Source organism: Aquarana catesbeiana, linkage group LG03, assembly GCF_042186555.1.
Source record: "Aquarana catesbeiana isolate 2022-GZ linkage group LG03, ASM4218655v1, whole genome shotgun sequence".
Classification (NCBI taxonomy): Eukaryota; Metazoa; Chordata; class Amphibia; order Anura; family Ranidae; genus Aquarana; species Aquarana catesbeiana.
In genome coordinates, this window is record NC_133326.1 from 679,724,511 (window position 1) to 679,862,341 (window position 137,831).

Genomic DNA, 137,831 nt, shown 5'->3' on the forward strand with positions numbered 1-137,831 from the left:
CGGCGTCATCAGACCGATCGGTACACTGTGAGTGGAGAGGGGGATGGATGGATGGCTGCAGCATTGTGGGCTGGATGTGTAGTGCCCACAGCGCTGCACAAAGACATCCAGCCATCCATCCATCCATGCTCAGCCATCCCCACTACTATGCATGCCCTCTGCAATGCCCCGCAGTACTCTGGTATGCCCCACAATACCCCTGCAATACTCTGCCATACCCTGCAATACTCTGCCATACCCTGCAATACCCCTGCAATACTCTGCCATACCCTGCCATAGCCCGCAATACTCTGCCATACCCTGCAATACCCCGCAATACTCTGCCATACCCTGCAATACCCCGCCATACTCCGCAATACCCCGCCATACTCCGCAATACCCCGCCATACTCCGCAATACCCCGCCATACCCTGCAATACCCCGCCATACTCCGCAATACCCCGCCATACTCCGCAATACCCCGCCATACTCCGCAATACCCTGGAATACCCCGCAATAATCTGCCATACCCTGGAATACCCCGCAATACTCTGCCATACCCTGGAATACCCCGCAATACTCTGCCATACCCTGGAATACCCCGCAATACTCTGCCATGCCCTGGAATACCCCGCAATACTCTGCCATACCCCGCAATACTCTGCCATACCCTGCAATACCCTGAAATACCCCGCAATACACTGCCATACCCTGCAATACACCGCAATATCCCGCAATACTCTGCCATACCCCACGATACCCAGCCATACTCAGTGATACCCAGCCATACTCTGCAATACTTAGTGATACCCAGCCATACTCTGCAATACTCAGTGATACCCAGCCATACTCTGCAATACTCAGTGATACCCAGCCATACTCTGCAATACTCAGTGATACCCAGCCATACTCTGCAATACTCAGTGATACCCAGCCATACTCTGCCATACACAGCCATGCTCTGCAATACCCCGCAAAAATCTGCAATACTCTGCCATAACCTGCAATACTCTGCAATACCCCGCAAAAATCTGCAATACTCTGCCATAACCTGCAATACTCTGCAATACCCCGCAATACCCAGCCATACTCTGCAATACTCAGTGATACCCTGCCATACTCAGTGATACCCAGCCATACTCTGCCATACCCAGCCATGCTCTGCAATACCCCGCAAAAATCTGCAATACTCTGCCATAACCTGCAATACTCTGCAATACCCCGCAATACCCAGCCATACTCTGCAATACTCGGTGATACCCAGTCATACTCTGCCATACCCAGTCATACTCGGCGATACCCAGTCATACTCGGCGATACTCTGCAATACCCAGCCATGCTCAGCCATACTCGGCCATGCTCAGCCATACTCGGCCATGCTCAGCCATACCCAGCCATGCTCAGCCATACCCAGCCATGCTCAGCCATACTCTGCCTCTGTATGTGGCCAGGCTGTGGAAGTCTCACACATGTGGTATTGCCGTACTCAGGAGGAGTAGGAGAATCTATTTTGGGGTGTCATTTTTGGTATGTACATGCTATGTGTTAGAAATATTTTATAAATGGACAACTTTGTGTTAAAAAAAAAAAAAAAAAAGCGTTTTAACCACTTCCGGCCTTCCGTCATACGACGTCCTTGACTTTGTGCGGGGATATCTGAATGATAGTTGCAGCTACAGGCATCATTCAGATATCATCTTTTTCAGCCGGCGATTCCCTACACCATAAGAATGATCATAGCGGCTGTTACACTGCTTGATCGTTCTTACGGGAGGCGAGAGGGGATGTTCCCCCCTCCCGCCGCCCTCCGGTGCTTCTACCGACTCACCGCTACGATCGAAGCCAGGATCTTTTTTTTTTTTTTTTAATTTCAGGCACAGCCTAGAGGTGAGATTTGGGGTCTTATTGACCCCATATCTCACTGTAAAGAGGACCTGTCATGCCATATTCCTATTATAAGGGATGTTTACATTCCTTGTAATAGGAATAAAAGTGATCAAAAAATTTTTTGGGGGGAAAAAAGTGTCAAACTAAAATAAATAAAGTAAAATGAACAATAAAAAAAATTAAAAAATTTTTAAAGCGCCCCTGTCCGTGTGCTCGCATGCAGAAGCGAACGCATACATAAGTCCTGCCCACATATGAAAACGGTGTTCAAACCACACATGTGAGGTATCGCTGCGATCGGTAGAGCGAGAGCAATAATTTTGGCCCTAGACCTCCTCTGTAACTCAAAATTTGTAACCAGTAAAAAATTTTAAAGCGTCGCCTATGGGGATTTTTAAGTGGCGAAGTTTGGTGCCATTCCACAAGCGTGTGCAATTTTGAAAGGTGACATGTTAGGTATCTATTTACTCGGCGTAACTTCATCTTTCATATTATGCAAAAACATTGGGCTAACCTTACTGTTTTGTTTTTTTTAAAGCAAAAAACATTTTTTTTTCCAAAAAAAAACGCGTTCGAAAAATTGCTGCGCAAATATCGTGCGAGATAAAAAGTTGCAATGACCGCTATTGTATTCTCTAGGGTCTTTGCTAAAAAAAATATATAATTTTTTGGGGTTCTATGTAATTTTCTAGCAAATAAATGATGATTTTTACATGTAGGAGAGAAATGTCAGAATTGGCATGGGTGCTCCAGAATGCCTGGAGGTGCTCCCCTGCATGTTGGGCCTCTGTATGTGGCCACGCTGTGTAAAAGTCTCACACATGTGGTATCGCCATACTCAGGAGTAATAGCAGAATGTGTTTTGGGGTGTAATTTGTGGTATGCATATGCTGTGTGTGAGAAATAACCTGCTAATATGACAATTTTGTGAAAAAAAAAAACTTGATTTTGCAAAGAATTGTGGGAAAAAATGACAACTTCAAAAAACTCACCATGCATCTTTCTAAATACCTTGGAATGTCTTCTTTCCAAAAAGGGGTCATTTGGGGGGTATTTGTACTTTTCTGGCATGTTAGGGTCTCAAGAAATGAGATAGGCCGTCAGTACTTCAGGTGTGATCAATTTTCAGATATTGGCACCATAGCTTGTGGAAGCTATAACTTTCACAAAGACCAAATAATATACACTAATTTGGGTTATTTTTACCAAAGATATGTAGCGGTATAAATTTTGGCCAAAATATATGAAGAAAAATTACTAATTTTCAAAATTTTATAACAGAAACGAAGAAAAATAAATTTTTTTACAGATTTTTTGGTCTTTTTTCTTTTATAGCGCAAAAAATAAAGAACCCAGCGGTGATTAAATACCACCAAAAGAAAGCTCTATGTGTGAAAAAAAGGACAAAAAATTCATATAGATACAGCGTTGCATGACTGAGTAATTGTCATTCAAAATGTGAGAGCACCAAAAGCTGAAAATTGGTCTGGTTATTAAGGGGGTTTAAGTGCCCAGTGGTCAAGTGGTTAATATTAATGAACCAAACCTGACGGCGCTTGAAGCTGGCCATCCTGGCTTGCCCCCACAGAGTGCCCGCGAGGTCCGTATAAGATACATGGAAAACTTTGCGGGTAGGGGGCCATCAATATGCCAGACAATGTCTGAGACATTTTTTAAATAAAAATATATTTTAAACTGAACAAACATTTTCTTTGATTTCCTGCTTGGTTTTCTTTTAGCTGTCTCCTCGGTTATCTTTTATTAATGGCCTAATTTTTTGGCCTTTTTCTTCAACAGTGCAAATGACATTTCGTTGACACATGAGGTGATAATCTCTTCTTCGGCTAACTATTAATTATTATGTTGTGGGTCTGCTACACGTACACCTTGTTTTTTTTGCGAATGTATGTAATGCATTACTGACAAAAATAATAATAATTTTCAACACCATGCCCTAAATTTTGTGGAGTTCTGAAAATGGTGTGATTGTGTAAAATTAGAAAGCACTGTTGCGTGTTTTACTTACTAAAGGAAAATACACTTTGCACTACAAGTGCTCTTGAGACTGCACTGAAACGGCACTTGTAGTGCAAAGTGGATTTGCTTTTAGTAAATAACCCCCATTGTCCCTGAAAACACCAACTTTACTCCAAAAAAATGCTTCTGAGCATTGAAAGAAGAAGCCACACATTGTTGATTATCAATCTTTTTAATCAAAGCACAATCACATGTGCATTTCTAAAAGGTTTTTTGAACAAAACAACATGTTTGTTGTATAACAATTTTTTGGGTCACATTAAAATATTTGGAAATTGCCTTTTAAAGGTAAAACAGGCATGTTTAAAACCCCAAAAAAATACACAACTCTGGAACTTATAAAGTTCAACTTTTATAGAAAGTGAAGGCAATATCAGACATGGGTATTTATAAACTGTGTTTGATATTGCGTTCAGCAGATGGGGTGAAGTCACCCCTGGAAAAGCCAAATTTTGAAGATGCACACAAATTGCCTAATGTCAACATGTGCTAGCTGCCATCATGGGGATCAATGGATGTGTTTTGTGGATGCAACCCCTTCCTCTCAGCTACTTTATTATTGAGGAAGGGGTTGCACCCACAAAACGCGTACATTGATCTCCCGTGATTAGGGATGAGCTTCGAGTTCGAGTCGAACTCATGTTCAACTCGAACATTGGCTGTTCGCAAGTTCGCCGACCCCGCCCCCCTCCGACGCACGGGACATGACGGGACTTCCCTGTGGCATTCCCCGTGACGTCACAGGGAAGTCCCGTCAAGTCACTGTGCGTCAGAGGGGGGCGGAGTCACTGGGTGGCCCTGCCCCCCCGTTATTTAAGAACCGTCAGACAAGGAGACGCCGTCACACAGCGGGAGCCTCCCTCCATGCCAGCATGGGTGCGTAGCGGGCCGGAGAAGAAAATGAAGAAGAGAAGAAGGAAGAAGAGAAGAGGATGAAGAAGAAGATGAAGAGAAGAGCGGGAGCCTCCCCCCATGCCATGGGTGCGGAGCGGCCCGAGGAGAAGAAGATAGAAGACGCCACAGAGGAGATGCTGGATGAGAACACCGGAGGAAGAACAAGAGCCAGAAGAACCAGAAGAAGAAGAAGATGAAGGAAGATAGAAGAAAGAAGAAGCATTTAAATAAAGGATTATTCAAAAACTGTCTCTTGTCATTTTTAACATTTTTGACAGTTTTTTAGTGAAATGGTAGGGGTAAGTACCCCCTTACCATTTCACACGGGGGGGGGGGGCGGGATCTGGGGGTCCCCTTGTTAAAGGGGGCTTCCAGATTTCGATAAGCCCCCCGCCCGCAGAACCCCACAACCACCGGCCAGGGTTGTGGGGATGAGGCCCTTGTCCTCATCAACATGGGGACAAGGTGTTTTGGGAGGCTACCCCAAAGCACCCTCCCAATGTTGAGGGCATGTGGCCTGGTACAGTTCAGGAGGGGGGGGCCGCACTCTTGTCTCCCCCTCTTTTACTGCAGCCTGCCAGGTTGCGTGCTTGGATAAGGGTCTGGTATGGATCTTTGGGGGGACCCCACGCCATTTTTTTTTTTTTGGCGCGGGGTTCCCCTTAAAATCCATACCAGACCTGAAGGGTCTGGTATGGAATTTAGGGGGAACCCCACGTCATTTTTTTTAATTTTGGCCGGGGTACCCCTTAATATCCATACCAGACCTGAAGGGCCTGGTATGAAATTTAGGGGGACTCCCACGTCATTTTTTATTTTTAATTTTGGTTCGGGGTTCCCCTGTGGGGAATTCCCATGCCGTTTTTATCAATGAACTTCTATATGTATTGTCGGCAATGCAATAGCCGCGAGTAGTTTTAAATGGGTTTTTTCCTTCGAAATGTCACTTTGCTGTCAGACTGTTCTAAACACGGGAAACATGCGCCCCTTTACAGGCATACTATAGACACCCCCCAGCTACGAACTTTAAAGGGATATTACACTTTTATTGTTTGACTTTAAGCATTATTAAAATCACTGCTCCTGAGAAAACGGCCATTTTTAAAACTTTTTTTTGCATTGATCCATGTCCCCTGGGGCAGGACCCGGGTCCCCAAACACTTTTTATGACAATAACTTGCATATAAGCCTTTAAAATTAGCACTTTTGATTATTCATGTTCATGTCCCATAGACTTTAACGGTGTTCGCGTGTTCGAGCGAACTTTTTTCCTGTTCGCATGTTCTGGTGCGAACCGAACAGGGGGGTATTCGGCTCATCCCTACACGTGATGGCAGATAGCACATGTTGACACACTGTGTGCATCTTCAAAATTTGGCTTTTCTATAATATGTCAAAAAATTGTCATAAATATAACAATAATAAAGCTTCAATAATTTAGGGATTTCTGGGTGTTTTAAATTCTCCCTAAAACATCAATGATGTTCTTCATTTTGTTTTGAACATCATTGATGTTTTGCTTGATGTTTTCCAAACCCCATTATCTCCCCGATGAGGATCTGGGCACTTTCACTGGTGAAGTGACATTCCTCTTCCACAACATCACGATCACTTAAAATATAAAAAAAAAACCATCATGTATCATAAATATGCAGGCATCCATCTCTTACCTGAAGCTGTGGTCGCAGACACTCACCTGTTGTGGTGACAATTTCCACAATGTCTCCCTCCTCCTCCTCTGGTTGGGTTTTGGGTTTCCCCTTCTTCCTGAGGTGGGGGGTCTGTGGTCTCCTCTGATGAGTGGTGTCTTTTCTCCCCTATGTTAAAAAAATAGGTATACTTAGCACAGATATTTGATGGCAGAAATAGTAATATGAAACATTGCTTGGAAGTGGGGTACAATTGTCTCTTTTGGCAGAGTTGCAAGATGAAGAAATATTTTTGTCCTTTGTCAAGCTTGAATACTTACCCGTTTTGTACAAGCTTCACAGATGGAGTCACCCCTATAGTATACACTGGAGCACCGGTGTGGGCCCCCTAATAAAAAGGGTGTTCTTGTGTCCCACACTAGTGCTCCAGCGTCCAGATGTGTAAACAGCTGCTGAGTGTCCTCTCCTTAAACAGAATCTAGTTTGCATTTCATTCTAGTTACTAACCCATCTAGACAACAAACTTATTTTAAGAGAAATAGGCCAGAAAAAATGTATTGAACTGCATCTGGACAAAACATGGTGTTTTATTGGCCGAACGAACAATGTTTCCTACGAACGAATAATGTGTCCATGAACAAGAAAGAGTAAAAAAAAGCACATGGAGCAGCACGAACGTAATAAAAATAAAGAACACAGGACAACTACTTACTTTTTTGCAGCACTCTCCTGATCCTTCTATACTGATCGTGCTCCCTTAATTTGAGGTCCGACCACTGCTTCCTCAGTTGATCCTTGGATCGTCGTACCCCAAAATTCCGGCGCAGACTCTTCACAACTTTAGTCATGATATTGGCCTTTCTCACATTTGGTTTTGGGTAAGGTCCATACTTCCCATCATAGTCGGCCCTTTTCAATATGTCCACCATCTCCACCATCTCAACAAAGGCCATATTTGATGCCTTAAATCTCCTCCGGGATCGTAATGTTTCTGGCTCTGGGCTTTCCTCCTCCTCCTCGTTGCTACTATTAGCACGCACCTGTTGTGTCTCCGCCATGTGCTCTTCCCCACTGCGCCGAATGAGAAGGGGTGGGGAATTGACTAGAAAGAACATCAGGGGCGGGCGGAGTTTCACACATGCGCAGTGTACATAAAGCATACCACGTGTGCGTCTTACGTACGATCTGTGAGCAGAGGAAGGAGTATCGGAAGTGCCGATCATGATAACGAAGGTAACATTTAAACTTGGGCCTGTACTGCTTATAGATTGAGGCCTATATTGGGACAAGATTAGGAGACTTTAGCCTGACATTAGGGTTTGTCTTGTGTATTGCAGATAAAATGGATGGCTTCAATGACCACAACTTTCTCCCCCTGTTCCTCCTGTTCAAACACCCGCATTATAATCCTAAACAAAAGAGGCAGGCAGCGCTGGAGAAACTGCTCCAGTTGGTGAAGCTGGTGGTCCCCACAGCAACCATCCCCTATTTAAAAGCCAAAATTGGTGGCCTGAGGAGCACTTATCTTAGGGAGCGCAAGAAGGTCCAGGATTCCCAGAGATCAGGAGCTGCAGCAGATGACATTTATGTCCAGACTGAAGTCAGGGAATCACTCTCAATCCTTCCTTCCACTCTTCCTTCCACCCTATCTTCCACCCCAGCTGAGGCTTCTGATGTCCAACCTGGGACTTCCAGCCAGGAAGAAGTGGAGGAGCCCAGCTTGAGCCAGGTATAGCATTGTTCTACAGATTTCTGGTCAATAAATAAATGATGTTTCCTAGATGTTATTATTGATCACTAATTGCTGATTTAATAAAGTGTTTTACATATCAATAGACAGTAGTGGGCAAAAATAATTGGGACAAGAAAGAAAAATGCTGGGCTCAGAATGATAGTCTTTTTTATTTGTTAACATTCAATTTGCAACAGTCATGAGCTGAAAACTGTGTGTGATTGATGAAGAAAAAACTACAACTATGTCGCTTTTTCATACACAGGAAGACCTCAGACAGGAGGAGGCTGTGAAATGTGGCACACAGGAGGTGGCTGTGGAATGTGGCAGCCAGGAGGAGGCGGGGGTTAGTGTCAGCCAGGAGGTGGCCGGGGTTAGTGTCAGCCAGGAGGTGGCCGGGCCCAGTAGGAGCCTTACAGAATTCCAGGTCCCTCCCCTCCGCCTTCCAAACAAAAACCCAGGAAGGGCAGTAACGTGGAGGAACCGGCACTCAGGCTGATTCAGGAGGCTTCTGCGTCCCTCAGAGCCACCCCCACTCATGAAGAGGCCTTTGCCTGCATGGCTGCCACCAAACTGCAGGACATGCAGTAGGACCAACGCCTCATGTGTGAGGACATCCTTTATAAAACATTAACTAAGGGGGTGAGGGGCGAAATCACACCCAATACCCACCTGTGTGAGTTGCATCATCCTCCTCCTCCTCCTGCCACAACTCCAACAACACAGCGTGGAAGGAAGAGTGGAAGGAAGAGAAGAAAGTGAGGGCCTGGGTTCAGTCTGGTCTGACAAAAGATGCAGGCTCTTGTATGACCACAGCCTGGGGACATACATGTCATCTGCTGCTGTTCATGATCTCTTGGACTTCTTTACCAGATTGTACTCCCTTATATATGGACTCCTCAGGCCACCAATTTAGAAGTAAAATAGTTGATGTGTGCCCTGGGGGCCAAAGGCTTCGCCAATTTCTGCTGTTCCTCCAGCGTTGCCTCCCTCTTTCTTTGGTTAGGACTCCTTAATAAATTTTTGGTTTGTTTTATTATACTCACCTATGTGTGTTTTCCTACAAAAAGGACAGTTTGTTTGTGAGTAGGCAGGTACATTTCAAAAATACAATGTCAAATTAACAAGAGACACCAACACCAAGCAACCTCCTTGAGATGAAATAATACAAGATAATAATCGTGTTGTGGTAACTTGACACACAAAAACACACACAAAAACTATTCTGGAGTTAAAAAAAAAAAAAAAAATTATACAAAAAATAACAGGAGATCAGGATTTAAAAAAAATAAAAACAAAAAACCAAAAATCTAAAAACATCGAAAAATGTAATTCTTTTCGGGAGATGTGACAAATAAAAATGTTATATTCATGAAATCACGAGAAATAATAAAGAAAGAAGTTTGTGAGAACTCTGTGTGAATATGAGCAGCAAAACAACTTCATTCTTCTAGCATTATAAAGAAGAAGAGTGTGCGCTGCATTAAACAATTTAAAACATTGCAGCGTGATGAAAGTGCTCCATCTATTACGAATGCTAATTTTACTAGACCGAGCTGTTCAGTCTCGGAATTTATTCTGAGCATGCGTGGCACTTTGTGCGTCGGAATTGGCCACACACAGTCGGAATTGACGCAATTGGATTTTGTTGTCGGAAAATTTTATAGCCTGCTCTCAAACTTTGTGTGTCGGAAATTCCAATGGAAAAAGTCCGATGGACCCCACACATGGTCGGAATTTCCGACAACAAGCTCCGATTGCACGTTTTCTGTCGGAAAATCCGACCGTGCATAAGAGTTATTCAGAGTGACTCTGTAACACAGTACTGCAATAAGTACCAGAGAAGAATAAAGTTCAATGTTTAAATGTTCTGAACTGTCTGCTGTGTCAATCTATGAAGGAAGCGGGGTAACGGAACCACACTACAGAAAAGAATGAACTACCCAGCAGCTTCTATGGGGGTAATGCGCTACATTTATATTATGCCACATGCGGATCTTTAGTACATTAGGTAATCACCACACATTTACATTAAACTACTGGAGGTAAAAATAAAAAAGTGTCAGTAAAAGGCCTGCCGCTAAGCACTGTTATGTGTTTCCACACCACGAAAAAAAAAGTGCAGCGCTTACTGATTAATAACTTAACAATAATGGTGGAACCCTCTAATGTATGGAAATCACAATATATGTCAATATTACCGCAGTACCGGTCTCTGTGATATGTAACATCACATATAATACATCAAATAAAATGAAACTTAGCAGGGATGGTGGAAATCCCTCCTATAGATATTTGCCATACAGATTAACTTCAAGTGCAATATTTCCAGTGATGTGTGATTTCACATGTAATACACATCAAAATCATAATAAGACAAACATTTTTAAAACTTAGCAGGGATGGTGGAAATCCCTCTACAGATAATTACAATACAAATTAACTTCAAGTGCAACAACTTTTTAGTTGGGAGCTTTACACCATTTTAGCGCTTTGAATTTTTTAATTTTTAGATTGTTACATTTAATTTTATATGTTTTAGTTACTTTTATAATGTTAATTTTTGCACTTGAAGTTCATTTTTCACCACCCTTGCTAAATCCATATCTTTATGGACCTTGCTTTGTGCACCGGTGTGCAGTCATGTTGGCACAGGAAGGGGCCATCCCCAAACTGTTCCCACAAAGTTGAGAGTATGAAATTGTCCCAAATGTCTTGGTATGCTGCCGCCTTAAGAGTTCCCTTCACTGGAAGTAAGGGGCCAAGCCCAACCCCTGAAAAACAACCCCACACCATAATCCCCCCCCACACCAAATTATTTGGACCAGTGCACAAAGCAAGGTCCATAAAGACATGGATGAGCGAGTTTGGGGTGGAGGAACTTGACTGGCCTGCTCAGAGTCCTGACCTCAACCCAATAGAACACCTTTGGGATGAATTAGAGTGAAGACTGCAAGCCAGGCCTTCTCATCCAACACCAGTGCCTAACCTCACAAATGTGCTTCTGGAAGAATGGTCAAACATTCCCATAGACCAGTGATGGCAAACCTTGGCACCCCAGATGTTTTGGAACTGCATTTCCCATGATGCTCATTCACTCTGCAGTGTAGTTGAGCATTATGGGTTCCAAAACATCTGGGGTGCCAAGGTTCGCCATCACTGCCATAGACACACTCCTAAACCTTGTGGTCAGCCTTACCAGAAGAGTAGAAGCTTTGTTTTAGCATTTGTAGTGTGGAAATTAGTTTGGGAAATTGCTAACCTGAGATTGCGAGTTATAGTTCTTTTTGCACAAGAGGCAGTGATCTCTGTCTGCAACATATGCCAAATAAGGCAATTTTTTGAAATTCTATTCTATTATATGCTTTTTATGGCATGGTATTTGTAGTCCTAAAGCTTAACCTATGTGTTTTGATTTAAGTTTTATCAGCTCCATAAATATGGAGCTATGGAAACATTTGAAGTCTTCATGGGTATAAATACTATCTGTCTACCCCCATTTCTAGGAGATTTCTTATAATATAGGGAATATTGTTTAAGCATGATTAGGCACTTCCCTATTCTACCCTATTTCTCTATAGGCTGTTAAACAAAATAATTTGGCTTTATGCATAATTTACATATGGTTATTTGGGGCTAAGTGTGATTCAGTACAAGGTTAAAAATAAGAAATAAAAGTGTAGCGCTATATATATAAATCAAAAGGTCTTACGTGCATAGAAACAGTGAATAAAACCTAATCACCCCTTGTAGAACAAAGGTATGAAGTGCATAATAAAGTGACACTGTGTGATTCAAAACAGCAATTGAAATGCAATAAATATTGATGACCAATTATAAAAATTATACATTATATCTGGAAAAACCATACAGGTTTGGCAGATCAACCACAAAAGTCCATATATAAAAATCCAATATATGAATTAATTGTGAAAATGAAAACCACCACCGAAAGTCTATGGGGGTTGTGCGTTGAAAATGATGGAAGTATAACTCCCTCACGATTACCGCTATTTGACCTTTTGAGCTGTCTTTGATCTCCTAATATGTGAGCTTATCTTTTATTATTTTAATAAATTAGTGTTTTTAACATTATCACGCTATGTGAGTTTTATTTCTCGCATGGCATATGAAATATCCGTTTGGCTTATTGGATCGTTTGTGGATGTGGGAAGCTGCGTTGATACTCCTCTTCCCATTGCAAGCTGAGGATACCTGACGAGTCAGCTTGTCCAGACCGGTTGGTCAACAAGCCTTTCTGACTTGTAAGACGTAGGTCTTTTCAAGTCATTAAGTTCTGGTAAGCCTCTTGACGTTCCAGTGTTGGTCCTGCCACCCATCTAGACCCTCTGTCCACCTGTGGTTCCTTCATTGTCTACTCACCTGCCAGATGTGACAAATTTCTTCTACAAGGGATTTTGGGAGTTATACTTCCATCATTTTCAACGCACAACCCCCATAGACTTTCGGTGGTGGTTTTCTTTTTCACAATTAATTCATATTTTGGATTTTTATATATGGACTTGTGTGGTTGATCTGCCAAACCTGTATGGTTTTTCCAGATATAATGTATAATTTTTATAATTGGTCATCAATATTTATTGCATTTCAATTGCTGCTTTGAATCACACAGTGTCACTTTATTATGCACTTCATACCTTTGTTCTACAAGGGGTGATTAGGTTTTATTCACTGTTTCTATGCACGTAAGACCTTTTGATTTATATATATATAGTGCTACACTTTTATTTTTTATTTTGAACCCTAACCTTAGTCTGTAGGTGTGTTAGCTGCTAACTGAGATATATATATTTTTTTTTTGCATTTTTAGCGCAGCGCTGTACTTATCTTCCTATTGATTCAGTACCAGGTTAGCCTTGCCTGTTGTACTCCCCTGAGGGTTTCCTTTCTGGGCCTTGCTCTCACTCCCCCCTCCAGCTTGGGGTAAATGCAGTTTTACATACGAAATTTTGACAGAAATGCACTATTTCTCTTAATAAATACACATTATATATATATATATATATATATATATATATATATATATATATACACACACACACACACACACACACACACACACACACACACACACACACACACACAGTATCTCACAGAAGTGAGTACACCCCTCACATTTTTTGTACATATTTTATTCTATCTTTTCATGTGACAACACTGAAGAAATGAAACTTTCCTACAATGTAAAGTAGTGAGTGTACAGCTTTTATAACTGTGTAAATTTGCTGTCCCCTCAAAATATATCAACACACAGCCATTAACGTGTAAACCACTGGCAACAAAAGTGAGTACACCCCTAAGTGAAAATGTCCAAATTGGGCCCAATTAGCCATTTTCCCTCCCTGGTATCATGTGACTCGTTAATGTTACAAGAACTCAGGTGTGAATGGAGAGCAGGTGTGTTTAAATGGAACCCTACGGACTAAGACTGGGATGCTATTAAAGTTCATGTGCGTGTAAAGGCAGGCGTCCCAATACTTTTGATTATATAGTGTATATCTATATGTATATACAGCGAGGGAAAAATATATTTGATCCCCTGCTGATTTTGTACGTTTGCCCACCGACAACTATATGATCAGTCTATAATTTTAATGGTCGGTTTATTATAACAGTGAGAGACAGAATAACAAAAAAAATCTAGAAACGCATTTCAAAAAAGCTATAAATTGATTTGCATCTTAATAAGTGAAATAAGTATTTGATCCCCTATCAATCAGCAAGATTTCTGTCTCCCAGGTGTCTTCTATACAGGTAACGAGGTGAGATTAGGAGCACTCTCTTAAAGGGAGTGCTCCTAATCTCAGCTTCTTACCTGCATCTGTCCACAGAAGCAATCAATCAATCAGATTCCAATCTCTCCACCATGGCCAAGACCAAAGACCTGTCCAAGGATGTCAGGGACAAGATTATAGACCTACACAAGGCTGGAATGGGCTACAAGACCATGGCCAATCAGCTTGGTGAGAGGGTGACAACAGTTGGTGCGATTATTCACAAATGGAAGAAACACAAAATAACGGTCAACCTCCCTTGGTCTGGGGCTCCATGCAGGATCTCACCTCATGAAGTTTCAATGATCATGTGAACAGTAAGGAATTAGACCAGAACTACACGGGAGAATCTTGTCAATGATCTCAAGGCAGCTGGGACCATAGTCACCAAAAAAACAATTGGTAACACACTACGCTGCGAAGGACTGAAATCCTGCAGCGCCCGCAAGGTCCCCCTGCTCAAGAAAGCACATGTACATACCCATCTGAAGCTTGCTAATGAACATCTGAATGATTCAGAGGAGAACTGTGTGAAAGTGTTGTGGTCAGATGAGACCAAAAACAAGCTCTTTGGCATCAACTCAACTCGCCGTGTTTAGAGGAGGAGGAATGCTGTCTATGACCCCAAGAACACCATCCCCACCATCAAATATGGAGGTTGAAACATTATGCTTTGGGGAAGTATTTCTGCTAAGGGGACAGAACAACTTCATGGCATCAAAGGGATGATGGACGGGGCCGTGTACTGTCAAATCTTGGGGGAGAACCTCCTTCCCTGAGCCAGGGCATTGAAAATGGGTCATGGATGGGTATTCCAGCATGACAATGACCCAAAACACACGGCCAACGCAACAAAGGAGTGGCTCAAAAAGAATCACATTGAGGTCCTGGAGTGGCCTAGCCAGTCTCCAGACCTTAATCGCATAAAAAATATGTGGAGGGAGCTGAGAGTTCCAGTTACCAAACGTCAGCCTCGAAACCTTAATGACTTGAAGAGGATCTGCAAAGAGGAGTGGGACAAAATCACTCCTGAGATGTGTGCAAACCTGGTGGCCAACTACAAGAAACGTCTGACCTCTGGTCATGCTTTGTGAAGGGGTCAAATATTTATTTCACTCATTAAAATGCAAAATCAATTTATTACTTTTTTTAAATGCATTTTTCTGGATTTTGCTGTTGTCATTCTGTCTCTCACTGTTAAAATAAACCTACCATTAAAATTAGACTGAACATCTTTGTCAATGGCAAATGTACAAAATCAGCAGGGGATCAAATACTTTTTCCCCTCACTGTATTAAATATATATATATATAGTAAAGGATTAGCATCAAATGTAGAGCTTGAAGGACACCGCCACTCGCTGGTTCTTCTTTTTAAGGGCTTTGTTTGCACATTTTTATTAAAAGAAAGTTCAACAAAGATATGTTTCCCTCGCAGGAGTTTCAGCATTCCTTTTCATGAACAAAACTACATTCAGCCTAGTTGGCTCTCACTTGCAGCACTGCAGCTCTGGCCTTACACTCCAGGCCCTTGTCTGTCTCATACAGACTGTTTCACCGACCACCTTGGTGCACACAGCTTTGAAGCCCTTCAACGCACACAGCTTCTGGCTCCCTGGACACACACAGCTAACAGCCTCTTTCTGCACTGGCTCCCACATGGAGCCCTCCTGACTCCTTATACCAGATTTCTTATCTGCCGGGTGGAGCCCAGAACTATGGTCAGGTTACTACTAAAAGCCCAGCACACACCTGACCAATCAGTATGTTGGCTGTTTTAAAAATCAGGACCCAGGACTGGGGATTTCATCCCACCCGAATCTCTCAGAAATCCCCGAGCTCCAGGTCCCAAAGTGGACTTTACAAAACACTGAGAAAACTGAAAGGCCAGTTTCCTCTTCATATTACATGCTCCCTGGAGCCCCTCAACCCGTCTGGTTGAGAATTCTGGGTCACATCCTCCTTCTAGACCCTGGCAGGGCAACGCTCTGCCACAATATATATATATATATATATATATATATATATATATATATATACACACACACATATACTGTATTTATATTTATGCAACAATAGTAAACTATTGACTTAGGAATACTTGCCTAATAATCCCTGTTGGTCTGGATTAGCAACAGTTCTTCCATGGAGAACCAACAAATCTGTTTTAATAAGGAAGCAACAGCTATTTACAAATACAGAAAGTAGAGGGCAGCAGATCCCTACACCTGTACAAAAAGGAACTGTGAACTGTACACCTATTTTCGATCTGATCCAGTCTGGTCATGTGATCCTCCAGCTATGTGTAAGGGAGCGTTCAACATTGGCTGCAAATTCCAGGAACTGTGACAACACCCATATGCCCCGTACACACGGTCCGATTTTCCGACGGAAAATGTGTGATAGGACCTTGTTGTCAGAAATTCCGACCGTGTGTAGGCTCCATTACACATTTTCCATCGGATTTTCCGACACACAAAGTTTGAGAGCAGGCTATAAAATTTTCCGACAACAAAATCCGTTGTCGGAATTTCCGATCGTGTGTACACAAATCCGACGGACAAAGTGCCACGCATGCTCAGAATAAATAAAGAAATGAAAGCTATTGGCTACTACCCCGTTTAGAGTCCCGACGTACGTGTTTTACGTCACCGCATTCAGAACGATCGGATTTTCCGACAACTTTGTGTGACCGTGTGTATGCAAGACAAGTTTGAGCCAACATCCGTCGGAAAAAATCCTATGATTTTGTTGTCGGAATGTCCGATCAATGTCCGACCGTGTGTAAGGGGCATTAGTCTCTAATGGCCAAGTTATTATTAAAGTTCCCTCTTCTCCCCTGCAGCAGCTGCTCACTGACACAGGTGAGTTGAAGCTGTGGGATTACATGACAAGAAGGGATTAAAAATAGGTAAGTACAAACCTTAAGTGGAAATACACTTAACATGACAGCCATGTCTGAGGTTTCCATGTAACAAGTGAGGCTGAAGATGCCATGGCCAGCAATACAATAATGATATACTGATATAAAATATATACTCACATACAAATATGTTTTCCTTTTTCTATTGCCAAAGACAAACCAGTATTAACCCCAGTAACCTTTAGGGGAGAATTTTCTAAAGCCAAATTGACTTTTCACTTTGCAGGGAAGCTGCACTTTGTAGGGGAATTTTGCCCAGAACTTAGCGAGTGAGGTGCTCACTGACATCCACCATCTAATCATGTACAAGCTAAAATGTTGTTTTATTCTTAATTTTCCTTGCACATGATTGGGTATTTTTTGCAAAGTGAAATTTCATCACATTCTCTAAGCTCTGAGGAAAATTCTGAAAAATGAATTTTCACTTGCAATTTGAACATCCTATTTTCCTTAAGGCTGGGCTCACACATATGCGAATTGGATGTGACTTACACTGCATCCAATTCGCAGAACATTTAAAAATATGTTCTTTTCAATGGGTATGGTTCACATATGTGCATTGCATCTGCAGTCCGCATTACACAAAAAACGTGTGCGTTTTCTAGGCAGTGCGGTGCGAATTGCAGGCACGTAATCTTCAATGGGAACGCATCTGATTCGCAAATCTGTTCCGTTCTGAACATGAATTCTATCCCCCTCCTCACTACAGCTCCCCCGTCTCCCTGGTCAGCTGATTCGCAGCTAACCCGCAGAGGAACCGCTGAGCAACTGATTTTTATCTTTGCAAGGAAACCGGAGCTGCAATTTGCACCGCATACATGTGAACCCAGCCTTAATAAATCAACCCCTTTATATCAGTGTACTCATATTTCCAGTTATAAAAAAGAAGAACTTTGTGGCAGAACGTCCACCCACAATTTATGAGGTCCAGGAAATTAGTTTTCTTCCTTTTTTTTCTTCTTCTTCTTCTACAGTCTGTCTAAGACAAAATAAACAAAACTGCTCCGTCCTCAGTATTTGCCTTCCAACATGAAAGCCACCCAGATCCTCCTGATATTATTCTTCATCCAAGGTGAGTGTTGGTGACCTGTGCCTTCATACAGCATACAAGTGGTTGGGTTGTTCTTGGGTTGAAAAGGATTCATGCTAAATTATTTTACTCTTCTATCTGAAAATGATGAAGAGGAAGGCAAATGGGAAACATTACCAAACCATCTGAACCTTCTTTTTTTCACTATTTATTAATTGTAGGCTCTATTTAAAATGTTTATAACTTTTAACATTTAGTCCACCTTGAAAATGACTCATTTATTTTTTATCACTAGAATTGAGTTGTAGTTTTTAGTGACAGGTCAAGTGTGTGCGATCACCTAATATACGAGTACATTGATTTGCTATAAGTAGCAAATACAGTACTTTTTAGAGGTTTGTACTTCAGTAGAGGTTTGTCACTTGTGAGGTTTTTCGGTAATATGCTTTTTTGCAACGTTTATCATGATAATGTTTTTCTTCCATTTGAGATATGGAATGTTTGTTTGCTCCTTCTAATCTGATTTGGCAGCAATGTAATTAAGTTTACATTTACTAATTGTACATAAATATATAATTATGTTGTATATATAGAATAGAATAATATTGAATGATAGAACAGAATAATATTGATATGAAGGTGTGAAGAAATGCTGGAAAATAAACTATTAAAAAAAATAACAACAATAATATATCAATAATATATAATAATAATAAATTATATATATATATATATATATATATATATATATATATATATATATATATATATATATATATATTTTTTTTTTTTTATAGTTTATTTTTATTAATTTACAAAATGCAGAGTGAATATTGGCTGATGCTGTTTTGTGTTTTGACGGCAAAGGGTGATCGCACCAAATATTGATTTGACTTAGATTTCTCTTCTGTTCATTTCCTTTTGAATTTGTTAATTGATAAAAAAAAATACCACTTCTATTTCTGAAAGCATGTTTATTTTCCATTTGAGATATGGAATGTGTGTCTGCTCATTCTAATCTGATTTGGCAGCAATGTAATTAAGTTTACATGTACTAATTGTACATAAATATATAATTATATTTATAGGTAGATAGATAGATTGATATAGAATAATATTGATATTAAGGTGTGAAGAAATGCTGGAAAATAAAATAAATATATAAAAAATAAATATAAATATATATATAAAAAATATAAATAAAAAATACCAATAATAATATATAATAATAATAATAATAATTTAAAAAGTATATGTAGCACTGACCCCCGAAGGAGCTGCTGATTTATTTGGGCCTGTACTCTGCTTTGTTTCCCCTTTGAATATCTCAGTCCCCCTGACACAGCTGTGGTGTGATAGTGTGCAGTCAAAACCAAATCATAAAGGCAAGTTCACAATACTAAATATAATATACCTGTCTGTAGTTACCGTACCCTCCTCTTGGCTGGTGATGAAGAGGAAAACAACACTCGCACAGTTATACTTGAATAATAACCTTATTTACTGTAATTGTTTTAGAAGGTTTAAACTACAATGGTTGTACTGTCAGACCAACATAGTCTGACACAGTGGCAGCTGGTGAAGTTTTAGGATGGGGGGGCGCCAGACCCCGCCCTTCCTTTTTGACCCTCCCACTTGGTGAAAATGGGTGTGGTTTCAGCGAAATAGTGGGTGTGGCCCTAAGGTGGTGTGGTTAGCGTCTGAGATAAACGAGGGATGGAGGGAGAGGGAGAGAGGGACAGCAGGCCCAGATCCTACACAACAATAGAAATATGTGTATTCTAGCAAGTTTAACAATCAGCAGATAAAGATACTGCAAACACCTAGTGTTAGCACTTCAATCATCCCGGCACCATGATTGTTATGGTGTCAGGATGATTGAAGCGCATTATTTCTATTATGACATTGTAATATAAAATTAGATCATTCAACTCACCATAATGCAGAATCAGTTGGAGCCCCGAGTGTGTCACTAGCTACGTCGCCTACAACCAGATGCCATCAAGCATCCCCAGCAATCTGTCCTTACATCAGGTGCCTCCAGCGGAGTCCCTCCTTACATGCAGCCTGTGTCACATCAAATGCAGCCTCTGTCACATAAAATGCAGCCTCTGTCCCCCCCCAAATGCAGCCTCTGTCCCCCCCAAATGCAGCCTCTGTTCCCCCCAAATGCAGCATGCCTGTGTCCCATTAAATGCAGCATGCCTGTGTCCCATTAAATGCAGCATGCCTGTGTCCCATTAAATGCAGCCTCTCTTCCCATTAAATGCAGCATGCCTGTGTCCCATTAAATGCAGCCTCTGTTCCCCCAAATGCAGCATGCCTGTGTCCCATTAAATGCAGCCTCTGTTCTCCCAAATGCAGCCTCTGTCCCACCCAAAAGCAGCCTCTGTCCTCCCCAAATGCAGCCTCTGTCCCCCATTAAATGCAGCATGCCTGTGTCCCATTAAATGCAGCCTCTGTTCCCCCAAAGACAGCCTCTGTCCCCCCCAAATGCAGCCTCTGCCCTCCCCCAAAATGCAGCCTCTGTTCCCCCCAAATGCAGCCTCTGCCCCCCAAAAGCAGCCTCTACCCCCCCAAATGCAGCCTCTGCCCCCCCAAATGCAGCCTCTGTCCCCCCCAAATGCAGCCTCTGTCACCCCCAAATGCAGCCTCTGCCCCCCCAAAATGGAGCCTCTGTCCCCCCAAATGCAGCCTCTGTCCCCCCCAAATGAAGCCTTTGTCCCCCCCAATACAGCCTCTGCCCCCCCCCAAATACAGTCTCTATCCCCTCCAAAATGCAGCCACTGTCCCCCCCAAATTCAGCCTCTATCCCCCCAAAATGCAGCCTCTGTCCCCCCCAAAATGCAGCCTCTGTCCCCCCCAAAATGCAGCCTCTGTCTCCCCCCAAAATGCAGCCACTGTCCCCCCCCAAATTCAGCCTCTATCCCCCCAAAATGCAGCCTCTGTCCCCCCCAAAATGCAGCCTCTGTCCCCCCCAAAATGCAGCCTCTTTCTCCCCCCAAAATGCAGCCTCTGTCTCCCCCCAAAATGCAGCCTCTGTCCCCCCCAATGCAGCCTCTGTCCCCCCCAAATGCAGCCTTTGTCCCCCCCAAATACAGCCTCTGTCCCCCCCAAATACAGCCTCTGTCCCCCCCAAATACAGCCTCTGTCCCCCCCAAAATGCAGCCTCTGTCCCCCCCAAATGCAGCTTCTATCCCCCCCCCCAAAATGCAGCCTCTATCCCACCCAAAATGCAGCCTCTATCCCACCCAAAATGCAGCCTCTGTCCCCCCCAAATGTAGCCTCTGTCACTTAAAACCCCCCTTCTCCGTACAGCGGTACTTACCTTGGGTCTCCTGCGGTGTCTCCTTCACACTGGCAGCAGCATTCTTCCTGTTTCCTCTCTCGGGCGCAATGGGAGAGAGAAGCAGGAAGTGACATCTAACTCAGGGCAGATGTCAATCAAATCTAAAGCGCCGAGTAGCTTCCGCCCGGCGCCTGTAGTATCTATTACTATGGCCAGGCGGAAGCTACTCGGCGCTTCAGAAAACGCCGCAAGGCGGGCTAAACACCCGCAAATGCAGCGCCACGTCTGCAATCTCATGATTGCATAGACGTGGTGCTTCCCATAAGTGCACTGTGTCCGGCGTCCGAACACAGTGCACTTAAGGACCTTTTTTTTTCTTTTTTTTTTTTTTAAGGGCCAGTAATAAAACATTTTTTTTTTGACTTTTTGACTTTTTTTTTTGCTGCCTGGAGGGGGGGGCGGCGCAAAGATACAAAATGTCTGAAATAATATATGAGTGGTGTAGCAAAGAAAATAGGATAACCATCAGAGTGAATTTATCTCACTATGAGTACTATCATATTTCCTGTGCTTTATTACTATACTAAATCAAAGACTAACTTGATAAAGTGTAGTACAACAATTAGAGAGCTCCCTCATTTAGTATCACACTACCCCAATATAGTAAAGGGGCACAAGGCCTTGTGTTTTACTAAACAGTCCTTCTTTTCTTCTTTTCTTCTTTTCTTCTGCTAGCAAAAACAAAGTAGATTTGTAATCCAAAGGGTTAATGACTCCTGATCAAAGTAGACTGAAAATGTGAAAATAAGGTTCTGGTGCAGCAGCACTATAACTAACTTTGATGCCAGGGACTCAGTACTAAATCCTCTTGACTTTGCTTGTGGGACTATGGGTCCCAGCAACTCTGTCTTGTGTAGATGGATGTATAAATGTGCACCAAGAAACTTTCGGGCAACAGCCCTCTCACCCAACCAGGACAGTGTTGTCAGAAGACTCCGTTCTGATGTACAGGGTTCTGTCTCCGGCCGGCACTGCTGCGCTGCTCCGCTCCACACAACGAGACGCTCCAGAACTCCAGATGACTCCGACAGGCTGCTCTGGCTCCTTCCCAGTTTTGCCCCGCCATCAGTCCAGCTCTCTGGTGTGTCACAGTACTGCTGCTCGGATCGCTGTTCCGTGGAGGTAGGCCGCGCTGTGCTGGAGACCTCACACAGATCCTCCCAGGCTGGCCATGCGTGTCCAAGAGACCTAAGATGGCCGCTGCCAGCCTTTTTATAATCTTCCCACAATGCAGTTCTGTTCCCTCAGGTTCATGGGAGTTAATGAGCATTGTGGGTAGGTCAAGTTAATGTCCAAATGTAAACAAACATAGCACTTCCATGTCAACTTCTGAACAACAAAAAAAAGAAAGATGCAGACCTTTTGTATTTTGGCCGCTAGATGGCGCCAGATGTCATAATTAGTTATAAGAAAATCCAGTTTATTTATGATGGTTTGTGTCTCTAAATCCATAAACAAAATATTTTTTTATATATTGCAGCTTATCAATCCTTTAGATGTGGTGGTTGCATTTGTTTTCTTCTTCTAATGCCCTGTACACACGGTCGGACATTGATCGAACATTCAGACAACAAAATCCATGGATTTTTTCTGACGGAAGTTGGCTCAAACTTGTCTTGCATACACACGGTCACACAAAGTTATCGGAAAATCCGATAGTTCTGAATACGGTGACGTAAAACACATACGTCGGGACTATAAACGTGGCAGTTGCCAATAGCTGTCGTCTCTTAATTTATTCTGATTATGCGTGGCACTTTGTGCGTCGGATTTGTGTACACACGATCGGAATTTCCGGCAACGGATTTTGTTGTCGGAAAATTTTATAGCCTGCTCTCAAACTTTGTGTGTCGGAAATTCCTATGTAAAATGTGCGATGGAGCCTACACACGGTCGGAATTTCCGACAACAAGGTCCTATCACACATTTTCCATCGGAAAATCCTATCGTGTGTACAGGGCATTAAACTTTTATATTTGATTTTTGCCTGCTGACTCTGCCAGTTATACACTTCCCTTCCTGTCATGTCTATACTCATTTCTCTACTGTGAGGCTGTCACCCAGATTGGTCTTCAAACACCTCTGCCTTAGTACATCTCTTTTACATGGTGGAATGATGAGATTAATTGTTTACCCAAGAAATATGCTTGACAACAAACCTTGGTAAACTGAAATATATTACATTTTTGTTTTTGGGTTTAGATGTGCTTTAACCTTAACTAACCCAGAGGGTTTTCTTTGTCTCTCGCAAGGGATTAGCAAGGGATTGTCAAACAGATGACATGAAGGGGCTTGCCACTGCCGTGGGAAATGTGTACAAAACAAAATTGAAAAAAGGTTAGTTGGTCGGGGGCAGAGATTTTAATAATGCTTAAAGAGCAACAAAAAAAATCAAACTTTAAATGACATGTCTATGGGATGCCCTTGTCATGCCTCTGCCTGTTACCCTGTAGCATTGACATTAACAAAGAAAAAATGCATATGGTATGGGGTTTCCCCCCAAATTAATTCCATACCAGAGTCTAGTATGGATTTTAAAGGAAAATGTAGCATACCAAAATTTGTCACTATTTCAAGGGCACACAACATTTTAAAAATTGGCAGGTTAGGTATCTATTTACTTTGCACAACATCATCTTCTATATTTAAAAAAGGGTAATATATTGCATTTATGTTATGTGCATTTATGTGCCCTAAAATTAATTTTAGTGTTTTTTGTTTTTTTTTTGTAAACCACTGTGCTAATATCTTGTGGCATACAAAATTTGCACTAGCACTATTTCATTCTCCAGGGTGTCTGATTTCAGAAAATGTATAATTCTTTCTGTTTTTTTAACTAATTTTCAGGCCTAAAAGGATTTGCATGTTTGCAAAACTGCATAAACGGCTCTTGCAGTGAAAGCATTAAATGATTGATCTCTTGACGAAAAGTTTTACCTTGTATCAAGTTGGAGCAATCTAAGCAATTCAAGCAAGAATTAAAAAACATTCTTTGGGGAACCTACAAATTGGTTACCATAAATTTAAAGTGTATGTACAGGATTTTTTTTTTGAATAGAGTAAAGAATGGTTATCGGCAATTTGTGCCGATAACCATTGTCGAGACATTAAGAGGTGAGGCCAAGTCCAAAACTGATGATGCCCGTTCCGATGGCGGCTGTCTATGAGGAGATATTTCTTCACTGTGTAGAGATTTTCTCTACTCTACCGAAACAATAAAAATATTTCCTGGTGCATCGTGGCAGCATTCAATGGGTTGTGGCTCTGTCCACGCAACCTGATAGGACTGGTTAGCTATAAATCAAAGACAGAGCCAGTTTGCAGGATTATCCTTTTTGTCCTCACCTGATCTGGACTGGAGTTGCAAGGTTTCCCTTACCGCTTGTTGCCCCAACCAGGTTCAGCCTACCCTGGGTGGAAGTCCTTCCTGTACAGACTCTAAATGATCTATATGGTTGGAGCCCCATTCTGGTGGCCTGGGAGGGGGGGCATGGTTCTTCCTCTCCTGAGTGGAAGTCCTTCCTGTACAGCCTCTAAATGATCTATATGGTCAGAGCCCCATTCTGTTGGTGCAGGCCTGTCAAAGAAAGCTTTAAACAAGCTTTGGAGTAAATGGCAGCGCTTACCATTTCTAACAAGGCTGCAGCAGTGTAAATATACTCTGAGCATGAATGACAGGAAATTATGTGGATACTGTGGACAGTTTCCTGGCTTGCCCTTTTCCAAGATGGCACTGAGAACCCAGACTGCGATCTGAGCATGATCAGGCGCTGATGTCATCCACTAAGGGCCAGGGGTGCTAATTTTAAATGGATTTATGGCATATTTGGGCAACACATGGTGGTGTTCCCTACTGATGCATGCTGAATACTTACGTGGTCATTGACTGCAGGTATGTTTCCCTCTTTATGGCATTCACCTGGACTCTTCCAATCTCAGGTTTGTTCTCTATGCTTGCTCTGGGATCACTGTGTCATGTTGTTGTTTTAATAATGAATGGGGTTAGACCAGTGCTTCTCACCTCCAGTCCTCAAGGCACAACAACAGGTCATGTTTTCAGGATTTCCCTCAGATGAAACGGCTGTGGTAATTACTAAGGCAGTGAAAACTGATCAAATCACCTGTGCAAAATAGTGGAAATCTTGAAAACATGACCTGTTGGTGCGCCTTGAAGACTGGAGTTGAGAAACACTGGGTTAGACCACGCGAAGGTGATACTAATTAGTAAATCCTGTCCATTGCTATAGTTACATAGTTAATAGTTACATAGTTAATCAGGTTGAAAAAAGACACAAGACCATCTAGTTCAACCATAAAAATGAATAAATAAATAAAAAATAATGTCATACAATCCCATATACACAATCCTATACCCACAGTTGATCCAGAGGAAGGCAAAAAACCCCAGCAAGGCATGATCCAATTTGCTACAGCAGGGGAAAAAAATCCTTCCTGATCCCGGAGAGGCAATCGGATTTTCCCTGGATTAACTTTACCTATAAATGTTAGTACCCAGTTATATTATATACATTTAGGAAATAATTCAGGCCTTTCTTAAAGTGGATGTAAACCCGAATTTTTTTTTTTTTTTTTTTATATATATCACACTGTAGAGTATAAGATTTCCTATCATTTGGGCCCAGTCTTGCCACACAGAGTTAATCCATCTCTGAGCAATCCCCTTTTATTGTTCAGTGAGACAATTCTTGACAAACTGAGAAAAACGTTGTCAAATCCTCCCCCTTGCTGTGAGTGACAGGTGATTTACATATCTCGTGCACTAGGCTAAGAGACATGCAGTATTTTTAAATTCCTCCCCCACTCCTTTCTTCAGCAGCTCTGCAAGGATTGGCTGTTCCACGCCTCACCATGATTTGGCATGCTGAAGTCATGTGGTTACTTTCCTGTCTTTTCATTGGATGTTAGAGATCATAGCAGAAGTTCAGTGTTAGAAATACACAGGAGAAAATGCATACTGACAAGGGGAGTGTAGAGGTGGGTGGGGAGTCTACTGACATCACAACTCCACCCACCGAGCTCCAGACAACAGACCCACCCACAGAATATGCAGTTTTTCGGGTCTCATAACAGAGAGAGGGGAGACATTTGGCAGGTAAAGATACATGCAGGAGGCATGTATATCCTTATAGATAACCCCTATGGCAGGAGTTTAGAAAGGATGACATTGGATTTACATCCACTTTAACTCAAGGCTGGCCAAATCCCTCCATCTATTTTTTTTTTTTTTCTTCATAAAGATTTTATTACGAGTTTCAAGAAGTATACAGCACAGTGTAACAATACTACAATGTAACAAATTGGGTAACAGGTTCCATTAGAAGTTTTTCAAGCAATATTCACATATTCAGTATAGTAATTATCCAGTAAATATACAAGTTCCAAGCGTGTCTTATTTGCATAATAAAAGAAAGCTTGGTCAATGTTCAATAGGTTATATGCTCCTCAGTTCACTATGACTGCTCACAGGATAGTTTATAACTATTTCAACGTATTCCCGGAACCACCTGCCAGAGTTTATAAATATTAGCCCATCTTTACCCAGTTGTCCTCGTCTGTGGCTATGGATATGGGGCTCAGTATCGGGCGTTACTACCCTAACCAAGCACCATGACCAATCAGTTACAGAGCTCATATTGTATCCGGATAAGAGAAAGAAGATAGGGTAGATGGGGGAGGGAAGGGGGAAAAGAATACAGAAAGAAGAGGGGGGTAGGGGGATACTCGGAGAGGGGGTGGGGTCCCACCTGCTACCCTCTCTGCCTACTGTCTGCCTACTACATTCACTGGGCTTACCGGATCTCCGGGGAAGCCCATCCACAGTAAATTTGCATTATGATAATAGATTACACAATTTTTTGCAATAACTCCTGATACGGATGAGAGTTTTTGTATGTGAACCACGCCTCCCAGACAGCTGAGAAGCCTTGCTGTCACGTACCTGGTAGGTTTTGAGCCTGAAGTGCAGAAAGAGACCTCCCTTACAGCTCCCACTCCCGTTCCTCTGGAATGGAGACAGAGGGTCCAGGAGTGAGGAGTGGTATGGGTGCCTGGCAGGATCAACAGTCACCAGAAGTTCAGGAGTGGTGGCACCCTCTGGAACCAGAAGCTGGAGACTGGAACGCAGAATGGACCAGGAACCACAGCAGGTAAGTAGGCAGGAACTGAAGCGCTGGACTGGAACCAGGAACAAGCAGTAGGTAGCAGACTGGAACGCTGGGCTGGAACCAGGAACAAGCAGTAGGTAGCAGACTGGAACGCTGGACTGGAACCAGGAACAAGCTGTAGGTAGCAGACTGGAACGCTGGACTGGAACCAGGAACAAGCAGTAGGTAGCAGACTAGAATGCTGGACTGGAACCAGGAACAAGCTGTAGGTAGCAGACTGGAACGCTGGACTGGAACCAGGAACAAGCAGCAGGTAACAGACTGGATACTGGAGCGCTGGACTGGAACCAGGAACAAGCAGCAGGTAACAGACTGGATACTGGTATCAGACAGAGAAATGGTCAAACAACCCGGTGGTCGGTATTGGGCAGCCAGCAGAGGTACCAGGAATAACACAGAAGAATGGTCAGGCAAGCCAAGGAGGTCCGGTGCAGGCGGATAGCAGGATTGTCTAACAGGAAGTCGGGTCAGATAACAGAGTATACAGATCAGATCAGGTTTAGGCACACAGAACTCTGTAGAGCACACAGCGGGGATTGAGTGTGACAAGCCGGTTTAAATAGCCCACCTGACACCAGCGGGAGTGCGCGCGTGCGTGCCCGTGCGTGACAGCACCCGTGAAAGCGCGCGCATGCGCGGTAGAGCCCGTGGCCGTGTTCCCGTGCGTCTGGAGAACCGATTACTGGCAGGATCTTCATGACATTCCCCCCCCAAGGAGGCTGCCCCTTTGGAGAAATTTCTCTGGATGGGACCTTTTAAAAGATTGCAACAGATCTTCAGCATGAATATTGTCCTCAGGTTCCCAAGAATTTTCTTTGGACCAAACCCCCTCCACTTTATCAGAAATTGATTTTGGTTACCTCTCTTCCTATGGTCCATGATAGCTTCCACCTCGAATTCCTCCTCCCCATCTACCAAAATTGGATCAGGAGGATCCGTACTTTGGCCTGGAAATGGATTAGTAATAAAGGGTCTGAGCAGAGACACATGAAATACGCGGTGAACCTTTAATGAATCAGGGAGTTCAAGTTCATATGCCACCTCATTAATTCTCCGCTTGACAGGGAATGGTCCAAGAAACTTGGGACCCAACTTCCTTGAGGGGCAGGCCAGCCTGAGGTTTATTGTAGATAACCATACCTGGTCCCCGGGTGCATGTAATAGCTCACCTCGCCTCTTTTTATCGAAGGTTGATTTATTATACTCCTGGGTCCTGGTCATGGTCTCTTGCAAAACTTGGTTATTGGAAGTAAAGAAATTCAATTTCTCCTGAACTGCGGGTACTGTACACTCTGGAAGAGAATTAGGCAAAAATGAAGGATGGAAACCGTAATTTGCAAAAAATGGAGTCTGTTTGATAGCGGAATAAATAGAATTGTTGTAGGCGAATTTAGCCAATGGGAGCACCGAAATCGAATCATCTTGGGCAAAAGAAGAAAAACAGCGTAAATATTGTTCAAGAGTTTGGTTTGTTCTCTCTGTTTGCCCATTAGTCTGGGAATGATAAGCAGATGAAAATGAAAGCTCAATGTTCAGTGTCTTGCATAGAGACCTCCAGAATCGGGAGGTAAACTGTACCCCCCGATCTGAAACAATATTGACCGGTACCCCATGGAGCCTGACGACTTCTTTAGTGAATGCCTGTGCCGTTTCTGTAGCTGAGGGAGTGCCCTTCATTGGGACAAAGTGGGCCATCTTTGACAGCCAGTCCACTATGACAAAAATTGAGGTGAAGCCCCGGGCCGGAGGTAATTCAACAATAAAGTTTATAGAAAGCATTTTCCATGGCCTATCTGGGACAGGCAACGGTTTCAGCAATCCCCATGCCTTGGTTCTGTACCCCTTGTTCCTAATACAGGTGGTGCAGGATTCTACAAATTTCTTACAATCCTCGTGTAACTGAGGCCACCAGAAGGTACGCTGTACCAGATCAGTGGTCTTAGCTACGCGAAAATGCCCGGCCAGTGCATGGTCATGACAGAGTTCCAGTACTGGAACTTGTAGCGTTTCAGGTATAAAAATCCTACTCTCGTGCCAAAGTAACCCATCCTTAACTTGGAGTTCTGGCCCAACGGAAGATCCCAATTCCGCGGAAGCCTGCTTAATCTGGGAAAGCAGGTTTCCCTGAAGCAAAAGAAAATTCCCCGGGGACAAAATGGTGTCCGGAGGGGAAACTTCTTGGGACTTGTGAAACATCCTGGGTAGGGCATCGGGTTTGGTATTCTTGGAGCCAGGGCGGTAAGTGACATGAAAAGAGAACATGGAGAAAAAGCCTGACGTGGCTTCAACCTCTTTGCAGATCTCAAATACTCCAGGTTCTTATGATCTGTAAAAATTAAGACTGGGTGAGCGGCTCCTTCCAGCAGATAGCGCCACTCTTCTAACGCTGATTTGATTGCCAACAATTCTCTGTCACCTACATCATAAATTCTCTCTGCCGTGGACAGCTTAGGAGAGAAGAAGGCCACAGGATATAACAGGGCCTTAGTTCCCTGTCTTTGGGACAACACTGCCCCCACCGCAATTTCAGATGCGTCCACCTCAAGTACGAACGGCAGAGAGGAATCTGGATGCTTTAGTACAGAGGCGGAAGTAAAAAGGCTCTTAAGGGTCTCAAAAGCCTTTTGGGCTTCAGCAGACCAGTGGAAGCGTGTTCCCTGTTTAGTTAACTGTGTGATGGGTGTAATGATGGCTGAGAACCCCTTAATAAATTTACGGTAAAAATTGGCGAATCCAACAAATCGTTGGATTCCCTTTTTGTCTGTAGGAACTGGCCAATCTAGGACTGCAGCGACCTTTTGAGGGTCCATCTTAATGCCTTTACTGGAAATGATTAACCCCAAAAATGGAATACTTTCCTGTTCGAATTCACACTTCTCAGCCTTTGCATATAAGCCATGTTGTCGAAGCCGGCCCAACACACTTCTGACTTGCCTGCGGTGAGATTCAAGAGAGCAAGAAAAAATTAATATGCCGTCTAAATAGACGATAATGAACAGATCTAGAAAGTCTCGTAAAACATCATTGATGAAATATTGAAATGTAGCAGGGGCATTGCACAGACCAAAAGGCATCACCAGGTACTCAAAATGTCCATAACGGGTACGAAAGGCGGTCTTCCATTCATCTCCGCCCCTGATACGGACTAGATTATAGGCTCCGCGGAGGTCAAGTTTAGTAAATATGGTGGCCGTTCCAAGTCTTTGGAACAATTCTGGTACCAGAGTAAGAGGATAGCGTTTTTTTACAGTGATCTTATTTAGTTTGCGGTAATCCACACATGATCTAAAGGTATTATCCTTCTTCTGTACAAAGAAGATGCCTGCACCTGCTGGAGATGTGGACGGACGAATAAAGCCCTTCTTTAGGTTCTCATCGATGTATTTCTTTAGTGCCCCTTGTTCTACCTCAGTCAAAGGGAAAATTCTTCCAAAAGGAATCTCAGCACCGAGTAACTCGATAGGACAGTCATAGGCCTGGTGAGGAGGTAAGACTTCTGCCCCCTACTTGCTAAATACATCTAAGAAATCATGATAAGCTGTGGGGATGGAGAGATGTAGACTGGGATCTGTGTCTAGGCAGAGCAAGGTAGGGTTCTCCTGAACGTTCTGAATTCTGCAAGACTGTTGACAATATGAAGAGGAAAAGGTAACCTCACCTGTGGCCCAGTTAATGTCAGGATTGTGAGCTTGTAACCAGGGCATGCCGAGGATTATGGGAAACAGGGGTGAAGTGATGATATCCAGGCGTAATAGTTCTTGATGAGAATTGGAAATAGAAACGGGTATCGGAACAGTCTCTTGGGTAACAGGTCCGGATTTGATGGCGGTTCCATCAGCTAGATGAATGAAAAGTCCATGGGCTTTAGGCAACAGGGGTATCTGGTGTTTGGTAGCAAAAAGAGAGTCCATGAAACAGCTGCAAGCTCCAGAGTCAATAATGGCGGTTATTTGCCGAGTCTATCCTGGAAGCTGTAATAGGATAGAGAGAGCAAGGTGAGCAGTAGGGATGAGCCGAACACCCCCCGGTTCGGTTCGCACCAGAACCTGCGAACGGACCGAAAGTTCGCACGAACGTTAGAACCCCATTGACGTCTATGGGACTCGAACGTTCGAAATCAAAAGTGCTCATTTTAAAGGCTAATTTGCATGGTATTGTCCTAAAAAGGGTTTGGGGACCCGGGTCCTACCCCAGGGGACATGTATCAATGCAAAAAAAACTTTTAAAAACGGACGTTTTTTCGGGAGCAGTGATTTTAATGATGCTTAAAGTAAAAAAAAAAAAAGTGAAATATTCCTTTAAATATCGTACCTGAGGGGTGTCTATAGTATGCCTGTAAAGTGACGCATGTTTCCCGTGTTTAGAACAGTCCCTGCACCAAATGTCATTTTTAAAGGAAAAAATCTCATTTAAAACTGCTTGCGGGTTTAATGTAATGTCGGGTCCTGGCAATATGGATGAAAATCAGTGAGACAAACGGCATGGGTACCCCCCAGTCCATTACCAGGCCCTTTGGGTCTTGTATGGATATTAAGGGGAACCCCGCACCCAAATTAAAATAAGGAAAGGTGTGGGGCCACCAGGCCCTATATACTCTGAACAGCAGTATACAGGCTGTAGGTTTGTTGTTAAGTAGAATCTCTTTGTAATTTTGAACGGGTACATTTTTAACGTGTTTAGCTCCAGCCAAAAAATCTTTTTTAAGCTTTTTGGAAAACATAGGGAAGGGTTATCACCCCTGTGACATTTGTTTTGCTGTCTTTCCTCCTCTTCAGAAGATTTCACCTCACTTTTTGTCCCAATGGATTGGAAAGCATCAGTGGAAAGGAGAAATGTTTTTCCCATATTAACTCTTACAGGAGAGAATTTCCCTTCCTAGGGGTAGATTTCACTTCCTGTTGTCTCCTTCCGTTTGCAAGTAGGAGTCGTTTGTAAGTTAGTTGTTTAAAAGTAGGGTCCTGCCCTATATACTCAGCAGAAATTTGGGCCTTAGGTGTTGCTGTGGCCACAACACTGTAAGCCCTCACAGGGCTCTGCTGTGAAATATTAGATCAAGAATTGTAATTACATGCCCCTGTTGAACAGGAGCTGAAAAATTAGGCCTTAGGCACTGGTGCTGGTGCCACAACACTGCAACCCCTCACAGACACTCTAGTTGGAATGCAGGAACGAGCCCTGCTGCAAAGTATTGCATCAAAAATTGTAATTACACGCCCCTGTTAAACAAGGGCTGAAAAATTGGGCCTTAGGCACTGGTGCTGGTGCCACAACACTGCAACCCCTCACAGACACTCTAGTTGGAATGCAGGAACAAGCCCTGCTGCAAAGTATTACATCAAAAATCGTAATTACACGCCCCTGTTAAACAGGGGCTGAAAAATTGTGCCTTAGGCACTGGTGGTGGCACCCAGAACCAAAAATGTTCTTACAAGCTATCAGCGTGATGATTGAGGAGGAAGAGGATAATTACTCAGGGATAGTCACTCAGCATCAGCATAGGCAGTCTTTGAAGGGATCTGAGATTTCAAAAAAAATTATTCGGTTACATCAGCATCAGGTGCTTGGTAGCTGGTGGTGATCCAAGACTCATTCATTTTTATGAAGGTCAGTCGATCGACCGAGTCAGTGGACAGACGCACCCTGTGATCGGTTACCACGCCTCCAGCAGCACTGAATGTGCGTTCCAAAAGAACGCTGGATGCAGGACAGGCCAGTAGCTCAATTGCATACTGTGCAAGCTCTGGCCAGTGATCCATCCTCAAGACCCAGTAACCCAGAGGATTTTTGGTGGGAAAGGTGTCCAAGTCTGATCTTGCCCCTAGGTATTCCTGCACCATGTAAAACAGACGCTGGCGATGGTTGCTGGAACCGATCATACCTTGAGGCTGCGGACCAAAAAATTGTCTGAACGCATCGGTCAGACGGCCACCTTCTCCACCGCTCCTTCTTTGACTGACCGAAGCCTCAGCAACACGTTGTCCAGAAACAGGAGTTTGTAACCTCCCAGTCTCTGGGAACGCGTTGCACAGACCTTTCTGCAAGGCCTCCCGAAGATGTTTCATCCTCTGCTCCCTCTGCGATGGCAAGATAAGGTCCGCAACCTTACCCTTGTAACGTGGATCAAGGAGGGTTGCCAGCCAGTATTGGTCCTTCTCCTTGATACCACAAATACGAGGATCCTTACGCAGGATCAGGGAGGCCATGCAGCGTAGGTTTGCTGAGGCATTCGGTCCGGAGTCCTCTGGGTCACTAAGGACGACATGGTCCGCAGCCACCTCCTCCCAGCCACGTACAAGTCCATGTGTTTCTTGGGACTGATCCCTTAAAGACTGCTGCTGATGCTGAGTGCCAGGCTCCACCTCCATACTGACACAATCTTCCTCCTCCTCCTCCTCTTCCTCCTCCTCCTCTTCCTGTGTGATCGGCGGGCACGCAGGAACACTGTCTGGATAAAGGGGGCCTTGAGAGCTAAGGAAGTCCTCCTCTTCCTGCCTCTGTTCTGCCTCAAGTGCCCTGTCCATTATTCCACACAGCGTGTGCTCCAACAGGTGGACAAGGGGGACAGTGTCACTGATGCATGCACTGTCACTGCTCACCATCCTCGTGGCCTCCTCAAATGGTGACAGGACAGTGCATGCATCCCTGATCATGGCCCACTGGCGTGGGGAAAAAAAACAAGCTCCCCTGACCCTGTCCTGGTGCCATAGTCGCACAGGTACTCATTGATGGCCCTCTGCTGCGTGTGCAGCCGCTGCAGCATGGCCAACGTTGAGTTCCACCTGGTGGGCATGTCACAGATTAGGCGGTTCTTGGGCAGGTTAAACTCCTTTTGGAGGTCCGTCAGCCGAGCACTGGCATTATATGACCGGCGGAAATGCACACAGACTTTCCTGGCCTGCCTCAGGACATCCTGTAAGCCCGGGTACCTGCCCAAGAACCGCTCCACCACCAAGTTAAGGACGTGAGCCAAACAGGGCACATGGGTCATTTGAACCTGTCGGAGGGCAGAGAGGAGGTTGGTGCCATTGTCGCAAACCACCATTCCTGCCTTAAGTTGTCGTGGCGTATACCACCTCTGAACCTGCCCCTGCAGAGCTGACAGAACCTCTGCCCCAGTGTGGCTCCTGTCCCCCAAGCACACCAGCTCAAGCACCGCATGGCATCTTTTGGCCTGCGTACTTGCGTAGCCCCTTGAACGACTACGGAGCACCGCTGGTTCCGAGGAAGAGGCCATGGAGGAAGAAGAAGAGGAGGGGGTGGAGGAGAGAGGTGTGTCACAATCATTAGCATTTTGGAGGCGTGGTGGCGGAACAACCTCCAACACTACTGCACCTTGTCCTGCATCCTTCCCAGCTGCCAGCAGAGTCACCCAATGCGCCGTGAAACTTAGGTAACGTCCCTGTCCATGCCTGCTGGACCATGAGTCAGCGGTAATATGCACCTTACCGCTGACCGCCCTGTCCAGCGAGGCATGGACATTGCCTTCCACATGCTGGTAGAGAGCTGGAATTGCCTTCCGTGAGAAAAAGTGGCGTTTGGGTACCTGCCACTGAGGAACCGCACATTCCACAAACTCACGGAAGGGGGCAGAGTCTACCAACTGAAAAGGCAGCAGTTGAAGTGCTAGCAATTTTGCCAAGCTAGCATTCAACCGTTGGGCATGTGGATGGCTGGGAGCAAACTTCTTTCGGCGGTGCAGCAGCTGGGGCAGGGAAATTTGCCTGGTACAATCTGACGTCGGTGTACCAAAATCAGATTGCCCACAAGTACGTGGCTGTGACACACCTAATTCTACACCTTCATTCCTCTCAGTGCAGGTCTCAGAGAGGACTGAAGGTCTAGTGGGGTTGGAAATCTCAGCTGATGAGGAGCAAGCAGAGGTCCTCTTTGTTCTTTTGTGTGGGTCTTTTAGATACGCTTGCCAACGAACTGCATGGCAGGTCAACATATGTCTGGTCAAGCATGTGGTACCCAAGCGGGAGATGTTTTGGCCACGCGAGATACGCTTGAGACATATGTTGCAAATAGCAGCGGTGTGATCTGATGCACTCGTCTCAAAAAAGGCCCACACCAAAGAACTTTTTGAATAACGCGCAGAGACTGCAGCGCCCTGCACATGTGGAGCTTTGGGGTGTGATGCAGTCAATGTGCTGCCCTTAGGCTGGCCCCTGGAGGGCATCCTGCCTCGTTGGTGATGTGTCGCCTCCTCCTCCTCCTCCTCCTCCTCTCTCCTATCAGGCACCCACGTTGAGTCAGTGACCTCATCATCCCCTCCCTCCTCATCACTGGAGCAAACCTGGCAGTATGCTGCAGCAGGGGGAGCATGACTGCCAGATTGCTGTCCTTCTTGGGCACCCCCTCTGTCCGTGCTCGTGTTACTGCCTTCATCGAGCTCAGTATCATCATCAGAGCCTTCCAAACGCTGGGCATCCTCCTGGAGCATGTACCCAACACTGTGGTCAAACAGTTCGAGGGACTCCTCAGGAGGACATGGTGGGGCTAGGGAAGGAGTCACTGATGACATTGAGCCAAGGGAAGAGGCCGCTGCTTTGCCAGACAAAGTACCCTGGGCATGGATGAGAGAGGATGAGGAGGATGAGGACGGCTTGGTCATCCACTCGACCAAGTCTTCCGCATGTTGCGGCTCAACATGGCCAGCTGCCGAAAAAAAGGCCAAGCGTGTCCCATGGCCACGTGCTGATGAGGATGCACCGTCTCCACGACCAGCACTAGACACAGAGCCTGCTTGCCCTCTCTTATTGGCTTGTGACTGTCTGCCTCTCCTTCTTGGCCTTCCAGACATACTAATGGCCTGTAGCTGCACTAAGCTGGGATATATATATATATATATATATATATACTGATGCTGCAGCTAGCAAAATCAACTGCCTGCCTGTAGTATGAGAACACCACCAACCTTCTACAGGTAGCTTTAGCTGAACACTGTGAGGTGGACGTACCCCACTAACTTGTAGGTTTAGCTGAACACTGTGAGCAGGACGCACCCCACTAACTTGTAGGTTTAGCAGAACACTGTGAGCAGGACGCACTGCACTAACTGTAAATAGTCTAGCTGCCTGACTGTGGTACTAATAGGATCAAAAGAACACCAGCAATTTTCTTCAGGTAGCTGTATTTACTGTAACAAGACAAGCCTGCCTGTCAGTAAGAAGATAACAGGAACGGATCTAGCTGAACACTGTGAGCAGGACGCACCCCACTAGCTTGTAGGTTTAGCTGAACACTGTGAGGTGGACGCACCCCACTAACTTGTAGGTTTAGCTGAACACTGTGAGCAGGACGCACCCCACTAACTTGTAGGTTTAGCAGAACACTGTGAGCAGGACGCACTGCACTAACTGTAAATAGTCTAGCTGCCTGACTGTGGTACTAATAGGATCAAAAGAACACCAGCAATTTTCTTCAGGTAGCTGTATTTACTGTAACAAGACAAGCCTGCCTGTCAGTAAGAAGATAACAGGAACGGATGTAGCTGAACACTGTGAGCAGGACGCACCCCACTAGCTTGTAGGTTTAGCTGAACACTGTGAGGTGGACGCACCCCACTAACTTGTAGGTTTAGCTGAACACTGTGAGCAGGACGCACCCCACTAACTTGTAGGTTTAGCAGAACACTGTGAGCAGGACGCACTGCACTAACTGTAAATAGTCTAGCTGCCTGACTGTGGTACTAATAGGATCAAAAGAACACCAGCAATTTTCTTCAGGTAGCTGTATTTACTGTAACAAGACAAGCCTGCCTGTTAGTAAGAAGATAACAGAAACGGATCTAGCTGAACACTGTGAGCAGGACGCACCCCACTAGCTTGTAGGTTTAGCTGAACACTGTGAGGTGGACGCACCCCACTAACTTGTAGGTTTAGCTGAACACTGTGAGCAGGACGCACCCCACTAACTTGTAGGTTTAGCAGAACACTGTGAGCAGGACGCACTGCACTAACTGTAAATAGTCTAGCTGCCTGACTGTGGTACTAATAGGATCAAAAGAACACCAGTAATTTTCTTTAAAATACTGTAACAAGACAAGCCTGCCTGTCAGTAAGAAGATAACAGGAACGGATCTAGCTGAACACTGTGAGCAGGACGCACTGCACTAAATGTAAATAGTCTAGCTGCCTGACTGTGGTACTAATAGGATCAAAAGAACACCAGTAATTTTCTTCAAAATACTGTAACAAGACAAGCCTGCCTGTCAGTAGGAATATAACAGGAACGGATCTAGCTGAACACTGTGAGCAGGACGCACTGCACTAAATGTAAATAGTCTAGAAGATAACAGGAACGGATCTAGCTAAACTGAATACAGTGTATATATATATATATATATATGCAACACCTGGGATGCATATATATACACAATACACTTTAAGTGCAGCTAACTGACTGACTGTCCTGCCTAATCTAGCTAACTCAAATGAAATGACACTGTCTCTCTCTCTCTCTAAGCACACCGGAACACACTGCACAGGGCCGCCGTGCAGGCGGCCTTATATAGTGTGGGGCGTGTACTAAATCCCCTGAGCCATAATTGGCCAAAGCCTCCTTGGCTTTGGCCAATTATGGCTCTCTGTTAAGGCGGCGCTGTGATTGGCCAAGCATGCGGGTCATAGTGCATGCTTGGCCAATCATCAGCAAGCAATGCACTGCAGTGAATTATGGGCCGTGACGCGCCACACGAATTTGGCGTGAACGGCCCATATTGTTCGGAATTCGCCGAAGGGGCGAACAGACAATGTTCGAGTCGAACATGGGTTCGACTCGAACACGAAGCTCATCCCTAGTGAGCAGTATTCTTGGCCAGAGGTGCAACATAGTCAGTGGACAGGGATAGGCACTTACAGAGCTTAAGAGGACAGTTCCTGATGTAGTGCCCAGGTTCCCCGCAGTACAGGCACAAATTATTCACTCGACGACGTTGACGTTCCTCCTGGGTAAGAGAAGGCCGCAGGACCCCTAATTGCATAGGCTCAGGTAGGTTAAACGTGGAGGTAGGTGGTATTGGTGACGTATGATGAAGAACCTTTGGAGTCACCCAGGTTGGGCGAGAAGATCCCATAGCTCTCTCAGTCCTACGCTCCCTTAAGCGTCAATCGATCTGAATGGCTAGATCGATCAAAGCATTCAAAGTCTGTGGCGTACCCACCCTGGCCCACTCATCCTTCAAGGAATCAGAAAGTCCCATTCGAAACTGATAGCGGAGAGCCGCATCATTCCAATTTGTGTCCGCAGCCACATAGTCCTCTGCTGCCCTGCGACCCTGTTGAAGGGTGTGCAGAGCCGCCTCTGCAGTCACAGAGAGCTGGGGGTCATCGTATAACTGACCCACGCGTCAAGGAAAGTGGAGAGGTTGGTCAGGGATACATCCTTTTGCTCCAAGAGGCGATGTACCCAGGTTTGGGGGTCGCCAGTAAGCAGAGAAATTACGTAGCCCACCTTGGTGGCCTCCAGGGAAAAAGTACGTGGCTGAAGAGCAAAGGACAATTCACAGGAGTTGCAGAAGGCCCTGAATTTATGACGATCCCCGGAGAATCGTTCAGGTGTCGGGACTTTGGGTTCTGGAGGGAGCATCAACACTGTTGAGGAAGGCCCAACTAAAGAAGCGGAAGCAGGAGGAACTCCCTGGAACCCAATGGGATTAGACAAAGTTAACACTCGTTCCTCCAGCCGGGTGTATCCTTGCTGCAGATTCTTGACTGCTTCAGTCAATCCTGCCAGGTGTGCACATAGTTCCTCCATTGGAGAGGTTCCCTGCTCAGGCTCAGACATGGCTGTCTGCTACTGTCACGTACCTGGTAGGTTTTGAGCCTGAAGTGCAGAAAGAGACCTCCCTTACAGCTCCCACTCCAGTTCCTCTGGAATGGAGACAGAGGGTCCAGGAGTGAGGAGTGGTATGGGTTCCTGGCAGGATCAACAGTCACCAGAAGTTCAGGAGTGGTGGCACCCTCTGGAACCAGAAGCTGAAGAGGAGACTGGAGACTGGAATGCAGAATGGACCAGGAACCACAGCATACAGGGCTCATATTGTATCCGGATAAGAGAAAGAAGATAGGGTAGACGGGGGAAAAGAATACAGAAAGAAGAGGGGGGTAGGGGGATACTCGGAGGGGGTGGGGTCCCACCTGCTACTGGACTGGATACTGGAGCGCTGGACCGGAACCAGGAACAAGCAGCAGGTAACAGACTGGATACTGGAGCGCTGGACTGGAACCAGGAACAAGCAGCAGGTAACAGACTGGATACTGGTATCAGACAGAGAAATGGTCAAACAAGCCGGTGGTCGGTATTGGGCGGACAGCAGAGGTACCAGGGATAACACAGAAGAATGGTCAGGCAAGCCAAGGGGGTCTGGTGCAGGCAGATAGCAGGATGGTCTAACAGGAAGCCGGGTCAGATAACAGAGTATACAGATCAGATCAGGTTTTGGCACACAGAACGCTGTAGAGCAGACAGCGGGGATTGAGTGTGACAAGCCGGTTTAAATAGCCCGCCTGACACCAATGGGAGTGCGCGCGAGCGTGCCCGTGTGTGACAGCACCCGTGAACGCGCGCGCATGCGCGGTAGAGCCTGTGGCAGTGTTCCCATGCGTCTGGAGCGCCGATTACTTGCAGGATCTTCATGACACTTGCGATGCGAGGATCAGTTCCTCCATCGTTGCTATGCGGTCAACCCGTAGGGCCGATTCCTTTAGTGAAGGCGGCTGTGTGGACCTCCAATGTACCGGTATGCAGAGCCTGGCAGCGTTTATCAGGTGCATGGCTATTGATTTGAAGTATTTTTGGGGGGGATTTTTGATAAGTTTAACAGGTATTGTCCTGGAATTAACTCCAATGGAAGTGAAGAGATCGCTGTAGTCACTTCATATATCATACACCAGTACGGCTGGATTAGAGGGCAGGACCACCAGATGTGAAGGAGGGTACCCACTTCTGTTTCACATCGCCAGCAGTGGTCTGGCACCATCGGGAAATTCTTATGAAGCACTTGTGGAGTCTTATACCATCTCATTTTGAGCTTGTACCCATTTTCCTGCGTATGGACATTGAGAGAGCCTTTATGTATGTATAAGTGGATACGATCCCAGCTGGCTTCTCCTATCTTTCTGTCTAAAGCTGACTCACAAAATGCATGATCTGAGTGTAGAGATGAGTGTTATTCTCCAAACATGGAGGCATATAAGGCCGAGATCACGTGACTCTGCGGTGAAGAGCTCGAGCATAAAGATTCGAAGACTGTGGGAGGGCTCGTGAATTTGGGTATTTTTGATGGCACATCTAGAAAGTGCTTGAGTTGCATATAAGACCAAGAGGGGAAAGATTTAGTGTTGGACAATGCAGCGAGATCTTGAATTCTTAGAAACTTACCTCTTCGGAAGAAGTGTTTAACCTGTATCTGTGCAAAGGGCCATTCCTTTAGGAGATAGGATTTCTGTATACCCGGGGGGAAGTCTGGGTTGCCTCTAATGGGAATGATCGGGCACTCTTTTGCTGACAGTGCGTGGGCCTTGCACACCCTCTCAGAGGCTTGGAGTGTTGCCTCAATAAGAGGGTGTGTGTGAAGCCTAGGTGGTACAGATTGTTTAGAAACCCAAGGTATCAAGCCCAGTTCGGTGTCCACCATTAGTTTCTCCACGTTCACCCAACTTTTGCACCAGGCATGGACATTCCAGTCCACCACCCTGGTCATGTGGACAGCCCAATGATAGCTCTGTAAGTCCGGTAGGCCAATTCCACCTTTTGTTTTGGGCAAAACTAGCTTTGCCCACCCGATGCGAGCCGATTTTGCACCCCTCTGTACGCTGTGAAAAAGGCGGGTGGTAAGTGTATCGGGATGGTCTGCATTTTATACAGTAAGCGAGGCAGGACTGTCATCTTTAGGATCGCGGCCCGTCCGAACCATGAAAGTGTAGGTACGTTCCACTTCAGAAGATCTTGTTGTATACGTTTTAACTCCGATAGGAAGTTTGTAGTGTACAGTGTTTTTAGATTAGCTGATAATTGAATGCCTAAGTAGGTGATGGCCTCTTTCTCCCATTTAAATGGGAAATTTGATTGGCTTTGACTTACCAGGTCATTCGGTAAGGAGACATTTAGTGCAAACAATTTGGACAGATTGATTTTTAAACTCGAGATACGCTAGAAGAGGTCTAAGATTGGCATAAGATTGGGTAGGGACGTCAGTGGCGAGGATAGAAAGAGCAGGATGTCGTCCGCAAAAGCCGCTATCTTGTATTGCTTTTGGTGTACTGCAATGCCCTTTATGTTTGGGTTTTCTCTGATGCAACGAAGCAAGGGTTCTAGGGTCAGAATGTAGAGTAGGGGCGAGAGAGTACACCCTTGCCTTGTGCCAATATGGATAGGGGAGACGTTCGATAGGTGGCCGTTGACTCGAACTCTAGCTCTCGGATTCACATACAGGGAGCCTATAAACGCACGCATCTTGCTCCCTAAACCAAGAGCCATCAACGTCGCTTCCATATAGTCCGAGGCCACTCTATCGAATGCCCTCTCCGCGTCCATTGCCAGGAAGAATCCCTCTTGTTGGGAGGAGGTGAACCAATGGTGTAGGTTTAGGGCTTTGATGGTGTTGTCCCTGGCTTCCCTGCCAGGAACAAAACCCACTTGGTCCAATCCTATCCAGGCTGGTATATGGAAAGCAAGTCGATTGGCTAGAATTTTAGCGAAAAGTTTGATATCCATGTTTAAGAGTGAAATCGGCCGGTAATTGGCCACATTAGTTTGGTCTTTATTTTCTTTTTTGGATTACAGAAATGTAGGCTTCTCGTAAGGTCTCTGAGGGGCAGGAGGAAGTGGCTAACGTATTAAAGGCCTCAAGGAAGTGTGGGGCTAAAAGGTCTGCAAAACTTTTATAGTATTGCACCGAGAAGCCATCTGGTCCCGGGCATTTGCTGGGTTTTGTGGCTTTTAGGGCCTCCGTCCACTCTTCAGAGGTCAAAGGGGCTTCTAACGCAATCCTGTCAGCCTCTGAGAGGGCTTTAGGGCTGTATTTGTTAAGAAATTCTTTTATCAGTCGTGATCGTGTTTTGACATTGGTAAGGTTCTGATTTGTCCCTTTAAGGTTATAGAGTTCACTATAAAAGCGACAGAATTTGTGTGCAATCTCCTCGTTCCATCTTTTTTTTAAAGCCTTTTCTATTGTTATCAGGGTTAAAAAAACTGTTCCTTGACTAAACTCACTGGATCTTGAAATATAGATGAATATGTCTACCTTGGCTTAACTGCAGTGTTACTCCCTCCACCCTCCAATCACAGAATGAAAATAATATAATACGGTGGACAGGCAATTGCAGGCTGTTAGTATCACATTACCTGGCTTCTCCATTCACACAGAGCCGAAACAGGAAGTGACACGCCGCCGGGAGACAGCACCACCCAGACATGAAGACATGAAGGAGAATGCCCCAATGAGCGTGTAGAGGCACACTGCACAGCGCCACAGGGCATTAAAAAACACTGCAAATGAAGAGTTTTGCCTGCATTCACGGGATTGCATTGGCATGACACTTCCTTCCATACCGGCGCCCGCTCTGAACACAGTGCATTTAAAGGAACTTTTTTTTTTTTTTTAAAGGGACTTTTTTTTTGTTTTTGTGACTGGCTTTGGGGGTGCGGCGCCCATGCGCCCCCTATGGACGGGTCGTCACTGGCCTGTGATCATCTGCACACATCTGTACATGATCATCTGCATACATATGTCCGTGATCACACAAACCAATTATTATGCACTTAACGGGATTTTTTTTTACCAAAGACATGTAGCAGAATAAATTTTGGCTTAAATTTATGACAAAATTAGGTTTTTTTTGGATTTCTTTTAAAACAGAAAGTAGAAAATATTGTTTTTTTTTTAATTTCCACTCTTTTTTTTGCTTAAATCGCAAAAAATAAAAAACTGATTTGTGAATTAATACCACCAAATGAAAGCTCTATTTGTGTGAACAAAATGATAAAAATTTCATTTGGATACAGTGTTGCATGACCGCGCAATTCTTATTGAAAGTGCGAGAGTGCTGAAAGATGAAAATTGGCCTGGGAAGGAAAGGGGTGAAAGTGCCCAGTATTGAAGTGGTTAAAGCCCCGTACACACGATCTGAAAATCGGATGACAGATCATCTGGGTTTTTTTGCATGCTAGTCTCATATCGAACATGAAGAGTTTACTAAGGTTACGAAAATTGCCATACGACAGAATAAAAATCAGAAGTGATGTCATGTGTTGTAGTGTATTTGTATTGTATTTTCAGTCTACAACTGTACTGATTAAATGAAAATTGTACGATTTGGTATCATACGAGAAAAATTTCCGTGCTTGTCCGATCAGATAATATCAGATGAACTGTCAGTCATGATCGGCTCTCGAAAGCTCTGTACTAACAATCTGATTATTGCACGATCGATTCAAAAGCAGTATTTTTCTCATGACTTTTGGACCGTGTGTATGAGCCTTAAGTCTGGTATTGATTTTTCAGGGACCACGTGAAAACAATAACCACAAAACAAAAGGCATGGGGTTACCCCAAACTCTATAGCAAACTGTTGAAACATATGAGCATGCAGCCTGGAAGGGGTCAGGAAGGGGTGGGGACGAACGTGCACCCAGTTCCCCCTGAAAACCATACCAGGCCACATGCCTTCAACTTAGGGAGAGTGCCTTGCCAAGGGGACCTCACTGGCAAAACACCATGTCCTCATGTTAGTTTGGTGGTTTCAGGGGCTTCAGGTGCTTACTGGAATCTGGAAGCCTCCTTTAAAAATAAGGAGGCCCCCAGATACTGCCCCCATGTGAATAAGGGGTACATAGTACTTCTACTTTCACAAAGAAAAGATGTAAATAGGTGGTCTCCCCTCATCTTGTAACTCCTGGAAACAAGTTGAGACTCATGTATTGGGCTCAGATCCTAAACATCTATTGAGCCTCTACGTCTTAGGTCAGCATCACGATATACGTGATATGGAAACCTTAATAACTACATCCAGAGTTTGGAATTCAATTATACAGCCTTCAAAAGGTACTCCCCAATCTGCATTACGGCACATACCACTACTGACTCTTCAACAGATATCACCGGACTTGGACCCTAATCCTTGGAACTCAAGTGGCATTCATCACCTTAGTGAACTCTTCTCTGATAATCATTTAAAATCCTTTCATAACTTATGCCACACCTACTGTACTATCTAAGTCACACAGACTTTTACAAATATAAAGAGTTTGTCACATTCTTTCCACAGTGAGGTGGAATAACAATGCTCTCGCTGGAGACCTTCTTCAACTTCTCGACAACCAACTACCAAAGACCTTTCCTCCATCTGCTCTCTATGCCTTGCTTCAAAAACCAAGAAAACAAAGTAAAACACCCACTATGGAATGTTGGGAGCGAGAATTAAAATTCAACATCTCTGTGTCACAATGGCACTCCTCAACTGAAAAACCTCCTCAATTATCAAAATGTATATCACACTCTGAATCGTCTCAAAAGTTACTACACAAGTGGTGCTACACTCCTCCATAGATTAACAGCTATCTACCCAGATCACTCTCTACTCTGTTGGAGACAATGTGGCCAGAATGGAACTTTAGTGCATATCTGGTGGCATTGTCTGCAATTAACACACTTTTGGTCTGAAATATTCAGTCTCATATCTTATGTTAAACTTATCGCTTGTACACCCAACCCAAAATTAACTCTTCTAGGTGTAGGAATTGAACATTGGACTATTCAGTTTTAAACATTCATTACTCACACTTTCATTGCAGCCAGGCTGCCCATAGCAAAATCCTGGAAAAAAGCAAAACCCCATATCCTAGTAACGACAAATTCTATGATGAATAATAATGCTTTACAATAATTTATTTTGACAAAGCACATTACAAAGAGAATGTCTTTTGGAGGCTGCAAAATCATAGATCTTAGTAATGTTTCACTTTAATGCCCTGTACACACGATCGGACATTGATCGGACATTCCGACAACAAAATCCATGGATTTTTTCCAACGGATGTTGGCTCAAACTTGTCTTGCATACACACGGTCACACAAAGTTGTTGGAAAATCAGATCGTTCTGAACGCGGTGACGTAAAACACGTACGTCGGGTCTATAAACGGGGCAATAGCCAATAGCTTTCGTCTCTTAATTTATTCTGAGCACACGTGGCACTTTGTGTGTCGGATTTGTCTACACAAGATCTGAACTTAAAGGATCGGATTTTGTTGTCGGAAAATTTTATAGCCTGCTCTCAAACTTTGTGTGTCGGAAATTCCGACGGAAAAAGTCAGATGGAGCCCACACACGATCGGAATTTCCGACAACACAATCTGATCGCACTTTTTCTGTCGGAAAATCCGACCGTGTGTACAGGGCATAAGTATTATTAAAACCACTGCATATGTCCCCCAGGACAGAGCCCAGTCCCCCAAAGAATTTGTTTGACAATTCCTAGTATTAGCCTAGAAAATGTCCATTGTTGATTTCTAAGATTTTGTTCCTATTGGCTTCAGTGGGGTTCAGATTGAACACCTGAACTTTTGTAAAGTTTGCTGAACCTGCCCTGGAGTGAATCCAGGTACATTTGACTCATCACTAGTTGGTAAATCTAAATGAGATTATAGATTGGTTAAGCAATCAGATCATAACATGTGCATAAGGGGTGAGGCAAGGGGGCAGGACCTTTTTTGTAGTACAAATCATCAGTTGGCTGTAAAATCCGTGGTAATCACTTCCACAAGGAAGTTGGCAACTAATGCCGCGTACACACGACCGGACTTTCGCATACTTGGTCCGGCATACCGGAGTTCGTCGGACAATTCGATCGTGTGTGGGCTCCAGCGGACTTTTTTTTCTCAAAAGTTTGACGGACTTAGATTTGAAACATGTTTCAAATCTATCCGACGGACTCGAGTCCTGTCGAAAAGTCCGCTCGTCTGTATGCTAGTCCGACAGACAAAAACCGACGCTAGGGCAGCTATTGGCTACTGGCTACGAACTTCCTTGTTTTAGTCCGGTCGCACATCATCACGTACGAATCTGTCTGACTTTGGTTGATCGTGTGTAGGCAAGCCCGTTCATTCGGAAAGTCCATCGAAAAGTCCGCCGGGCAAAGTATGCAGTAAAGTCCGTTCGTGTGTACGCGGCATTAGTCTAAAAATGTAAATGCCAAAGTGACCATGAGTTTGTTTATGTGCCAGTACTAATAATAGTTACATTTGCAGCAATGACGTTTATGAAATTTATATTTCAGATTGCAAAACCTCTGTGACTGTTAAATGATGTTTATGAAATTTCCACTGGTGAAGTAGACATCTTAGAGCTAGTTCAACATGTTTCCTTCAAAGTGAATGGCAAAGCACTGCACCAATGCGCATAAGGAGTGTTTTAGTAATGCCGGCAGTAGCATGTCCCAGTGGCGTCATTAGGGTTGGTGTCACCCAGATCCGTAAATCATGGTGTCCCCCCCCTCTGGCGCTCACATGATACAAGAGATGGTCAGGGACTGCAGAGAGGATACAAGAGATGGTCAGAGATTGTGAATGAATGAATGAATGAATGAAGGATTTGTAGAGCGCTGCAAATGCGAACTGAATCGCCTCAAGGCGCTAGAAATGCGTTCTCTGTTGCCAGCTCTTAGAAAAGGAAGGTCTTTAGTTTTTTCCTGAAGGCCTGATGGTTTTCTTTCATGCGGATGTGGGTCGGAAGAGCGTTCCATAGTCGAGGTCCTTGGACTGCGAATCTTCGTTCTCCCTTTGCTTTGTAGCGATATTTGGGCATGATGAGGAGGTTTTGGTTAGCTGATCGAAGGCTGCGATTGGGTGTATAGTGTTTTATTTTCTCCTGAAGATATAGCGGAGCGTTTCCTTGTATGCATTTGTGACCATAGCCATACTCACAGTGGCGTTTGTAGCAATAACTCCCGGTGGAGCTGCTGGTTTAAAGCGGGCTGTTACCTTCACTCTCGCCACCTCTATTTCAACGACATCGGGTCTAGGGTCCGGTTGAGTTTACCTCCAGACAATGTAGGCACCAGACACTCCAGTAACTTTTCCAATGCCTTAATGAACAAGTAATAAAGGATGTAGCAGGAAAGAGGTAGGAGGAAAGCAGCAGGGAAGCTCAAATACCTTTTCTTAGTATTCTCTAGTGTATTTGCAGGAATTGCACACTTGTAGCTGAATGTACTCCCCTTGTGGAATTCAATCTTTGCCCACCTGGATAGGTTTCTGTCACTTACCTAGCAGCCGGTGCGCAGCACGAACAAAAGTCTCTGCCACAGACTTGTTTGGACAAAGCCCGTACGATCCTCTGCCACAGGATGTATTGGTTTACGGTGAATATCAGACACAGCACTTGGACCTTTAAGCCAACCCGGCAGTACTATGCAGTAAGATTACTTCAGGATACGTCCTCCAACCGAGTCACCAGCCCCTCTCCAGACCAGCACTCTGCATGATCATTCCATGACAGGTCCTCCCCTCTCCTCAGTTGTCCAGCTTCTTCACTCGGGATAGACAGCCCAGGACCATTCCTCTGCCGCTGTGGTAGACCCCATATAAGCTTCTGGGCCCACCCACACGCTGCAGCCGCCTGGACCTCCGGATCGGAGGACCCCGAGGTTGTACTCCTAACGTATACCTGTCAGCCAGGAGGGCCAGCAGGTGGCTGGAAAACGAACCCCCAAACATGGCATCTGTCCCATAAATACCCTCTCCCAGAATGCAACTCGGAGGACCACCTCCACCAAGTTGTCCCTGGGACGGAGGAGCACTCATACGCTTCAGCACGTTGCCTTTCCAACACTGGCCCATGGTGACAACGACACCCACCGGCACAGTGTGAAATTACACACAACTCAGCCAAGCTGGAACAGAGGCAAATCTAACTTCACCTAACAGGTAACCCACTAAATTTACCTATCAGCGGTAGACTAGAAATCTACCAGTGCTACACTTAGGAGTCTCCAGCAGCCATGGATGGAAAGTGCAGGGGTCCGGTCTCTGGTACTCTGTGTGGCCGTGCTCACAGTGATGTTGTGGGAGTCTCTAGCAGCCATAAATGGATGGTGCAGGGCAGGGGTCCAGTCTACGGGTCTCCATGTCTGTGCTGCTCACAGTGGTATGGTGGTGGGATGGCAGGCTGGGATCCGGTCTCCGGGTTGGGACTCGGGAGGTATGCCCACTGCTGTTAACATTAATAACATTGATTATCTCATTGCAATGGCATGTGAAAGTTGGTGGGATGTATTAGGCAGCAAGTAAACATGTTGTCCCTGAAGTTGATGTGTTGAAAGCAGAAAAAATGGGCAGACCAGTCAGGGTGCCCATGTTGACCTGTGTCCACCGCCCAAAGCACCTACAATGGGCACATGAGCATCAGAACTGGACAACAAAGCAATGGAAGAAGGTGGTCTAGTCTGATGAATCATATTTTCTTTTACATCATATGGGTAGCTGTGTGTGTGTGACTTGCTTACCTGGGGTAGAGATGGCACCAGGATGTAGTATGGGAAGAAGACAAGCCGGCGGAGGCAGTGTGATGCTTTGAGCAATGTTCTGCTGAGAAACCTTTTGTCCTGAAATTCATGTGGATGTTACTTGACACGTGCCACCTATCTAAACATTGTTGCTAACCAAGTAAACCCCTTCATGGAAACAGTATTCCCTGATGGCAATGGCCTTTTTCAGCAGGGTAATGTGCCCTGCCACAATGCAAAAATGATTCAAGAACGGTTTGAGGAACACGACAAGGAGTTTGAGGTCTTGACTTGGCCTCCAAATTCTCCAGATCTCAATCCGATCAAGCATCTGTAAAATGCACTGGAAAAACAAGCCTGATCCATGGAGGCCCACCTTGCACCTTACAGGATCAAAAGGATCTGCTACTGACGGCTTGGTGCCAGATAACACAGCATACCTTCCGAGGTCTAATGGAGTCCATGCCTCCACGGGTCAGGGCTGTTTTGGTGGCAAAAAGTGGGACCTACTCAATATTAGATGGGTCATCATAATGTTAAAGCTATTTGGTGTAGATTTATATTATTATTATTTTTATTATGTATCTATCTGTCCTTTGCAAGTTATGACATCGATCGATATGCTCAATTTGTCAACATGTTTATTCTCCGAGCCAACTCTTACTTCCTACAATCACAAAACTGCTGATCAGCCTTCCTATTCCTCCCCTACCTGACATGTTATTCACTGCTTACTGAAAGAGAAAAAAATGTACAATTATTTTTGAACTGATGAGTTTGAAAATAGGTATTTTTGCAATTGTTGTATTTATTTTTTTTAATATTGTTTTAAAGTGGTATTAGATAAAAAAAAATCGTATTATGAGGCTTGCTTTTTTTTTTAGATGTGGTGGCTGCATTATAGTTTTCTTTTTTTAGAATGTTTCCTCTACTTTTACCTGGTGATCTGACCAAGTCTGTTAACAGACCAAGCTGTCCAATTAAAGGGATGAGACAAACCATTTACCACTGACAGGGGGGTGCTTACAATTATCAGCTTTTAAAACCTTTATCCCAAAAGGAAAAATGGTTTGCTCCAAATACTTAAAATACGTTATCTGGTGTTCAGCTTTATTTTGTTAGTCAAGTCCATCTAAATCTGATAATACATCTCAGGCAGGCCATAAATTCCGCAAGAAATTCCGCAAGAAAATTGCTCAATTTAACAGCACACAGTCAGTGTTGATGGTGGAATCTCTCCTGCAGCGCTATTGTGATCAGTTTTGGCAGCTATAACTGGTGGCACAAATCATTCGGGAAAAACCTGACAGGCTGGTTGAACACAATTCACTCCATGGATCAACTTGTGTACAAGCAGGGTGCCCACGCATGGATCAAAATTCAGCCATTTCCTACTGAATCGTCTGAATTTCCATCCATGTATGGCCGGCTTAACATTACAATCGCCCTGGACTGACAGTGATGCTGTTCAAAGGTGTCTCCATTGCTCCTCCATCTGGAGTGGATACAGGAAGTGTGTTACTGGTCAGATCACCTGGTGAAAATACAAGGGAAAAAACAAAACAAAATAAAGAAAACTAATGCAGCCACTATGTATAATGGTTGGTAAGCTGCAATATATTACATTTGGTTTATGAGATTAATACTTAAACTAACTGCAGAGTTCTCACATCAATACACAACAGAGTAAATATGAATATGATTTCTATCCCCTTAGGAGATGTCTACAGTGATAAAAACAGGTCCTTCTGTACAGAGCAACCTGACTCCATAAGGGTAGAGAAGGGGGGATCGGTGATCATACCTTGTCACTTCTCCTATCCTAAGGATGTGACACCAGAAGAGGTGAGAGTGTACTGGAGACATGCAAAAGGAGGTAGATGTGCAAGAAATGACTTCATCTACAATCACACTGAGGGATGGATACATGCAGACTATGGAGGACGGATCACTATGGAGGGAAATCCAGAGCTGGAGAGAACAGCAACAATCAGAATCCAGAAGCTGAGGGACACGGATGGACCCATGTTCTGCTGTAGTATCTCACTTTACTATAATGGGCAAATAAAAGTAAGGTGGCAGAACATACATGGGACCTATATAAGGTTCAAAGGTAAAATGTTTAAATAAATGTCTATATCACCCTGCAGGAGGAGGACAGACTCATAGCTCCCTTCTGTCTGTATCATCCTGCAGGAGGAGGACAGACTCATAGCCCCCTTCTGTCTGTATCATCCTGCAGGAGGAGGACAGACTCATAGCTCCCTTCTGTCTGTATCACCCTGCAGGAGGAGGACAGACTCATAGCCCCCTTCTGTCTGTATCACCCTGCAGGAGGAGGACAGACTCATAGCTCCTTCTGTCTGTATCACCCTGCAGGAGGAGGACAGACTCATAGCTCCCTTCTGTCTGTATCACCCTGCAGGAGGAGGACAGACTCATAGCTCCTTCTGTCTGTATCACCCTGCAGGAGGAGGACAGACTCATAGCCCCCTTCTGTCTGTATCACCCTGCAGGAGGAGGACAGACTCATAGCTCCCTTCTGTCTGTATCACCCTGCAGGAGGAAGGACTTGGTCAGCCCATATTTATCATGCTATCTGCATGAGCCATGTTTGACAGGTTATCAGGACACCACAGAATCCCGGGTGATGGTCCCGCCCCCCTGCTCCAGTACACGACAGGTGATTGGCAGCCCTATTTCCATGTGAGACAGCGTAGAGGGGATGTGTCCATTCCCTCCTCTCAAGTCTCAGATTACACTCAGCTCTCCCCCCGATATGTGTACTTTGAAGGGCTCTGGAGAAGAAGGGGCTGCAGATAAAAAGGTACAGCTTATGTAATCACTTTAATACACCATCATATACATTTTTTTTAACACAAACAGTGTAAGTACATACAAGTAGCAAGAAGGTAAGATTTTTATTTTTGCAATCACCTGTATAGCCAAGCTCAGATTGCATGAGGGAGATGTTGCACAGGAGCCACTGAGTTGTACTGCAGTCCTTACATATCAACAAGGTAAATGATGACAGGAGAAGAGAGCAGAGTGACAGATGAATTTATCAGTCTGCTGCTTTTACTTTCACTGTCCATTCACAATGTAGAGGTGTGATCTACTAAACGCAAGCAAAAGAAAATCACATTTTCAGCTCTGTCAGACAGGACTGTGCTGTGTGGAAGAACTGTGCAAATCTCGGAACTGGATAACCAGAAATATAAATCACTATATATATACAATCCGTGTTCTTAGCTGTTGGTTTGGAGATACGCTTCAATAGATAATGTGTTTTTTTTTTTCTACAGACCAGTTCTCTGTAGAACATCCGGATGTTGTCCCTGCTGTGATTGGAGAAGATATCTCTATACCGTGTGCTCTTCATAATAGATCACCTGATGCTATAGTGGAGATTATCTGGAGGGTAGGAAAAAGTGATTTGTGTTTTGAAAATAATGAATTTTTAATATGGAATACACAAAATATAACACACAAGGTTGGACGATGGAGAGTACAGAAATCTGAGAAGATCTTCCTATTGCACATAGAGAGTGTTAAAGATTCTGACAGTCTGCAATACTGCTGTGAAGTAGACACAAAAGCAAGATCAGATGGACGGTCATCTACACACGGCACCCAGGTAGTGATAGCAGGTAAGATATTTTCAGTTTTCTACATCAAATTACACAATGAAGAACAGAAAATTCCCCTGGAGGCGGGGCTTTGGAGGCACTTTGACACAAGTCAATTGAAGTAAATTTAAAATATATGCACTTTTATTTAACACACATTGGTAAAAACATTTCAATGGAAAAAAATGTAACATGGGTGACTATCAATGCACAGACTTGTACAGAAAAGATGACAATAGTAGATTTACAACCAACGCATTTCAGAGTTAAGAATACAACTTCATCAGGGGTAGAGGAGATATCCAATGTCTATGATATAAACACAAGGGTCAGACATAATAATAGTACCATAGTCATAAATATATTGAGGAAATGTAGTTTGATAAAAAATCAACTTTCAAGGTGTACATTTAAACATTCTATGATGTATTAAAAGAAAAGACACAGTCTCAAGAGCTCCTTCCCATTCAGCTCACATTAGTGAATATCAAAAGTTTTCACAGTAAATAGCAAGATTGTAGTCCTGGAGGAGCATTAACAAATGTTCACCCCACAAAAGGAGAACCAGAACTCACTGGGGCCACATTGGGGGATACAACCCTAAATAGGCAAAAAACAGAATGTTGACGCTTAGTTGGGTATTTGGAATATCTAGAAAATATATATGTTCAGGGGTATCATATATACTTGCCTGTGAGAGTGATAAAAAGGTGCTTCTGCTCATGCATCCATTGCCAGAACAGAGACCCTGCAAGGATTGCTATTCAGAGGGAATGCTGAAAAAGATTTGATAAATCTGTATATATACAGTATCTGACAAAAGTGAGTACACCCCTCACATTTTTGTAAATATTTTATTCTATCTTTTCATGTGACAACACTGAAGAAATGACACCTTTCTACAATGTAAAGTAGTGAGTGTACAGCTTATATAACAATGTAAATTTGCTGTCCCCTCAAAATAACTCAACACACAGCCATTAACCACTTCTGGACTGCCCACCGTCATTATACGACGGCTGTTTAAAGAGCAGTATCGTTGTTATGACAGCAGATAGCTACCAGAACCCCGGTATCCTCCTCTTCAGCGGGTGGTCAGCTTTCAGATAAAAGTGGTTTCTGCATCACATTTGTCACAAGATCACTTTTATCAGCGGCGGGAGAGGGCCGGAGCCGTCGGTAGCGGTGGAGACGATCACGTCCTGTCTCCTGTTAGGTATGGAGACAAGTGACAGGAAGATGGCGACCACCCATCTCCATACCATTGCAGGGCAGAAGTAACGTCAAAACGTCACTTCCGCCTATAGCTCTTAAAGCAACATTTTTTTTTTAGTTTTTTTTTAAATGACATTTAATTTATACTTTACACTTTTTTTTATTGCATTTTTTTAAACGCGCCCCGTCCCGTGAAGTTTACGTGCAGAATCGAACGCATACGTGAGTAGCGCCCGCATATGAAAACAGTGTTCAAACCACACATGTGAGGTATCACCACAATCGTTAGCGCGAGAGCAATAATTCTAGCCCTAGACCTCCTCTGTAACTCAAAACATGCAACCTGTAGGATTTTGATTTTTTTTTTTATTTTTAAGGGTAAAAGTTTGTCGCCATTCCACGAGCGGGCGCAATTTTGAAGCGTGACATGTTGGGTATCAATTTACTCTGTGTAACATTGTTTTTCACAATATAAAAAAAAATTGGCTAACCTTACTGTTGTCTTATTTTTTAATTCAAAAAAGTGAATTCTTTCCCAAAAAAGTGCGCTTGTAAGACCGCTGTGCAAATACGGTGTGACAAAAAGTATTGCAACGACCGCCATTTTATTCTCTAGGGTGTTAGAAAAAAAAATATATAATGTTTGGGGGTTCTAAGTAATTTTCTAGCAAAAAAAATGATTTTAACTTGTAGACAACAAGTTTGAAAAATAGGTCCGGTCTTAAGGCTAGGTTCACACTGCTGCAGTGCGAATTTACCGCGATTTTACCGCGAATTTACCGCGATTTTACTGCGATTTTACCGCGAATTTCAGGAGTTGGATATAGCTGCGATTGATAGTCTAGCCAATGGAATCATAATGTAAAAAAAAAAAGGGTCTTAACTTCCTGTGTACTTCCTGGTTTTTGTGGAGAGTAGTGTGGTGGAATTCGCACATATGTGAACCAATCAATGCGATTCAAGAACGATTTACATTGATGTCTATGGAGACTAAATTCGCAACGCAACGCAGTAAACTCGCACAGGACCTTTTTTTCACGCAGGTTATATTCGCAACGCGTCGATGTGAACGGCACTAATGTTAATCTATGTAATTTAAATGACTTGCGAATTTGAGCGATCGCAACGGCTCAAATTCGCAATAGAATTCGCAGCAGTGTGAACCTAGCCTTAAGTGGTTAATGTCTAAACTGCTGGCAACAAACGTGAGTACACCCCTAAGTGAAAATGTCCAGATTGGGCCCAATTAGCAATTTTCCCTCCCCTGTGTCATGTGACTCATTAGTGTTAGGCCCCATGTACATAAGACGCTGCTAAACACACGTTCAGAGGCAGTTGGATGCTTTTTTCAACTGCCCCTGAACTCAATCAATGTTATCCTATGTGACCATGTACATGCGTTTCTTTGGAAGCAAAAAAAGGGTTCAGACACAGAAGATTTCCACGTTGCAGACGCCAAACGCGGCTAAACGCGGTACCCGCGTTTAGCCACATTTTCGTTTATAAGCGTTTTTAAAGGGGCCCTGTTTTTTTTACATTAAAAATCTCAAAAATGATGGCAAATGATAAAAAACCATTACAAAAATATTTTTAAATATTGTAATTGCTTGCAATGATTCATAGACCATTTATATACCCTAATGAGCCCTTGATCCAATCCAATACACCACTAGCATTGCTGTTATCAGAAGTATAATTGTAATTTGACCCATATGTTGTTAGATTTGAACAAGCAACTTGTGGCAAGTGGACAGTCCACAAGTTGTGGCAAGTGACGTGGCAAGTGGACAGTCCAAAACTTGTGGCAGGTGACGTGGCAAGTGGACAATCCGCAACTTGTGGCAGGTGATGTGGCAAGTGGACAGTCCAAAACTTGTGGAAGGTGACGTGGCAAGTAGACAGTCCAAAACTTGTGGCAGGTGACGTGGCAAGTGGACAATCCACAACTTGTGGCAGGTGACGTGGCAAGTGGACAATCCACAACTTGTGGCAGGTGACGTGGCAAGTGGACAATCCACAACTTGTGGCAGGTGACGTGGCAAGTGGACAATCCACAACTTGTGGCAGGTGATGTGACAAGTGGACAGTCCAAAACTTGTGGCAGGTGACGTGGCAAGTGGACAATCCGCAACTTGTGGCAGGTGATGTGGCAAGTGGACAATCGACAACTTGTGGCAGGGGGCTGCAGCATGGTGGCCAAGACCATATAGCGGTTTAACAAGACAGGTTCCACTCAGAACAGGCCTCGCCATGGTCGACCAAAAAAATTGAGTGTACATGCTTAGCGTCATATTCAGAGGTCGTCTTTGGGAAATAGAGGTATGAGTGCTGCCAGCATTGCTGCAGAGGTCGAAGGGGTGGGGGGTCAGCCTGTCAGTGCTCAGACCATACACCGCACGCTGCATCAAATTGGTCTGTATAGCTTTCATCCCAAAAGGAAGCCTCTTCTAAAGATGATGCACAAGAAAGCCCGTAAACAGTTTGCTGAAGATAAGCAGACTAAGGACATGGATTACTGGAACCATGTTCTGTGGCCTGAGACCAAGATAAACGTATTTGGTTCAGATGATATCAAGCATGTGTGGTGGCAACCAGGTGAGGAGTACAAAAACAAGTGTGCCTTGCCTACAATGAAGCATGGTGGTGGGAATATCGTGGTCTGGGGCTGCATGAGTGCTGCCGGTACTGGGGAGCTACAGTTCATTGAGGGAACCATGAATGCCAACATGTACTGTGACATACTGAAGCAGAGCATGATCCCCTCCCTTCGGAGACTGGGCTGCAGGGCACTATTCCAACATCCACCAGCTCCATGCTGTCATCATGGAGGAGTGGAAGAGGACTCCAGTGGTACCCTGTGAAGCTCCATGATGTCATCATGGAGGAGTGGAAGAGGACTCCAGTGGTACCCTGTGAACCTCTGGTGAAGTCCATGCCCAAGAGGGTTAAGGCAGTGCTGGGAAATAATGGTGGCCACACAAAATATTGACACTTTGGACATTTTCACTTAGGGGTGTATTAGATTTAGATCTACTAAATTTTATAAGAGTAATATATATATATATATACCATATACAGGGGGTTTGATACTGTCAAAGAACAAACTGATGCATTGAGCAAATAGCATATGATGTATTATCTTACTCCATAGCGAGTCGCACCTCCCACCAGATAGGTGGCAGCAATGTTCGGCTCGGGAGAGATGCGGATTGGATCCTAAATTGCCCCCCTGAGCTGCGCGCGGCGCCTCCCCACTGCGGCCCACTCACACAGAAGAGTCCCCGAAGTGATCATACGGGGAGAAAATAGAGGGAGAAGGAAGATGGATGTTGAGTCCTGAGGTCCTCCCTCTTGCCTCAGCATCACCACGGGAAAGAAAAAAGCCCCAGGTGTCTTACCGTGACCAGTGGTCTGGTGATCATACCTGTGTATGGATATACATATAGCCTTGCTGTCCACCATAGATCATGCAGAGGGCACATGGAATACATTTGCAATAAATACTACAAACCATATGGGCCTGAGACTAAGATTAAAGGAGCCCATGAGAAAATGTGTACATAAACAAAGACAAAAAGTTATAATGTCATATACAGGTCAAATCCAGGCAGTGATTACAGGAAATATGTGAAATAGAGATACATAGCAATTGTGAAGTACAGGACCCAAAAGTCCATTTCCTCTGCTTGTCAAAATAAGGAACTTTAGTAGAGACAGAGGTGCATTAACAGAACCAAAAATCTATTTATTTGTAATTTAGCATTGTTCTTATTTCTCCATTACACCTGAAGTGAATCCTTCAAGGAAGGATTTGAAACATATTGCCTCATTAAGTCCAGGAAGCTGAGTGGTTCACAGAGTTGTATCCATCGAAGCTCCATTTGGAGGAGGGTCTTTTTCCAATCGCCCCCTCTGGGTCTTGAACGGATACGATCAAGGATGAGAAATTGTACTTTAAGGAACCTGCCCTTGTGCACCAATTTCACGTGTCGTCCAAGAGGCAAATCAGGGTTGCAAGTTTGCACACTCCTAATGTGCCTATAGGTCCTTTTCTAAAATTCCAAAATTGTTTTGCCAATGCTGATTTGCCATTGTGGATGTAAAAACATCCACAATGGCAAATCAGCATATACACAACTCCAAAAGTCTTGCAATTTGAAAAATGTTTGGATCTAAAAATCTGTCTATTAGGTAGGACAGGTTTCTTGGTATACATGTATTTACAGTAGCCACATGAGCCACACATGAATGTGCCTTTGTATTTGCAGTGATCCTTGTTGGAATCCTCCTTAAACTCACTTCTAACTAGTTTGTCCTTAAAAGAGCTAATACACGTTCCCATCAAGACTTACTATATTTCACTAAGCCAAAAAATGAGGATAATCCATTGAGAATTATCACAAAATATTCTAACCAACACCAGAAAATTGGGAAGCTTGTAAGCAAATATTCGCATATTCTAACAATGGATCCATCATTAGGACGATTTGTTCCTAGTGCTCCTCTGTTAACTTTTAAAAAAGCTACATCCATTAAAAGCTTTTTTAGAGAGGTACACGAGTAACCTCTCATCAACAGTCTATCTCTTAACTTGGCCACCTCTATCAACAAAGTATTTTCGTCCGAACAATTACATTTAACTCTGAGATATTGGCTGTATGGAATTGAGTTTAATAAAGGCGTTGGATGTAAGCTGGAGGCATGCAGTATGGTATTGCCTGCTGTCGCCTTTCTATATAAACTGCTGCATAGAGTATTTGTTTCATCTCTATAGATTTCTACATCCAGAAATGCAATGCGATTTTGGTCTTGTGCCATTGTGAATGTAAGATTTGAATTAATTTTCATTCATTTTTTGCATACATTGTGTACGTAGATCTAATGGAACATCCCACAGGACGAAAATGTCGTCAATATATCGGCATCAACATAAAATGTGGTCCGTATACAGTGATAACGCCACGTCCATAAGGAACATCTTCTCCCACTCCCCCAGGTACAGGTTTTCATAGGATGGGGCACAACATGTCCCCATCGCTACCCCCTGCACTTGGAGGTAGTGGGGGACCATTGAAGGTAAAGATGTTGTGGCAAAGAATAAAGTCTAAAGGAGAAATGATAAACTCACTATAGCCACAGTCAGATGCATTTTCTTGATGTAGGATACGTTTGATAGCAGCTATCCCCTTGTCGTGGGGGATAGAGCTATCAGAGGTTCCACATCTATTGTTACTAAATAGGCATTTCTGGAATACAAAAGTTATCTCTAATTTGGAGAAAGTGAATGGTGTCTTTGACATTTGACTGTAGATTAGTTACATAAGGTCTAAGATATTCGTCAACTAGACAACTGGCATTCTCACTAATGGCCACCCTGCCAGACATAATTGGCCTGCTCGTTGGATTAATGGGAAAATTTGTCCTGATGTAATCCCATGTGGTTTTTGTGATAATACCACTGAGATAAGCCGTATCAACGAGATTATAGAAATTGTTGTTGTATTTGTCTATGATATGTATAGTGATACGATGATACCAATTTATATTTTTTTACATTTTATTACACATGGTAACATATTTGTTAATATCAATCAGGACAATGTTTCCACTTTTGTCTGCAGGTTTCATCGTAATAGATCTATTGTCTGAAAGTTGCTTGAGAGCCTGCATTTCCTCATTGATGTTAGTCAGAGATGAGGATGGTAACCAGAGATTATCAAGTTCTTTAATTACTAATTTAAGGAATGCAGCAATATTGGGATTGGAATTGGGAGCTGGAAATTTGATCTGATGGGTCGCTTTCCTCCAATAGTAAAATAAGTGTGTCTAAAGCCTTATTATCACTTGGAGGCAGATAATTAACGTTTTCTTGTTTATGGTAGAGGCCCTTTGGAATAGGTTTGCATACAAACAATTGGAGATCTTTGTTAAATTCAAATATTTCGAGATCACGTAGCTGGTACATTACCTGTTACCATAGAAGAAACCCACCCATATACAGAAGTTTTTTTATTTGATACCATTTGAGAGACAACAAAACTAGGTTTCTTGGCTTTTTGTCCTTGTGTTGGATCACCATGGTGTTGGTGTTTAGTACGCTGCGGACCCTTATGTTTGGAAGGTACCTGTGAAAAAGTGAAAGATAGACTAGAAGAAATTGGTAAATTTGCAGAGTATTGGTCCTTTTTTCATAGAAAATCTATGCTTTAACTGATAATTTTGGTTCCATCTATATGCATTCCTTTCTGGAATGCAGTTTTGTCCCTTGCAAACGTTTTTTCTTTGTTAATTAGTATCTTTTTATTGTAACCTTCCAATTGATTTTTGAGCTTCTTTTCCCTATCTGGAAATGATTTATGAGTCTTATTTGTTTGCAATTTGTTGTTAATCTCTGTATCTAGAGCCTCTAGAAGCTTTTTATATTCACTTATTAAATTCATCATTCCACATGATTATTTGCGTAGAATTTTTTCCCACTTTTTTTTAAAGGTCCTCCAGTGTGGGGAAAATCTAAACTCTTAGTCCAAAAGGGTTTATATATTCTTTTAAATAGTTCTGAAAGTACTTGATGTGCCAAAATGTTGCAGACTTTTTTTCCATGGTTTTAGACAGTTTAACTACTTCAGCCCCGGAAGATTTGGCTGCTCAATAAACAGGCCATTTTTTGCTATATGGCACGGCATCGCTTTAACTGACAATTGCGCGGTCATGCGACGTTGTACCCAAACAAAATCGATGTGATTTTTTTCCCACAAATAGAGTTTTCTTTTGGTGGTATTTGATCATCTCTGTGGTTTTTATTTTTTGCGCTATAAACAAAAAAAGAGCGACAATTTTGAAAACACAATATTTTGTACTCTTTGCTATAATAAATGCCCCAATTGTTTTTCAAAAAAGCAAATTTTTTTCCTCAGTTTAGGCCGCTATGTATTCTCATACATATTTTTGGTAATAAAAATCGCAATCAGCATATATTGATTGGTTTGCGCAAAAGTTATAGCATCTACAAAATAGGGGAAAGATTTATGGCATTTTTATTTATATTATTTTTTTTTTAGTAGTAATGGCGGCGATCAGCGATTTTTATTGGGGCTGCGACATTATGGCGGACAGAACGGACACTTTTGACACATTTTTGGGACCAATGGCATTTATACAGCGATCAGTGCTATAAAAATGCACTGATTACTGTGTGAATGTCACTGGCAGGTAAGGGGTTAACACTAGGGGGTGATCAAGGGGTTAACTGTGTTCCCTAGGGAGTGATTCTAACTGTGGGGGGAGGGGACTGACTGGGTGAGGAGAGCGATCGTTGTTCATACTTAGTATGAACAACAGATCGCTCTCCTCACCTCTGACAGCACGGAGATCTGTCTTTTTACATTGACAGATCTTCGTTCTGTCTCTGTGTGGAGCGATCGCAGGTGCCCAGCGGTCATAGCGATCACCGGGCACACGCATCAGCTCTGGCATCGTGCCTCTGGCGGCGTGCATGAGCCCCCTAGGGTTTAAAAGGCTAACCAACGCTCAGTTACGTGCTCAGAGAAGGGTCTGGTATGTTTTTTTTTTTTTTCATTTTGGCGCGGGGTTCCCTTTAAAATCCATACCAGACCTGAAGGGACTGGTATGGATTTTGGGGGGACCCCCACACCATTTTTTTTAAAAAAATTAGCCCCGGCTTCCCCTTAATATCCATACCAGACTCAAAGGGTCTTTTATGGACTGGGGGGGACCCACGCTGTTTTTTAAATGTACTTTTATCTATATTGCCAGGATTCAGCAATATGTTACAGCCACCAGCAGTTTTAAATTACATTTTTTCCTTTAGAAATGTTATTTTGCTGCTCTCATTTATTACACTATACACGGCCGCTATGTAAGCAGCCTTACATAGTGTGGGGCGTGGACTTAGCCCCCTGAGCCATGATTGGCCAAAGGCACCCTGCCATTGGCCAATCATGGCTTTCATAGCAGAGCATGCTGTGATTGGCCAAAGCATGCAGATCATGTGCATGCTTTGGCCAATTATCAGTCATCAATGCACTGCAATCTCGCAGTGCATTAATGGGCGTTCCGCGGTGCTCAAATTTGCGGCGAACGCCCCATAATGTTCGGAATTCAGCAAATAGGCAAACTCACGTTCGTCTCGAACGGCGGGATCGTCCCTACCAATCAACAAAAACGTTGCGCATTTTACACAATAATGGAAATATATTCAAGTATGGATATTCTGCCACATTAAGAGAAAAATATTTAAAAGATGTAACATTTATTTGAGAAGCTGCAACTGGGAGGGTCTCTCTAATGGGATCTAAAGGCATCATTACAAACTTGTCCCAGTTAATGGAAAACCCAGAGAATCTCCCATAAGTAGTAATTAGGGACATATTTTCACTAAGGGAGTGTATGGTATCACCCACAAAAAGGAGAGTATCATCTGCATACAGCACTATTTTATCTTCCCCCATAGATCCCTGAAAGCCCACTATTTGTGAGAACTGCCGAATAGCTGCAGCCAATGGCTCTAAGGCTTAGGCAAACAGCAGGGGTGACAAATAGCACCCCTGCCAGGTGTAGGTGAGGTGCAGCATGGTGAGGCAATAAAAATTCACACAGTCAGGTGCAGTGAAGAAACTGTATTGAAATAGTACAGCAGCAGTTCACAACAAACCCTGTGGGAAGACTGCCCAGCTGGGTGCACTCACAATTTCCAGTAATGTGAAGAGAGCAGGTATCAGCCAGACTGGCAGCATCTGTTAAGAGAGCAGAATGTCTTGTGCCCAAAAAAGATGAAGTCCAAAATAGATGCATCCCTACATTTTCTCCCTCTCTCAGGGAACCTTTCCCTTACAACTGTCGTGTCATGAGGGCCATGTATCTAATGTGAGACTGAAGTAGTGGGGAGGCCTCCCTTGCATCTCGGGTCCTTGAAGCCTCTGGAGATGGAGACAGAGACTTGGTGGACATCGAGTGGCAAGGGTGCCAGGGGTGCGGAGCACCGTGCAAGCCTTAGTCCGAGATCCGAGCCGAGGTCAAGTCCACTTTGGCAATGAAGTATAAAAGGGTTAATCAGAAGAAGAATGGTTGAGATCCAAGCCGGGGTCGGTTCCAAGCTGGCAGCTGACTACAAAAGGGACAAAGAAGTAGAATGGTCAAGATACAAATCTGAGGTCAATGTTAAGCAACAATCAAGAGTAGTCAAATAGGTTTCCAGGTCACAACAAGTTCAGACAGATCACACACTAGCACAGAAACAACGGGGGACTGAAGATAATCCAGCAATTTGGCAGTGTCTGGGCTTATATAGGGAAGTATGAGGTCACTTCCTGTGCGCCTCCTGGGCATTTTCCTGCCATTTTCCATCAGGTTGAGGTCACTTCCTGTGTGCCTCCTGGGCATTTTCCCGCCTTTTTCCATCAGGTTGTGGTCACTTCCTATGCGCTTCCTGAGCTTTTTCCTGCCTTTTTCCATCAGGTCTTCTGCGCAGGTGCGGATTGGCCCACTGAGGTGTCTTTGGTACATGCTCAGTTGGCACGGATTTTCTCTTGCGGCAACGCGACATTGGTGCATGCATAGTGAGCCCTGGACCCTTACATGTCCCTAACAAGCAAGGTACTTGTCCCTATTCTACCAACTCGCAAATGCGCACCAAACCTGGTAGCCATGGCCTTAAAATGGCTCTGCCTGACCCAAGATGGCTTCCTGGGTCACATGGGACAGCAACAACCAATTAAATGCTTCCCCAGTGACCCAGTAAACTATAAAGGAATTCTGTTCCTCTTGACTTCATCTCCAACAACAGTACCACTTCAGAAGAGCACCTCCTAAAGGGGAGAAAGTAGACTGTAACTGCATACACCGGTACCTCTAAAAGGGAAAGAGATTCAGAAAGCCTCCCATTAACTTGTATGCGTGCTATAGGGGATGAATATATGAGTTTAACACAGTTTATAAAATGGTTACCAAAGCCAAATCTTTGTAATACCTGCCAAAGAAAAATTCCATTCTATACTATCAAAGGCCTTGGCTGCATTCAAGAAGAGGATTTCTCTGTTGCCTTAACTGCTGAAATTTGCAAATTAGGGAACAAACATCAAATATTGGAAGCCAAGGATCTGGTTGGTATAAAACCGGATTGATCCGGATTAATTCATTTTCCAATAAGACAATTGATTGGCTATTTTAGCTAAAACTTTCACGTCCACCATAAGTAATGAAATTGGGTGATATGACTCTGGCAATAACGTTTTTTTTTTCTGGTTTTAACAATCCAACTATCAAGGCTTCGCTCATAGAATGCGATAATGAACCTACTTCAAATGCTTCATTGAACGCAGCCAATAGCTTAGGCAACAGAGTCACCCAATAATGTTTTGCATATTAATTGCAACCCACTGCCTCCTGGAGCCTTGTTATTAGGAATACTAGCAATCGCTTTCTGCAGCTCCTCCAAGGTAAGAGGGGAATCTAATAGGGAGCAATCCACCTCCGATAAAGTTGGGAGAGTCAAAGAATCCAAAAAGTGTTGTAAATGAGACATTTCATAGCATACCTTACACAAATCTGTGTAAAAACACCAATATGTGTATATATAATATCCTCAGGGGTAGTGAACCTATTACCTATATCATCTTTGAATTCCTCTATATAACTCAAAGATCTTTGGGCTTTTGAAATTATCGCAGAAGAGTACGAGGTGTGTGTCAAGAGGTATGGTGTACAATATTGGATACTCTTCAAATAATGTATGTTGTAAATGTTTTTAAAAGACTTTTCAAATGTATGAGTGTCTTTATTTATAGGTTACAATTATTATTTTTTGTGAACGAGTAGAGGTTCTATATAGCCCATACTTACAGTATTCATGTGGGGGGGGGGCAGCATCTGGGTGCCCCCTTATTATCAAATAAGTTTTCAATAAGACCCTGCCGACAGATCCCCACAACCTATTAGATTTTAAGGCTTTCAGGAGCAGAACCCTCCTAACCCTCCTGTACTGAATTGAATTGTAACCATAGTGTCACTCTTTATATTGTAAAGCGCTGCTCAAACTGTTGGCACTATTTAAATCCTTTATAATCATAACAATATTAATAATATGTAACCACCAGCCAGGGTTGTGGGTAAGAGGCCCTTGTCCTCATCAATATGGGGGCAAAGTGCTTTGCCAGGGAGACACCCTCCCATGTTGAGGACACATGGCTTGGTATAGTTCAGGATAGGGGAGCCACACACCCATCCCCCTCCCTTTCCTGGCCAGCTGGCTGCATGCTTGAAATAAGGCTCTGGTATGCAAAAAAGGTAGAGGCAGATCTGCTGACAGCCTAAAGATTTAGTGCTGCTCAGGGGCTCTGGGCTTCAACAAAATGGCCGCCTTCAGCAAGACGAAACAGGAGCAATGCTGGATGCAATTTACAGCACACACTAATGTTGGTAGCATCATTATGCCCCGTACACACGGTCGGACTTTGTTCGGACATTCCGACAACAAAATCCTAGGATTTTTTCCGACGGATGTTGGCTCAAACTTGTTTTGCGTACACACGGTCGCACAAAGTTGTCGGAATTTCCAATCGGCAACAAGGCGGTGACGTCAAGCACGTACGACAAGACCAGGCCAGTTCAAAACCAAGCGCGGCACCCTTTGGGCTCCTTTTGCTAATCTCGTGTTAGTAAAAGTTTGGTGAGAGACGATTCGCGCTTTTTCAGACTCGTGGCTTTCAGATCGTTTTCTGCCGTTCAGTTTGTGTTTGTGGGTTTGTATCTGCTCTTCCGTGCGTGCAAGCAAGTTCCGCATGACTTTAATTAGTCATTGTATTCTTGTTCGTTCGTTACTGTTTTTCAGGTCGCTCTTCACAGGCCTTGCTGTTCTTCAGTGCGTTCTGTTACTTCGTTTTGAGCAGCCGACCGTTTTCTAGCCATGTTTCGTATGCGTACTCCTCGTAGAGTTCGTGCTGTGCGGGGGCTTGGTGTTGGGGTCCTGACCTTGACACAAGTCCAGTCCATGAACAGGGTGGGGAGGAGTTCATGGACCAAGAATTGGTTGCTTCAGCGTGACCAGTTCTCTCATATGCCTTTGCTCCGTGAGATCCGTGAGAATAATCCTGATGATTTCAGGAACATTCTCAGGATGACGGACCCTGTATTTCACCGTCTGTTGGCTTCGCTGACCCCTTATATTAGCAGGCAAGATACTGCATGAGGCAAGCCATCACTCCGGAGCAGAGGTTGGTCGCTACCCTGCGGTACTTGGCGACAGGGAGAAGCCTGCAGGACTTGAAGTTCTCGACAGGCATCTCCCCCCAGGCTCTGGGGATCATTATTCCAGAGACCTGTTCTGCCATCATCCAGGTCCTGCAGAAGGAGTATATGAAGGTAAGATTTTTTCTTTTAATATCACATTTTATTGTATTGAATGTTTGATAATATATTGTATTTCTTTCCTCATTCCCTAATTACCATGATTGTAATATGCTGTGAATGTCCCCTTTGTTCTCATGCATGCTGGATTTTTATGTAATTATTTTTTTAGGTCCTTCATACAGATTGGCCTTCAATAACCTCCCCAGCATGTTCTCTCCTGGCCCTATATTCACCTCATGTAGTCACTTAACAATGTATTTTATCAGCTCCATAGTAGTGCTTTACCCCAAACACCCCCTAAAATGTTTTGAAATGTTATTTTAGGTTTAAATTCAGGCAGAGTGCCAGAGGCTTTTTTTTTGTGGTGTCCCCAAATCATTTTTAGTAACCCTCCCTCCCCCTAACTGCTAAGTCAGCTGATACCAATTCTCTATCTATCCTCAATCGTCTATCTGCTGACTTTGCCAAACCCATACACACTATACCCATCTCTTTTGTGCTCAGATTTATGGATGAATTCCCCAAAGCATGTAGTGCAAGGGCCTGCCTGTATACTTTCAAATGGTACTGTTTAAAGTTTTTGTATCCTATTATTATTTTTTTTTTTTTTTTTTTTTTTTTTATTGGTAATTTGTCCTTTATATAGAAAAACAAATTAACAAAAGAGTTAGTGATTATTAAATACCACAAAAAAGTTCTATCTGTTTGGAAAATTATATAAAATGCATGTGGTTAAAGTGTTTCATGCACAATAAATATAATTCAGCGCTTCAACAATATTAACATAAACAATATTACCATAAAAACAAATTGTGTGAAACGAATAGAAGTCCAAATCACTCTAACATATCTAGTGAAGTCCAGATATAACACCAGTGTGCTTTAACACCATGCACCAATGATCTTCATGTACAAGCCGATCACCGACTATTAGAAGGCTTACCAGAGCAAAGCCCTCACATACACAAATATATTACACTCAGCATTTGAAGATGTCCTATTGGACAAAACATGTTGGGTGAAGTCTGTTGTGCACACTGATGTCTATAGCTTCTGGTGAGCAGTGGCTTTTAATTAAAGTGTCTTTTTGCTAGCTTGATCTTATACTTGGTTTTAAGTCTTTACACAAATAAATGTTTGGACTTATTACACTATGTGAGTTTTCTTTTGCCCCTTATTATGTTTATATTATATTGGGGGTGTCTGATATGGTTAAGAAGATTGAGGTTGTCATAGCCAAGATCTTCTGGTGCTTGTGGGATCTGCTTGTTAGATAGCTGTTAAAGGGAAAGAAGAAGTACATTGATGCTGCCCCAGGCTAATGCATGCTAAGTAAATGTCTCTAGAAAACATTATGCGATAGATGGGATGCAAATCAGCGATTTTAACTTCCTAGACGTACTGTACCATTGTGTTGTTATTTGCATTCCTTTGAGGTTACCCTAAATCTATTTCTGGAAGTGGGATTCTTTCATGCACATCATGTTGAAGCAGCCTGTAGTGACGGACATTACATTGAGACTGCTGATGATTCGTCCGGCCTTTGTTTTTCCAATGCTGGTTTTGACCTCTCTATAACTCGAGGGTCAACACAATCTGGTGAGCAGATTGGTTTTCTTACACAGTGGTGACGATTAGATCACACTTTCTTTCACTGATGCTGGTGTGTGGAGATCCTCCCATCTACACATTATATGGACTTCTTCATAATTCTTTATAGAGACTTTTCTTTCAATGTTTTTATTAGGTTTTCAAAAAGAACATAAGAGCAAGCAGATATGTAAAATTGTCATACATTAGGCGTTGTAAGTGATCATAATACTAACAACTTGTACTAAGTTAGTTAACAGTCATAAATCATGCGTATGAATAGTATCAAAACATGTCTAGGAATGAGGAGTGTTCCACCGCTTCCCTCGCCACCCCAAGTAGGTGCAAGCTGTGGCGGGGGAGAGAGAGACACATCCCCTTGTATAGATACCAAAAAAAAAAAATATATATATATATATATATATATAAAAAAAAAAAAAAAATTAATAAAAAAAATAGGAAAGGTTCAGAGGTTCAGAGGAAGGATTAATTATCTATTGCTGTATGTGGGTGACAGTCTAACAAGAACAACAATGAACTGAGGACAAGGGTAACAGATGTTGCCGCCATTCCTGTAATTAGGTTGACTGTCTACATATTCACTATATTGACGTAACAGAGGTACACAGAATAAGTGATCAGAACAATGTGAGCAACTATATAACATATATTAACCTTATTGTTTAGGCTTGTTAAACACTTCTTTGTACCAGATGGACCAGTGAGACCACTCTGCTTGTGTGGAGCGTAGACGGCCTTTGCTTGATGCAAACAAACATTCATAAGTGCTGTGTAATTGAGTAGTGGTTATGACTTCTGAGCAAGAAGGACTTAGTTTAGAGCGCCAATTACGTGTGATGATCAATTTAGCCGCTAATAGTATGTGTGTAATTATACATCTGAGTGAGTAGGGGAATTTCTCAATTCCCAAATTTAAAATGGCAAGTTCTGGAGAGGGATTTATCTGGATGTGGGTGACACTTTGGATGATTGTGAAAACATCAGACCAATATTGAGTGAGGTATCTACAAGACCATAGAATGTGTAAGAGTGAACCGTGGGAGCCACACTCTCTCCAACACAATGGAGATCTGGAGGAGTCCATTGTGTGTAGGATATATGGGGTTCGATACCATCTGAAAGCAATCTTATACGATAATTCCCATAAATTGGCTGATTTGGTTGCTTTATATGGCGCATTTAGGGCCACTCTCCATTGCTCTTCTGAGAATTGTGTTCCTAGTTCTATTTCCCATTTATTCTGGGGTTGGGTTTTGGTGAAGATTGATTTATTTTTTAACGTTTGGTAGAAAAGAGATATACCTTTAATTTGAGGGCTTTCCTCAAACCAATATTTCAATAGTTGGCTAGGAACGTTTTGGAATATTGCAGATGAGTGAATTAGGCAGTGGGTAATTCTGAGATATTGATAATACTCTTTGTTAGGGAGATTGAACTCCTTTTGAAGTGTCGGGAAGGATTTAAGTGCCCCGGATGTGTATAGGTCTGAAGCTAAAGTAATGCCTCTCATTGTCCACGTTGAAGTATTGATGCCCGGTGTTAGAAGAGAGATCGTTTTTAGTGGGATGGGGGTTGGTGATAGGGAGCCTCTATGTGGAGATTTGAGGATCAGATGTTGGAAGGCTGACATGGACGCTAATATGGTAGGGGATAGGAGTGTATCTTTCTTGTGTTTGTGAAGTGTACTGATGATCCAGCTGTGGAGGTCCTTGCCTGGAACTTGTAGAGTTTCTAAGTTCCTCCATAGACACTGCGTGTGTGGCTTAAACCATACCTTTAATTGTGCTAATAGTGTGGCTAGGTAATAGTCCCTGAGGTCGGGTAGTCCCATGCCTCCAGCTGCTTTATGTTTGATGAGTTTAGTGTGTGAGCATCTCGCTTTTTTCCCCTGCCATATAAAGTGGTTTAACTCTGTCTGTAGCTTACGGAAATATGATGCGGGTATCGGAATAGGTAGGTTGCGGAAGAGGTATAATAGTTGTGGAAGCTTAAGCATCTTGAAAGACGCCAGTCTTCCCATCCATGAGAGTGTGAATTTGGCAAGGTGCGCTAATTCGGATTGTAGGGTTTGTAGGTAGGGACTGAAGTTTTCTTGGAATAAGGATTTAGGATTGGCTGTGATCTGTATTCCGAGGTATTTTATAGATTTGTCTGCCCAGAGATATGGGAAACGGTCAGAGAGGATAGATTGGGTAGTAGGGGGGATATTAAGCCCTAGGATATGGGATTTGGACTCGTTGACCTTATGATAGGAGATGGAGCTAAATTCCTGCAGTGTTGAGTACACAGCATCTAGAGAAGATTGTGGGTTTGACAACATAAGAATTACGTCGTCCGCAAAGAGATTAATTTTATGTTCCTCAGTGCCTATTTTTATCCCTACAATGTTTGGTTGGGAGCGAATCTTGTGGGCTAATGGTTCCATAGGGAGGTTGAAAATCAACGGGGATAGGGGACAGCCTTGGCGGGTCCCATTGGATATAGGAAAAGTGGAGGAGAGCATTGCCGAGCAGTAAACCTGAGCTGAGGGTTTGGAGTAAAGAGCCATTATGGCAGATAGGATGTGACCTTGGAATCCAAATTTTTGTAAAGTCTGCTGGAGATATGACCAGTGTATTCTATCAAATGCCTTCTCTGCATCTAGAGCTAGAAGCAGAGAAGGCATTTTTTGAAGATTGGTGTGATGGATTATATTGATTATACGCCTTGTAGCGTCAACTGTTTGTCTCCCTTTTGTGAATCCCGATTGATCCGGGTGGATCAACGCGGGGAGGATGTCAATAATTCTACTCGCTATTACCTTTGCATAAAGTTTCAGATCATGATTCAATAATGATATGGGGCGGAAATTTTGAGGGGAAGAGGCTTCTTTACCAGGTTTAGGCAGTGTAATAATTAAAGCTTTTAACATATCATCAGGGAAAGAGGAAGAGATTGCAGCTGCATTGAATACTAAAGTGAGAGGATCCAATAAAAGAGGTGTGAATTGTTTGTAGTATTCGGCCACAAAGCCATCAGGCCCAGGTGCTTTGTTGATAGGAAGGAGTTTAATAGCTTTTGCTATTTCCTGAGTAGTGAATGGGGAGTTCAAGGTTTCAAGTTGGAGAGTGGACAGAGTGGGTAGATGAATAGATTGTAGAAAGGCTGTTATGTCAGAAGGTGTGGGTTGCTTAGTGTCAGGGTCTCCTTTCAAATTATATAAGGAGCTATAGTATGCGCTAAACGCATTAGCTATATCTTGGGGGTTGAACAATTTTTCTTTAGTGAACGGATGGTAAAGAAAGGGAATGGATGATTTAGTGCGTGACCCTTTAATTTGTTTGGATAGGAGTTTCCTCGCTTTATTACCAGTGGCATATTGGGTAGATTGAAAACGTTTGTGGTTGAATTCAAATTGATCCAATAGTATGGATCGAAGTTCTAAACGGAGTTGGCCTAGTTTAGTTTTTAAGTGATCGGTTGCTTTTTGTTTGTTTGAGGAGTCAAGATCATCAATTTCTTTAATGAGGGTATCAATGCGCTGCGATCTCTTTCTCCTAGCCCTAGAACTTTGCTGAATAAAAATACCCCGCATGTAGGCCTTATGAGCTGCCCATATTGTTGCTGGGTTAGATACTGAGTCCTTGTTGGTAACGAAGAACTGTTCCAGATGGTCCTTTAGAATAGTGCTGTAGGGGTCTTTCTGTAGAATGGTAGTGTTCATCCGCCAAAGGAAAGTTGGTGAGTGGTGAAAAGAGTCCTCGAAGGTAATACTCACTGGAGAGTGGTCTGACCAGGTTATCGAGTAAATGTGAGAGGCTGAGATTTTCTGAAGCGCCCACTGATCGGATAGGAATAAGTCTATCCTGGAGTATGAGTTATGACACGGTGAGAAGAAGGTAAAGTCGCGTTCTGACGCGTGTTGGCATCTCCATATATCTTGCAACTGAAATTCTTTCAGGAGAGGACCCAAGGAAAGATTACGGCGCCTAGATGGGATGGAGGAATCCAAATTGAAGTCTGGAGTTAAGTTAAAATCTCCACACCAAAGAAGAGCACCTTTTTGAACAGTGTCAATTTTTCTTTTGAGTTTTCTTAGGAAGCTGATTTGGTGAATGTTTGGCGCATAGACATTTACTAAAGTAAACAAGGAGTTGTTTAGGGAACAAATTAGTATGATGTAACGGCCCTCGTGATCCAGTATCTTGTCATGCAGTTCAAAGGTTATAGAAGAGTTTACTGCTATTAATACCCCTCTCTTCTTAGAATTTGTGCTTGCTGTGAAGATATGCGGGAACTAGCTATTGGAGCAATTGGGTGGAGATGAGGCTTTGAAGTGTGTCTCCTGCACACATAAAATATCGCAGTGAGATTCTTTAGCCAGTGTCCAAAGTGAAGACCTTTTTGCTGGATGATTGAGGCCTTTGGTATTTATCGTTAGGAATGTGATAGGCATTCTGAATGTGGAGGAGACTAAACTGCCAAGGAGATCTAAGATGTTAGCTTGGTAGGAGTACTGTAGAAGTTTTCAGCAAGTGGTCGCTCTATAGAGTATGTGCTCCGAGGTTAAGCTATATGGTAAAATAAGACTAGAAATGGTCGGCAATAAACAATGATACAAAACTAAATTTAAAAAAAATAAAAGTAAAAAAAATAATAAGTTAGATAAGAAAACGAAGAACTGTGTGCCAAGTGGCCGAACAGTCGGCCTATCAGGAAAGTGCTGTGCACTTACTTGGCTAACTTGTAAGGAAAAAGTTCAAGTGGCCAGTCAGAGCCACGTAACAGGCCGGGACATTGATGCTGACTTAGTAGGACCCCGTTCAGCGATTAGAGGAGTAGCGGGGGCGCTGATTAAGTTGGGCATCAGGATGCGGGATAGAGTGCCTGTGATTCTCAAATGGTGGATTTGTGTTTTCTGGGATTATTCCCCATGAGTGGAGAAGGTGCAAACCTTCATTCAGTGTAGAAGCTGTGAATTTAGCCTCCTTGTATGTAATCAATAGCTTAGCAGGATTAATCCACTTGTATGGAAGATTATGGTTTCTTAAAGCTTTGGTAACTGTATTAAGTTCCCTACGCGATTGAAGGGTATATTGTGATAAGTCCGCAAAAATTTGGAGGTGTGAATACGGATCCGGTAGGGATTTCTCGTTTCTGGATGCCCGCATGAGTTGTTCCTTGACATGGTAAAAGTGTATGCGTAGAATCACATCCCGTGGAATGGTGTCAGGAAGGGATGGTGGTTTTGGCAGACGGTGGATATGATCAATCACCATTTCCATATTTTTTAGGTCGGGCAGTAATGCTTTGAAAAGCCCTTTAGCATAGCTTGTTAGTTCGTGGGGTTGCACTGTTTCCGCCACTCCTCTAATTTTGATGTTGTTACGACTTGACCTGTCCTCCAGGTCCGCCAGCTTGCGTTTGATCCAAGCGTGATCCGCAAGATTATCCTCATGTGCATCAACGAGGTCGTTTACGGTCGATGCAAAACCCCCAAGCTGGCTTTCAATTTGTGACACTCTGCCTGAGACTGAGGTTATATCAGCATGTAGGCTCTGCATAATGGATAGCATATCTGACTGCAAAGAATTCCTGAGGGTGGATAGCATGTCTTTGAGTGTAGTGTCTAGTATAGGCTGATTATTAGTTGGAAAGCTGGCAAATGGGTCAGGAGCACTGCAGGGGTTAACAGCATGTGTAAGGTTTAGGCTCACCTCTGGCGTTGCTGTGTTGTCTGTGTCTAGCCTCATCCTAGCCTTAGCAGGGCTGCCTGTTTGTGGAGTGCCCGGAGAGGAGGTGGGTAAGCCTTGCTCAGGGTTGGTGAGCTCCATAAACCCCTCTTCTTCGTCCCCAGTTCTGTGGCTCTGTGAGGTAGAGAGCCGTGAGGGGAGAGAAGCAGGCGCTGCAGCCGCGGCGCCATCTTGGATTCGTCCATCGGCCGGCTGATTCAAATATGCCGTTATTTTCTGAGGGTGCCTTTCCCCTTTCCGTTTGGTAGACATCATGCCACGCTGCAGGGGGAATAGGAGGGTCTCTGGGTGCTTTTCCTGGTCAAAAACGAGGTCCGGATGCGCTGGTGTGAGTCGCTGAATCCCGGGCTGTCACAGAGCTCAGAGGAGAACGTCCATGCTGCTCGGATGCCGGCCACGCCCCCCTCATCCTATTATTATAGGATTATTATTATTAGGTAATAGCAGAATGTCCAAATGTCCTCAAATGTGTACAATGTGTATTTATATCTTTGTATTATGACACTTCTTACCTGTCCAGTGGGCTGCCAATAGTGTAACTAAGGAGGGGCTGTTCCAAGTAATACCCTGTATTTAGGCATTCATCTCCCCATAATGTTAGAAATGGCACATGAGAGGGGGGGAGAGGGAATATGATAGGTGTACCTTATACTTTGGTGTTGTTAAATTCCCCTTAATAAATGCTATCTGGAGGTTGCCCCATAATGTTTGTGCCTAATCTGCTTGCCATGTTTCTGAGCAAAAATAGTAATTTTTTTTTTTCCTCAACAGTTTCCTTCCACGCCACAGGAATGGCAGACTGTGGCCTCCCACTTTGCCCAGCGATGGGACTTTCCTAACTGCGGAGGGGCAATTGATGGGAAACACGTCCACATCGTCCCATCACCCAACTCGGGGTCGTTCTATTTCAACTATAAGGGGTTCAATAGTATTGTGATGTTGGCGGTGGTGTCGGCTAATTAAGACTTCTTGTATGTGGACGTGGGGAAGAATGGCCGGATGTCCGATGGTGGAGTCATCGCCCAGACGGAGTTCTACAGGCGTCTCTAGAATGGCAGCTTGGACTTGCCAGCTCCAGAGGACAATGTGGAAGGACTCCCATTCGTGTTCGTTGCTGATGAAGCGTTTGCGCTGGGGGACCACCTGATGCGGCCATTCCCGATGAGGACCCTCACCCCGGAACAGAGGGTTTTTAATTACCGGCTGGCCAGAACCCGAAGAGTGGTGGAGAACACATTTGGAATCCTGGCCAGCCGGTTCCGCCTATTTCTGACACCTATCCATATGGCGGAGTATAAACTGAACCATATTATACTGGCGTGCTGTATTCTCCATAACTTTTTAAGGAAACATTCGGCCAACTATGCTGGCTCAGTTGGGCCTGAGGCCGGAGTGATACCTGAAACACTGACGGCGCTTGAAAGCGGCCGTCCTGGCTTGCCCTCCCTGAGTGCCCGTGATGTCCGGTTACGATACCTGGAGTTCTTTGCGGGTAGGGGGGCTATCAATATGCCTTCAAATTTGTGAAGCCTTTTTCCAATAAAAAAGCAAAAAAATGAAAATCTTTGTGGACATTTACTGCTTGTGTTTGTTTTAGCTGACCCTGACAGAAATGTGGGGAGTCCTGAAAATGGCGTGATTGTGTAACCTTATACAAAGCACTGTTGGCTGTTATTTACTAAAGGCGTATACACTTTTTATACTACAAGTGCTCTTGAAACTGCAATGAAAATGCTCTTGTAGTGCAAAGAGGATTAGCCCTTAGGAAATAACCCCCATTTTCACTGAAAACAGCAATTACATCACCCCAAAAGTGTTGTAGCGTTGAGACAATAATCCACACATTCTTGATTAACAAACTTTTTTATACCTGCACAATCACATGTGCATTTACCAAAGGTTTTTAAAACAAACCAACATGTTTGTTGTATAACAATTTTTGGGGTGGCATTATCAAAAATATAAATGTCCATTTAAGATAAAACAGGCCTGTGTAAAACCAACAAGAAAGACAAAAAACTTGAACTTACAAAGTTCACATATGGTAAAACTTGAAGGCAATATCAGACATGAGTATTTAGGAACAGTGTTTGATATTGCGTTCAGATGGGGTCAAATCACCCCAGGAAAAGCCAAATTTGGAAGATGCACACCAATTTACGAATGTCAACATGTGCTAGCTGCCATCACGGGGGATCAAGGGACATGTTTTGGGGGAGCAAGCCCTTCCTCACCGCTACTTTATAATTGAGGAAGGGGTTGCACCCCCAAAACGCGTCCATTAATCTTCCGTGATGGCAGATAGCACATGTTGGCACACGGTGTGCATCCTCCAAATTCGGCTTTTCGAAACATTGCTAAAATATTTAAAACATTGGACCACAATAAAAAAGTGAATTTGTGGGGTTTTAAATTCGCCCCAAAACATCAATGATGTTATTAATTTTTTGAATCACATCATTTATTTTTTTCTGGATGTTTTGCAATTCTATATTACACCCCATGATCTCCCCGATCAGGATCTGGGCACTTTCAGATGTGAAAGGATCTCGATCCCTAACATCACGATCACCTAAAAAGAGAGAAACCAAACAAAAACAGGTATCAAAAATCTGCCACCATCCATCTCTTACCTGAGCCTGTGGTCGCAGACACTCACCTGTTGTGGTGCCAATTTCCACCACATCTTCTTCCTCCTCCTGCTCTTCTTGGGTTGGGGGTATTTCACCTTCTTCCATAGGTTGGGGGTCTGTGGTCTCCTCGGATGAGGGGTGTCCTCCGAGTCTTTTCTCCCCTATGTAAAACAAAAATGGTATAATTAGCACACAGATATTTGATGGCAGAAATATAAATAGGAAACATTGCTTGTAAGTGGGGTACAATTGTCTATTTTAGCCGAGTTCCAAGATGTCGCTTTTTTATTGGATTTGTCAAGCTGCAATACTTTATCTGTTTAGTACAAGCTTCACAGATGGAGACCCCCCCTATAGTATACACTGGAGCACCTGTGTAGCCCCCCTAATAAAAATGGTGTTCTTGTGTCCAACACTAGTGCTCCAGTGTCCAGATGTGAAAACAGCTGCTCAGTGTCCTCTCCTTACACAGAATCTAGTTTGCATTTCATTCTAGTAACAAACCCATCTACACAACCAAATATTTTGCATCCAAGTAGGCCCTAAAAAATGTCGGATAATGCATATGGCCTAAACAATGGCGTTTTAGAGGGGTCCAAAAATATGTTTTATACAACGAATAATGGGCCCATGAACATTAAAATTGACATTTTAAACTGTCCAACAATTAAGAAAAGCATATGGAGCAGCACGAACGTAAGAAAGACAAAAAGAATAGGAACACAGCACAACTACTTACTTTTTTGCAGTACTCTCCGGATCTTTCTGTACTGCACGGGCTCTATTAATTTCAGGTCCGACCACTGCTTCCTGAGCTGATCTTTCGATCGTCGTACCCCGAAATTCCTGTGAAGACTTTTGACCACTTTCGCCATGATCTTGGCCTTTCTGATATTGGGGTTGGGGTAAGGCCCTTACTTTCCGTCATAGTCGGCCCTCTTCAGGATGTCCACCATCTCCAACATCTCCCCAAAGGACATATTTGTGGCCTTAAATCTTCTCCTTCTGGATCAGGACGTGTCCGGATCCGGGCTTTCCTCCTCCTCGTTCCTGTAATTATCACGCACCTGCTGTGACTCCACCATGTGCTCTTCCCCCACTGCGCCGAACGAAAAGGGGCGGGTAATAGAATAGAAAGAACGTCAGGGGCGGGCGGAGTTACACGCATGCGCAGTGTATATAAAGCGTAACACACGTGCGTATTACGTATGATCTATGAGCGGAGGAAGGAGCATTGGAGGCGCCGATCGTAAGAACGAAGGTAAGAGACAAACTTGTGCCTATACTGCTTCTACATTGAGGCCTATAGTGTAACAAGATTAGGAGAGTTTTGCCTGACATTAGGCTTGTGTTGTGTCTTGCAGTGAACATGGATATGCTATTGAAAGACAATGACTTCATGTCACTATTCATTGATATGTTAAGGGAGCTGCCATATGTAAGGGAGCGCAAGAAAGTCCTGGATTCACAGAGATCCGGAGCAGCAGATGACATCTATGTCCCCAGGATGTGGTACTACGACAGGCTGCATTTTCTGGCAGGCCAGACTGAACCCAGGTCATCCCTCTTCAGTCTTCCTTCAACGCTTCCTTCCCCCCCCCGGCTGAGGCTTCTGACACCCAACCTGGGCCTTCCAGGCAACATGTGGAGGAGCCCAGATTGAGCCAGATATAGCATTCCTCTAAATATTTCTGCTTGTCCAATCAATGATGTTAACTAGATGTTAGTTGGGAGTACTAATTTAGGATTGTGATTGATGAAGCAAAAAATAAAACCATGTCCCTTTTTCATACACAGGGAAGTCTCAGCCAGAAGGTGGCCGGGCCGAGCCGGCTGACTGATCTGCAGGTCCCTCCACTCCCCCTGGAAAGAGAAAGTGGCAGGAGGAGGAGTGCCCTAGAGGAGGCTGGCAGAGGACTCTTTTGGAGGGCTACAGAGGTCCCGGGAGCACCCTACACCATGGAGGAGGACATTGCTGCCACCATTGCCTATAAAATGCAGAGGATGGAGGAGGGACAACAAGTCATGTGTGAGTCGCTCATATTGGAGGCTCTTAACAAAGGTATGAGGGGCCAAATTACAGCTCAGACACACCTTTGCGAACTCACAGATGGTCCTCCTCCTCCTCCTGCAGGTCCTCCTCCTCCTCCTCCCTCTCCTCCAGGTCCTCCCAGTCCTCCTCCTCCTCCAGGCCCTACTCCTCCTCCTGCCACATCTCCAACAGCACAGCCACAGCCGGGAAGGAAGCGTGAAAGGAAGACCAGAAAGTGAGGACCCTGGATTCAGTCTGGTCGGCCAAAAGATGCAGCCTCTTGTGGTACCACAGCCTGGGGACACAGATGTCAACTGCTGCTTTCCGGATCTCTGCGAATTCTGGACCAGACTGCCCTCCCTTACATATGGACTCCTCAGGCCACCAATTTTGATGTTCAAGAATTGATGTCTGCCGTGGGGGTCCCAGGCTTCGCTAATTTCTCCTGTTGATCCAGTGTTGCCTCCCTCTTTGTTTGGTTCTGAGCCCTTAATAAAGGAATTTTGGTTTGAATTATACTCTCCTATGTGTTTTACTTCAAAAAGGACAGTTTGTTTGTGAGGATTCAGGTACATTTCAAATATACAATGTGAAATTAACAAGGGACACCAACACCAAACAATCTTCTTGAGATTAAATAATAAAATATATCAATGGTGTTGTGGTAACTTGACACACAAAACACACACAAAAATAGTCTGGAGTAAAAATAAAAATAACATTGAACAAAGATCAGCCTTGGAAAAAATACAAACATAAAATCTAAAACAAAAATGGCTTAAAATCCCCCCCAAAAAAAAAAAAAAAAAAAAACATTATGTCAGATGTGACATATAACAATATATTCAGGGAATCACAATAAAAAAACAAAAAAAAAGTTTGTGAGAAGTGTGTGTGAATATGAGCAGCAAAACTACTTAATTCTTCTCACATTATAAAGAAGAAGAGAGTGCGCTGTATTAAACCATTTTTGACATTGCAGTGTGACGAAAGTGCTGTATCCATTGCGAATGCTAAGTTTACCAGAACGAGCTGTTCCGTGTTGGAATTTCTTCTGAGCATGCGTGGCACTTTGTACGTCGGAACAGGCCACACACGGTCGCAATTGACGCGATCGGATTTTGTTATTGGAAAATTTTATCTCCTGCTCTCCAACTTTGTGTGTCAGAAAATCCGATGGAAAATGTCCGATGGAGCCCACACACGGTCGGAATTTCTGACAACACGCTCCGATCGGACATTTTCCATCGGAAAATCCGACCGTGTGTACGGGGCATAAATGTGGAATGTGTGTTCCTTGCTAAAAAACATTATTTTTTTATCAAGTTTTAATGGGTAAAATTCTGCTTTAAATGCAGCAGAAAAAAAAAAAATCCGATCTCCCCTTCTGCCAGGCAGGGTTTTGCTGTGTGGCGGAGCTGGGTATATCTTAGTATTGGGTGGCCAGAAATAAGTATCCTATGGTAGGTAAAACAACTCACATTCATTATACGTATTTTGTTTGCAAATTTAGCTGTTTAGCTGAGTTCTGCTTTAGGAGTGGAAATTCATATTATTACAATGACTCGGTCCTGCTTGAGCGTAAAACACCAAAGTCACTTGGTAACCGCAGTGATGGTTGTCCTCCTGGGTTGAATGACACCCGGTGTGAGCCTAGAGTGCCAAAGATCCATCCCCCACCAAAAACTACATTTGCTCACTATATATTATCTTTCAATGTAGAACACTTTCTCTTCCCAGATCCTACTCAGAATGATCCCAAGTTCACAGTCACTCAGCCTGAAAATATAACGGCTAATGAAGGAGCCTCTGTCACCATCAGCTGCTCATACACCATCCCACCAGACCAAAACCTTCTGTGGAGTGGAGTTTTCTGGAGAGTGGGCAGCCCAACGGGACCCTACGCCTATCACCCCTCTGATCTGATGGTTCATCCCAGTTACAGTGGAAGAACTCAGCTGAATGGATCAACTGATCTCCAAATAAACGGGGTCCAAGATACAGATACCACCACCTACTACTGCTTTGTGATGCTGAAATATTGTATTGGAACTGACAAGACCAACTCAGTGCTGAAATACGGGAGCGGGACACAATTATATCGAAATGTAAAAAATCAGACCTCCACAGGTATAAATTACTTTATTTTTTTCATTCTCATTAAATGTGCAAACATTTTTATGCATTACAGGGCTTAAAGGAGAATTGTACCTTTTTAAAAAGAATAAATACACCCATATTGCAAAAAGCCAAAATGTTCTCATAATAATTTTTCACATTTGAGCCTGAAAAGTTTTGCAACTGTGATCAATGGATCATTGGTGCAATGCTCTGCCTCCTGCAGGTTCTTCCTCCAGCTTGGGTCTGTACTGAGGTACAAACCTTCAGTTGTGGAGCTGGAGGAGGTGTCAATGAACTACAAGTGTGGTGATGTCACTGCAGTTTTGATCCATTGAGAACTACAAGTCCTTGTGCTGCGTTGGCTCCGGGCTGGGGTAAGGGCGGAGGAGCGAGTGGCTGGCTCCAGCTCTCAGCTGCACACTGAAAGGCGGAACCAGCTGTCAATCAGGCAGTGTGGTGGATCCCAACAATATTGGACTTGGTATATTAAGATTATAGTAAACTAAAGCGCTAATGGAATATACAGGTGATGTCGTGATTTGTATTATAGTGTTGCAAAAATATAAAATTATAAAATTTGTAGTGATGTGAGAATATAAAATTCTATTAAAATCTGTTATAGGTGACGTGATATTCCAATATTCAAGTGATAAAATTAGATATTAAGATGATGAAAAAAATTATTAATATTCCAAAATTAATGGTGTGTATTAATATTGCACTTCTCCCTCAAACTAATTAATTTACATAATGTGTATAAAGCTGCACCTCTATCATAGTGTTCTGATACCACTCAAAAAAATTAAAATATGTAAAGTGCGCTAAATACGCTAACAAAATTCAGTGATAAAAATAAATCCGTAATTAATAATAAATAATTGGATAATACATGTATACATAGATAGTGATAATTAATTAGGATAGCTTATATTACTACTAAACCAATATACGGTTGATGGTATCTCATAAGACATTCATATAGTAGTCCCCAATGAGTATAAATATCAAGTCCATATATTATCTTTTAAATAAAAACAGCTGGTGTTCACTGGTAGATTGATTTCCTCCCTTAATGGATAGAGTTCAGCCTACATTCCAATTACACCTTAAAATGCCTCACTGAGTTTTTGGTGATCCGCTGGTATTTTGGCTCCAATAATTCAATTTCGTTCATGCAAACAAATATAAAGAAAACTTTCATTGCGCAGTGAACTTTTTAATTAGAGCATCATGGCAACACAAACAAGGTGCACTCACTGTATAGGTATCACATTAGATCAAAGCACTACAAAGCACTACGGATGACGTCACTTGGCTCCTCCCGACGCGTTGCATCACATGTCACGTGACTTCATCAAGGGTCACGTGACATGTGACGCAACGCATCAGGAGGAGCCAAGAGACGTAATTAGTAGTGCTTTGTAGTTGTTGTTAGTATTTTGAACTTATGGGTTTTACTTCCTCTTTTTTCCCCTGCTTTCCCCTGCAAAGTAAAAGCATAATGGGCTAGTATGCATCACATACTAGCTCATTATGTGGTAATTACCTGCAAACGAAGCCCATGCTGTCCCCACTGGTGGCTGCATCCACCTTCACCCCTCTTCCTTCCAGGGCCGCTGACTCTGGCTCTGTGACTGGACAGAGCCGCGTGACGTCACTCCCGCGTATGCTTGTGGGAGCCATCAGTCACGGCACTTGTGAGTAAAGAAGCGGCACGGGGGTCCGTTTCTTCACAGCGCATGCGCAGATGACATCATCGGCGCACTACAAGGTAAATATCTCCTAAACGGCGGAGGTTTAGGGGATATTTCCACTACCTATAGGTAAGCCTTATTCTAGGCTTACCTATAGGTAAAAGTGACAATAGGGGGTTTGCAACCATTTTAAATCGTTGGGTTAGTGGGAGCCAATAGAGGGCGTGACACAGTAGTAGCAGACACCTAAGTGGTTGGTAAGGTGGATGAGCCTGGCAGCAGCATTCTTAACAGACTGAAGGGGGTATTGTCTATGTAAAGGTAAGCCCATAATGAGGAGGGAGCTGCAGTGGTCTATGCAGGAGATGACCAGGGAGTGAATTAGGAGCTTTGTGGTGTCATTGGTTAGAAAGGGACGTATTTTGCGGAGGTTGAGGTGGCAAGATTTGGACAATGATTGGACATGGGGCCGAAAGGATAGAGTAATGGCCACTAGATGGAGCTAAAGTGCTATGGAAATACAGTAAATACAGTATGACTTTAACGAGAAATGCAATGTAACAACTCTGGAGACCACTAGAGGGAAGCTGTCATTCAGCTTGTGGGACCGTCGGGATCTGTCAGGGTGCACCAGGAAGTCTTTTTTTTTTTTTTTAAGCAAGTCAGTGGGCATCATGACTGACAATCCACCGGTCAGGGCTTGGGGAAAATACCTTTGTCCTTATTAACATAGGAACATGGACATCATTTCTGGTGGGCAGGCTGATTGCAATGTGTTTTAGTAGCCTGCAGTCATGCTTCTGGGCTAGTCCGGAAGGGGCAGCCAGTGGCAGGAAGGGTGGGCAGAGCCTATAACCCAAGGACCATTTTTAAACAGAGTGGCAGCCTGGTAGGTCAGCTGTTATTGAACTAAATATTTTACTCTTTCTCCTTGTGTGTTGCTGCCCTTGTTGTGCTATCACTGAGCTGAAGAATTCATTCTTCTACTGCGGTGTGCTGAATGTCCTGTTCTATGCATTAGTACAGGACTTACTTTTTTCTTTTCAATATACCCTAAGATACTATTATTATTATTATTATTACAGTATTATAATACAGGATTTATATAGCACCAACATTTTGCGCAGTGATTTACAACATGAGGGCAGACAGTACAGTTACAATACAATTAAATACAGGAGGAATCAGAGGGCTCTGCTCGTTAGAGCTTACAATATAGGAGAGAGGGTCAAATGATACAAAAGATAATAACTGTGGGGGAGGAGCTGATGGAGAAAATTAAAGTACAGTTAGGTGAAACAGGATAGGCTTCTCTGAACAGATGGGTTTTCAGGTATCATCTAAAAGTAAATAGAGTAGGAGATAATCAGATACATAGCCGTAGGGAGTTCCATAGGATGGGAGAGGTTTGGGAGAAGTCCTGGAGGTGAGTATGGGAGGAGGTAATGAGGGCACTAGAGAGCAGGAAGTCTTGGGAGGAATGAAGAGGATGATTAGATTAGCAATTTGAGACTAGGTTAGTAATGTAGCTGGGGGCTGAGTTGTGGATGGCTTCGTAAGTTGTTAGTATTTTGTGTGCAAAATATTTTTTTATAGGATTTCCAGTGACAGGCAATTCAAGATGTGGATTAGAGAGTGTAGGATAGAGTCAGAGGGTGACCGTAGTATTTGAGAGGATAGGGTCCAGGGGACAGGGGTGGTTAGGTGGGTGTTAGAAAGGAGTTTAGCAACTTTGTCTATAGTAGCAGGTTTGAATAAGGGGAGTGTCAATTGAACCTGATGACATGGGGTGTTTACTGGGGAGATACCTGTAGAGTGGAGATTTCATCACAAATTGTATCAATCTTATTTTTGAAATGATTAGCAATCTCCTGGGCAGTGAGTGAGTTAGTGGGGGAGGCAGTGGAGGACAAAGAGAAGAGTTGATGGGGACTGGATGAGAAGGTGTTAATGAGAGTGGTAAAATAGGTCTGATGGGATGGCTGTGTGGATACAAGAATTTCATTTTTGGAGGGCAGATTTGTATTGGTTGAAGTAATTGAGAGACTTAGTCTTATGCCACAGAAGCTGTAGAGCACGGCTACGTTTTTTGAGATTTCTTGTGTCATCTGTTTGCCAGGGTTGTATGGGTCGAGGCCTGATTCTGTGTGTAATGGGGAGAGAGAGCTCGTCCAGGGTGTAGGACAGGAATTTATTGTAGACAGAAGTGGCTAGGTTGGGGCAGGACAGGGGTGAGATTTTGTCATAGAGGAATAGCAGCAGAACAGAGGAGGGAAGGGTTGAAGTGGCGAAGGTTTCTACAGGTGATGGTTAGGCGGTTGAAGGGATAGGTGGTGGAAGACAGGGGAGAGAGAAACTATAAGGTGGTGATCAGAAAGAGGTAAAGGATTGTTGGAGAGGTTGCATGGAGCGCATTGGTAGGAGAATACAAGGTCAAGGGTGTTGCCATCAGAGTGAGTATAAGCTTGGGAGGAGGACAGACTCATAGCTCCCTTCTGTCTGTATCACCCTGCAGGAGGAGGACAGACTCATAGTCCCCTTCTGTCTGCATCACCCTGCAGGAGGAAGGACTTGGTCAGCCCATTTATCATGCTATCTGCATAAGCCACGTTTGACAGGTTATCAGGACACCACAGAATCCCGGGTGATGGTCCCACCCCCCCGCTCCAGTACACGACAGGTGATTGGCAGCCCTTTTTCCATATGAGACAGCGTAGAGGGCATGTGTCCATTCCCTCCTCTCAAGTCTCAGATTACACTCAGCTCTCCTCCTGATATGTGTACTTTGAAGGGCTTTGGAGAAGAAGGGGCTGCAGATAAAGATGTACAGCTTATGTAATCACTTTAATACGCCATCATATGCATTTTTTTTTAACAGAAACAGTGTAAGTACATACAAGTAGCAAGAAGGTAAGATTTTTATTTTTGCAATCACCTGCACAGCCGAGCTCAGATTGGATGAGGGAGATGCAGCACAAGGAGCCACTGAGTTGTACTGCAGTCCTTACATATTAACAAGGTAAATGCTGGCAGTAGAAGAGAGCAGAGTGACAGATGAATTTATCAGTCTGCTGCTTTTACTTTCACTGTCCATTCACAATGTGTGATCTACTAAACGCACGCCAAGGAAAATCACATTTTCCGCTCTGTCAGACAGGACTGTGCTGTGTGGAAGAACTGTGCAAATCTCGGAACTGGATAACCAGAAATATAAATCACTCGGAAGGCAAAACAGTACTGTGTATATATATATATATATATATATATATATATATATATATATATATATATATACAATCCGTGTTCTTAGCTATTGGCTTGGAGATTATCTTCAATAGATAATGTGTTTTTTTTTTTCTTTTTTTCTACAGACCAGTTCTCTGTAGAACAGCCGGATGTTGTCCCTGCTGTGATTGGAGAAGATATCTCTATACCGTGTGCTGTTCATAATAATAGATCACCTGATGCTATAGAGGACATTATCTGGAGGGTAGGAAAAAGTGATCTATGTTTTGAAAATAATGAGTTTTTAATATGGAATACACAAAATATAACAGAAAATAATGGACAATGGAGACTACAGAAATCTAAGAATATCTTCCTATTACACAAAAAGAGTATTACAGATTCTGACAGTCGGCAATACTGCTGTGAGGTGAAGACAAGAACGAGATCAGATGGACGGTCATCTACACACGGCACCCAGGTAGTGATAGCAGGTAAGATATTTTCAGTTTTCAACATCAAATTACACAATGAAGAACAGAAAATTCCCCTGGAGGCGGGACTTTGAAGGCACTTTGACACAAGTCAATTGAAGTAAATTTAAAATATATGCACTTTTATTTAACACACATTGGTAAAAACATTTCCATAAAAAAATGTAACATGGGTGACTATCAATGCACAGACTTGTACAGATAAGATCACAATAGTTTCCAACCAACGCATTTCAGAGTTAAGAATACAACTTCATCAGGGGTAGAGGAGATATCCAATGTCTATGATATAAACACAAGGGTCAGAAATAATAATAGTACCATAGTCATAAATATATTGAGGAAATGTAGTTTGATAAAGAATCAACTTTCAAGGTGTACATGTAAACATTCTATGATGTATTAAAAGAAAAGACACAGTCTCAAGAGCTCCTTCCCATTCAGCTCACATTAGTGAATGTCAAAAGTTTTCACAGTAAATAGCAAGATTGTAGTCCTGGAGGAGCATTAACAAATGTTCACCCCACAAAAGGAGAACCAGAACTCACTGGGGCCACATTGGGGGATACAACCCTAAATAGGCAAAAACTGAATGTAGACGCTTAGTTGGGTATTTGGAATATCTAGAAAATATATGTTCAGGGGTATCATATATACTTGCCTGTTAGAGTGATAAAAAGGTGCTTGTGCTCATGCATCCATTGCCAGAACAGAGACCCTGCAAGGATTGCTATTCAGAGAGAATGCTGGAAAAGATTTGATAAATATGTATATATACAGTATCTCACAAAAGTGAGTACACCCCTCACATTTTTGTAAATATTTTATTCTATCTTTTCATGTGACAACACTGAAGAAATGACACTTTGCTACAATGTAAAGTAGTGAGTGTACAGCTTGTATAACAGTGTAAATTTGCTGTCCTCTCAAAATAACTCAACACACAGCCGTTAACCACTTCCGAACTGCCCACCGTCATTATACGTCGGCTGTTTGAAGAGCAGTATCGTTGTTATGGCAGCAGATAGCTACCAGAACCCTCGGTATCCTCCTCTTCAGCTGGTGGTCGGCTTTCAGATAAAAGTGGTCTCTGCATCAGATTCGCCGCAAGATCACTTTTATCAGCGGCGGGAGAGGGCCACCCCGCCGCTTACTACCGGAGCCGTCGGTAGCGACGATTGCGTCCTGTCTCCTGTTAGGTATGGAGACTAGTGAGGGGAAGATGGCCCCCACCTGTCTCCATACCATTGCAGGGCAGAAGTAACGTCAAAACATCACTTCCGCCTATAGCTCTAAAAGCAACATTTCTTTTTTTAGGTTTTTTTAAATGACATTTAATTAATTTATTTTTTATTGCATTTTAGTGTAAATATGAGATCTGAGGTCTTTTTGACCCCAGATCTCATATTTAAGAGGTTCTGCCATGCTTTTTTTCTATTACAAGGGATGTTTACATTCCTTGTAATAGGAATAAAAGTGAAACACATTTTTAAAATTTAAAAATAAAAGGTAAAATAAATAAGAAAAAAATTTTTTTTTTTTTAAACGCACCCCGTCCCGCTGAGTTTGCGTGCAGAATCGAACGCATACGTGAGTAGCGCCCGCATATGAAAACAGTGTTCAAACCACACATGTGAGGTATCACCACAATCGTTAGAGCAAGCGCAATAATTCTAGCCCTAGACCTCCTCTGTAACTCAAAACATGTAACCTGTAGGATTTTTTACATGTCGCCTATGTTGATTTTTAAGGGTAAAAGTTTGTCGCCATTAAACGAGCGGGCGCAATTTTGAAGCATGACATGTTGGGTATCAATTTTCTCTGTGTAACATCATGTTTCACATTATAAAAAAAAATTGGGCTAACCTTATTGTTGTCCTATTTTTTAGTTCAAAAGTGATTTTTTTCCCAAAAAAGTGCGCTTGTAAGACCGCTGTGCAAATACGGTTTGACAAAAAGTATTGCAACGACCGCCATTTTATTCTCTAGGGTGTTAGAAAAAAAATATATAATGTTTGGAAGTTCTAAGTAATTTTCTAGCAAAAAAAAATGATTTTAACTTGTAAACAACAAGTTTGAAAAATAGGTCCGGTCTTAAAGTGGTTGATGTCTAAACTGCTGGCAACAAACGTGAGTACACCCCTAAGTGAAAATGTCCAGATTGGGCCCATTTAGCAATTTTCCCTCCCCGGTGTCATGTGACTCATTAGTGTTAGGTCCCATGTACATAAGACGCTGCTAAACACACGTTCAGAGGCAGTTGGATGCTTTTTTCATCTGCCCCTGAACTCAATCAATGTTATCCTATGTGACCATGTACATGCGTTTCTTTGGAAGCAAAAAAATGGGTTCAAACGCAGAAGATTTCCACGTTTCAGACGCCAAACGCGGCTAAACGTGGTACCCATCGCTACCCCCTGCACTTGGAGGTAGTGGGGGACCATTGAAGGTAAAGATGTTGTGGCAAAGAATAAAGTCTAAAGGAGAAATGATAAACTCACTATAGCCACAATCAGAAGCATTTTCTTGATGTAGGATATGTTTGATAGCAGCTATCCCCTTGTCGTGGGGGATAGAGCTATCAGAGGTTCCACATCTATTGTTACTAAATAGGCATTTCAGGAATACAAAAGTTATCTATAATTTGGAGAAAGTGAATGGTGTCTTTGACATTTGACTGTAGATTAGTTACATAAGGTCTAAGATATTCGTCAACTAGACAACTGGCATTCTCACTAATGGCTCCCCTGCCAGACATAATTGGCCTGCTCAATGGATTAATGGGAAAATTTGTCCTGATGTAATCCCATGTGGTTTTTGTGATAATACCACTGAGATAAGCCGTATCAACGAGATTATAGAAATCGTTGTTGTATTTGTCTATGATATGTATAGTGATACGATGATACCAATTTATATTTTTTTACATTTTATTACACATGGTAACATATTTGTTAATATCAATCAGGACAATGTTTCCACTTTTGTCTGCAGGTTTCATCGTAATAGATCTATTGTCTAAAAGTTGCTTGAGAGCCTGCATTTCCTCATTGATGTTAGTCAGAGATGAGGATGGTAACCAGAGATTATCAAGTTCTTTAATTACTAATTTAAGGAATGCAGCAATATTGGGATAGGAATTGGGAGCTGGAAATTTGATCTGATGGGTCACTTTCCTCCAAAAGTGAAATAAGTGTGTCTAAAGCCTTATTATCACTTGGAGGCGGACCATTAACATTTCCTTGTTTATGGTAGAGGCCCTTTGGAATAGGTTTGCATACAAACAATTGGAGATTTTTGTTGAATTCAAATTTTTCGAGATCACGTAGCTGGTACATTACCTGTTACCATAGAAGAAACCCACCCATATACAGAAGTTTTTTTATTTGATACCATTTGAGAGACAACAAAACTAGGTTTCTTGGCTGTTTGTCCTTGTGTTGGATCACCATGGTGTTGGCATTTAGTACGCTGTGGACACTTATGTTTGGAAGGTACCTGTGAAAAGGTGGAAGAAATTGGTAAATTTGCAGAGTATTGGTCCTTTTTCATAGAAAATCTATGCTTTAATTGATAATTTTGGTTTCATCTATATGCTTTTCCTTTCTGGAATGCATTTTTGTCCCTTGCAAACATTTTTTCTTTGTTAATTAGTATCTCTTTATTGTGACCTTCCAATTGATTTTTGAGCTTCTTTTCCCTATCTGGAAATGATTTATGAGTCTTATTTGTTTGCAATTTGTTGTTAATCTCTGTATCTAGAGCCTCTGCTAGCTTTTTATATTCACTTATTCACTTATTAAATTCATCATTCCACATGATCCTTTGCGTAGAATTTTTTCCCACTTTTTTTTAAATTAGAGTCCAGGTCCTCCAGTGTGGGGAAGATCTGAACTCTTAGTCCAAAAGGGTTTATATATTCTTTTAAATAGTTCTGAAAGGACTTAATGTGCCAAAATACTGCAGACTTTTTTTCCATGGTTTTAGTTTAACCACTTCAGCCCCGGAAGATTTGGCTGCTCAATAAACAGGCCATTTTTTGCGATACGGCACTACATCGCTTTAACTGACAATTGCGCGGTCATGCGAGGTTGTACCCAAACAAAATTGATGTGATTTTTTTTCCCACAAATAGAGCTTTCTTTTGATCGTCTCTGTGGTATTTCTTTTTGCGCTATAAACAAAAAAGAGCGACAATTTTGAAAACACAATATTTTGTACTTTTTGCTATAATAAATGCCCCCAATTTTTTTCCTCAGTTTAGGCCGCAATGTATTCTTATACATATTTTTGGTAATAAAAATCGCAATCAGCGTATATCGATTGGTTTGCGCAAAAGTTATAGCATCTACAAAATAGTCGAAAGATTTATGGCATTTTTATTATTATTTTTTTTTTTTTAGTAGTAATGGCGGCGATCAGCGATTTTTATCGGGGCTGCGACATTATGGCGGACAGATCAGACACTTTTGACACATTTTTGGGACCAATGGCATTTATACAGCGATCAGTGCTATAAAAATGCACTGATTACTATGTAAATGTCACTGGCAGGTAAGGGGTTAACACTAGGGGCTGATCAAGGGGTTAACTGTGTTCCCTAGGGAGTGATTCTAACTGTGGGGGGAGGGGACTGACTGGGTGAGGAGAGCAATCGTTGTTCATACTTACTATGAACAACAGATCGCTCTCCTCACCTCTGACAGCATGGAGATCTGTCTGTTTACATTGACAGATCTTCGTTCTGTCTCTGTGTGGAGCGATCGCGGGTGCCCAGTGGTCATAGCGACCGCCGGGCACACGCATAGGCTCCGGCGTCGTGCCACTGGCGGCGTGCATGTGCCCTCTAGGGTTCAAAAGGCGAACCGACACTCAGTTATGTGCTCAGAGAAGGGTCTGGTATGTTTGTTTTTTTTCATTTTGGCGCGGGGTTCCCTTTAAAATCCATACCAGACCTGAAGGGACTGGTATGGATTTTGGGGGGGGACCCCCACACCATTAAAAAAAAAAATTAGCACAGGGTTCCCCTTAATATCCATACCAGACTCAAAGGGCCTGTTATGGACTGGGGGGGACCCACGCCATTTTTTAAATTTACTTTTATCTATATTGTCGGGATTCAGCAATATGTTACAGCCGCCAGCAGATTTAAATTACATTTTTTCCTTTAGAAATGTAATTTTGCTGCTCTCATTTATTACACTATACACGGCCGCTATGTAAGCAGCCTTACATAGTGTGGGGCATGGACTTAGCCCCCGGAGCCATGATTGGACGAAGACACCCTGCAATAGGCCAATCATGGCTTTCATAGCAGAGCCCGCTGTGATTGGCAAAGTATGCAGGTCATGTGCATGCTTTGGCCAATTATCAGACATCAATGCACTGCAATCTCGCAGTGCATTATGGGGCATTCCGTGGTGCTCAAATTCGCCGCGTACTCCCCATAATGTTTGGAATTCGTCAAATAGGCAAACTTACGTTCGACTCGAACTGCGGGATCGTCCCTACCAATCAACAAAAACTTTGTGCATTTTACACAATAATGGAAATATATTCAAGTTGGGATATTCTGCCACATTAAGAGAAAAATATCATCACAAACTTGTCCCAGTTAATGGAAAACCCAGAGAATCTCCCATAAGTAGTAATTAGGGACATGTTTTCACTAAGGGAGTGTATGGTATCACCCACAAAAAAGAGAGTATCATCTGCATACAGATATTTTATCTTCCCCCATAGATCCCTGAAAGCCCACTATTTGTGAGAACTGCCGAATAGCTGCAGCCAATGGCTCTAAGGCTTAGGCATACAGCAGGGGTGACAAATAGCACCCCTGCCAGGTGTAGGTGAGGTGCAGCATGGTGAGGCAATAAAAATTCACACAGTCAGGTGCAGTGAAGAAACTGTGTTGAAATAGTACAGCAGCAGTTCACAACAAACCCTGTGGGAAGACTGCCCAGCTGGGTGCACTCACGATTTCCAGTAATGTGAAGAGAGCAGGTATCAGCCAGACTGGCAGCATCTGTTAAGAGAGCAGAACGTCTTGTGCCCAAATAAGATGAAGTCCAAAATAGATGCATCCCTACACTTCCCCCCCTCTCTTAGAGACCTTTCCCTTACAACTGTCGTGTCATGAGGGCCATGTACCTGATGTGAGACTGAAGTAGTGGGGAGGCCTCCCTTGCACCTCGGGTCTTTGAAGCCTCTGGAGATGGAGACAGAGACTTGGTGGACACCGAGTGGCACGGGTGCCAGGGGTGCGGAGCACCGTGCAAGCCTTAGTCCGAGATCCGAGCCAAGGTCAAATCCAGTTTGGCAATGAAGTATAAAAGGGTTAATCAGAAGAAGAATGGTTAAGATCCAAGCCAGTGTCGGTTCCAAGTTGGTAAATGAGTACAAAAGGGACAAAGAAGTAGAATGGTCAAGGTACAAATCTGAGGTCAATGTCAAGCAGCAATCAAGAGTAGTCAAATAGGTTTCCAGGTCACAACAAGTTCAGACAGATCACACACTAGCACAGAAACAAGGGGGGACTGAAGATAATCCAGCAATTTGGCAGTGTCTGGGCTTATATAGGGAAGTATGAGGTCACTTCCTGTGCGCCTCCTGGGCATTTTCCTGCCTTTTTCCATCAGGTTGAGGTCACTTCCTGTGCGCCTCCTGGGCATTTTCCTGCCTTTTTCCATCAGGTTGAGGTCACTTCCTGTGCGCCTCCTGGGTTTTTCCCGCCTTTTTCCATCAGGTTGTGGTCACTTCCTGTGCGCTTCCTGAGCATTTTCCTGCCTTTTTCCATCAGGTATTCTGCGCAGGTGTGGGTTGGCACACTGAGGCGTTTTTGGTGCATGCTCAGTTGGCACGGATTTTCTCTTGCGGCAACGCGCCATTGGTGCATGCGTAGTGAGCCCTGGACCCTTACATGTCCCTAACAAGCAAGGTACTTGTCCCTATTCTACCAACTCGCAAATGCGCACCAAACCTGGTAGCCATGGCCTTAAAATGGCTCTGCCTGACCCAAGATGGCTTCCTGGGTCACATGGGACAGCAACAACCAATTAAATGCTTCCCCAGTGACCCAGTAAACTATAAAGGAATTCTGTTCCTTTTGACTTCATCTCCAACAACAGTGCCGCTGCAGAAGACTCTCCTACAGGGGAGTAAGTAGACTGTAACTGCCTACGCCGGTACCTCTAAAAGGGAAAGAGATTCAGAAAGCCTCCCATTAACTTGTATGCGTGCTATAGGGGATGCATATATGAGTTTAACACAGTTTATAAAATGGTTGCCAAAGCCAAATCTTTGTAATACCTGCCAAAGAAAAATTCCATTCTGTACTATTAAAGGCCTTGGCTGCATTCAAGAAAGGGTTTGCTCTGTTGCTTTAACTGCTGAAATTTGGGGGAACAAACATCAAATATTGGAAGCCAAGGATCTGGTTGGTATAAAACCAGGATTGATCCGGATTAATTTATTTTCCAATAAGACAATTGATTGGCTATTTTAGCTAAAACTTTCATGTCCACCATAAGTAATGAAATTGGGTGATATGACTCTGGCAATAACGTTTTTTTTTTTTCTGGTTTTAACAATCCAACTATCAAGGCTTCACTCATAGAATGCGATAATGAACCTACTTCAAATGTTTCTTTGAATGCAGCCAATAGCTTAGGCAACAGAGCCTCCCAATAATGTTTTGTATATACATTGCAACCCACCGGCTCCTGGAGCCTTGTTATTAGGAATACTAGCAACCGCTTTCTGCAGCTCCTCCAAGGTAAAAGGGGAATCTAATAGGGAGCAATCCACCTACGATAAAGTTGGGAGAGTCAAAGAATCCAAAAGTGTTGTAAATGAGACATTTCATAGCATACCTTACACAAATCTGTGTAAAAACACCAAAATGTATATATATAATATCCTCAGGGGTAGTGATCCTATTACCTATATCATCTTTGAATTCCTCTATATAACTCAAAGGTCTTTGGGCTTTTGAAATTATCGCAGAAGAGTACGAGGTGTGTGCCAAGAGGTATTGTGTACAATATTGGATACTCTTCAAATAATGTATGTTGTAAATGTTTTTAAAAAGACTTTTCAAATGTATGAGTGTCTTTATTTATAGGTTACAATTATTATTTTTTGTGAACGAGTAGAGGTTCTATATAGCCCATACTTACAGTATTCATGTGGGGGGGGCAGCATCTGGGTGCCCCCTTATTATCAAATACGTTTTCAATAAGACCCTGCCGACAGATCCCCACAACCTATTAGATTTTTAGGCTTTCAGGAGCAGTACCCCCCTAACCCTCCTGTACTGAATTGAATTGTAACCATAGTGTCACTCTTTATATTGTAAAGCGCTGCTCAAACTGTTGGCACTATTTAAATCCTGTATAATAATAATAATAATAATAATAATAATAAAAATATGTAACCACCAGCCAGAGTTGTCCGGAAGAGGCCCTTGTCCTCATCAATATGGGAACAAAGTGCTTTGCCAGGGAGACACCCTCCCATGTTGAGGACATGGCTTGGTATAGTTCAGGATAGGGGGAGCCACACACCCATCCCCCTCCCTTTCCTGGCCAGCTAGGCTGCATGCTCGGATTAAGGCTCTGGTATGCAAAAAAGGCAGAAGCAGATCTGCTGACAGCCTAAAGATTTAGTGCTGCTCAGGGGCTCTGGGCTTCAACAAAATGGCCGCCTCCAGCAAGACAAAACAGGAGCAATGATGGATGCAATTTACAGCACACACTAATGTTGGTAGCGTCATTATTAATGTGGAATGTGTGTTCCTTGCTAAAGAAGTTTTTATGGGTAAAATTCTGCTTTAAATGCAACAGAAAAAAAATCCGATCTCCCCTTCTACCAGGCAGGGTTTTCCTGTGTGGCGGAGCTGGGTGTATCTTAGTATAGGGTGGCCAGAAATAAGTATCCTATGGTAGGTAAAACAACTCACATTCATTATATGTATTTTGTTTGCAAATTTAGCTGTTTAGCTGAGTTCTGCTTTAGGAGTGGAAATTCATATTATTACAATGACTTGGTCCTGCTTGAGCGTAAAACACCAGACTCACTTGGTAACCGCAGTGATGGTTGTCCTCCTGGGTTGAATGACACCCGGTGTGAGCCTAGAGTGCCAAAGATCCATCCCCCACCAAAAACGACATTTACTCACTATATATTTTCTTTCAATGTAGAACACTTTCTCTTCCCAGATCCTACTCAGAATGATCCAGAGTTCAAAGTCACTCAGCCTGAAAATATAACGGCTAATGAAGGAGCCTCTGTCACCATCAGCTGCTCATACACCGTCCCACCAGACCAAAACCTTCTGTGGAGTGGAGTTTTCTGGAGAGTGGGCAGCCCAACGGGACCCTACGCCTATCACCCCTCTGATCTGATGGTTCATCCCAGTTACAGTGGAAGAACTCAGCTGAATGGATCAACTGATCTCCAAATAAACGGGGTCCAAGATACAGATACCACCACCTACTACTGCTTTGTGATGCTGAAATTTTGTATTGGAACTGACAAGACCAACTCAGTGCTGAAATACGGGAGCGGGACACAATTATATCGAAATGTAAAAAGTCAGACCTCCACAGGTATAAATTACTTTATTTTTTTCATTGTCATTAAATGTGCAAACATGTTTATGCATTACAGGGCTTAAAGGAGAATTGTACCTTTTTAAAAAGAATAAATACACCCATATTGCAAAAAGCCAAAATGTTCTCATAATAATTTTTCACATTTGAGCCTGAAAAGTTTTGCAACTGTGATCAATGGATCATTGGTGCAATGCTCTGCCTCCTGCAGGTTCTTCCTACAGCTTGGGTCTGTACTGAGGTACAAACCTTCAGTTGTGGAGCTGGAGGAGGTATCAATGGACTACAAGTGTGGTGATGTCACTGCAGTTTTGATCCATTGAGAACTACAAGTCCTTGTGCTGCGTTGGCTCCGGGCTGGGGTAAGTGAGGAGGGGCGAGTGGCTGGCTCCAGCTCTCAGCTGTACACTGAAAGGTGAACCAGCTGTCAATCAGGCAGTGTGGTGGATCCCAACAATATTGGACTTGGTATGCTTCCCAAGCCTGGATCAGCTCTGCATCATCAGCTGCTGATGTGCAAAAGCTCATAATCAGTTGACTATGGGTTGCAGGAGGACAAAAGTAAGTGTACTCCCATAACCCACAAGAGAAGTCAGACCAAAGAACGTAGGCCATAGTTTTCATTTAATAGCAATTTAATACAGGAGGAATCAGAGGATCCTGCTCGTTAGAGCTTACAATCTAAGAGGGAGGGTCAAGTGATACAAAAGGTAAAAGCTGTGGGGAAGGAGCTGATGGAGAAAATTAAAGTACAGTTGTTAGGTGAAGGCAGGATAGGCTTCTCTGAACAGATGGGTTTTCAGGAATTGTCTAAAAGCAAATAGAGTAGAAGATAATCGGACAGATTGAGATAGAGAGTTCCATAGGATGGGAGAGGCTTGGGAAAAGTCCTGGAAGCAAGCATGGGAGGAGGTGATAAGAGAGCTAGAGAGCAGGAGGTCTTGGGTGGAACAAAGAGAATGATTTGGTTAATATTTTGAGACTAGGGTAGTGATGTAGCTGGGGACTGAGTTGTGGATAGCTTTGTATGTTGTTGTTAGTATTTTGAACATAAAGAGGAAGTAAACCCTGATGGGTTTTACTTCCTCTTTTTTCTCCTGCTTTCCCCTGCAAAGTAAAAGCATAATGGGCTAGTATGCATCACATACTAGCTCATTATGTGGCAATTACCTGCAAACAAAGCTCGTGCTGTCCCCGCTGGTGGCTGCATCCATCTTCACCCCCTCTTCCTTCCAGGGCCACTGACTCTGGCTCTGTGACTGGCCAGAACCTCGTGACATCACTCCTGCGCATGCTCGTGGGAGCCATCAGTCACGGCACTTGTAAGTAAAGAAGTGGCACGGAGGTCCGTTTCTTCACAGCGCATGCGCCGATGACATCATCGGCGCACTACAAGGTATATATATCTCCTAAACGGCAGATGTTTAGGGGATATTTCCACTACCTATAGGTAAGCCTTATTCTAGGCTTACCTATAGGTAAAAGTGACAGTAGGGGGTTTGCAACCACTTTAATTCGTTGGGTGAGTGGGAGCCAATAGAGGGCGTGACACTGTAGTAGCAGACACTAAGTGGTTGGTAAAGTGGATGAGCCTGGCAGCAGCATTCTTAACAGGCTGAAGGGGGTATTGTCTATGTAAAGGTAAGCAAATGAGGAGGGAGCTGCAGTGGTCTATGCAGGAGATGACCAGGGAGTGAATTAGGAGATTTGTGGTGTCATTGGTTAGAAAGGGACGTATTTTGGAGATGTTGCAGAGGTTGAGGTGGCAAGATTTGGACAATAATTGGACATGGGGCTGAAAGGATAGAGTAATGGCCACTAGATGGAGCTAAGGTTCTATGGAAATACAGTAAATACAGTTGTGGGACCGTCAGAATCAGTCAGGGTGCACCAGGAAGTCTTTTTTTTTTTTTAAGCAAGTCAGTGGGCATCATGATTGACAATCCACCGGTCAGGGCTTGGGGAAAATACCTTTGTCCTTATTAACATAGGAACATGGACATCATTTCTGGTGAGCGGGCTGATTGCAATGTGTTTCAGTAGCCTGCAGTCATGCTTCTGGGCTAGTCCGGAAGGGGCAGCCAGTGGCAGCAGGGTTGGCAGAGCCTATAACCCAAGGACCATTTTTAAACAGAGTGGCAGCCTGGTAGGTCAGCTCTCAATGAGCTGAATATTTCACTCTTTCTCCTTGTGTGTTGCTGCCCTTGTTGTGCTATTACTGAGCTGAAGAATTCACTCTTCTACTGCTGTGTGCTGAATGTCCAGGTATGTTCTATGCATTAGTACAGGACTTATTTTCTTTTCAATATACCTTAAGATATTATTATTACAGTATTATAATACAGGATTTATATAGCACCAACATTTTGCGCAGTGATTTACAACATGAGGGCAGACAGTACAGTTACAATACAATTAAATACAGGAGGAATCAGAGGGTCCTGCTCGTTAGAGCTTACAATATAGGAGAGAGGGTCAAATGCTACAAAAGATAATAGCTGTGGGGGAGGAGCTGATAGAGAAAATTAAAGTACAGTTAGGTGAAGGCAGGATAGGCTTCTCTGAACAGATGGGTTTTCAGGTATCGTCTAAAAGCAAATAGAGTAGGAGATAATCAGATACATAGCCGTAGGGAGTTCCATAGGATGGTAGAGGTTTGGGAGAAGTCCTGGAGGCGAGTATGGGAGGAGGTAACGAAAGCGCTAGAGAGCAGGAAGTCTTGGGAGAAACGAAGAGAACGATTAGGTTGGTATTTTGAGACTAGGTTAGTAATGTAGCTGGGGGCTGAGTTGTGGATGGCTTCGTAAGTTGTTACTATTTTGTGTGCAAAATATTTTTTATAGGATTTCCAGTGACAAGCGATTGAAGATGTGGGTTAAAGAGTGTAGGATAGAGTGAGAGGGTGATAGTAGTATTTGAGAGGGAATAGGGTCCAGGGGACAGGGGTGGTTAGGTGAGCGTTAGAAAGGAGTTTAGCAACTTTGTCATAGTAGCAGGTTTGAATAAGGGGAGTGTCAATTGTACCTGATGACATGGGGTGTTTACCGGGGAGATACCTGTAGAGTGGAGATTTCATCACAAATTGTATCAATCATATTTTTGAAGTGATTAGCAACCTCCTGGTCAGTGAGTGAGTTAGTGGGGGAGGCAGTGGAAGACGAAGAGAAGAGTTGACGGGAACTGGATGAGAAGGTGTTAATGAGAGTGGTAAAAATGGGTCTGATGGCTGTGTGGATGCAAGAATTTTATTTTTGGAGGGCAGATTTGTATTGGTTGAAATCATTGAGAGACTTAGTCTTATGCCACAGAAGCTCTAGAGCACGGCTACATTTTTTGAGATTTCCGGTGTCATCCTTTTGCCAGGGTTGTATGGGTCGAGGCCTGATTCTGTGTGTAATGGGGAGAGAGAGTTTGCCCAGGGTGGAGGACAGGGATTTATTGTAGACAGAAGTGGCTAGGTTGGGGCAGGACAGGGGTGAGATTTTGTCATAGAGGAATAGCAGCAGAACAGAGGAGAGAAGGGTTGAAGTGGCGAAGGTTTCTACAAGTGATGGTTAGGCGGTTGGAGGTATAGGTGGTGGAAGACAGGGGAGAGAGAAACTATAAGGTGGTGATCAGAAAGAGGTAAAGGCTTGTTGGAGAGGTTGCATGGAGCGCATTGGTAGGAGAATACAAGGTCAAGAGTGTTGCCATCAAAGTGAGTAGAAACCTGTACCCATTGCTTCAGGTCAAATGAGGAGGTTAGACTAAGAAGTTTAGAAGTAGCAGGAGTGTTTGTATTAACAGGGATGTTGAAGTCACCAAGAAGGATTGTGGGAATTTTCAGAAGAGAGAAAGTAGGGTAACCAGGCCGAAAACTCATAGAGGAAAGTTAATAACGGTTCAGAGGGGCGGCAGATCACAGCAAATCTTATGGGAGTTGGAGAGAATAGGCATATAGAGTGAACTTCAAATGCTGAGAGGGACAGAGGGGGAGGAGAGGAGGGAGGAAAGTGAAGAAGCTGGAAGGTGCTCTGTGGGGGTAGGAGGAATCCCACTCCACCTCCCTTGCATCCATTAGGTCTAGGGAAGTGAGTCCATAGAAGGCCACCATGTGAGAGGGAAGCAGGAAAAGGAGTGTCAGATTCATAGAGCCAGGTTTTGGTGATAGCAATTAGATTAAAGGAGTTAGTGACAAAGAGGTCATGAATGGCGTTGAATTTGTTGCAGACAGAGCGGGCATTCCAGAGGGCAAAGGAGAAGGGGAGACTGGTTTTGGGAAGAAGAGGAATGGAAACTAAATTGCGTAGATTGCGACTACTGCCAGAGGATATGGGGTGATGGTGATGGGTGTGTTGGGTACAGTTAAATAAGAGAGGCCCAGAGTTTGGGAAAAACATATCTCCAGGGGTAAGGAGAAGCAGAAGAGTAAGGGAGGTAATATGAGAATACGATTTATATGAGGGGACATTCTCCAGCATCCCGGGAGTTTTTTTAGCATGTGGGATTAGAGTTAGAAAGAGGTTATGAGTGCAGTAATAGGGAGAGGGGAAAAGTGAGGGTGATATGTACAGATTGTGGGGTGGAGAAGGGGGTGAAGAAAAGAGAGTTTGAGGAGAGAGGCTGCAACTGTGAAAAGGAGAGGTAAAGATTGCATGTTTCAGAGAGGAAGGAGGGTTGATTTGAGTGGAAGTGCCACTCATTTAAAGAAGCCCACTTTTTTGAAAGAAACCCCTGCACGTGCTTCCCCATAAAGACGGTCTTGTTTTATACTGTGATGGGTGTGGATGGAATTTTGCAATTAATCAATCAGGAGGTAATATTAGACACACAGCTAGCACAGCAAATTTTTCACACCACAATCAAACTGCAAGAGGACCAAAAGGCCAGAATTGTAAAGATAAGGGAACCCATAATTTAGGGAAGACTTAAACAAAAATAAACATCACAATAATGTGCACAAGGTTACAGATGGATGTGAAACAGTAGTAATATAAATGCAAGTTTACCAAAGAGGCATTTGAAAAGCAGTCAGTCTATGTTCGGTTTAAGGTGGATGGGAGTAGCAGGGTATAAATGCAGTTTACTTTTTTGGAAGCAACCCCTGCATTGCATACTAGCATATTATGAAATACTTACCTTGGAACGAAGCCCTCTAGTGCTGTAATGTTACAGCTGAGAGGGCTGACATGTTCCCCTTGTCTTTCTTCCGGGTTTGCGCAGTCCGGCTATGTGACTGACCGGAGCCGCGGTGATGTCACCCTCGCGGGAGCCTTCGGTTCCAGCATGAAGCTCTGAAATTCCTGCCGGACCTTCAGAGCGCATGCTCTGTCACTGGCTGCATACAGGGTGAATATCTCCTAAATGGTGCAGGTTTAGGAGCAATTCATTTTACCTACTGGTAAGCCTTATTACAGGCCATATTATAGGCTTACCTGTAGGTAAAAATCACCAAGTGGGCTTTACCACAGCTTTAACATAATGTAAATTGGTAATCGAATAAAAAACTATTTTAAATATTACATGGTGATTAATGCCCAATTCTACCTTTTTTTATTTTGAATATCGCGGACCAGGTTAGATTATATTTTAGAATTTTAAGACTGTCTGTGTCCCCATAATTTCCTTTCCTTTCTTGATCTGCTTGACACCCATCAAATATGGAGTGAGGTGCAATTCCCCCAGATAGGGGCACAAACAAAAATTTGACCAAAACTCGAATTCTTACGTTATCCCAAATTATTAATATTTTTTAAATATCCGTTGTAGGGCTTTAATTAACCACTTGACCCCAGGACGATCTACCCCTTCACGACCAGGCCATTTTTTGCAATATGGAATTGCGTAACTTTAACTCAAAATTACACAATCGTGCGACCCTGTACCCAAATAAAATGTATATAATTTTTTCCCACAAATAAAGCATTCTTTTAGTGTTATTTGATCACCTCTGCGTTTTAAATTTTTTTGCTCTATAAACAAAAGAAGACTGACAATTTTGAAAAAAAAAAAAAAAAATTTATTTTCTGCTATAAAACACATCCAATAAAAATGTAAAAAATCTAATTTCTTCATAAATTTAGGCCTGTATGTATTCTTCTACATATTTTTTGTAAATAAAATTCCAATAAGCATATATTGCTTGGTTTGCATAAAAGTTATAGCTTTTACAAACTATGGGATATTTTTTATTTTTTTGCATTTTTTTACTAGTAATGGTGGCGATCAGCGATTTATAGCGGGGCTGCGATATTGAGGCGGGAAATCTGACACTAACTGACACTTTTGACACTTTGTCACTGTACTAATGACACTGGCTGGAAAGGGGATATTATCATGGGCGATCAAAGGGTTAACTGTGTGCCTAGTCAGTGTTTATGGGAACTGTGGGAGGTGCTTTTAGTAGGGGAAGAGATATCATGTATTCTCTCTGCTTTGCAGAGACACAAACTCCATCCCTTATTCCCTGTCAGAATGGTGATCTGCCTTGTTTACATAGGCAGATCATAGTTCTGTCTTTCTGCCTGACTATTGTCAGATACTGGTAGAAATCCAGTCCCCGCCAATCAGCTTCTGCTGTGTGTAATCACAAAATAAAGCAATAAAAATATACAGCATCTATAAATTAAGCACTTCCGGACCGCCCACCGCCATTTTATGTGGTGATTTTGAAGGAGGAGATCGTTGTAATGGTAGCAGCTAGCTGCCATAACCCCGGTATCCTCTTCTTCAGCGGGCGGTCCGCTACAAGATAAAAGTGGTCTCTGCGGCGGATTCACTGCAAGATCACTTTTATCGGCGGCGGGAGAGGACCCCCCCCGCCGCGATCCTGCTCCGATACCGGAGCCGTCGGCAGCGGCGGAGGCGATCGTGTCTGTTCTCTGCCTGGGTATGGAGATGAGTGAGGGGTAGATGGCCCCTACCCGTCTCCATATCACTGCAGGGCGGAAGCGACATCAAAAAGTCACTCCCGCCCATAGCTCTTAAAGGGCCATTTTTTTTCTTTTTTTTTTTACTGTAAATTGCATTTTTGTGTAAATATGAGATCTGAGGTCTTTTTGACCCCAGATCTCATATTTAAGAAGTCCTGTCATGCTTTTTTCTATTATTAAGGGATGTTTACATTCCTTGTAATAGAAATAAAAGTGACACGATTTTTTTTTAAACAGTGTAAAAAAAAAAAAAAAAAAAAAAAATTTTAACCACTTGCCGACCAGCCGCCACATTTGTACTGCGGCAACATGGCTCGGCTGCGCGAATCGATGTTATGTTACGTCGGTAACATAAACGGCCACTAGGGGGCACTTGCGCACCATCGGAGGCGCGCGCAAACGCCCCCGCTCGCTCCCCGAGCCGATGCGAGTGCCCGGCGGTCTCGATCACCGCCGGGCTCCCGCGATCGCTCAAGGCACACAGAGAACCGGGAGCTGTGCGTGTAAACACACAGGTTATGCTTCTCTGAGGAGTGAACTGACAGATCGTCTGTTCATACAGAGTATGAACAGCAATCTGTTAGTTTCCCTGCACAGTCCCATCCCCTCTTCAGTTAGAACACTTACTAGGACACGCATTAACCCCTTCACTGCCCCCTAGTTTTAACCCCTTCACTGCCAGTGACACTTTTACAGTAATCAATGCAATTTTAATCGCACTGATCGCTGTATTAATGCCAAGTCCCAAAAATGTGTCAAAATAGTCCGACGTGTCCGCCATAATGTCGCAGTCATAATAAAAATCGCTGATCACCGCCATTACTAGTAAAAAAAAAAATTAATAAAAATGCCATAAAACTATCCCCTATTTTGTAGATGCTATAACTTTTGCGCAAACCAATCAATATACGCTTATTGCAATTTATTTTTTTACCAAAAATATGTAGAAGAATAACATGTATCGGCCTAAACTGAGGAAAAAAAATGTTTTTTTGTTTTTTTTATATATTTTTTGGGGATATTTATTATAGCAAAAAGTAAAAAATAATGCATTTTTTTTCAAATTTGTCGCTCTTTTTTTGTTTATAGCGCAAAAAATATAAACCGCAGAGGTGATCAAATACCACCAAAAGAAATCTCTATTTGTGGAAAAAAAAAGGATGTCAATTTTTTTTGGGAGCCATGTCGCACGATCGCTCCATTGTCAGTTAAAGCAACGCAGTGCCGAATCGCAAAAAGTGGTCTGGTTTTTGGCCAGCCAAATGGTCTGGGGCTTAAGCGGTTAAATGCACCCCATCCAGACGAGCGCGCGTGCAAAAGCGAACACATATGTAACTAGCGCCCGCATATGGAAACGGTTGTCAAACAACATATGTGAGGTATTGCCGCGATTGGTAGAGTGAGAGCAATAATTCTAGCCCTAGACCTCCTCTGTAACTTAAAACATGCAACCTGTAGAATTTTTTAAACATTGCCCATGGAGATTCTTAAGGGTAAAAGTTTGTCGCCATTCCACGAGCGGGTGCAATTTTGAAGTGTGACATGTTGGGTATCAATTTACTCAGCGTAACATTATCTTTCACAATATAAAAAAAAAAAATTGGGCTAACTTTACAGATGTCTTATTTTTTAATTCAAAAAAGTGCATTTTTTCCAAAAAAAGACCGCTGTGCAAATACGGTGTGACAGAAAGTATTGCAAAGACCACCATTTTATTCTCTAGGGTGTTAGAAAAAAATATATAATGTTTGGGGGTTCTAAGTAATTTTCTAGCAAAAAAAACAGTTTTTAACTTGTAAACAAGAAATCTCAGAAAGAGGCTCGGTCTTTAAGTGGTTAATAATAAATATATAATAAAAACTAAATTATTACATTCTAATATTTATTTTCTGTCTCTCTTGGATTTCACAGGTCAGCAAATTCTGATACTTGCAGCTTATTTTGGGATCAAAACCTTTTTATTTGTACTGAGTATAATATTGTGTGCCATCTATATGAAAAAAAGTGACCACACCAACATCCAAACTGAATGAATCAGGAGAGCAGCTGGGACTCGGGACACCTGAAAAAACAACTGTAAATTGTTAATTTGAGGTGATGGGGTCTCCATGTTCTGTTCCTGGGAAGTCTGTTTAAAATACCAAAATGTGAAGCCCCCTTTGTTAGTAGCCCAGCGGACTTGGGTGGTGTCTGTGGTCCCATGTGTCCTTGTTGGTGCTCCCCTGGGGCTTTCAGATAGAAACAGTAGTACCTTGGAGGCTGAGAAGAAATCAAAAATTATCTGACATGATAGGGGTTATCCTTCCATGCTGATCCTCCATTAACAGACTGCATTTGGCTAGTTTTCTTCAATAAAGAGAGGATTTGCAAATAACCCCTCTATCAGTGGTGGCTGGTGCTCCATTTTTTAGGGGGCGGGGGTGTAGCAAACAAACCCCCACACCCACCCCTCCTCCTGCTCACCAGCCCTGCTCTCAAGCCCGCAAGCCCCACACTTAACGCATCCAGGTCGCGAAAGGCTTCCCCGGCTTCTCCTCCCAATAAGTATGTCTAGCAGCCCATCACGCGATTAAAACATGTTTAATCACGTGATGGGCTGCTAGATATACTTATTGTTATTGGCAGACGCCGTATGTATTAATATGTGTTCATGACACGGGTTGTGTGATATTCACATAAGATATATTTGCTTTTCAATTTTTTGCAAATTTCATTGATTAGCGCGACTTTTTCACTTTATTTGTATATTTGTTTGGTGTAGTATAACACTTTAGTTGCAGCTTTTTTGTTTTGGTTTATTTATAGCGAAGTATTTTTTATATCCAGGTATTCACTATAGCACTGGTGAGAAAATACTCCCAACATCGAATTTAATATAGTTCCCTGAAACCAAATAGCGCCCAAACCCTTACTCTGCTAAAACCTGGAGAATTGCACATGGAAATAATGTTTAGAGCATGATATAATTGTCTAAATGGTACTGAAATATGAGGTATATTTAAAGATAATCTGCTTTTAAACTGTGTGAAAAAGTGATTTCTACACTGAAATATCTTTAAAAGTCGTGAAAAAACTCCCCGTTTTGGACAACTAGGCGCCAACACAACTGAGCATGCTCAGACCTGAAAATAGCTCTCATTTTAGCTCCAGTGTCTTTTTTTACCCGGCGCTATAGTAAATACCAATATGAGAGCTAATTAGAGAGCATTTTCTGGAAGTGAAAATCTGCTCTATTATAGTCCAATGCAAGTTTTAGCCATTGATTCTAATGGAACAATTGTAACTTTCACAAAAAAAAAACCTTTTAATGTTGAGATTAAATGTATCGTTCTCTGAAAGTAATTTTCCTTTGCAACATTGTTGCTTCTATTTAAAATATTTTGATTTTAAGAATACTAGAATGTGGAATGTTTTGATGTTTTGGTAAAATATATTTTTCTCTGTCACTTTCACTTTTTACTCTCCATCTCACAACAATCTTTACCCCAAACTCACACAGGTGTCTTTACAATCCACAAACAATACCATTGCTGATGCAAATTTAAAATGAATCACAATTTTTTGTGCTTTTTATTATTTCCATATATTCATAATTTGAGCCCAAAAAATGTGATATGTGTACCAACATCAGAAATCAAAATGTAATTCCCAAAAATTTGAGGGTAATATTCTACTCTCACCCACAAAAAAACACCAAATATCACAGAATAAATCAAGAAGAAGAACTCTTGAGTAATGTAATTCCATCACCTGTATGTCCAAAGACATGCAGTATTTATGTGTTTTTATGTGTAGTTATGTGTAGGATGTGCTCACACGTGGCAGCTCTGTGGCTTAGAGGTTAGAACTTCTGCTTAGTATCACTGAGCATTTGGGTTCAAATCCCAAACGTGCTGCTTGATGTAGAGAAGATGTCTCATCTCCCAGGTCCTATAACTATGTCTAAATGAAGTAGTAGGGTTCCACCACCTTGCAAGTCTTTTCTAGATACACTGTTTAGCCAAAAGTATTGGGACGCCTACCTTTACACACACAGCTATAACAGCTTCTGGGAAGGCTGTCCACAAGGTTTAGGAGTGTGTCTATTGGAATGTTTGACCATTCTTCCAGAAGTGCATTTGTGAGGTCAGGCACTGATGTTGGATGAGAAGGCCTGGCTCGCAGTCTCTGCTCTAATTCAGCCCAAAGGGTGTTCTATCGGGTTGAGGCCAGGACTCCGTGCAGGCCAGTCAAGTTTCTCCGCCCCAAACTCCCTCATCCATGTCTTTATAGACCTTGCTTTGTGCACTGGTGTGCAGTCATGTTGGAACAGGAAGGGGCCATCCCCAAACTGTTATCACAAAGTTGGGAGCATGAAATTGTTCAAAATGTCTTGGTATGCTGACACCTTAAGAGTTCCCTTCACTGGAACTAAGAGGCCAAGCCCAGCCCCTGAAAAACAACCCCACACCATAATCCCCCCTCCACCATATCATTTGGACCAGTGCACAAAGCAAGGTCCATAAAGACATGGATGAATGATTTTGGGGTGGAGGAACTTGACTGGCCTGGACAGAGTCCTGACCTCAACACAAAAGAACATCTAAGGGATGAATTAGATCGCAAACTGTAGGTCAGGCCTTCTCGTCCAACATCAGCGCCTGACCTCACAAATGCGTCCCAATACTTAGGCCAATATATTGTATATTGCTTGTGACAGAGCATGGCTATGGACTTAGGCTCCATTCACACTAGCGCGTTTTTTGATGCATTTTGCATTTTGCAGAAATGCATGGGAATTTTTTAACATGGGATCCTATGGAACATGTTCACATCAATGCCTTTTTGTACCTCTGCGTTTTTGGAAAGGGTCAGGGACTTTTTTTCATGCAAAAAGCAGCGTTTTGCATGTAATGGATTTCAATGGACAAGCATCAAAAACGCAAGTGCACCGTTTTTGCAGCGTTTTTGCAGCGTTTTTGGTGCGTTTTTGCCGTTTTTTTTTTTTTTTTTTGTAATTTTTTTTTAAGACTGTAAAAAAAAATGAAAAAAAAAAAAAAAAACGCAAAACGCAAATCGCGGCAAAAACGCGGCAAAAACGCTGCTCAAAAACGTGGCAAGCATGAAAAAAAAAACTCCAAAAACGCTCAAAAGCAACATGCATAGGTGTGAATCGAGCCTTAGGACTGGTTCACACCACAGAGATGCAATCAGCATGTGAGAGGCTGCCTGGTGGCTAAGTGGGTAGCAGTTCTGTCTAGCAGCACCTGGGATGTTGGTTCAATTCCCCAACATGCTAATCCTTGTATTGAAATGTATATATGTTCTCTCTGTGTGGGTTACTCACCACAATCTAAAGACATGCTGGCATGTTATTTGTCTCCTGTCGAAATAGGTTCTACTTTTGGACTTTAGATTGGAAGCTCATTGCAGCCAGGGACTGATGTTAATGTTTGTTAGCACTAATCATGCTCAGGGACTTGGACATTTATAATTGTAGGGTTTACACTGCACGGGTACATATGCTTAGAAAACTGTTGCTTTGTTTATGTGGATGCAAATGGACTTCGATCTTTGGCCTGTAGTTGGAGATTTCATGCACATATCCAAGAGCTAACACAGTTGCGAATAGTATTATGTGTTCCTGCCCATCAAGTGCAATCACTTCAGACATACATGAAGAGATAGATTGAAAGATACTGGTGGGTGTGTACTTCTATTGGGTGTGTCATTGTGCTAACAATACAACCTCTCTTATATATGGATGAGCTTCGTGTTCGAGTCGAACCCATGTTCGACTCGAACATCGGCTGTTCGCCCGTTCGCCGAATTGCGAACGATATGGGCCGTTCGCGCCAAATTCGTGTGGCGCGTCACGGCCCATAATTCACTGCGGCATCGCAGTGCATTGCTGGCTGATGATTGGCCAAGCATGCACTATGACCCGCATGCTTGGCCAATCACAGCGCCGCCTGAACAGAGAGCCCTAATTGGCCAAAGCCATATATATATATATATATATATACTGTATTCAGTTTAGCTAGATCCGTTCTTGTTATCTTCCTACTGACAGGCAGGCTTGTCTTGTTACAGTAAATACAGCTACCTGAAGAAAATTACTGGTGTTCCTTTGATCCTATTAGTACCACAGTCAGGCAGCTAGACTATTTACAGTTAGTGCAGTGCGTCCTGCTCACAGTGTTCAGCTAGATCCGTTCCTGTTATCTTCTTACTGACAGGCAGGCTTGTCTTGTTACAGTATATACAGCTACCTGAAGAAAATTACTGGTGTTCTTTTGATCCTATTAGTACCACAGTCAGGCAGCTAGACTATTTACAGTTAGTGCAGTGCGTCCTGCTCACAGTGTTCAGCTAAACCTACAAAAGTTAGTGGGGTGCGTCCTGCTCAGTGTTCAGCTAAACCTTCAAGTTAGTGCGGTGCGTTCTGCTCAGTGTTCAGCTAGATCCGTTCCTGTTATCTTCTTACTGACAGGCAGGCTTGTCTTGTTACAGTATATACAGCTACCTGAAGAAAATTACTGGTGTTCTTTTGATCCTATTAGTACCACAGTCGGGCAGCTAGACTATTTACAGTTAATGCAGTGCGTCCTGCTCACAGTGTTCAGCTAAACCTACAAAAGTTAGTGGGGTGCGTCCTGCTCAGTGTTCAGCTAAACCTTCAAGTTAGTGCGGTGCGTTCTGCTCAGTGTTCAGCTAGATCCGTTCCTGTTATCTTCTTACTGACAGGCAGGCTTGTCTTGTTACAGTATATACAGCTACCTGAAGAAAATTACTGGTGTTCTTTTGATCCTATTAGTACCACAGTCAGGCAGCTAGACTATTTACAGTTAGTGCAGTGCGTCCTGCTCACAGTGTTCAGCTAAACCTACAAGTTAGTGGGGTGCATCCTGCTCACAGTGTTCAGCTAAACCTACAAGTTAGTGGGGTGCGTCCACCTCACAGTGTTCAGCTAAAGCTACCTGTAGAAGGTTGGTGGTGTTCTCATACTACAGGCAGGCAGTTGATTTTGCTAGCTGCAGTATCAGTACATATATATATATATATATATATATATATATATATACATACACATATCCCAGCTTAGTGCAGCTACAGGCCATTAGTATGTCTGGAAGGCCAAGAAGGAGAGGCAGACAGTCACAAGCCAATAAGAGAGGGCAAGCAGGCTCTGTGTCTAGTGCTGGTCATGGAGACGGTGCATCCTCATCAGCATGTGGCCGTGGGACACGCTTGGGCTTTTTTTCGGCAGCTGGCCGTGTTGAGCCACAACATGCGGAAGACTTGGTCGAGTGGATGACCAAGCCGTCCTCATCCTCCTCATCCTCTCACCCATGCCCAGGGTACTTTGTCTGGCAAAGCAGCGGCCTCTTCCCTCGGCTCAATGTCATCAGTGACTCCTTCCCTAGCCCCACCATGTCCTCCTGAGGAGTCCCTCGAACTGTTTGACCACAGTGTTGGGTACATGCTCCAGGAGGATGCCCAGCGTTTGGAAGGCTCTGATGATGATACTGAGCTCGATGAAGGCAGTAACATGAGCACAGACAGAGGGGGTGCCCAAGAAGGACAGCAATCTGGCAGTCATGCTGCAGCATACTGCCAGGTTTGCTCCAGTGATGAGGAGGGAGGGGATGATGAGGTCCCTGACTCAACGTGGGTGCCTGATAGGAGGAGGAGGAGGAGGCGGCACATCACCAACGAGGCAGCATGCCCTCCAGGGGCCAGCCTAAGGGCAGCACATTGACTGCATCACACCCCAAAGCTCCACATGTGCAGGGCGCTGCAGTCTCTGCGCGTTATTCAAAAAGTTCTTTGGTGTGGGCCTTTTTTGAGATGAGTGCATCAGATCGCACCGCTGCTATTTGCAACATATGTCTCAAGCGTATCTCACGTGGCCAAAACATCTCCCGCTTGGGTACCACATGCTTGATCAGACATATGTTGACCTGCCATGCAGTTCGTTGGCAAGCGTATCTAAAAGACCCACACCAAAGAACAAAGAGGACCTCTCCTTGCTCCTTATCAGCTGAGATCTCCAACCCCACTATACCTTCAGTCCTCTCTGAGACCTGCACTGAGAGGAATGAAGGTGTAGAATTAGGTGTGTCACAGCCAAGTACTTGTGGGCAATCTGCTTTTGGTACACCAACGTCAGATTGTACCAGGCAAATTTCCCTGCCCCAGCTGCTGCACCGCCGAAAGAAGTTTGCTCCCAGCCATCCACATGCGCAGCGGTTGAATGCTAGCTTGGCAAAATTGCTAGCACTTCAACTGCTGCCTTTTCAGTTGGTAGACTCTGCCCCCTTCCGTGAGTTTGTGGAATGTGCGGTTCCTCAGTGGCAGGTACCTAAACGCCACTTTTTCTCACAGAAGGCGATTCCGGCTCTATACCGGCATGTGGAAGGCAATGTCCATGCCTCGCTGGACAGGGCGGTCAGCGGTAAGGTGCATATTACCGCTGACTCATGGTCCAGCAGGCATGGACAGGGACGTTACTTAAGTTTCACGGCGCATTGGGTGACTCTGCTGGCAGCTGGGAAGGATGCAGGACAAGGTGCAGTAGTGTTGGAGGTTGTTCCGCCACCTTGCCTCCAAAATGTTAATGATTGTGACACACCTCTCTCCTCCACCCCCTCCTCTTCTTCTTCCTCCATGGCCTCTTCCTGTGCTTTGTCCTCGGAAGCAGCGGTGCTCCGTAGCCATTCAAGTTGCTACGCAAGTACGCAGGCCAAAAGATGCCATGCGGTGCTTGAGCTGGTGTGCTTGGGGGACAGGAGCCACACTGGGGCAGAGGTTCTGTCAGCTCTGCAGGGGCAGGTTCAGAGGTGGTTGACACCACGCCAACTTAAGGCAGGAATGGTGGTTTGCGACAATGGCACCAACCTCCTCTCTGCCCTCCGACAGGGACAAATGACCCATGTGCCCTGTTTGGCTCACGTCCTTAACTTGGTGGTGCAGCGGTTCTTGGGCAGGTACCCGGGCTTACAGGATGTCCTGAGGCAGGCCAGGAAAGTCTGTGTGCATTTCCGCCGGTCATATAATGCCAGTGCTCGGCTGACAGACCTCCAAAAGGAGTTTAACCTGCCCAAGAACCGCCTAATCTGTGACATGCCCACCAGGTGGAACTCAACGTTGGCCATGCTGCAGCGGCTGCACACGCAGCAGAGGGCCATCAATGAGTACCTGTGCGACTATGGCACCAGGACAGGGTCAGGGGAGCTTGTTTTTTTTTCCCCACGCCAGTGGGCCATGATCAGGGATGCATGCACTGTCCTGTCACCATTTGAGGAGGTCACGAGGATGGTGAGCAGTGACAGTGCATGCATCAGTGACACTGTCCCCCTTGTCCACCTGTTGGAGCACACGCTGCGTGGAATAATGGACAGGGCACTTGAGGCAGAACAGAGGCAGGAAGAGGAGGACTTCCTTAGCTCTCAAGGTCCCCTTTATCCAGACAGTGTTTCTGCATGCCCGCCGATCACACAGGAAGAGGACGAGGAGGAGGAGGAGGAAGATTGTGTCAGTATGGAGGTGGAGCCTGTCACTCAGCATCAGCAGCAGTCTTTAAGGGATCAGTCCCAAGAAACACATGGACTTGTACGTGGCTGGGAGGAGGTGGCTGCGGACCATGTCGTCCTTAGTGACCCAGAGGACTCCGGACCGAATGCCTCAGCAAACCTACGCTGCATGGCCTCCCTGAGCCTGCAAAGCCTGCGTAAGGATCCTCGTATTCGTGGTATCAAGGAGAAGGACCAATACTGGCTGGCAACCCTCCTTGATCCACGTTACAAGGGTAAGGTTGCGGACCTTATCTTGCCATCGCAGAGGGAGCAGAGGATGAAATATCTTCGGGAGGCCTTGCAGAAAGGTCTGTGCAACGCGTTCCCAGAGACTGGGAGGTTACAAACTCCTGTTTCTGGACAACGTGTTGCTGAGGCTTCGGTCAGTCAAAGAAGGAGCGGTGGAGAAGGTGGCCGTCTGACCGATGCGTTCAGACAATTTTTTGGTCCGCAGCCCCAAGGTATGATCGGTTCCAGCAACCATCGCCAGCGTCTGTTTTACATGGTGAAGGAATACCTAGGGGCAAGATCAGACTTGGACACCTTTCCCACCGAAAATCCTCTGGGTTACTGGGTCTTGAGGATGGATCACTGGCCAGAGCTTGCACAGTACGCAATTGAGCTACTGGCCTGTCCTGCATCCAGCGTTCTTTCAGAACGCACATTCAGTGCTGCTGGAGGCTTTGTAACCGATCACAGGGTGCGTCTGTCCACCGTCTCGGTCGATCGACTGACCTTCATAAAAATGAATCAGTCTTAGATCACCACCAGCTACCAAGCACCTGATGCTGATGTAACCGAATAATTTTTTTTTAAATCTCAGATCCCCTCAAAGACTGCCTATGCTGATGCTGAGTGACTATCCCTAACTAATTATCCTTTTCCTCCTCAATCATCACGCTGATAGCTTGAAAGAACATTTTTGGTTCTGGGCGCCACCACCAGTGCCTAAGGCCCAATTTTTCTGCCCCTGTTTAACAGGGGCGTGTAATTACAATTTTTGATGCAATACTTTGCAGCAGGGCTCGTTCCTGCGTTCCAACTAGAGTGTCTGTGAGGGGTTGCAGTGTTGTGGCACCAGCACCACCAAAGGCCCAATTTTTCTGCCCCTGTTCAACAGGGGCATGTAATTACAATTCTTGATCTAATATTTCACAGCAGGGCCCTGTGAGGGCTTACGTTGTTGTGGCCACAACAACACCTAAGGCCCAAATTTCTGCTGAGTATATAGGGCAGGCCCCTACTTTCAAACATCTTTCAAACGCACAAAGGACTCCTACTTGCAAACGGAAGGAGACAACAGGAAGTGAGATGAAATCTACCCCTAGGAAGGGAAATTCTCTCCTGTAAGAGTTAATATGGGAAAAACATTTCTCCTTTCCACTGATGCTTTCCAATCCTTGTTCCACAAAAAACCCCAAATTCTCAAAAAACATTTGTCATTGGGACAAAAAGTGAGGTGAAATCTTCTAAAGAGGAGGAAAGACAGCAAAACAAATGTCACAGGGGTGATAACCCTTCCCTATGTTTTCCAAAAAGCTTAAAAGATATTTTGGCTGGAGCTAAACACGTTAAAAATGTACCCGTTCAAAATGACAAACAGATTCTACTTAACAACAAACCTACAGTCCCTGTCTTGTTTGCACCGCCTGTATACCCCACACCTTTCCTTATTTTAATTTGGGTGCGGGGTTCCCCTTAATATCCATACAAGACCCAAAGGGCCTGGTAATGGACTGGGGGGTACCCATGCCGTTTGTCTCACTGATTTTCATCCATATTGCCAGGACCCGACATTACATTAAACCTGCAAGCAGTTTTAAATGAGATTTTTTCCTTTATAAATGACATTTGGTGCAGGGACTGTTCTAAACACGGGAAACACGCGCCACTTTACAGGAATACTATAGACATTCCCCAGGTATGATATTTAAAGGAATATTTCACTTTTTTTTTTTTACTTTAACCATCATTAAAATCACTGCTCCCGGAAAAACGGCCGTTTTTAAAAGTTTTTTTTGCATTGATACATGTCTACTGGGGTAGGACCCGGGTCCCCAAATCCTTTTTAGGACAATACCATGCAAATTAGCCTTTAAAATGAGCACTTTTGATTTCGAACGTTCGAGTCCCATAGACGTCAATGGGGTTCTAACGTTCGTGCGAATTTTCGGTCCGTTCACAGGTTCTGGTGCGAACTGAACCGGGGGGGTGTTCGGCTCATCCCTACTCTTATATAAAGGCCTGCAGTAGGTGGGGATAGTTTGGCCTGAGAAAGTCAGGTTTTTGCTGTGATTTGTGGGGGAGAAGGAATAATATTGTGTCTATTGACAAATGCCCAACTAGGGAGATTTGATGAAATTCTTGTGCATTTTTTCAATCAAAAGTGGGTTTATGTGGCCATACTGTCAATGTTGTGTGTGTATTGTTCCTGTCTGATCATGCAAACATTGTTTGGAAGCATCTGCTGACCTTCTACTCTTTTTGATCTTGTTGTTTAATTGTGTACACCAAAATGCAGCTTCCAGCAGAACATGGTCACCAATGTATCGATTGTGGCCTGGTGGTGGGTGTTTTGAATGTCTTTTTTAATATTATATTGGAATGCTTTGTAAGAATAATGACTGTTAAGTATGTTTCTATAATCTTGCAGATAAAAATGTGATGTGTTGCCTGTTATACACTGAAATTAAAGCTGTTTTTTCTGATGGTAAAATAAAAGTACATTATTGAGCTTTGTTGTGGTGTTTTTTTTTCTTCTACTTTTCTTTCTCTTTAGTTTTTGTGGGTGGTGGTGGTTTTGGGAAAGTGCAATATCTCTTATATCAATATGTATTTGTGCACCAAAAAACTAATCTCTTCGCTCTGGTTCACATTGATGCTACTTTGAAAACGCGCTACTTCACTTGAAGTAGCACGATTTCAACGTAGCAAGGTCAGCGTGATTTCAGCTACTTGATAGACATCCGTGTGGCTTCATACACAGATGTCTATTAAGGTCGCACCTGAAATAGACAAAAGTAATGCAGTAACCACTTTAGCAAAATGGTGCGGTGCCACAAAATCGGTGTCGCATCAATTGGAACAGTGCCATTGCTGCCAATAGTCATGCGAATTGGTGTGACTTTGGGGTGCAATTTGTATTGATATCAGTGCAGAAACCTGTACAGATGTCTCTAAAATTCTCACTGCAGTCGGGACTGACATGCGGGAATGAAATTGTGTGATTTCAGCTGAACAATTTCCTTCCTCTGTCAGTGTGAACCAGGGCTCAAATTGGGCCTTTTGTTTTTGTCATTCACCTGCTGCTAACCCAGGGATTTCTTATTGAACGCCTTTAAATATCATAAGTAGAAATACAAATTTGCATATCTGCAAATAAACAAAAATAATAAAATTCTAACTGTGGTTGCGATCAAATATTCGCAGCAGCAATCAAAAGAGCGTGGTTTCGCCTTCTGACCCAGAAATAAGTCATTGTAATCACCCGGAAGTTCCTGTGTTGGTCAGGATCTCCATCTAGGTGAACATGGCGAGGTCCCTCTTTAGCAAAGAGGAGGTGCTGCTCATTTTCTGGATAAGGGTATGATATGTACTTGTGCTTAACCCCCCTGGCGGTACTCCCGAGTCTGGCTCGGGGTGGATTTTACATACCAAAAGCGGTATCCCCGAGCCAGACTCGGACTTGCATCGCAGGATCCAGGAAGAGTTTACTTACCTTGTCCCCTGGTTCCTGCGATGTCTCCCCGCTGTGATCGGCGAGCCGCTGTGTCTCGCTCGATTCACAGTGCCGAGCTCCGTTCCCTGCGAGCGTTGCGACGCACGGGGACGGAGTTCGGCGGTAAATTCAAAAGTGAAACACACAGTATAGATACAGCATACTGTAATCTTACAGATTACAGTACTGTATCAAATAACTACACATCCCCTTTGTCCCTAGTGGTCTGCCCAGTGTCCTGCATGCAGTTTTATATATATAAAACTGTTCTTTCTGCCTGGAAACTGGAGATTGTCCATAGCAACCAAAACTGTCCCTTTACATCAAAAGTGGTTTTAGACCAGCTAGAAAAAAGCGATAATAAATTATAATCACTTGCAGAATTGAGCGATAGTGATTTGTGGGGAGATCCGTCATCAAATTTCAGTGTTTTTGATTTGATTACATTATTAGATCATTTTTATTATTATTATACTATTATGTGTTTTAATTATTTATAGTTATTTATTATATTATAATTTTTTATTTAGTTTTTCAAACTTTATCATACCCGGGATGTCTACTAGACTCTTGTTTGGACAGATTTAAGTGAACTATTCCTAAGAATTACAGGCCTACAATATAAAACGCCAAATTTCTGTGCAAAATAATGGTACCGCTTTAAGCACCTAAAATCTGAAATAATCATATAGCCAGGGAGGTTAATCAATGTGGGGTGGATGTGGTAGTTAGATTTGGTGTGGGTGGGGGGTCATTGATTTGTTTGGCATCCCCACACATTTGCTTCTGGTCCATGTGCACACAGCACTTCCTGCATTTGTTCTGCTGATGTAAATTCAAGTATAAATGAGAGCTCCTTTCTATTGAAATATATATGACTTGTTTCACAGTTGGGCGACTTTGGACCTCTGAGTTGCTTGACAAATTGTACCCCATGATTCTCAATGAAAACTAGGGATGAGCCGAACACCCCCTGTTCGGTTCGCAGCAGAACATGCAAACAGGCAAAAAATTTGTACAAACACCGTTAAAGTCTATGGGACACGAACATGAATAATCAAAAGTGCTAATTTTAAAGGTTAATATGCAAGGTATTGTCATAAAAAGTGTTTGGGGACCTGGGTCCTGCCCCAGGGGACATGTATCAATGCAAACAAGTTTTAAAAAAGGACTTTTTTTGGGAGCAGTGATTTTAATAATGCTTAAAGTGAAACAATAAAAGTGTAATATTCCTTTAAATTTCGTACCTGGGGGGTGTCTATAGTATGCCTGTAAAGTGGCGCATGTTTCCCGTGTTTAGAACAGTCTGACAGCAAAATGACACTTCTAAAGGAAGAAAAAAGTCATTTAAAAGTGCTAATGCTAGTGCCGGTGTTCTGCCGAGAAAGTTCCCCCCGGTGGATAAGGACTCCCCTGTACTGCACAGGCGCAGCGCTTGTGCAGTACGAGCCGCTGAAAATAGCCAAAGCTGAACACCTGTGAGTCAGCTGTACATGGCGCCTGTAACAGGACCCCTCGCTAAGCTTCAGGCATGGCCTCGCTTCGCTCGGCATATTTTTATTCTAGCTCTATGTCCACTTGGATGGTGGGGCTTGAACCTGGACTCAGGGCAAATGTAGTGCACAGGCGCCGTGTAGAGCTGATGATCAGCTGTTCAACTTCGGAGACTCCGTAGTTGTTTGTACTGTGCAAGCACAGCTCATGCGCAGTACAGGGGGGTCCTTATCTGCTGGGGGAACTTTCTCGGCAAGACACCGGCTATTAATATATTGTCAGTCCCGACAATACACACAAAAGTTCATTGATAAAAACGGCCTGGGATTCCCCCAGAGTCCATTACCAGGCACTTTGGGTCTGGTAGGAATATTAGGGGGAACCCCGAACCAAAATTAAAAAAAAAAAAAAAGTGTGGGGGTCCCCCAAATTCCATACCAGGCCCTTCAGGTCTGGTATGGATATTAAGGGAAACCCCGTGCCAAAATTAAAAAAAAAAAAATGGCGTGGGGGTCCCCCTCAAAATCCATACCAGACCCTTATCTGAGCATGCAGCCTGGCAGGCCGCAGGAATACAGGGGAGGGGGGCAAGGGAGCGCTCCCCCTTCTGAACCGTACCAGGCCACATGCCCTCAACATGGGGAGGATGTCACCATGTTGATGGGGACAAGGGCCTCATCCCCACAACCCTTGCCCGGTGGTTGTGGGGGTCTGCAGGCGGGGGGCTCATCGGAATCTGGAAGCCCCCTTTAACAAGGGCACTCCCAGATCCCGCCCCCGTGTGAAATGGTAACAGGTACATTGTACTTCTACCATTTCACAAAAAAGTGTCACAAATTGTAAAAAAACACACAGACACAGCATGGGACAAGTCCTTTATTACAAAAGAAAAAAAAATTCCAGCGATGTAATCCTTCCTCGTCTTGGGATACGGAGAAAGACGCAGCCACGACACAATCCGCCTCCATGGGAGGAGCCCGCTAAATGATGCTAGGCCTGCCGTGACAGTTCTTAAATAGCTGAGGGTGGGGCCACCCGTGACGTGCGCGGGTGACCCCGCCCCCCTCTGATGCAACGGGAATTACAGCGGGGTTACCAGTGAAATGTACAGGTAACCCTGCCCCCCTCTGACGCCACGGAAAGCCCCAAAATCACACCCGAGCAATGCATGCGACTAGTTTCTCCATACAGAGGGTGTTTTGAAGCTGTCATTACCAAGAAAGGATTTTGTATGAAATATTCTATAAATTTCAGTTAGCGTGTTCAAAATTTTTATGCTGTGTCATTCCATTGTATTACACATAACTCAATTTCTGAACTTAATTGTTTTGGTCTCTTTGTATGTATGGATTACATGTGCTGTTACGGACATGTGGTAAAAATTTTCATGTCAATAGCACCTTTCGAAATATATTTACCTAGAAAAATGGTGATGTGTTCAACACTTATTTTATATCCTAAGGTGATGATATAAACATGTCAAGAGAATTAACAGGTAGGGAATACCATACACACTTAATATATGACACCTGCCAGTAACAATACTTTGTGTGATAAATGCTCAAGATTAGGGATGAGCTTCGAGTTCGAGTCGAACTCATGTTCAACTCGAACTTCGGCTGTTCGCCGAACAGTGAACAATTTGGGGTGTTTGCGGCAAATTCGAAAGCCGCAGAATACCCTTTAAAAGTCTATGGGAGAAATCAAAGGTGCTAATTTTAAAGGCTTATATGCATGGTATTGTCATAAAAAGTGTTTAGGGACTCGGGTCCTGCCCCAGGGGACAAGGATCAATGCAAAAAAAAAGTTTTAAAAACGGCCATTTTTTCGGGAGCAGTGATTTTAATAATGCTTAAAGTCAAACAATAAATGTGTAATATTCCTTTAAATTTCATACCTGGGGGGTTGCTATAGTATGCCTGTAAAGGGGCGCATGTTTCCTGTGTTTAGAACAGTCTGACAGCAAAATGACATTTCAAAAGGAAAAAAAAAAGTCATTTAAAACTACTCACGGCTATTAATGAATTGCCGGTCCGACAATACACAAAAAAGTTCATTAATAAAAACGGCATGGGAATTCCCCACAGGGGAACCCCGAACCAAAATTAAAAAAAAAAAAAAAAAAATTATGTGGGGGGTTCCCCTAAATTCCATACCAGGCCCTTCAGGTCTGGTATGGATATTAAGGGGAACCCCGGACAAAATTAAAAAGATAGAAGGAAGAAAAAGCATTTATATAAAGGAATTGTCAAAAACTGTCGTCTCTTGTCATTTTTAACATTTTTGACAGTTTTTTTATGAAATGGTAGGTACCCCCTTACCATTTCACACAGGGGGGAGGGCCGGGATCTGGGGGTCCCCTTGTTAAAGGGGGCTTCCAGATTCCAATAAGCCCCCCGCCCGCAGACCCCCACAACCACCTGGCAAGGGTTGTGGGGATCAACATGGGGACAAGGTGTTTTGGGGTGCTACCCCAAAGCACCCTCCCAATGTTGAGGGCATGTGGCCTAGTACGGTTCAGGAGGGGGGGTGCTCTCTCTTCCCCCCCTCTTTTCCTGCGGCCTGCCAGGTTGCGTGCTCGGATAAGGGTCTGCTATGGATTTCTGGGGGGACCCCACGCCATTTTTTAAAAAATTTTGGCGCGGGATTCCCCTTAAAATCCATACCAGACCTAAAGGGTCTGGTATAGATTTTGAGGGGAACCCCACGCCATTTTTTTTTTTTTTAGATTTTGGCCGGGGTTCCCCTTAATATCCATACCAGACCTGAAGGGCCTGGAATGGAATTTAGGGGGACCCCGCTTCTTTTTTTTTTTTAACCTTGGTTCGGGGTTCCCCTGTGGGGAATTCCCATGCCGTTTTTATCAATGAACTTTTATGTATATTGTCGGGCCGGCAATTCATTAATAGCCTCAAGTAGTTTTAAATGACTTTTTTTCCTTTGAAATGTCATTTTGCTGTCAGACTATTCTAAACACGGGAAACATGCGCCCCTTTACAGGCATACTATAGACACTCCCCCAGGTACGAAATTTAAAGGAATATTACACTTTCATTGTTTCACTTTAAGCATTATTAAAATCACTGCTCCCGAAAAAACTGACGTTTTTAAAACTTTTTTTTGCATTGATCCATGTCCCCTGGGGCAGGACCCGGGTCCCCAAACACTTTTTATGACAATAACTTGCATATAAGCCTTTAAAATTAGCACTTTTGATTATTCATGTTCGTGTCTCATAGACTTTAACGGTGTTCGCGTGTTTGAACAAATTTTTTGCCTGTTCGCAAGTTCTGGTGCGAACCGACCAGGGGGGGTGTTTGGCTCATCCCTACTCAAGATACAAAAATAAGTGTGAATAAAGTCCTTAAAAACAACACTCTTCTGTGAATCTGGTGTTCTCCATAGGTCACCAACTTGTATCCCTTCACCATTCAAACTATGTGCTCATCTCATATATAGACCTTGAACAGGTTCATATGAACCTTCCCCTTAGGGGTATAACTCCAATGGATGGCAGCATAACTCTTGTTACAGGAAAAATGTCTTAAATGTGCAGGGATACCCTAATTGCCATGCTGACTTCCGAGATCTGCTCTGGAATGTGTCATCCATGCAGTCTGCAGCCCGCACTGCCTGTGAGAACAGTCTCACATGCAGAAGATCGTGAAGCTTGCGAGAGCCGTTGAGTGTGTGAAACTGTCATGTAATGTAACTGCATGCACGGAGAGAGACCAGCTGTCTCAACTCAGTGGTGATGTCTGAGATGGGTGGGACCAAACGGCTAACAAACACCAGCCAATGGGATGGGGTCTGGGCGGGCTGCTACATGTATGTGGCTCTGCCCTCTTTCTTAAGCAGCCCAATCACTGGCTGGTGTTTAGATAGCTGTTCTGTCCCGCCCACCCCCGACATCACCGCTGAGTTGTGACAGCTCCTCTCTCTTCCTGAATGCAGTTACATTATATAACAGTTTCACACTCTAAACAAAACTCCCCGTCTTCCCCAGTCAGTGCCACCTGCCAGTTCCAATCACTGCCACCTGTCAGTGCCAATCAGTGCTTCCAATCAGTGCCACCTGCCAGTTCCAATCAGTGCCACCTGCCGGTACCAATCAGTGCTTCCAATCAGTGCCACCTGTTAGTGCCAATCAGTGCTGCCTGTCAGTGTCAATCACTGCTGCATATCAGCGCTGCCCATCAGTGCCCATCAGCGCTGCCTATTAGTGCCACCTACCAGTGCCACCTATCAGTGCCCATCATTGCCACATGTAAGTGCCAATCAGTGCTGCCTATCAGTGCCAACCACTGCCACCAGTGCTTCCAATCAGTGTCCATCAGTGCTGCCGATCAGTGCCAATCAGTGATGCCAATCAGTACCCATAAGTGATGCCTATCAATGCCCAGTGCTGCCAATTAGTGCCACCTATCAGTGACAATCAGTGCTGCCTATCAGTGCCCATCAGCACTGCCTATCAGTGTCACCTATTAATGCCAATCAGTGATGTCAATCAGTGCCCATAAGTGATGCCTATCAATGCACATCAGTGCTGCCAATCAGTGCCACTAAATGCTGCCAATCAGTGCCAATCAGTGCCACTAAATGCTGCCTATCAGTGCCGCCTATTAGTGCAGCCTATCAGTGCCATTAGCGCTGCCAATCAGTGCCACCTATTATTGCCAATCAGGGCCCATCAGTGCCGCCCACCAGTGCTGCCAATCAATGCTTTCTATTAGTGCCAATCAGTGCCACCTATCAGTGCCAATCAGTGCCACCAAGCAGTGCCCATCAGTGCCGCCAACCAGTGCTGCCTATCAGTAGCCATCAGTGCTTACCAATCAGTGGCACCTATCAGTGCCCATCAGTTCTGCCAATCAGTGCCACCTATCAGTGCCAATCAGTGCTGTCAATCAGTGCCCATCAGTGCTGTCAATCAGTGCCCATCAGTGCAGCCTATCAGTGCCCATCACTGCACTGAGTGCAGGAATGGGGAGATGAACTCAGCAGTCAGGCACATTGTCCATGGGGGGCCGGCCTGGTGGGACACAACTGAAATCCGTTGATGTTTATGTAGCGCCCGCCTACTTAGGTGTGTGCTAAAGTAGGCAGTATGGATTAATGTTAGGCAAAATTGCCAGTGTTTTACCCTGTTGGTGTAAGCTGGTGGGTTAATGTGTTGGGAGGTTTGTTAGAGTAGAGGAAGGTGTGGCCACCTACACTCTATTCTGTAAGATCTCCATCACTTTCCCTGACATGTTCTGGAAAGTGGGTGGACTGAAGGAGAAGAGTATGGTAAGAATCCGCGCTTAGGAGAGCAAGGGTTGCTGCCTCCCCTAATTAGTTCCCTTCGGGACCTAAGGAAGTATATGAGAGAAAGTGGGGAAGTGGCGCTACCCTATGTGCCAAAATTTTTTTTAATGTGTATAAAAGTGAAGCATCAATATCATTAAAACAAACTCCAGTAGCAAATGACTAGGGTATGTTTATATTCCACCAGTGGGTGTGGGTTAAGAAGCATAAAGTGAACAGGTGTTGTGGGTGGGATGGAAACTGCAAGGACCCCAATCCAGCCTAGATCAAATCTCCAGCCCCTGGTAACCCCACGTATCCACACCACTCCTCTTCCAAATCAAATGTCAAACTTAAAAACCAAACGTAAAAACTAACATAATAAGATACCATAATCTTAAGTGAGGATAACTTCTATAGTGCATGTAAACATTAATGATTTGTTAATCATCCAGTAATTCGTGCAGCCAATGTCCACAGTGCTAAATTAATATATAAATGCTCAATCTGTAGTGCAAGTCCATAAGTTCTATACTTCTTTATGAAAATGACATATATTGCATAGAAAGGTGATTTTAAACAAAACGTGATAAAGTTCCAAGTATAGCTTCCAGTGACTTCTGTGTATAACAAGTATCGTGACTAGGTGCTCCCCCAATGTGTCCCCATTTACCAGAGATGATAACCCCTACAGGGGTAGTAAGCATAGAGTGGGTAGCTTGAATAAGGATCTATCCCTTAGGTAGCCATAATGGTCGTCTGCACCACCGTCACTGTTGTTTTAAATCATGGATTTCCAGCCAGTATTCCGAACCAGGGTTCCTTGAGACTCTTCACCGCACCAGGCGGCCCGTTCCCCACCGGAAAACACAAAGGACTCCCATAGTGTAGTAGAATGGTTTATTATAAAAATAGCATACATAAAAAGCCCGTCCGGCGAAAAATCCAAATGTGCAGGGGCGCATACGGTGCTATGGATGGAGAGCTGCTCCGTAGCGTGCGCACCAGCCTGCATTCCAGGCCGAACCTTCCGGGTGTGACGTGAGAGCCTGGCTCCGGCTTACACATTTCGTCATAGGACGTATTCAAAGGCGAAGGAGAAGAGTGGCAGGTAGTTTTGGAGACCCCTCTGAACCAATCATTGTTTTGCTTGGGCAGAGGTGGGACTACTATAAAGCAAAGGTCACATGCTTCTGGGAGGTTCTGGTTCTAGATTTTGGAGAAGAAGAAGACAGGATGTAGGGGCTGGTGCAGCTCAGGAGCTCTCCCCTTCGGGGGAGGGGAACGTGCCATGTAGAGAGGAGAGATGGAGGAGACATCAGGAGGAAGCTGCTATTATTGACAGGAGGAAGCTGCTATTACTGACAGAAGGAAGACTGGGAGAGGACCCTCTGTGGCAAGCATGGACGGTTGCTCAGTTGTACAAGTGAGTGTAAACCCAGGGAAACAGTGTTTTCAAGAGACTTAATGGGTGTTAAAGTGCAGGTCTTGGAGGAGGAAGAGAAGGAGTTCGGCCTTAAAGAACCAATACCTCGCAAAGAGCATTGGGGTGTGGGTCAATACAGACATCTGTGTAAAAGGAGTTGGGACTTAGAGAATTAACACCCTGGAGAAATCTAATCAGTCAGCCCAAAGGACTTTATTCAGAGTATTGTTCTTTGGGAATAACTTGGAAGTGCTGTACGGTCAGGAAGTAGTAACAAACAGGAGGAAGGAAAGAGGCAAAGTGTAACTGTAAGCAAGTGCAGGTGGAGAGTTATTTACCGTGGTTCTACATGATCTGGACTAAAATAGCGATAGTAAATTAGAACACTTGCAGAAGTGAGCGATAGTGAATCGTGGGGAAATTTTATTATTATTATATTATAATTTTTTTTAATTATTTATATAAAACTTCATCATACCCGGGATATCTACTATACTCTTTTTTGGACAGATTTAAGTGTGTTATTGTTAAGAATTACAGGCCTACAATATAAAACGCCAAATTTCCATGCAAAATAATTGTACCGCTTTCAGCACCTAAATTCCGAAATAATCATACCGCCAGGGAGGTTAATGCCTAATCTGTAATGCCCTGTACACACGATCGGACATTGATCGGACATTCCGACAACAAAATCCATGGATTTTTTCCGACGGATGTTGGCTCAAACTTGTCTTGCATACACACGGTCACACAAAGTTGTTGGAATTTCCGAACATCAAGAACGCAGTGATGTACACCACGTACGACGAGACTATAAAAGGGCAGTTCAGTACCAAGCGCGGCACCCTTTGGGCTCCTTTTGCTAATCTCGTGTTAGTAAAAGTTTGGTGAGAGACGATTCACGCTTTTTCAGACTCATGGTTTTCAGATCGTATTTCTGCTGTTCAGTTTGTGCTTGTGGGTTTGTATCTGGTCTTCAGTGCGTGCAGCGAGTTACCATTGATTTGTCATTGTGCTCTTGTCCATTCGTTACTGATTTTCAGGTCACTCTTCACAGGCCTTGCTGTTCTTCAGTGCGTTCTGTTACTTCGTTCTGACCAGCCAACTGTTTTCTAGCCATGTTGCGTGTACGTACTCATCGTAGAGTTTGTGCTGTGCAGGGGCTTGGTGTTGGGGTTCTTACTTTGACACAAGCCCAGTCCATGAACAGGGCGAGGAGGAGTTCATGGACCAAGAATTGGCTGCTCCAGCGTGACCAATCCTGTCACATGCCTTTGCTCCTTGAGATCCGTGAGAATAATCCTGACGATTTCGGGAACTTTCTCCGGATGACGGAACCTGTTTTTCACCATTTGTTGGCTTTGCTGACCCCTTATATCAGCAGGCAGGATACCTGCATGACGCAAGCCATCACTCTGGAGCAGAGGCTCGTTGCCACTCTGCGGTACTTGGCGACGGGGAGAAGCCTGCAGGACCTCAAGTTCTCGACAGGCATCTCCTCCCAGGCTCTGGGGATCATTAGCCCAGAGACCTGTTCTGCCATCATCCAGGTCCTGCAGAAGGTCTATATTAAGGTAAAATTTTTATCCTTTAACATCACATTTTATTGTATTTAATGTTTGCTAATGTAATGTATTTCTTCCCTTATTCCCTAATTACCATGATTGTAATATGCTGTGAATGTCCCCTTTGTCCTCATGCATGCTGGAATTTTTTTTTTTGTCCTTCATACATATTTGCCTTCACTTACCTCCCCAGCATGCACTCCTGGGCCTATATCCACCTCGCATAGTCATTTAACAATGTATTTTGACAGCTCCATAGTAGTGCTTTACCTCAAACACCCCCTAAAATGTGTATAAATGTTATTTGTGCTTTAAATTCAGGCAGGGTGCCAGAGGCTTTTTATTTTCGGTCCCAAAATCATTTGGAACCCTCCCTCCCCCCAACTGCTAACTCAGCTGATACCAATCCTCTATCTGCTGACTTTGCCAAACCAATACACACTATACCCACCTCTTGTGGTCAGATTTCTGGATGAATTCACCAAAACATGTAGTGCAAGGGCCTTCCAGAATACTTTCAAATGGTACTGTTTAAAGTTTTTGTATCCTATTATTATCTTGATAGATAATATCAGAATGTAAAAATGTGCTAAAATGTGTATAGTGTGTATTTATATCTTTGTATTATGACACTTCTTACCTGTCCAGTGGGCTGCCAATAGTGTAAAGTAAGGAGGGGCTGGCCAAAGTAACACACATTATTTAGGCATTCATCTCTCAATGAAGTGGAGAGGGTTACCTGTCCAAAAGATCTCCCCTCCCCTAAATTTTTTTAAATGGCCCATGAGAGAGGGGGGGGGGGAATCTGATAGGTGGACCTTATACCTTTGTCTTTAAATACTCCCTAAAATAAATGTTATACTGATGTTGGCCAAGAATGTTTGTGTCTAATCTGCTTTCAATGTTAATGTGCAAAATAAATAATTTTTGGTTCTTGTTTGACTCCACAGTTTCTTTCCACGCCACAGGAATGGCAGACTGTGGCCTCCCACTTTGCCAAGTGGTGGGACTTTCCTAACTGTGTTGGGGAAATTGATGGGAAACACGTCCACATAGTCCCACCACCCAACTCGCGGTCATACTATTACAACTACAAGGGGTTCAATAGTATTGTGATGTTGGCGGTGATGTCAGCTATTTACAAGTTCCTGTATGTGGACGTGGGGAAGAATGGCCGGATGTCTGATGGTGGGGTCATTGCCCACACGGAGTTCTACAGGCATCTCCAGAATGGCAGCTTGGGTTTGCCACCTCCAGAAGACAATGCGGAAGGACTCCCATTCGTCTTTGTTGCGGATGAAGCGTTTGCGCTAGGGGACCATCTTATGCGCCCATTCAATATGAGGACCCTCACCTGGACCAGAGGGTTTTTAATTACCAGCTGGCCAGAGCCAAAAGAGTGGTGGAGAACACGTTTGAAATTATGGCCAGCCAGTTCCGCCTATTTCTTACACCGATACACATGACGGAATATAAACTCAATCACATCATCCTGCCTTGCTGTGTTCTCCACAACTTTTTAAGGAAAAATTCTTGGATCTATGCTGGCTCAGTTGGGCCTGAGGCTGGAATTAATATTAATGAACCAAACCTGACGGCGCTTGAAGTTGGCCATCCTGGCTTGCCCCACAGAGTGCCCGCGAGGTCCGTATAAGATACATGGAATACTTTGCGGGTAGGGGGGCCATCAATATGTCAGAAAATGTCTGAGACATTTTTTTAAATAAAAATATATTTTAAACTGAACAAATATTTGCTTTGATTTCCTGCTTGGCTTTCTTTTAGCGGTCTCCTCGGTTATCTTTTATTAATGATCTAATTTTTTGGCCTTTTTCTTCAACAGTGCAAACGACATTTTGTTGACACATGAGGTGACAATCTCTTCTTCGGCTAACTATTAATTATTATTTGTGGGTCTGATACACACACACACACCTTGTTTTTTTTGTGAATGTATGTAATGCATTACTGACAAAAATAATAATTTTTTAACACCATGCCCTAAATTTTGTGGAGTCCTGAAAATGGTATGATTGTGTAAAATTAGAAAGCACTGTTGCGTGTTTTATTTACTAAAGGAAAATACACTTTGCACTACAAGTGCTCTTGAGACTGCACTGAAACGGCATTTGTAGTGCAAAGTGGATTTGCCCCTGAAAACACCAACTTTACTCCAAAAAATGCTTTTGAGCATTGAAAGAAGAAGCCACACATTGTTGATTATCAATCTTTTTAATCAAAGCACAATCACATGTGCATTTCTAAAAGTTTTTTTGAACAAAACAACATGTTTGTTGTATAACAATTTTTTTGGTCACATTAAAATATTTGGAAATTAAAAGGTAAAACAGGCATGTTTAAAACCCTAAAAAAATACACAACTCTGGAACTTATAAAGTTCAACTTTTATAGAAAATGAAGGCAATATCAGACATGAGTATTTATATACTGTGTTTGATATTGCGTTCAGCAGATGGGGTGAAGTCACCCCTGGAAAAGCCAAATTTTGAAGATGCACACAAATTGCCTAATGTCAACATGTGCTAGCTGCCATCATGGGGATCAATGGACGTGTTTTGTGGGTGCAACCCCTTCCTCTCAGCTACTTTATTATTGAGGAAGGGGTTGAACCCACAAAACACGTACATTGATCTCCCGTGATGGCAGATAGCACATGTTGACACACTGTGTGCATCTTCAAAATTTGGCTTTTCTATATGTCAAAAAATTGTCATAAATATAACAAAAATAAAGCTGCAATAATTTAGGGATTTCTGGGTGTTTTAAATTCTCCCTAAAACATCAATGATGTTCTTCATTTTGTTTTGAACATCATTGATATTTTGCTTGATGTTTTCCAAATCTCTATTACACCCCATTATCTCCCGGATGAGGATCTGGGCACTTTCACTGGTTAAGTGACATTCCTCTTCCACAACATCACGATCATCACGAATTAAAAAAAAAAAAAACACACACCATGCATTATAAATATGCCGGCATCCATCTCTTACCTGAAGCTGTGGTCGTAGACTCTCACCTGTTGTGGTGTCTCCCTCCTCCTCCTCTGGTTGGGTTTGGGGAATTTACCCTTCTTCCTGAGGTGGGGGGGTCTGTGGTCTCCTCTGATGAGTGGTGTCCTCCGAGTCTTTCCTCCCCTATGTTAAAAAAAAAAATATAGGTATACTTAGCACAGATATTTGATGGCAGAAATAGTAATATGAAACATTGCTTGGAAGTGGGGTACAATTGTCTCTTTTGGCAGAGTTGCAAGATGAAGAAATATTTTTGTCCTTTGTCAAGCTTGAATACTTACCTGTTTTATACAAGCTTCACAGATGGAGTCACCCCTATAGTATACACTGGAGCACCTGTGTGGGCCCCCTAATAAAAAGGGTGTTCTTGTGTCCCACACTAGTGCTCCAGCGTCCAGATGTGTAAAAAGCTGCTGCGTGTCCTCTCCTTACACAGAATATATTTTGCATTTCATTCTAGTTACAAACCCATCCAGACAAACTTATTTTAAGAGAAATAGGCCAGAAAAAAAAATGTATTGAACTGCATCTGGACAAAACATGGTGTTTTATTGGCCGAACGAACAATGTTTCCTACGAACGAATAATGTGTCCAAGAACATGAAAGTTGCCATTTTTAACTGTACAACAGTAAAGAAAAGCACATGGAGCAGCACGAACATAATAATAATAAAGAATAGGAACACAGGACAACTACTTACTATCGTGCTCCCTTAATTTGAGGTTGGACCACCACTTCCTAGGTTGATCCTTGGATCGTCGTACCCCAAAATTCTGGCACAGACTCTTCACAACTTTCGCCATGATCTTGGCCTGTCTCACATTTGGGTTTGGGTAAGGTCCATACTTCCCATCATAGTCAGCCCTCTTCACCATCTCCACCATCTCAACAAAGGCCATATTTGATACCTTAAATGTTCTCCAGGATCGTGACGTTTCTGGCTCCGGGCTTTCCTCCTCCTCCTCATTGCTGCTATTAGCGTGCACCTGTTGTGTCTCCGCCATGTGCTCTTCCCCACTGCGCCGAACAAGAAGGGGCGGGTAATTGACTAGAAAGAACGTCAGGGGCGGGCGGAGTTTCACACATGCGCAGTGTATACAAAGCGTGCGTCGTACGTAGGAGTATCGGAAGCGCCGATCGTGATAACGAAGGTAACATTTAAACTTGGACCTATACTGCTTATAGATTGAGGCCTATATTGGGACAAGATTAGGAGACTTTAGCCTGACATTAGGGTTTGTCTTGTGTATTGCAGATAAAATGGATGGCTTCAATGACCACAACTTCCTCCCCCTGTTCATAGACAAGTACAGGGAGCTGCCCTGTCTGTGGCAGGTGAAACACCCGCATTATAATCATAAACAAAAGAGGCAGGCAGCGCTGGAGAAACTGCTGGAGTTGGTGAAGCCGGTGGTCCCCACAGCAACCATCCCCTATTTAAAAGCCAAAATTGGTGGCCTGAGGAGCTCTTATCTTAGGGAGCGCAAGAGAGTCCAGGATTCCCAGAGATCAGGAGCTGCAGCAGATGAAATTTATGTCCCCAGGCTGTGGTACTATGAGAGACTGCAATTTCTGTCAGACCAGACTGAAGTCAGGGAATCACTCTCAACCCTTTCTTCCACCCTATCTTCCACCCCAGCTGAGGCTTCTGATGTCCAACCTGGGACTTCCAGCCAGGAAGAAGTGGAGGAACCCAGCTTGTGCCAGGTATAGCATTGTTCTACAGATTTCCCTTCACTGGAACTAAGGGGCCAAGCCCAACCCCTGAAAAACAACCCTACACCATAATCCCCCCCCCCCCACCAAATGATTTGGACCAATGCACAAAGCAAGGTCGATAAAGACATGGATGAGCAAGTTTGGGGTGGAGGAACTTGACTGGCCTGCACAGAGTCCTGACCTCAACCCAATAGAACACCTTTGGGATGAATTAGAGTGAAGACTGCAAGCCAGGCCTTCTCGTCCAACATCAGTGCCTGACCTCACAAATGTGCTTCTGGAAGAATGGTCAAAACATTCCCATAGACCAGTGATGGCAAACCTTGGCACCCCAGATGTTTTGGAACTGCATTTCCCATGATGCTCATGCACTCTGCAGTGTAATTGAGCATTATGAGTTATAAAATATCTGGGGTTCCAAGGTTCGCCATCACTGCCATAGACACACTCCTAAACCTTGTGGTCAGCCTTATCAGAAGAGTAGAAGCTTTGTTTTAGCATTTGCAGTGTGGAAGTTAGTTTGGGAAATTGCTAATCTGAGATTGCGAGTTATAGTTCTTCTTTTTGCACAAGAGGCAGTGATCTCTCTCTGCAACATATGCCAAATAAGGCAATTTATTGAAATTCTATTATACTATATGCTTTTTATGGAGTGGTATTTGTAGTCCTAAAGCTTAACCTATGTGTTTTGATTTAAGTATTATCAGTTCCATAGATATGGAGCAATGGAAACATTTGAAGTCTTCACTGGTATAAATACGATCTGTCTACCCCCATTTCTAGGAGATTTCTTATAATATAGGGAATTTTGTTTAAGTATGATTAAGCACTTCCCTATTCTACCCTACAGTATTTCTCTATAGGCTGTTAAACAAAATAATTTGGCTTTATGCATAATTTATATATGGTTATTTGGGGCTAAGTGTGATTCAGTACAAAGTTAGCCTTGCCGGTTGGACACCCCTGAGGGTTTCCTTTCTATGCCACACAGTATCTCACAGAAGTGAGTTCACCCCTCACATTTTTGTAAATATTTTATTATTACCTTTTCATGTGACAACACTGAAGAAATGAAACTTTCCTACAATGTAAAGTAGTGAGTGTACAGCTTGTATAACAATGTAAATTTGCCCATTAACGTGTAAACCACTGGCAACAAAAGTGAGTACACCCCTAAGTGAAAATGTCCAAATTGGGCCCAATTAGCCATTTTCCCTCCCTGGTATCATGTGACTCGTTAATGTTACAAGAACTCAGGTGTGAACGGGGAGCAGGTGTGTTTAAATAGAACCCTACGGACTAAGACTGGGATGCTATTAAAGTTCATGTGCGTGTAAAGGCAGGCGTCCCAATACTTTTGATAATATAGTGTATATCTGTATGTATATACAGCGAGGGAAAAATATATTTGATCCCCTGCTGATTTTGTACGTTTGCCCACAGACAACTAAATGATCAGTCTATAATTTTAATGGTCGGTTTATTATAACAGTGAGAGACAGAATAACAAAAAAAAAATCTAGAAAAACGCATTTCAAAAAAGCTATAAATTGATTTGCATTTTAATAAGTGAAATAAGTATTTGATCCACTATCAATCAGCAAGATTTCTGTCTCCCAGGTGTCTTCTATACAGGTAACGAGCTGAGATTAGGAGTACTCTCTTAAAGGGAGTGCTCCTAATCTCAGCTTCTTACTTGCATAAAAGACACCTGTCCACAGAAGCAATCAGATTCCAATCTCTCCATCATGGGCAAGACCAAAGAGCTGTCCAAGGATGTCAGGGACAAGACTGTAGACCTACACAAGGCTGGAATGGGCTACAAGACCATCGCCAAGCAGCTTTGTGAGAGGGTGGCAACAGTTGGTGCGATTATTCACAAATGGAAAAAACACAAATTAACGGTCAACCTCCCTCGATCTGGGGCTCCATGCAGGATCTCACCTCACGAAGTTTCAATGATCATGTGAACAGTAAGGAATTAGCCCAGAACTACACGGGAGAATCTTGTCAATGATCTCAAGGCAGCTGGGACCATAGTCACCAAAAAAACAATTGGTAACACACTACGCCACAAAGGACTGAAATCCTGCAGCGCCCGCAAGGTCCCCCTGCTCAAGAAAGCACATGGACAGGACCGTCTGAAGTTTGCTAATGAACATCTGAATGATTCAGAGGAGAACTGCATGAAAGTGTTGTGGTCAGATGAGACCAAAATCAAGCTCTTTGGCATCAACTCAACTCGCCGTGTTTAGAGGAGGAGGAATGCTGTCTATGACCCCAAGAACACCATCCCCACCGTCAAACATGGAGGTGGAAACATTATGCTTTGGGGAAGTATTTCTGCTAAGGGGACAGAACAACTTCATGGCATCAAAGGGATGATGGACGGGACCATGTACTGTCAAATCTTGGGTGAGAACCTCCTTCCCTGAGCCAGGGCATTGAAAATGGGTCATGGATGGGTATTCCAGCATGACAATGACCCAAAACACACGGCCAAGGCAACAAAGGAGTGGCTCAAGAAGAATCACATTGAGGTCCTGGAGTGGCCTAGCCAGTCTCCAGACCTTAAATCGCATAAAAAATATGTGAAGGGAGCTGAGGGTTCCAGTTACCAAACGTCAGCCTCGAAACCTTAATGACTTGAAGAGGATCTGCAAAGAGGAGTGGGACAAAATCACTCCTGAGATGTGTGCAAACCTGGTGGCCATCTACAAGAAACGTCTGACCTCTGGTCATGCTTTGTGAAGGGGTCAAATATTTATTTCACTCATTAAAATGCAAATCAATTTATTACTTTTCTTAAATGCGTTTTTCTGGATTTTGCTGTTGTCATTCTGTCTCTCACTGTTAAAATAAACCTACCATTAAAAATTAGACCGAACAAATTATATATATATATATATATAGTTATAGTAAAGGATTAGCATCAAATGTAGAGCTTGAAGGACATCGCCACTTGCTGGTTCCTCTTAAGGGCTTTGTTTGCCCATTTTTATTAAAAGAAAAAGATATGTTTCCCTCGCAGGGGTTTCAGCATTCCTTTTAATCAACAAAACTACATTCAGCCTAGTTGGCTTTCGCTTGTAGCACTGCAGCTCTGGCCTTACACTCCAGGCCCTTGTCTGTCTCATACAGACTGTTTCACCGACCACCTTGGTGCACACAGCTTTGAAGCCCTTCAACACACACGGCTTCTGGCTCCCTGGACGCACACAGCTAACAGCCTCTTGCTGCACTGGCTCCCACGTGGAGCCCTCCTGCCTCCTGGTACTCAGACTTCCTATCTGCCGGGTGGAGCCCAGAACCATGGCCAGGTTACTACTAAAAGCCCAGCACACACCTGACCAATCAGTATGCTGGCTGTTCTCAAAATCAGGACCCAGGACTAGGGATTTCATCCCACCCGGATCTCTCAGAAATCCCCGAGCTCCAGGTCCCAAAGTGGACTTTACAAAATATGGCCTTTCAGTTTCCTCTTCATGTTACATGCTCCCTGGAGCCTGGAGCCCCTCAACCCGTCTGGTTGAGAATTCTGGGTCACATCCTCCTTCTAGACCCTGGCAGGGCAACGCTCTGCCACATATCCTCCCCCCCTGTTTTGACCCCAGAGGGGGCCTAACACACCAGCCAAACCTCTTCAAAATGGCACCTCTGTGCCAGTTACCACTAAGGGCCAAACCCAGTCTTATCATCAGGTGACTTTCCCTATGTCCCCCTGCTACACTAAAAAGCCCCCCTAGTGACTTTTTACGGGTGCGCTTCCAAAAACCCCATATGCCCATTTTCCTTGGGGTCACACCTTCAAACACTTTAACACTAAGGGACTTATCAAGGACTTGGATATTGTTCCTCAACCTTTTTCTCTTTACTTCTAAAGTGGTCACATTTTTAAACACCTTTTTAGTCATAAGAGTGGGCACTTTTATTTGGGAATTAAACTCTTTTAATGACACCTTGTTAAGCTTTGGGCCAGTGTCCTCAGACCTTTTACTCTTGCAACTTGGGAGGGTCCTGGACCGCTGGAAATCCTTCCCAGAATTACATCCCTGAACCTGTAGGGGGCCCAATTCTACTGCACCTGTTCCCTCTTTTGTGTCTGTCATACCATTCATCTTCCTGTATTTTTTAAGATCAAGAGCAACCATGTCACCTTGACCATCAGGTCTTCCCTTATTTTTGCTGTTACCCATGGTAACCAAAACATTTATCAGTGTGTTGCACTTTTCCTCATTGTCCAAAGTATCGCCACATTTATCAGAACTCTTTTCACCAGTGTTCTGCAAGGAAGTGTCTGGAGGAGGATCGCACAAAGCGGAGTGGTTGTCTACCATGGAAACGTCACTAACCACCAACTCCACTGCCACATGACGCTTCTCCAGGGACTGTCCTGAGACCTGATCCTCACTATCCAATTTCACCTTTGGATTGATGGCCCCAAACACATTACATGTACTTGTGCCCTCTGGCACTTCTGCCCAGATTTCTGTCCTGTCCAACAGTACTACAGAGTGCCTCGGATACACAACCTCCGTATGAAGCAATCCAGGACACTGTGAGACAACTTTCAACACTAACAATAATCGCATTAAACGCTTCCAACTTTGGCAACCACTGCATCGTACAGCCTGTAATATCCAGCTCCATTTATGCATACCCTGTGGTACAAGTTCTCCAAAGGAGAGGAGGGCAGGAGAGGATGGCAGGATATACACCAGCTGTACACTCCAACATTCTAATATTTCTCTCAGCATATCTGTCATACAAAGGCAGTGTGATTCCACACCTAAGACCTTCCTGGGGTCCTTCATGTCTTTAGGGATGTGGAAAGACTCATTTACTTATGCCTTAGGAGGTGGCACTTCTTAAATGGGCTTCCTCCCTACTGGAGGTATCCAATGCAATAACCTGGTGCTCTCCTAGAGCGCAGCCAGGTGTGGAGTCACCACAAACTCTAATGCCCCGTACACACGGTCGGACTTTGTTCGGACATTCCGACAACAAAATCCTAGGATTTTTTCTGACGGATGTTGGCTCAAACTTGTCTTGCATACACACGGTCACACAAAGTTGTCGGAAAATCCGATCGTTCTGAACGCGGTGACGTAAAACACGTACGTCGGGACTATAAACGGGGCAGTGGCCAATAGCTTTCATCTCTTTATTTATTCTGAGCATGCGTGGCTCTTTGTCCGTCGGATTTGTCTACACACGATCGGAATTTCCGACAACGGATTTTGTTGTCGGAAAATTTTATCTCCTGCTCTCCAACTTTGTGTGTCGGAAAATCCGATGGAAAATGTCCGATGGAGCCCACACACGGTCGGAATTTCCGACAACACGCTCCGATCGGACATTTTCCATCGGAAAATCCGACCGTGTGTACGGGGCATCAGGCTCAGTGTCAATGATCTGTTCCTTGTCTTCTCTATGGACAACATTAGTTTGGTATACCACACCAATAACTCCTTTATGGGTTGTGGACACAACCTCTGCTATGTGCGCAATCTCTTTTGGCCCTTCCATCTCCGGTGGAATATCCTCTGCAACAGCAGCAAGTGAACCCTGCTCCAGAAGCTGCTCTGCAGTCCCTCCATTTAGCACAGCAGAAATGGTGTCCGCTCCATTGTTACACATTGAGACTTCTTTCAATAAAGCCAACAGACTTGTTGCCCATCTGTCCCAGTCTATTTTCTCTGGGCTCCAATCAGAGATACTATGCAGTACCGCTCCAACTGCCAAAGGAGACACAGGACAGATTGGCTCCACAGCAGGCACATTGCACATATCACTTTTGTTTAAACTAACCTGGGGCAAAACATTTTTAAACACAGCAGGCTGCAATACCATAACTTCACCACCTTGCTCGGGTGGCGCTTCATTAAACTCGCAAAGATCTTTGCTGTCAGCAGTGACAGATCGCAGTAACCGTTTATCACCACAAGTAATTTCACACATCCTCATCACCAAGGTCAAGTACCCTATTATCCATCAGAGCGGCACCACAGTTGTCCCAGGCAACCTCTGGCTCCAACACACAGAGCTCCCTTGAGGTTTCCAGGGACACCTCTGCAGCCTTATATACTGTTGCTAAGGGGAATAGCATATCCTGCTTAGCGATCCCCCCTATCTCATTAAGCATCACATTATCAGCATTAGTTAACTCAATACCAGTATAAACATACTCCTCAGTAAGTTTCACACCATCATATTCAATTTTAACACTTGCCTCCCCACTGGACAGGGCTCTGCAGTGAGGCAAGTCCTTTTCTGCACCAATAGTGGATCTCCCCTCTGGGATCACTTCCACTTCAGTGTGAGCAGTCCCACAGTCAGTCTTTCCCATGACTTCAACATCAACAGTCTTACCCACCCAAGTAACAGATCTTGCCATGTTCATTTTAGTACATTGACTTTCTTGTACTGCACTTCTACTGGCCGACTCCCTCTGGTGGCCACGGTATGAAACTACAGCAGGCACAAAAGGAATTTCCTCTCTGTTGCCAGGGGTGACTGAAAATATTTTAACACAGGAATCCGGGCTTGCAGGCAAAGAGTTAAGCCCAGCAACAATATCAGCAGCTGTATTCCACAAACTGGGACAAGAAAAGATCCCTCCTCCAGGGAGGACTCCACTGCTGCCTTTTTTATGTACAAGCGCTTTTTATCATTCTTATCATGTAAGTGTAATTCTTCTTTTTAATAAATCATTACTTTTACGATATCACACTATGTGGCTCTTTCTATATCCTTTATGAGCTACACCTGGGACGATTTTTGGTCACTTCTGGAGAAGATACAGCCTCACGGAACCCCTGTGATCTCTTCATGATGCTAATGTCTTCCCACTATTGCCAGTGAGCAATACAAGTTGGTTTGACCCTCACAGTGTATACTGTTTAGGGTTCAAACCCTCTGGTAAGCCTTCAGCTATATTATCTGAGTGATTTGCACGGGTGTGAAGACACTATGGTGTGATGCACTGGAGTTGATTTATCCATACATTGTTTACCCTGGACATGTTGGAATTGCAACAAATTGGTCATCTGTCGTTTACTTAGAGACTTTTGTGGCCTTTAGCCGGTGAAGGTGGTGCTTATATCACTCAACAGTGGTGACATATTCAGTTCTTCATTCACGGACTATCCTATAATACATTATATGTGTTTGTATTCATGATTGTAATGTGAGATATTTTATTATATTTTCTGTCATACTGCATACAGGGCACTGGCTTTATATCCTGCCATTTTGCAAGTGCCTCAAATCTTTCCTTTAGCGCTACACGTTTGGTTTATTTTTTGATCTATTGGGCAATCAGTATGCTGGCTGTTTTCAAAATCAGGACCCAGGACTGGGGATTTCATCCCACCCGGATCTCTCAGAAATCCCCGAGCTCCAGGTCCCAAAGTGGACTTTACAAAATACTAAGGAAACTGAAAGGCCAGTTTTCTCTTCATGTTACATGCTCCCTGGAGCCCCTCAACCCATCTGGTTGAGAATTCTGGGTCACAGCCTCCTTCTAGACCCTGGTAGGGCAACACTCTGCCACAATATATATATATATATATATATATATATATATATATATATATATATTTATATATATATATATATATATATATATATATATATATATATATATATATATATATATATATATATATATACATACATATACTGTATTTATATTTATGCAACAATAGTAAACTATTGATTTAGGAATACTTGCCTAATAATCCCTGCTGGTCTGAATTAGCAACAGTTCTTCCATGGAGAACCAACAAAT

The 137,831-nt window shown here is 43.6% G+C and overlaps 1 protein-coding gene across 1 annotated transcript; it reads left to right on the forward strand.

Moving 5' to 3' along the window:
* The first annotated feature begins 17,854 nt into the window (after positions 1 to 17,854).
* On the forward strand, positions 17,855 to 104,850 carry LOC141133518 (polymeric immunoglobulin receptor-like). The gene is made up of 5 exons (XM_073622944.1): positions 17,855 to 17,967; positions 50,682 to 51,077; positions 52,270 to 52,614; positions 79,920 to 80,309; positions 104,147 to 104,850. The coding sequence occupies exons 1-5, from the start codon at positions 17,925 to 17,927 to the stop codon at positions 104,266 to 104,268; spliced, it is 1,296 nt and encodes a 431-aa protein (XP_073479045.1). The 5' UTR covers positions 17,855 to 17,924; the 3' UTR covers positions 104,269 to 104,850.
* Positions 104,851 to 137,831: the final 32,981 nt, after the last annotated feature.

Bases quoted from the DNA above. Each gene is read 5' to 3' on its own strand.
- LOC141133518 (XM_073622944.1), top strand. From the start codon at position 17,925: ATGAAAGCCACCCAGATCCTCCTGATATTATTCTTCATCCAAG. The intron at 51,078-52,269 runs GTAAAATGTTTA...TTTTTTCTACAG, and splicing joins GACCTATATAAGGTTCAAAG to ACCAGTTCTCTGTAGAACAT. The intron at 52,615-79,919 runs GTAAGATATTTT...TTCTCTTCCCAG, and splicing joins CACCCAGGTAGTGATAGCAG to ATCCTACTCAGAATGATCCC.